The sequence below is a fragment of the Saimiri boliviensis genome, chromosome 1 (genome assembly GCF_048565385.1).
Source record: "Saimiri boliviensis isolate mSaiBol1 chromosome 1, mSaiBol1.pri, whole genome shotgun sequence".
Lineage (NCBI taxonomy): Eukaryota > Metazoa > Chordata > Mammalia > Primates > Cebidae > Saimiri > Saimiri boliviensis.
This window is the reverse complement of record NC_133449.1, coordinates 186,602,709-186,746,887: the sequence shown is the minus strand read 5'-3', so window position 1 is coordinate 186,746,887 and position 144,179 is coordinate 186,602,709. Positions and strand designations below refer to the sequence as shown.

Here is a 144,179-nt window from a genome sequence, read left to right as displayed (position 1 = left end):
CTAGTCCCCATGATACTGAGCCTTAGAAGAGTTACCAAATTATATTCCATTTTGTGACCTTAAAATATATGCTTCCAAATAAAAACCTGTTTCATGAGCATTGCGGAAGCACCATGTAAGCTTGATATTTCACTTCCCAAGTATATTCCATACCCTTTGAATTTTAAATATTGAATTCATTATTTCAGCAACTTTTCAAGCAGCATGAGAAACACCTAAATTTCTTAGACTGCATGAAGGTGATTGTATCTATGTGTAAGAGACACTCAATTTATTTTTGTACTTTCAAGTAACTGTTCTTATTGGACTTCATGCTTGCCTTGATTTTCCTCATAATTGAACTATGTGCTTTTTTAAGACAGGCACTGCAGTCTTTAGTCCTCATCTGTCCTTCCACAGTATTAATACACATGAACTAGACTGCCTCACGCTTTCATGCTTCTGAACAGTCACTTAAGAATTTAAAAATTTTGTCTATCTCTGTAGCCAGTGTTCCCATAAGGAAGAAAATAAAACTGAATTAAAGATGCATTCTCTAGAAAACAGTGTAACTGGTAAGTAAGTAGCAGATCACTCAGAGGAACCCCTGAGAGCACATGGCTTGGGAGATGCATTCAATCTGAACTTTCCCTCAGTGTCTGTGTTTCTACTGCCCAGATGATTTTTGAAAGGAATTAAACATTTTACTTTGTTAGTGATCCCTTTTTGTCTGGGATCCCTTTTATGGCAATAGGACTGAGACCCTCCATTTTATTAGAGGTGTCAGTGGACATGAATGTTTGGAAATAAAAATGATTGAACAGGGTCATTATGTGGAAGAATTTTTGAAAAGTGAGGGCACAGCAAAAACAAATACTATTTTAAAACCTGGATCTACTGACCTTGGGAACCTCAAAATCCATCATTTACCAAGTAATGCTTTTGCAGCTTGCCATTGCTCATCTAAACACTGTAGGGAAACATACTACTCACTAGGAGCCCCTAGTTGGCTTGGCTCATAATGGGACCTACTGCTCCCAGTTTAAAACCCAGTGACATACTTCTTAGTTTCCTGCTACTGGGTGAAAGAAGGGGGAAGGTGAAAACTCCAGGGCTGGAAGGTGTCCCTTCAGGGCTTCACGAAACAAACGTGAAAGCCCTTGAAACAAGCTCATAGAGGATGGAGGGAAAGCTATGTTATGATTTAAAATATTCTAATCAATGACACCTTTACGATTAGAGACGCATGGGGACACCCTAAACAATCTATGGCATGTTGAGTTTAATCAGCCATAAGTGATTATTAGAAAACTTTGAGTTTGCTTTAAAATATGCCAGCAGAGGAGAAAAATATAGAGGTGGGGGATACGTGAAACTTGAATGGTAGAATGTGGATCTTCACTGAGGATGGGAGAGGAATAAGTGAGTGTTCATTATAGTATTTTCTCTAGTTTGGTGGAGGCTTGAAGTTTTTGACACTGAAAAAACTCAGCAATTAAAATGGAATGAAAGATGTCAACCTTATGTTGTTAACAAAGATAAACTTTGGTTCCTACTCATGGTGGGTACACTACTCAGATCCCCGTACAGAAATGAAGCACATTCCCCAGCTGCTGGGAGTGGTTCCTACAGAAAGCTCTCTGCCATCGGCCCATTATGTGGATTATCTTGCTAGAGAGAGAGGCACCTTACCCTAGGTTGCACCCTTCTCCTGGGGCAGCCTCCTCCATTGAGGGATGTCGGAGTAACAATGGTCCGGCCTCCCTGCTTTTATATCCCAGCCTCAGCAATCCCATGGCTGAGGCTTCCATTAGACTTCATCGTAGCTCATCTTCTCCTTCTGGCCAATCTTGTACCTTCTCCACCTCTTCCACAGATGCTGATCCCAAGAGCACTCACTAACAAACCTCCTCCAAGCTTATGTCAGATTTAGTTGGCTTCTTTGCGGAACCCTACCTGAGATGCTACTTGAAACAAAGAATCTGAGAATGTTAGAGATGAAAGGGAGGGACGTAAGTGCTTTCTTAATCCAAATCTCTCATTTTACAGGTAAGAAAACTGCACACCAGAGAGGTTATATGACTTATCCAGCACCAATCACTTCTAGTTGATGCCAGAGCTGAAATGATAGAAACCAGAATTCTTAACTCCCATGGGCCAATCCATTGCCCTGTTCTAAATATTTCACTGGTTTACATAGGCCCATTTTGAAAATAAGTTGCTTAGTTGATACTGTTTGGTCTTGCAGTATGACAGCCAAAGGACTCTGATATATCACATGCTTTTGATTGCTTGTAACAGAATAGTCAATTAAAGGTAGGTTGTAGCAAGGACATTTATTTTCTCATACACCAAGGTGAGTGTAGCAGTTAGAGACATCATCAGAAGCCCAGATTCCTTCTTCCTCTCTTTTATAATATGTTCAGTATTTGGTTTTTAGTGTTAGAGTCTCAGGAAGGCTGCTATGGCTCTAGGCTTCACATTCTTCAGTACCAATGTCAAGGTAGAAAAGAGTGTGTTTATTGACTATCATTTTGTAATTAGGGAGAAAAGCCTTTCCTAGAAGCCACTCAGCAGACTTTTACTCACACCCCCTGAATCCTGTGCCCATTTGAGGCCTCTCTAGGGAGATGACTAACTAGGAAGACAGAGGACTGAAGGCCACTGGGTAGCCAGCATTAAAACTGCTACCTCTGATATAATTTTCATCCTCTAAACTACCTGCTCATCCAGGGAAAGGTGTTCATTGCACATGATACTATCTAATTAGCACTTTTAAGATAGCTACTCACCTGAGAGGTTTAACTGACCACCTCTGATACACACATATATATGTACACGCACACACATATATATAAATATAGCTTCCCAGTTACCTTTTGTTTGTGTGTGTGGTGAGAAGATTTCCAAGATCTGTTCTCTCAGCAAACACACACGTGTGTGTGTGTGTGTGTCTGTGTGTGTGTGTGTGAGAGAGAGAGAGAGAGACAGGTGTGACAGGGTCTCACTCTATTGCCCAGGCTGGAGTGCAGTGGCGTGATCATAGTTCACTAACACAGAAACTCAATTACTTTAAAACAAAAAGGATATATTTTATTTTTTCCACCTTTATTAAGATATAGTTGACAAACATTGTATATATTTAAGGTGTACAATATGATGTTATGACATGTATGTACATTGTGAAATGATTATCACAATAAGTAAGCTAATTAACATACCTATAACTTCCCAGTTACCTTTTGTTTATGTGTGTGGTAAGAACATTTCTAAGATCTGTTCTCTTAGCAAATTTTAAATATATACGTGTGTGTGTGTGACAAGTGTGAGTCCAGGCTGGAGTGCAATGGCATGATCATAGTTCACTAATACAGAGACTCAATTAATTTAGAACAAAAAGGATATATTTTATTTTTTCCACCTTTATTAAGGTACAGGTGACAAATAAAAATTGTATACATTTAAGGTATACAATGCAATGGTATGATGTATATGTACATTGTGAAATGATTATCACAATAAGCTAATTAACATACCCGTAACCTCCCAGTTACCTTTTGTTTGTGTGTATGCTGAGAATATTTCTTCTAAGATCTATTCTCTTAGCAAATTTTCAGTATGCAATACAGTATTATTAACTATAGTCACCATGCCGTGACTCCAGAACATATTCATCCTGAATAACCGAAATGTTTTACACTTTAACCAACACCTTGCCATTTCCTCTAGCCCCTGGCAGCCACCATTCTACTCCCTGCTCCTACAGGTTTGACTTTTTAAGATTCCACATGGAAATGAAATCATGCAGTATTTATCTTTCTGTGCCTGACTTATTTCACTTAGCATAATGTTCTCCAGGTTCATCCATGTTGTCACAATGACAAGATTTCCTTCTTTTTAAAAGCTGAATGATATTATTTATGAACACAGGTAAACATGGAAGTGCAAATATCTCTTGGAGACAGTAATTTCTTTTCCAAAAGAGTATATTTTATGTGAACTAATTAAAATAAAACATTTACTGTTTCAATGAGAGCTTTTCTTTACATTTACAATCGTTAAGATATTTTTGTTAAGACTAAGGAAATTGTTGACTAAAAATACTGTGAAAATGATTCAAGTTGTCTCATCAATAAAACTATAGAACAAACCATTAGAAGGAAAAATAGAAAATACAGGACAGAAGGATAAGAAAAATACATTTAGAATTACTTATATATTAACAAAATGATGGATGTGGTGGAGCGGGGAGACGCATACCTGAGTAATATGAATTTCTCTATGTTCCTTGACCCATGACAGAGCTCTCCACCATCTGCCACCAGCAGAGAGGACTTGCCTACTCCTTTTTCTGTACTTATCACAAGGAGGCTTATTTTGATGCTGCATTCTGACTTCACAGCCCACATCTTGAATGCAGAGAGGGAGTCATTTGTTGTCTTATCCAAAATGCCTAGCAGAGTTCTTAGTACTCTGATATTCATTAATTATTATTTTAGACACAAAAAATAACTAGGCTATACCATGAATGGAAGTTAATGGTATCTACAAATAGTTACCAGTGATTTAGATGCAATGTCAGGGGAATTACTTTTCTAAAGGTTTGGATTTAATTCTGCTTTTTAACTTTACTTGATTTAATGTAATGGGGATAATGAAATCATGATCCCAGCATTTTAAGAGTACTGGTTTAGATTTAAGTTTATTTAGAATTTAAGTCCATAAATTCATTATTACATTCAACAGATCTTTATTAAGCACTAAGTCAGGACTTGCTCTTGTACTTCAAAGACAAAGCATGGTCCCTTATGGAGCTTCCACACAGGTGGCAAATGCAGCAGAGGAGTCCCCTTCACACAGTGGCAGGTGACCGCCACTGAATACTCACTATATGCCCCGCACAGTTTAAGTGGTTTATATGTCCTGCCTCATCACATTCTCACAATAGTTCTGTGGGGTAGGCACTGTAATTATCTGTATTTTACAGGTGTAAAAACTGAGGCATAGAGGCATGTATTACAGGGCCCAGGGAGACTTACCTGTTGAGTGTCAGCCAGGAGTGGAATCCAGGCAGTCTTCCTCCTGAACCACAATGAATTTTGATAATCAAATAATCTCATAGCTTGATGGAAAGTTTTACGTATTCCAAAAGCTAAGGAGGAGAGGGCCCCATGGTACTACTAAGCCCATTTGAAGGGAAACAACCATGGTAAGAGGTCTAGCTTCCTGAGACCAGGACTGTTAAGATGGCATCTGAAAGCACAGGAGGCATGAACTAAGTGACAAGGGGTTGGAGGAGTATTTTATTTTATTTATTTTGAGACAGTCTGACTCTGTTGCCCAGGCTAGAGTGCAGTGGCATGATCTCGGCTCATTGCAACCTCGGCCTCCTGGGTTCAAGCAGTTCTCCTGCCTCAGATTCCCATGTAGCTGGGATTACAGGGGCCCACCACCATGCCTGGCTAATTTCATATTTTTAGTAGAGATGCTAATTTCACCATGTTGGCCAGGCTAATCTCAAACTCCTAACTTCAGGTGATCTGCCTGCCTTGGCCTCCCAATGTGCTGGAATTTTTGACACCTCTCAGGGTAGCCTGGAAAAGAAAATGAGAGACTTTTGATGGAAGGGAGCAAGAGGAGATTCAAGACACTCATCCCCCAAAAAACTGACACAGAAGTCTTTTTTATTTCTGATTCTAGTTTAGAAAATATTTTCACATTTGCTCCCCTAGGTAATGCTTACAAACACCTAGGTTTGGAGAACTAAATTAAATTTTACTAAAGCCACAGTGACAGGAAGGGGTAAGGCTGGAACCCAAACCCAGGTATATAAATTTCAGTTCCCATGGCCATTCTACCAAACCACAGAGGCTCAGCAGTCCTAGGACAGAAAGGCACAAGTGACTTAAAGGTGCATATAGACCGGGCGCGGTGGCTCAAGCCTGTAATCCCAGCACTTTGGGAGGCCGAGGCAGGTGGATCACGAGGTCAAGAGATCGAGACCATCCTGGTCAACATGGTGAAACCCCGTCTCTACTAAAAATACAAAAAATTAGCTGGGCATGGTGGCGCGTGCCTGTAATCCCAGCTACTCAGGAGGCTGAGGCAGGAGGATTGCCTGAACCCAGGAGGCGGAGGTTGTGGTGAGCTGAGATCGCACCATTGCACTCCAGCCTGGGCAACAAGAGTGAAACGCCGTCTCAAAAAAAAAAAAAAAAAAAAAAAAAAAAAAAAAAAAAATGCATATGCATATAAATCAGCAGTAATTGTGGCAACACTGCTGCCTAAAGAAATATATTTTATCTAGTTGTAAAAATAGAAGCAGAATTCAAAATTAGAGCCAGAACATAACTACCACATGAGAACAGACAGAACTGAACTGAAACACTGGTGTTAGGATAGGTCCCTAGAAATTCAGGATGGTGCAAAGAACTAGAAAATGTTTCTGCAAAAAACAATAGTGTTAGAAGCGAAGACTCAGGGAGAAAGTCAAATAAATTTGTGTTCTTTTAAAGAGAACTATCAAAGGTTGCTTATCAAAAACATCCTGTGACAGGCCAGGCGCAGTGGCTCACTCCTGTAATCCTAGCATTTTGGGAGGCCGAGGCTGGCGGATTGCCTGACCTCAGGAATTCGAGACCAGCCTGGGCAACACAGTGAAACCCCATCTCCACTAAAATACAAAAAATTAGCTGGATATGGCAGTGTGCACCTGTATTCCCAGCTACTCGGGAGGCTGAGGCAGGCGAATCACTTGAACCTGGAAGGCAGGAAAATTGCTTGAACGTGGGAGGCAGAGGTTGTAGTAAGCCAGGATTGCACCACTACACTCCAGCCTGGGCAGCAGAGCGGGACTCCATCTTGAAAAAAAAAAAAAATCCTATGACAGATAATTATCAACTTAGTCTTTGTCATCTCCCAAAACAACCCCTACAAGAGTAGGCAGGATTTACACTAGCCTTGCAAACAATTCTCCATTTCTTGAAGAGAAAGAAAGACCCTAAGACAAAATACCTCAAACCACAAAACTTTAGATCATTTATGCTTGCCTCTGTAATTCTAATATGATTATCTTTCCTATTCCAGACAGACCTATTTATGTTTCACCTAGATCAGTCTTAAAGTTATTTTGAAAACTTTTTAAGTGTGTGTCTTGATTGTCCTAATGAAGAGCTAGTCAAGGATCAAAATTAGGCAAAAAGACAAGATCCAGCAAAATAAAACTGCAGATAATGCATAAGGGGGATGATTCAAAGGATAATTTAAAGCAGTCAAACTTTTTTTCTCCAATATCAAAACAGTTTTATTATACTCCATTGTCTAGCATCCATCCCAAGCAGGGGCCACTTAACACAGCTACTAATGAGCAGGATCCCTGTAAGTCAATAAACACCTGTTAAGGTTCTGGTCCGAGACAAGGAGTAAGTATGAGATTGTGAGCTCCCCTAGTACATTATAAACTCTTTGAGGACAGCAACTCTGTTACAATCTCCTTTATGCACACTCTAGCACCTAGCATAGGATGCTAGCACAAAAAAGAGGATAAACAAATAAGTTGTCATTGTGGTGTCTTTCCTCTTCTCTCTCCCTCCTACTTACCTTTTCATTGTCATTCCTCCGTCACTGTAAAATAATGTGTCTCTCTCCTGCGCCTTTTTTCTTGCCTTCAGTGCTTGCTTTAGTGCCTGACAGTAGACCCACAGGTAGCATTTAACCTTGCCAATGGCAAGCAGAACTAAGTCAGACAGAAATAAGTATCTCTTGACTCTCTGGGGTGTTAAACCCTCACACAGGTTGATGAGAAAGATTGTAAAATCATTTCTCTAGGAGATTTTTGAAAACACAGAGTACCTGTAATGATTCGGGGGTAAAGATCTACCTCAACAGATAGGTTAACATTCTTTAAACATATGCATACATACACACAGGCACACAAACACATGTTTTACTCATTTAAAAAGTTACATTCATTGCAGAAAATTTGTACAGCTAGGGAAGAATAAAAAAGAAAATAATCACTGCCCATAATCACACCATCTAAAAACAGCTACAACTGATATTTTTTCTAATTTTTCTTTTATTTCTTTTTAATTTTTTCTATGGCTCTACTCACATTCATTCACTCATTCATTCAACAAATTTTCATTAGGTGCCTACCAACATTCTCTGAAGTAACAAACAATAAACAATCATTGTAATAAAAATTTAGTATGGTAGAGGGTATGAAGTACATGGAAAAAATAGTACAAATTAAGCAAGGTGGTCAGAGATTTTGGAACAGAGGAGAGCGGGTTATAATTTTAAATGAAGTAATCAGGAGAAGCTTTATTGAAAAAATGATATTTGAACAAAGACATAATTGGGATTATTTTGAATAGACTGCCATGCAATTTGCTTTGATCATAGCATTATTCTTTTTAATTATACTTTAAGTGCTGGGGTACATATGCAGAACATGCAAGTTTGTTACATAGGTATACATGTGCCATGGTGGTTTGCTGTACCCATCAACCCGTCATCTATATTAGGTATTTCTCCTAATGCTATCCCTCCTTTAGCCCTCCACCCCCAACAGGTGCTGGTGTGTGATGTTTCCCTCCCTGTGTCCATGTGTTCTATTGTTCAACTCCCACTTATGAGTGAGAACATGTGGTGTTTAGTTTTCTGTTCTTGTGTTAGTTTGCTGAGAATGATGGTTTCCAGCTTCATTCATGTCCCTGCAGAGGACATGAACTCATCCTTTTTTATGGCTGCATAGTATTCCATGATGTATACGTGCCACATTTTCTTTATCCAGTCCATCATTGATGGGCATTTGGGTTAGTTCCAAGTCTTTGCTATTGTGAATAGTGCCACAATAAACATACATGTGCATGTGTCTTTATAAAAGAAGGTCATAGCATTACTCTTTTAAACATGCATATTAGTTGCACAACACTCTGTCTCGTGAATTGCATAATTTTATTTAACCATAAGGTTGGACATTTATATTCCATTTGCTTTTCTGTGATATACATTCTTAAATATAAGATCTGTGGAAAGTGTTCAAGTTATGTAATTAACAGGATAAAACTAAGATTTAGCTCAGAAAATAAGAGGCAGCATCAAGATAAGAACATGTTAATTTTTTTGTTCAATATGTTGGAACATTTTTCCCACTCATTGTTTATTTGATAATATGTTTATGGTATTTTTTAAAAATAACATATATTAGAGGTTTGGTTAGAATATATGTTCATTGTTGAAATTTTGGAAAACAGAAAAGCAAAGAACACTTAACATGCTCATCATGTCTCTCAGAATTAATCATTTTGACACTTTTGTCAAAACATGCTCTTAAAACTCGTATCATATTAAACACACTGTTATAACAATTTTGATTTAATTAGATGTGAACATTTTCTATGCATTTTATTTGTAAAATTATATATATATATATTTATATATTTAAGTATTCTTCTACTTAAAACCTAATTTTTAATAAATGTATAATTTTTGGCCATTCTATTTTATAAACTAAATTGTCTCACTTATCACTATTATAAAATCCTTTCATATACATCATTGCACACAATCTTTATTTTCTTATATAATAAAGACATAAATCTGTCATATATGTTACAAATATTTTTTCTAGTTTGCTGTTTTCATTTTAGTTTTATTTATGTTATTTTTTGACTTAAAGAAATTAAATCTATCAGTCCTTTCCTTAAGGGGTTGTTCCCTTGTCTCTATGTTTCAGAAGACCTTTAGCACCCCAAGGTTGTTTTTTATTGTTTTGTTTGGTTTAATGCTTTACCCTGGTGAGATTTATTTTGGCATATGGTATGACATTTAGTGAACCAGCTTTCTTTGTTTTAGAATAGTTGTGGCTTGGTGAACCTTCAACAGGGCTTTCTTTTCTTTACTTTGTTATTCTGTCACTCAGGAATGATCTGACTGTTCCTTGAAACCATTTGTAACAGCAAAGGTGGTACTTCTATCAACATTCCCTACTTGGGCATAGGAAACTATGCCCAATCCATCAGGAAACTGATAGATGAAATAAGAAATGAATTGTTTCAAAGAGAAGAAATAAGTATATATAATTTAAAATTTTAATGAGACATGTTAAGAAAAGATCTAAATGCATATAAAAAGCTATTTAAATATAATTCTTAACTTCAAAGCACTGTTTCATAGCTTTAGTAAAAGATAAACTAAGGCACATTAAAATTTCAAAGAGTTTCCTTGAGCAAACAGTGATTCATGAATCAGATAGCACCAAACCACAAGCAGTTTGATTTGTTCCAGAGGTGACTGAAAGGAAAGTTTTTATAGGGTGAATGCAGAAGCAAAGCAAAGCAATTATTTGATTGTTTAATGTTTGCACAATGGCCTTATTTGGAATATTCCAGTGGGTCGTTCAAAATAATATAACTAAGGCACAGTTGGCTGCCTGTGATTGGCTGAGTTTAGGTTTCATTTTCTTTTAAATTAGCCACTTACAGGAAATCAATCTAGGTTTTAGTTGGCTTACATAGGAATACAGGGTGTTAGAGCCTTACAGTGACCTCAGTCTAATGGTCTTCCATTTAATTGTTTTAGAAGCTTCTTAGGAATTATACAAACTAGATTCATGAACTGTGGAACATTGATGTTCCAATTAGCACTTACGTAATATGTTAATGAGTGCTTGCTCGTTGCTCATAATAACAGGAAGAACATAATATTAACAAGATATGTCATTTCACGGGTACTTACCACATGCAAGGCATTTTGCCAAGTACTTCAAATGTGGGATTTTATTTAATTCCCACAATACTCTGGAAGGGAAATACTATTATTATCCTTCTTTTACAGATGAAGAAATAAAGGCTTAGCAAGAGTGGAAGAAAACTTTACCGTTGTGAAGAGGATTTCTCAACTTTTTCTCAGCAAAATTTATTCAGCGCACTAGTAAACACATGACTAGGGGGAAACATCCTGGTTGGATACATCTTATAGTTTAAGTCATACCTTACTAGTAACAACTATATTTGATAATGATTTGTAGTTTATAAATCATATTGACCCAACACAGTTGATGCTTAAAGCATAAACCTTTGAAGAAGGCATGGTCTGGGTAATTGCCATTTGGACAGATGAGAAAGCAGAAGAGATGTTAAAGAGATTAAGTAGCAGAGCTGAGACGTAAAACCATGTCTTCTAATTCTGCCATCAATGCTTCCCCTAATGCTCCACAGTGCAGGTTTGGGGAATGTCTTTTTGAGAATTTATATAATCCAAATCTCAGACTCTCATGACTTGTTACTGTTACTGACATTATCTTACCATCTCTTTTTAGCAACTAACATAATGTATTCTAAATTATCATTACTGTAATGATCTCAGCCAGCTAATACTTTATTACACGTATTGAATATAAACTGTTATGAGTGTTCTTTTATCGAATCCATCTTTTAGTGAATTAGTTATATAATTTAAACTTTTCCGGTTCAGTATGTCTCTTGAGAAGATATAGGATTACTGTAGTGAATTATACATAAAGAATGGATGTGCCAATTGCAGTGACTAGCACAAGAATCTTGGCAGATGCTCTGATTCCCATCAGTAGGGACACCACACTGAGGAGACTGGCCAGTGCCATAGCACTGTAGGGGGCATGATCTGTAGGAATGCTCAAATCTCTGGACAGATTTTCCACATACCCTAGGTGTTCATGTGGAACTTTCTCGTGACTAAGACAAACTAAAATGACAGGATTAAGTTCTGGTGCTTGATTAAGTCTTCTCCAGACTTGGAAACTACTGCTGTTCTGTGTTTAAGTCTTGGTGCCAGGGTTAAGTTTTGATACTCACTAGAAGTCTTCCTCAGACCAGGAAACAATGACAGGGCAATGAGTTAGTTCCAGCATCATGTTTTAGTTTTGGTACTCACTATACATTCTTCCCCAAATGGGAAGAAACAGCAGCCTGTATATTAAGTTTCAACACTAAGTAGTGAAGATACAACTGCATCAAATAACACTTGCAAAAGCTGGAAGAGGTGGCCATCTCTTCAAATGTACCAATGTAAAGACACAAGGAATGTGAAAACTCAGGGAAATATGGCATCACCAAAAGAAACCAACAAAGCTCCAGTAATTGAACCAGAAAATTTGAAGACCTATTAAATATCTAACAATGAATTTAGAATAATCCTCTCAAGGAATTTCAGGGTTCATAAGAAAATGCAGTTTGAACATTAGATAAGATTTGGAAAAAATATAGGAATAAAATGAGAGATTTGACAAAGATATAGAAACATTTTTTTAAAACCAATTAGAAATCCTAAAAATAAAGGATATAACTGAACTGAAAAACTCATCGGAAAGCCTCGGCAGCAGGCTTGACCAAACAGAAGAAAGAATCAATGAACTCAAAGGTAAAGCATATGAAATTACCCAATCAGAAGGGCAAAAACAAACAAACAAAAACAAAACAAAACAAAAATGAGGGGACATCATCAAGTAAACTAACATTTGCATAATAGAAATTCTCAAAGAAGATGAGAAAAGAAAATGCATAGAAAGCATATTCAAGAAAATAAAAGCTGAAAATTCCCCAAATCTGTAGAAACAGGATAAGACCTAGATGCAGTAAGCTCAGAGATTACCAGTCAAATTCAATCCAAAGAGGGATTGCCTAAGACACATAATAATCAAATTACCAAAATTCAAAGACAATGAGCCAAGCATAGTGGTGAATGCCTGTAGTCCCAGATACTTGGAAGGCTGAAGTGGAAACATCCCTTGAGCCTAGAAGTATGAGTCCAGCCTGAACAACATAGCAAGAGCATGTACAGAAACCAAATTATTTTTGGAAATATTAAAAAGTGAAGGAACTGGCAAGATGGCTGAATGGGAACAGCTCTGGTCTGTAGCACTCAGCGAGATCAACACAGAAGGCAGGTGATTCCTGCATTTCCAACTGAGCCTCTGCTAATGATATTCAGGCAAACAGGGTCTGAAGTAGACCTCCATCAAACTGCAGTAGACCTATAGCAGATGGGCCTGACTATTAGAAAGAAAACTAACAAATAAAAATAGATAGTATCAACATCACGAACATCAAAGACTGAAGATAGATAAATCCATGAACATGGGGAAAAACAGCACAAAAAGGCTGAAAATTCCAAAAACAAAAATGGCTTTTCTTCTCTAAAAAAATTGCAACTTCTTGCCAGCAAGGGAACAAAACTCATAGGAGAATGAGTTTGACAGGCTTCAGAAGGTGGGTAATAGCAAATTCCTCTGAGCTAACGGAGCATTTCTAACCCAATTTAAGGAAGCTAAGAACTTGGAAAAGGGGTTAGATGAATTGCTAACTAGAACAACCAGCTTAGGGGAGAACAAAAATGAGCTGATGGAGCTAAAAAACACAGCACAAGAACTTCATGAAGCATGCACGAGTATCAATAGCCAAGTTGATCAAGTGCAGAAAGGATATCAGAGATTAAAGATCGATGCAATGAAATAAATCAAGAAGAAAAGATTAGAAAAAAAAAAGAGTGAAAAGAAATATACAAAGCCTCCAAGATATATGGTACTATGTTGAAAGATGAAATCTGTTTGATAGGTGTACCTGAAAGTGATGGGGAGAATGGAACCAAGTTGGAAAATACTCTTCAGGATATTATCCTGGAGAACTTCCCCAACCTAGCAAGGCAGACCAACATTCAAATTCAGGAACTACAAAGAACACCACAAAGATACTCCTCGAGAAGAGCAACCCCAAGACACATAATCTTCAGATTCACCAGGGTTGGAATGAAGAAAAAAAATTTAAGGGCAGCCAGAGAGAAAGGCCAGGTTACTCACAAAGGGAAGCCCGTAAGACTCACAGCAGATCTCTCTGCAGAAAACCTATGAGCCAGAAGAGAGTGGGGGCCAATATTCAACATTCTTAAAAAAAAGAATTTTCAACCCAGAACTTCATATCTAGCCAAACTAAGCTTCATAAGCGAAGGAGAAATAAAATCCTTTACAGACAAGCAAATGCTGAGAGATTTTGTCATCACCAGGTCTGCTGTGAACAACAGGTACTAGCCACTGCAAAAACATACCAAATTGTAAAGACCATTGACACTATGAAGCAAGTGCATCAACTAACAAGCAAAATAACCAGCTAGCATCATAATGACAAGATCAAATGAACACATAACAATATTAACCTTAAATGTAAATGAGCTAAATAACCCAATTAAAAGACACAGACTGGCAAATTGGATAGAGTCAAGACCCATTGTTGTGCTATATTCAGGAGACCCATCTCACATGCAAAGACACACATAGGCTCAAAATAAAGGGATGGAAGAAAATTTACCAAGCAAATGGAAAGCAAAATAAAAGCAGGGGTTGCAATCCTAGTCTCTCATAAAACACACTTTAAACCAGCAAAGATCAAAAGAGACAAAGAAGGGCATTACATAATAGTAAAGAATCAATGTAACAAGAGGAGCAAAGTATTCTAAATATATATGCACCCAGTACAGGAGCACCCAGACACATAAAGCAAATTCTTAAAGACCCACAAAGTGACGCAGACTCCCACACAATAATAGTGGGAGACTTTAACACCCCAATGTCAATATTAGACAGATTGATGAGACAAAAAATTAAGAAGAAGATTCAGGACTTGAACTGAGCTCTGGACCAAGTGGACCTAACAGAAATCTATAGAACCCTCCACCCTAAGTCAACAGCATATACATTCTTCTCAGCACCACATCCCACTTATTCTAAAATTGACTGCATAATTGGAAGTAAAACACTCCTCAGCATATGCAAAAGAATGAAAATAATAACAGTCTCTCAGACCACAGTGCAATCAAATTAGAACTCAGGATTAAGTAACTCACTCAAAACTGCACAACTACATGGAAACTGAGCAACCTGCTCCTGAATGACTACTGGGTAAATAATGATATTAAGGCAAAAATAAAGATGTTCTTTGAAACCAATGAGAACAAAGACCAACGTACCAGAATCTCTGAGACACATATAAAGCATTGTGTAGAGGAAAATTTATAGCACTAAATGCCCACAAGAGAAAGTAGGAGAGATCTAAAGTTGACACCCTAACATCAAAATTAAAAGAACTAGAGAAGCAAGAGCAAACAAATTCAAAAGCTAGCAGAAAACAAAAAATAAATAAGATCAGAGTAGAACTAAAGGAGATAGAGACAAACAAACAAACAAACAAACAAAACACAACCCTTTGAAAAATCAATGAATCCAGGAGCTGCTTTTTTGAAAAGATCACCAAAATAGATAGACCACTAGCCAGATTAATAAAAAGGAAGAGAGAGAAAAATCAAATAGATGCAATAAAAAGTGATAAGGGTGATATCACCATAATCCTGCAGAAATACAAACTACCGTCAGAGAATACTATAAACTCGACTATGCCAATAAATTAGAAATCTAGAAGAAATGGAAAAATTCCTGGATACATATAGCCTCCCAAGACTAAACCAGGAAGAAGTCGAATCCCTAAATAGAACAGTAACATGTTCTGAAATTGAGGCAGCAATTAATAGCCTACCAACCAAAAAAACTCCAGGACCAGGACCAGACGATTTCACAGCCAAATTCAGCCAGAGATACAAAGAGATACAAAGAGGAGCTGGTACCATTCCTTCTAAAACGATTCCAAACAATAAAAAAATAGGGTATCCTCCCCAACTCATTTTATGAGGCCAGCATCATCCTGATACCAAAACCTGGCAGAGAAACAATAAAAAAGACAAATTCAGGCCAATATCCCTGATGAACATCAAGGCAAAGTCTTTAATAAAATACTGGTACACCGAATCAGGCAGCTCATCAAAAAGCTTATCCACCACAATCAAGTTAGCTTCATTTCTGGGATACAAGCCTGGTTCAACATATGTAAATCAATAAATGTAATCTATCACATAAACAGAACCAATGAAAAAAATCACATGATTATCTCAATAGATGTAGAAAGACCTTGGATGAAATTCAATAGATCTTCATGCTAAAAACGCTCAATAAACTAGATATTGATGAAGCGTATCTCAAAATAATAAGAACTGTTTATGATAAACCCACAGCCAGTATCATACTGAATAGGTAAAAACTGGAAGCATTCCCTTTGAAAACTGGCACAAGACAAGGATACCCTCTCTCACCATTCCTGTTCAACATAGTATTGAAGTTCTGGCCAGGGCAATCAGGCAAGAAAAAGAAATAAAGGGTATTCAAATAGGAAAAGAGGAAGTCAAGTTGTCTCTGTTTGCAGATGACATGATTGTATGTTTAGAAAACTTCATCGTCTCAGCCCAAAATCTCATTAAGCTGATAAGCAACTTAAGCAAAGTTTCAGGATACAAAATCAACGTGCAAATATCACAAGCAGTCCTATATGCCAATAATAGAAAGAGATCTAAATCATGAATGAACTCCCATTCACAATTGCTACAAAGAGAATTAATACCTAGGAATACAACTTACAAGGGATGTGAAGGAAGTCTTCAAGGAGAACTACAAACCACTGCTCAAGGAAGTAAGAGAGGACACAAGCAAATGAAAAAACATTCCATGCTTATGGATAGGAAGAATCAGTATTGTGAAAATGGCCATACTGCCCAAAGTAATTTCTAGATTCAGTGCTATCTTCATCAAACTACCATTGACTTTATTCACAGAATTGGAAAAAAAAACTACTTTAAATTTCATGTTAAATCAAAAAAGAGCCCACACAGCCAAGACAATCCTAAGCAAAAAGAACAAAGCTGGAGACATCATGCTCCCTGACTTTAAAGTATATTATGAGGCTACAATAACCGAAACAGCATGGTGCAGGCACCAAAACAGATATATAGACGAATGGACCAGAACAAAGGCCTCAGAAATAACACCACACATCTACAACCATCTGATCTTTGACAATCCTGACAAAAGTAATGGGAAAAGATTCCTTAAATGGTGTTGGGAAAACTGGCTAGCTATATGTAAAAAGCTGAAACTGGATCCATTCCTTACACCTTATACAAAAATTAACTCCAGATGGATTAAAGACTTAAATGTAAGACCTAAAACCATAAAACCCCTAGAAGAAACCCTAAGAAATACCATTCAGGACAGGCATGGACAAAGATTTCATGACTAAAACAGCAAAAGCAATGGCAACAAAAGCCAAAATTGATAAATGGGATCTAATTAAAATAAAGAGCTTCTGCAAAACGAAAAAAAATCATCAGAGTGAAAAAGGAACCTACAGAATGGGAGAAAATTTTTGCAATATATCCATCTTACAAAGGGCTAATATCCAGAATCTACAAAGAACTTAAACAAATTTACCAGAAAAAAAAAAAAAAACCATCAAAACGTGGGTGAAAGACATGAACAGACATTTCTCAAAAGAAGACATTTATGCAGCCAACAGACATATGAAAAAATGCTTATCATCACTGGTCATTAGAGAAATGCAAATCAAAACCACAATGAGATACCATCTCATGCCAGTTAGAATGGCGTTCATTAAAGTCAGGAAACAACAGATGCTGGAGAGGATGTGAGGAAATAGGAACACTTTTACACTGTTGGTGGGAGTGTAAATTAGTTCAACCATTGTAGAAGACAGTGTAGTGTTGTGATTCCTCAAAGATCTAGAACTAGAAATACCATTTGTTCCAGCAATTCCATTACTGGGTATATACCCAAAAAAGTATAAATCATTCTACTAGAAAGACACATGCACACTTATGTTTATTGTGGTACTGTTCTCTATAGCAAAGACTTGGAACCAACGCAAATATTCATCAATGATGGACTGGATAAAGAAAATGTGGCAAGTATACACTGTGGAATACAATGCAGCCATAAAAAAGGATGAGTTCATGTCCTCTGCAGGCACATGGATGAAGCTGGAAACCATCATTCTCAGCAAACCAACACAAGAACAGAAAACCAAATACCCCATGTTCTCCATCATAGGTGGGAGTTCAACAATGAGAACACATGGACACAGGGAGGGGACTATCACACACTGGTGCCTGTCAAGGGGAGAGGGGCGGGGAGAGGGATAGTATTAGGAGAAATATCTAATGCAGATGATGGGTGGATGAGTGCAGCAAACCACCATGGCACATGTATACCTGTGTAACCAATCTGCACTTTCTGCACATGTTCCCCCAAATTTAAAGTATAATAAGAAAAAAGAGAACAGATAAAGAAAAATAAATAACACTTAAGAATGAAGAAAAATCAAAGACAAAGAAATAATACTAAAAGCATCAAGAAAAAAGGAAACATCACATTCAACAATGCCCCAGTACAGCTTTTCACAGATTCCTCATCAGAATCCTTGCAGGGCAGTAGAGAGTGGGATGATATATTCAAAGTGCTAAAAGAAAAAAAAAACTGACAGTCAAGGATACTGTAGCCCCCCCCAAAATAGCTTTTAAACACAAAGAGTGATACAGACTTTCCCAGATGAACAAAAACTGAGGGAATGTATCAATGCCATATCTGTCTTATAAAAAGTATTAAGGGGAATTTGGAAAGAAAAGAGTACTTATGTATAGCAAGAAAACATCTGAATGTATAAAAAAATCACTCATAAAAGTATATAGACACATTCAGAATAATACTGTAATTGTATGAAAACATTTCTATTTTTAATGTAAAGACTGAAGAAGAAAAGTATTAAATACAATAATAGTTAAATATTAAATACAATAATAGCTATAACAATTGGTTAGGAAACAAGCAGTATAAAAATATGCAAACCAAAAAAATCCAAAATTCAAAATGTGAGTGTGGGGAATTGTGTTTAAGTGTAGAGGTTTTTTATTTCTTTGTGCTCAAAGTTATTAGTTTAAAACGATTTGTTGTAACTATGAAATATTTTTCGTAAGTCTCACAGTAACCTCAAGCCAAGTATCTATAATAGATACACTAAAAATAAATAACATGACATGAAAACATACTACTAAAGAAAACCACATGAACACAAAGGAAGAGTAACTGACAAAAAGAAGAAAAAAAGATCCCTGAAACAACCGGAAAACACATAACACAATGCAGTCGCATGCTGGTAGGAGTGTAAATTAATTAAACCATTGTGGAAAGTGGTGTGGTGATTTCTCAAAGATCTAAAGACAGAAATATCATTCGACCTAGCAATCCCATTACTGTGTATATACCCAAAGGAATATAAATCTTTCTATTATAAAGACACATGAACGTGTATGTTCACTACAGCACTATTCACAATAGCAACCCAAATGCCCATCAATGATAGACTGGCTAAAGAAAATGCAGTACATATACAACACGAAATACCATGCAGCCATAGAAAGGAATCAGCTCATGTCCTTTGCAGGGACATGGATGGAGTTGGAAGCCATTATCTTTAGCAAAGTAATTCAGGAACAGAAAACCAAATACTGCATTTTCTTATTCATAAGTGGGAGCTAAATGACGAGAACGCATGGACACCTAGGGGGCAACAAAACACACTGGGGCCTTTTGGAAGGTGGCAGATGGGTGTGTATATGTATATATGCACCAACATTGGAGCACCCAAATATATAAAGCAAGTATGAATATATCTGAAGGGATAGATAAAATAAGTAATAGTAAGGGACTTCAGCACCCCACTTTTAGCAATAGACAGAACATCCAGACAGAAAATCAACAAAGAAACATTGGAGCTAAACTGCAATCTAGACCAAAGGAAACTTAGAGACATTTATAGAGCATTCCATCCAACAGCTGCAGAATATACATTCTTCTCAACAACATGTGGAATATTCTCTAGGACAGACCATGTGTGAGGTCAGAATAAGACTTAACAAACTTTTAAAAGTGGAAATAATATCAAGTGTCTTTTCTGACCACAATGGAATAAAACTAGAAATTTATAACAGAAAAAAAAAATCAGCAGTTATACAAATATGTGAAAATTAAACATCATGCTCCTGAACAACAAATGGGTCAATGAAAAAATTTAAAAGGAAATGTAAAAATTCTTGAGACAAATGAAAATGAAAACACAACATACCAAAACCTATGGGACACGGCAAAAATAGCTCTAAAAGGGCAGTTTGAACAACAAACACCTACATCAAAAAAGTAGAAAAATCTTAAATAAATATGGTAATTTCATACCTCATGGAACTAGAAAAACAAGAATACACAAAACCCCAAATTAGTAGAAGGAAAGAACTAATAAAGATTAAAAGATAAATCAATGAAAGAGATTTTTAAAGATACAAAAATTAACTAAACAAATAGTTGTGTTTTTGAAAAGATAAACAAAATTGACAAACCTTTTAACTAGACTAAGAAAAAAGGAGACTTAAATAAATAAAACCAGAAGTGAAAAAGGAAACATTACAATTGATATAGAAATGCAAAGAATCGTAGGAGGCTGCTATGAATAACTATATGCCAACATATTGGAAAATCTAGAAGAAATTGATGGATTTCTGGACACATGCAACCTACCAAAATTGAATCATGAAGAAATAGAAAACTTGAAAAGAACAATAACAAATAATGAGATTGAAACAGTGATGAAGACTTTCCCATCAAAGAAAAGCCCAGGATTTGATTTATCTACTTCAGCAGAAATTCTACCAAACATTTAAAGAACTAATACCAATTTTTCTCAAACTCTTTCAGAAAACTGAAGAGAAGAGAATACTTCCAAACTCATTCTATAAGGACATTTTACATTCTTGACCAGTAATATATGGGAATTTCCACTACCACATTCAAGTCAATGTTTGGCAGAGTCAATCTTATTTTATTCATTCTGGCAGGTGGGAAGTAGTATCATATTGTGGTCGTTTCTTATACTTTTCAATGAAAAACCCAAAATGGTTAATAGTGATTGTTGCTTGTACATGCCAGGGATATCTTTAAAAGGCTGCACAAGCATCTAAACATGCTGGTTTTCCTTTGGTGAAAATTGGTGATCCCCTGTCTGGCTGGGACACAGGTGATGGAGGTAGACTCTTCACTCTGCAATCATTAGTTACTTTTAACTATTGAACCGTGTAGTTATTATATTACTTTTTGAAAAAACTTTGTTTTTTTAAAAGGCATGTCTGCTTTTTAAAAATCACTCAATTACTCACTGGGTCATGAACCTCCGACCTGCTCTTAGCTCAGATAGGGCTCGTAAATTGGGATATTCTGAGTGGGTAGAAGGCATCTATCTTAGTTCATTTAGGCTGCTATAACAAAATGCCATTAAGTGGATGGCTTACAAAAAAATATATTTCTCACAGTTCTGGAGGCTGAGAAGTCTGAGATCAAGACACCAGCAGATTCTGTGTCTGGTGAGGATTCGCTTTCTGGTTCATAGAAGACACCTTCCTCACATGGTGGAAGGGACAAGGGAGCTCTCTGGAGTTTCTTTGCAACAGTACTAATGTCATTCACGAGGGTTGTACCCTCATGTCTCAATCACCTCCCAAACACCCCACCTTCTACTACCATCACATTGGGGGAGGGGGATCAATTTAAAAATTATAAGATCTATACATTTGGAAAGGAGACATTATTTCTTATAAAAGATCAAAGCCTGCATGCTGGCTATCCTCAGGATGGGAAGTGTAGGCCCCAGCAGAGCCCCAAAGGCAGGCATTTCAAGGGAGGGAGGAGGGAGAGGTAAGACAAGAATTTATGCTGAATAGATTGGCCAAGTATCTATATTCATCAGGTCATAGGAGGAGCTTTGGATATTCATGAAAGAGAGTTGTGATAAGCAAACATGCATCCTGTGTTCACTCTGGGGTGGAGATTTAACATTAAAATGCATTACAGTTGAGTTCTATATGTCAAAAGGCAAAGGAGAAACACAAAGGCACTTATGTGTGCAACCTCTGTAAAACTGGCCAGAACCAGACCAAGGTCAATGGTCTCTTAACAGAAAAAAGTTACTGAAATCAGTCTATTTTCCATTCAAAGCAATAGTATGGCTTGCAGAACACAGGATCGGTTGGTCATCATCTGGCAGTGGATGAGCTGTGTTTGTTTCAACATTGCTTCTCTAGCCCAGTACTGGTTTAGCTGCTAGAGAAAAAGAAAAGCCTTGTGGTAGTTAGAACATAATTTATTCTTTAAGAGCAGGGGTGTGTGATTTAACCCTTGCCTGGCATGGCCTTAAGTCCTGTTTATAACTTGGTATCTTATTGCTACAAAGAGCTCGTTCTGTCAGTGTTATGATCGCCATTTTAACATTAATGCTGGTCAGTTGTTGTGTCTACACTGCAACTGGAAGGGGTATAATGAGGCATGTCTGATCTCCTGGCCAGTTAAGGTTTCTCTGGGACCCCAGAGTTGTTGGCCAAAAGGAGGTCAGTTTGGGTGGTAAGGGGGACTTAGAATTTTGTTTTAGTTCTCAAGGATTAGGTTTCAACATATGAATTGGTGTGGGGGACAGACACATCCAGTCTGTGGCAGCACTTCTGCTTTCACTCCAGTCCTTACCCTCCCCGAAGTCCTTAGTGGGTGGCTGGGTTGGGTAGATAGGAACCCCCGCCTCCTTCTTCCTGGCTCAGTCAATTCCCATAGGCTTGAGGAGGTGGGAGATAGGAGATGTCTTACTGCCTGGCTGCCTCTGCGGTCTTCTCTTCTGGGGTGGTGGTTTCTCTAATGTACTCTCAGTAGCAGGTTCCAAGGCAGCTGTCTCATGAGTCATATGTGTGAGGTTTTGGTGGGGGTGGAGGTGAAGGAACCTGTGGATCCTCTCTCTGACCCATCCCGTGATGTGAAACATCCAGCTTCTCTTGACCTTTTCCAACCCTCCTCAGTTCTAATCCTGCCCCACGGGATCCTAACACATCTGGTGGGGACACAGGCTGCTCCTCTGCTGTCCTCACCCTGCCATCTCTTACCAATTCTCTCCTCCCTGCTTAGGAAGCTACAATCGTAAGTCCAATGCCTTAGCAGATATTCAATAGGGGAATGAAATGACAGTCTCTCCCTCTTCAGGGACCATTAAATGTTATGAGTAATTCCCTTAAAGCCCTTCACAATTGGACCCTCAGTCAGGGAGAGGAGAGAGGAGAGAAAAGCCCCAGCACCCTTTCCTAGGTTGATATCTCAGAGCTCCAACAATTTAATCTTGTATAGAATGCCTGAGTTAGGGGTTATAGGGATATTTCTGCTCATTCTTAGTAATCCCTGGGGATGAGTCTGCAACCGGGTATAGAGCTTTACTGTGTGTGTGTAGAGGCATAACCCTGTGCAGGTGAGAGGGGTGAGAGCCGACCCTGTGCAGGATGGCTTTCCAGTCCAGTACTTCTCCAGTTTTAATATGTATACAAACTCCTGGAGATCTTGTTAAACTCAGATTCAGGAAGTCTAGATGGAGTCTGATATTCTATATTTTAAAAATTTAGTTGTGGTAAGATACACATAACAAAATTTACCATCATAATCATTTTTCAGTGTACAGTTCAGTAGTATTACGTACACACACACTGTTTTTCAACCATCACCACCATCAACTTCCAGAACTCTTTGATCTTGTAAAACTGTCATGGAAACTCTGTACCCATTAAACAATAACTCCTCATTGCCCGCTATCCTGTGCCCCTGGCAACCAGAATCTGCTTTCTATCTCTATGAATCTGACTGCTCTAGGTACCTTATATTAAGGGACTCATACAGTACTTTTGTGACTGCCTTATTTCACGTAGTAAAATGCTCTCAAGATTCATTCTTGTTATGTGTCGTATATTTTTTTAAACTCTGCATTTTTAGCAAGCTCCCAGGTGACGCTGATGCTGTGGCCCCAAAGACCACACTTTCAACAGCAAGCCCTCTACTTAGGAGGTAATTAAGCATCTCTGTATTCAGCTGGGGCCAAGTCTTCAATTTGAGGGCAATAAGAAAAAACAAATTTGCTCTTTGCAGTGGTTAATTTTGTGTCAGCCTGGCTAGGCCATAGTAGCCAGATATTTGGTCAAACGCCAGCCTAGATGTCATTGTGAAGGTATTTTCTAGGTAACATTAAAATTAAAATCAGTGGGCTTTGACTAAAGCAGATTACCCTCTAAGAGATGGGCGAGCCTCATCCAATCAGCTGAAGGCTTTAAAAGACTGAGGTCCTCTGCGGAAGTGGGAATTCTGCCTCCACCCTGCCTTCCAGCTTGAGCTTCAAGATGAACCCATTCCTGGGGTTCCAGATTGCCAGCTTGCCCTGCGGATTTTGGACTTGCCAGCCCCACTGTCATGTAAGTCAGTTCCTTAAAATACATCTCTCTATGTATGTATCTACAAATTCTATTGGTTATGTTACTAAGGAGGATCCTGACTAATATAGCCTCCTGGTATGGAATCTTGTACCTTCCATTATGCAACTGTAATATATTATATCATTCTGTATACATTGTATTGTGTTTTATTTTTCATTAGTGGCCATCCATTAGTATATTTCTAAGATTTACCCTTAGAGAAAGATCTAGCTCTAGTTCAGTGGGTCTCAAAGTTTAAATTCAATTCACCTGGAGGCCTTGCTAAACCACATATTCCTGGGCCTCACCACCAGAGTTCCCGATTCAGCAGATCTGGATTGAGGCTCAAGAATTTTATTTTCCCAGTGTTGCTGTTGGTTCGGGGGCAACACAGAGAATTACTGCTCTAATTCTTTCATTTTAATTGCCATATGATATTCATTGTGAAATGGAATATATAATACAATATGTAAATTGTATAAAACATGGTTTCTTTGTGACGAACATTGACATAATTTTTTATTTCAAAATGGTATAATAAAGATTTTAGTTTTTGTCTCAGGCACACAGATGAACTTTTCTAAGCAGTGATTCCCATCCCCATCAGACACAAAGCCTCCTTTTTATAATAGATATTTATAACTCTTCTTTTACTCTATGATCATAAAATTATTTTTTCCTTAGATTTATTAATATGAAGTACCGATTTTCTAGTGGTGAAAGATCCTTGCATATCTGATATAAATTTAATCATGGTATATTATAATTTGGGTGTGCTGCTGGATTCTGTTAGCTACTATTTGGAACATTTTATTTAAGAATTTTGCACTGATATTCACAAACAAATGAGATAAAGCTCTAAATCTCTAGAGCACACTCAAAGGCAGAGTCTCTTTCTCTTATCACTTTGCCAAGCTTTGGTGTAAATGTTATGCTTATTTCACAAAAAGTTTTTTGGGAAGATTTTCTTATATTTTGATATTTTAGGGCAATTTAAGTAACATTTAAATAATCTACTTCCGAAGGTTTGGTAGCAATTCTCTGTGAAACCATTTGGGTTTAGACGGATTTGTAGAGGTTAGATATTTGACAACTTGCTCAATTTCTATCATTAAAGTTGGTCTCTTAAACCTTTCATCAAAGTTTTAAAATTTACTTTAATTGAATAGACCAAAATGATTTTAATAACTTGCTGTGAATCTGTTTCCTCCTTTATGATAATTTATTTTATGTATTGATACTTTTTTCTTTTTTAGTCAATTAGTTTTGGCAATAGTTTGTCAATGTTATTTCACAGAAGCAGTTCTTAGATTTATTAGTTCTAGAACTTTTGTATTTGTTTGTTTCTTTATTTATTTTGAAATGGAATCTTGCTCTGTCACCCAGGCTGGAGTGCAGTGATGCAATCTCAGCTCACTGCAACCTCCACCTCCCAGGTTCAAGTGATTCTCCTGCCTCAGCCTCCTAAGTAGTTGGGACTATGGAGGCCTGCCACCACACCCAGCTAATTTTTGTATTATTAGTAGAGATGTGGTTTTGCCATATTGGCCAGGCTGGTCTTAAACTCCTGACTTTAGGTGATCAGCCTGCCTCAGCCTACCAAAGTGCTGGGATTACAGGCATCAGCCACCACACCCAGCCCTCTAGTTCTGCTTTTATATTATTTAAGTGTATTAACTTTTTTTGAATATTTACTTGATGTCATTTTTTTGGTAATATCAATAATCAATATTATGACTTTTCCTCTGAGTATTGTATAAGTTTGGTAATATAAAATTATTAGCATAATTTAATATTTATATTTTTGTATCCTTAAATAAATATAATTTTATTAATTTTGATATAGGTGTCCCATCTATTTTTCAGCTTTTATTTTTTACTTTTTATTTTGAAATAATTAGAAATGTATAGAAAAGCTTAAAATAATCAGGATTACCAAGAATGTTAACATTTTGTCATATTTGTTTTATCATTCCCTTTTTCCATGTATAGATATATGGAATTTTTGTGTGTGCACCTTTTTAGAGTAGGTAGCACACATAATGTCCCTGTAATCCTTTTACTGCCATGTGCATGTCCTCATAAGAGATATTCCCTTACATTTCCACAAAATAGTGATATTAGCCTCATTTTATAAGTCAGAAAACTGAAGTACAGAAACTCACCTCTCCTGGAATCCTCCATCCCTCTTACAAACATAGAAATTTATGTGTGTTCTTCATCTTTCTTTTTCCTACTTACTTTCTATTTTGAGATAGCTGTGTATTCATATACACAACTGTAAGAAATCATACAGAGATATTCTGAGTACCCTTCACCCAATCTTGCCTAATAATAACATTCTGCATAACCACATAAAATATCACCACCAGGAAATTGACATTGATATAGTCTTCCAAACTTATTCAGATTTCACAGCTTTACACGGACTCTGGGGTGTGTGTTTATGGCAAAATTTTTAAATGCTGGTAAAATAACATAAAATTTACCATTTTTTTAAAAAGAATAATAAGAAAAAGAATAAAGAAGAGGAAGAAAGAGAAAGAGGAAGAGGGAGAGAGGATGAGGGTATTGCTTTGTTGCCCGGGCTAGAATGCAGTCTAAATATGGGTATGCCTATAATTGTCCTTAATAATGGAGACATGAAAGAAAATGAGGGAAGAGAATAACAAACAAGGAGCCAACCAACATTTCGTTTAAACTTCTAAGTTGATATGATGTGGTACTGATAAGAGTGTATATTTTGTGTAAAGTGGAGAGTTCTATAAATGTTAATTACGTTTACTTGTTCCAGATCTGAGTTCAAGTCCTGGATATCGTTGTTAATTTTCTGTCTCATTGATCTGTCTAATATTAATGTTGAAGTCTCCCACTATTATTGTGTGGGAGTCCAAGTCTCTTTATAAGTCTTGTATGTCTAGGTATTCCTGTATTGGGTGCGTATATATTTAGGATCTTTAGCTCTTCTTGTTGTCGCGTTGATTCTTTTATCATATAATGTCCTTCTTTGCTTCTTTTGATCTTTGTTGCTTTAAAGACTATTTTATCAGAGGCAAAAATTGTAACTTCTGCTTTTTATTTATTTATTTTTGCTCTCTGTTTGGTTGGTAAGTCTCTCTCCATCCCTTGCTTTGAGTCTTTGTGTATCCTTGAATGTAAGATGGGTCTGGATGCAGCATACCGATGGGTTTTAGTTTTTTGTCCAAATTGCCTGTCTGTCTTTGAATTGGGGAATTTACTCAATTTAAATTTAGAATTAATAATGATATATGTGAATTTAATACTGCCATTTAATATTAGCTGACTAATTGCCCATTAGTTGATGTAAATTCTTCATTATATTGATGTTCTTTACTTTTTGGTATTTTTTAGAAAGGCTGATACTGTTTGTTCCTTTCTATGTGTAGTGGTTCTTTCAGAAGCTCTTGTAAAGCAGGCCTGGTGGTGATGAATTCTCTGAGTGCTTGCTTGTTCACAAAAAACTTTATTTTTCATTCACTTATGAAGCTTAGTTTGGCTGGATGTGAAATTCTTGGTTGAAAGTTCTTTTCTTTAAGGATGTTGAATATTGGTCCCCACTCTTTTCTGGCTTGTAGGGTTTCTGCTGAGAGATCTGCTGTAAGTCTGATAGGCTTCCCTTTGTGGGTAACCTGACCTTTCTCTCTGGCTGCCCTTAGTATTTTCTCCTTCATTTCAACCCTGGTGAATCTGACGATTATGTGCCTTGGGGTTGCTCTTCTTGAGGAATATCTTTGTGGTGTTCTCTGTATTACCTGGAGTTGAATATTATCCTGCCTTACTAGGTTGGGAAAATTTTCCTGAATAATATCCTGAAGCATATTTTCCAGCTTGGATTCATTCTCTTCGTCACATTCAGGTACACCTATCAAGCGTAGATTAGGTCTTTTCACATAGTCCCATATTTCTTGGAGACTTTGCTCGTTCCTTTTTGTCCTTTTTTCTCTAATCTTGTCTTCTAGTTTTATTTCATTGAGTTGGTCTTCGACCTCTGATATCCTTTCTTCTGCTTGATCAATTCGGCTGTTAAAACTTGTGCATACTTCACGTAGTTCTCGTATTGTGTTTTTCAGCTCCATCAATTCACTTATATTCCTCTCTAAATTTTGTATTCTTGTTGACATTTCATCAAACCTTTTTTCAAAGTTCTTAGTTTCTTTAGATTGTGTTAGAACAAGTTCTTTTAATTCACAGAAGTTTCTTATTATCCACATTTTGAAGCCTGCTTCTGTAATTGGAACACACTCGTTCTCCATCAAGCCTTGTTTCATTGCTGATGAGGAACTGGGATCCCCTGCTGAGGGAGAGGCATTCTGATCTTGGGTATTCTCAGCCTTTTTTGTCTGTTTTCTTCCCTTTGTAGATTTATCCATCTGTGGTCTTTATAATTACCGTCTTTGTAATTGGGTTTCTGAGTGGACGTCCAACTTATTGATTCCCAGCGCCGAAATCTGAGCAACCCACTGCGCCGACTAAATCAGCGGCGTTAAGATTGATGGTGCTTTTCTGACTCTGCACCAAGAACCGACGCTCCGAGGCGCCAGCAAAACCGCCTCGCTGGTCACAAGAGTCACGCTGGCGACCCGTGGGGCTCCTCTGCTGGGAATCTCCTGGTGCGTGAGCAACAAGAATTCATGTGACGGTGTGGCATCCTCTCGTTCTTTGCGCTTTCACTGGGAGCTACAATCCCGAGCTGCTAGTGATCAGCCATCTTGGATCTCTCTCCAAATTTACCATTTTTAACCATTTTTAAGTATAATTCAGTAGCCTTAAGTATATTCACATTATTGTGATACTGTCACCATTATTCATCCCCAAAATGTTTTAAATCTTGCAATCTCTGTACTAATAAGAAACACTAACTCCCCATTTCTCCCTTCACAACCCCTGCAACCATCATCCCATTTTCTGTCTCGGTGAATTTGACTGTTCTAGGTATCTCATATAAGTGGAATCATTCAGTATTTGCCTTTTTGTGATTGGCTTATTTCACTTAGCATAATGAGCTTGAGCTTCATCTGTGATGTAGCATGTGTCAGAATTCTTTCTTTTAAAAAAAAATATCTTGAGTTTAGGGGTAAATGTGCAGGTTTTTTACATAGGTATATGTGTGTCCATCAGGGTGTGTTGTGCAGATTATTTCATTGCCCGTGTGTTAAGTCTAGTACCCATTAGCTATTTTTCCTGATTTTTCTCCCTCCTCCCACCCTCCATTCTCCAATAGGCCTTAGTGTTTGTTGTTGCCCTCTATGCATCCATGTGTTCTCATCATTTAGCTTCCACTTATAAGTGAGAAAACGCAATATTTGGTTTTCTGTTCCTGCATTAGTTTGCTAAGGATAATGGCCCCTAGCTCCATCCAGGTCCCTGCAAAGATCTCATTGTTTTTTATGGCTGCATAGTATTCCACAGTGTATATGTACCACATTGTCTTTATTCAGTCTATTACTGATGGGTATTTGGGTTGATTTCATGTCTTTGCTATTGTGCATAGTGAGTGCTACAATGAACATTCACATGCACATGTTTTTATAATACTCTGGATATATACCCAGAAATGGGATTGCTGTGTCGAATGGTATTTCTGTTTTTAGGTCTCTGAGGAGTCACCACGCTGTATTCCACAATGGCTGAACTAATTTACACTACACTCCCACTAACAATGTGTATGGTTTTTTTTTTCCCTCCGTGACCTTACCAGCATCTGTTATTTATTTATTTATTTATTTATTTATTTATTTATTTATTTTAGTAATAGCCATTCTGACTGCTATGAGATGGTATCTCATTGTGGTTTTGATGTGCATTTCTTTAATGATTGCTGATGTTCAGCCTTTTTAAAATATGTTTTCTGGCTGTATGTGTGTCTTCTTTTGGGAAGTGTCTAATCATGTCCTTTGCTGCCTTTTTAATAGGGTTGTTTGTGTCTATTCATGTCATTTGCTCATTTTTTAATAGAGTTGTTTGTTTTCTTGTAAATTTAAGGAACTTAAATCTTGTAAATTTACAAGATTGTCTTGGCTATTTAGGCTCTTTTTTAGTTCCATATGAATTTTAAAATAGTTATTCCATAGTCCTGTGAAGAATGTCAATGGTAGTTTAATGGGAGTAACATTGAATCTATAAACTGGATCTATAAATTGCTTTTGGTATTATAGCCATTAAAATGATATTGATTCTTTGTATTCATGAGCATGGAATGTTTTTCCATTTGTTTTTGTCATCTCTGATTTCTTTGAGTAGTGTTTTGTAGTTATCATTGTAGAGATATTTCACCTTCCTAGTTAGGTGTATTCCTAGGTATTTTATTCTTTTTGTGGCAATTGTGAATGGGAGTTCATTCGTGATTTGGCTCTTGGCTGGACTGTTGGTATATAGGAATGGTAGCCATTTTGCACATTTATTTTGTATCCTGAGACATTGCTGAAGTTTTTTGTCAGCTTAAGAAGCTTTGGGTTTTTCTAGATCTAGAATCATGTCATCTGCCAACCGGGATATTTTGATTTCCTCTTTTCCTATTTTAATTCCCTTTATTTCTCTCTTTTGCCTGATTGCCCTGGCCAGAACTTCCAATACTATGCTGAGTAGGAGTGGTGAGAGAGGGCATTTTTGTCTTGTGCTAGTTTTCAAGGGAAATGCTTCTAGCTTTTGCCCATTCAGTATAGTGTTGGCTGTGGGTTTATCATAGATGGCTCTTATTATTTTCAGGTATTTTCCTTCAATACCTAGTGTATTGAGAGTTTTTAACTTTAGAGAATGTTGAATTTTATTAAAAGCCTTTTTTGCATCTATTAAGAAAATCATGGTTTTTGTCTTTAGTTCTGTTTATGTGATAAATCACATTGATTGATTTGTGTATGTTGAACCAATGTTGCATCCCGGGGATGAAGCCTACTTGATCATGGAGAGTAAGTTTTTTTATGTGCTGCTGGATTCAGTTTGCCAGTATTTTATTGGGAATTTTTGCATAAATGTTTATCCAGGATATTGGCCTGAAGTTTTATTTTTTCTTAGATCTCTGCCAGGTTTTGGTATTAGGATGATCCTGACTTTATACAATGAGTTAGGGAGGAGTCCCTCCTTTTCAGTTTTTTGGAATAGTTTCAGTAGAAATGATACCAGCCCTTCTTTGTACCTCTGGTAGAATTCAGCTTTGAATCCATCTGGTCCTGGGGTTTTTCTGGTTGGCAGGTTATTTATTACTGATTCAATTTCAGATCTTGTTATTGGTCTATTCACAGATTCACTTTCTACCTGGCTCAATCTGTGTGTGTGTGTGTAGGAATTTATCCATTTCTTTTAGATTTTCTAGTTTATGTGCATAGAGGTGTTCATAATATTCACTGATGGTTGTTTGTATTTCTTTGGGGTCAATAGTAATATTTCCCTTGTCATTTCTGATTGTCATTATTTGAATCATCTCTCTCTTTTTCTTTATTAATCTAGCTAGTGGTCTATGTATTTTATTAACTTTTTGGAAAAAAAAAAACAGCTCCTGGATTTGTTGATCTTTTGAATTTTTTTGTGTTTCTATCTCCAGTTCAGCCCTGATTATCATTATTGCTTGTCTGCTGCTATCTTTGGGATTTGTTTGCACTTGGTTCTCTAGTTTTTCGAGTTGGGATGTTAGATTGTTAACTTGAGATCTTTCTATTTTTTTGATGTGGGCATTTAGTGCTATAAATTTTCCTCTTAAAACTGCCTTAACTGTGTCTCAGAGATTATAGCATATTGTATATTTTTCTCATTAATAGCAAAGAAGTTGATTTCTATCTTAATTTCATTATTTACCCAAAAGTCATTCAGGAGCAGGTTATTTCTATTTCCATGTGATTGTATAGTTGTGAGTGAATTTCTTAGTGTTGAGTTCTAATTTGATTGTGCTGTGGTCCAAAAGACTGTTTCTTATGATTTCTGTTCTTTGCATTTGCTGAGGAGTGTTTCAGTTCTGATTATGGGATTGATTTTAGAGTAAGTACCATGTGCTGATGAGAATAATGTATATTCTATTGTTTTGAGGTAGAGAGATTTGTAGATATCCATCAAATCCATTTGATCCAGTGCTAAGTTCAGCTCCTGAATATCTTCATTAATTTTCTGTCTCAGTGATCTGTCTTATATTGTCACTGGGGTGTTAATGTCTCTCACTATTATTGTATGGGAGTCCCAGTCTCTTTGAAAGTCTCCAAGACTTGCTTTTTTAATCTGGGTGCTCCTGTTTAGATGCATATATAGAGAGGATAGCTAGCTCTTCTTGTTGAATTAACCCTTTACTATTAGGTAATGCCCTTCTTTGTCTTTTTTGAGCTTTGTTGGCTTAAAGTCTATTTTGTTAGAAACTAGGATTGCAACCCCTGCTTTTTTCTGTTTTCTATTTGCTTGGTAGATTTTCCTTAATCCCTTTATTTTGAGCTTATGGGTGTCACTCCATGTGAGATGGGTCACTTGAATACAACATACCAATGGATCTTGGTTCTTTATCCACTCTGTTTTTTTAATTGGGGCATTTATCCCATTTACAGTTAAGGTTAGTATTGATATGTGGAGATGTGATACTGTCATCATGATGTTAGCTGGTTATTTTGCAAACTTCTTAATTATTTGCTTTATATTGTCACTGGTCTGTACACATCAGTGTGTCTTTGTAATGGTTGCTAACAGTGTTTCCTTTCTATATTTATTGCTTCTGTTAGGAGATCTTATAAGACAGGTCTGATGGTAAAAAATTCCCTCAGCATTTGCTTGTCTGAAAAGGCTCTTATTTCGCTTTCACTTATGAAACTTAGCTTGCCAGATATAAAATTATGGGTTGGAATTTCTTTTCTTTAAGAATGTTGAATTGTGGGTTCCAACGTCTTCTGGCTTATAAGATTTTCACTGAGAGGTGTGATGTTAGTCTGATAAGCTTCCCTTTATAGGTGATCTAGACTCTCCATCTGCCTTCAACATTATTTCTTATATTTCGACCTTGGAGAATCTGATGATTATGTGTCTTGGGGATGATCTTCTTATGGAGTGTCTTACTGGGGTTCTCTGCATTTGCTGAATTTGAATGTTGGCTTGTCTAGCTAGGTTAAGGAAGTTCTCATGGATGATACACTGAAATATGTTTTCCAAATTGGTTCCATTCTCCCCATCTCTTTCAGGTACACCAATCAATCATAGATTCAGTCTATCTTTTTTCTTTTTTCTTTTAGACAGTCTCACTCAGTTACCCAGGCTGGAGTGCAGTGGCATGATCTCAGCTCACTGAAACCTCTACCTCCTGGGTTCAAGCCATTCTTATGCCTCAGCTTTCCAAATAGCTGTCATTACAGGCACAAACCACTATGCCCAGCTAATTTTTGTATTCTTAGTAAAGATGGGGTTTCACCATGTTGGTCAGGCTTGTCTTGAACTACTGACCTCACGTGATCCACCCCAGCCTCCCAAAGTGCTGGTGTTACAGGCATGAGCCACCATGCCTGGCCTACCTGTCTTATTTCAGAAAGACAGTTTTCAAGCTATGAGATTCTTTATTCTGCTTGGTTTATTCTGCTATTCATACTTGTAACTGTATAATAAAATTCTTTTATTGTGTTTTTTAGTTATATAAGTTCAGTTACATTCTTCTTTATGCTGGCTATTTTGTCTGTTCTCTCCTGAAATCTTTTAGCTTCCTTGCGTTGAGTTACAACATGTTTCTTTAACTCAGTGAAGTTTGTTTTTACCCATATTCTGAATTCTACCGCTTTTTTTTAATCATCTCAGCTTCAGCACTGTTCCAAATCCTTGCTGGAAAGGTGATGTGGTCATTTGGAGGAAAGAGGACACTGGGTTTTTGAGTTTTCAGCATTCTTGCACCGAATCTTTCTCATCTTTTTGGACTTATCTACCACCAGTCTTTGGGGTTGCTGACCTTTGAGTGGGATTTTTGTTTTCTTTTAACCGTCTGGCCACTCTTCCAAAGGGCTGCTGTGGTTTGCTGGGGGTCTGCTCCAATCCCTAGTTACCTTAGATTTTCTAGTACCTGGAGTTAACACCAGTGAAGGCTGAAAAACAGCAGATGGCAACCTGCCTCTTCCTCTGTAAGCTCTGTCTCAAGGAGCTATGGACCTGTTGCCAACCTGAACACATCTGTGGGACGTGGCTAGAGACCCCAGTTGGGAGGCCTCTCCCAGTCAGGAGGATTGGGATTAGAGACCTGCTTAAAGTCACAGTATGGCCATGGTTTCATGAAGTAGTTGTGCTGTGCTGGGGTACTGCTTCTGACCCCAGTTGGCTTGAGCTCTCCAAAATCTGGAGGCTGGAACAGCTAAGTTGCCCAAACAGCAAAGATGGCAGCCCACCCCTCCCTCTCAGAGCTCTGTCCCAGGAAGTTTTCAAATCTCTGTTGGACAGAGAACAATGGCAGGAGTGGCTGGAGGGCCCAGTTGGGAGGTCCTATCCAGTGAGGAGGAATGAATCAGGGACCTACTTAAAGAAGCACTCTGGCCCTGTTTTGGTAGAGCAACTGTGCTGTGCTAGGGAAATCTCTTCCATCTGGGGTCAATCTGGACTCTCCAAAGCCCACAAAGTGGAATAGCTGTTACCCAAATAGCTAAGATGATGGTCCACCCCTCCAACTGGGAATGCTGTCCTGAGGGGAATTCAAATCTCTGTCAGCTGGAGAACACCAGTAGGGGTGGCTAGAGGCCCCAGATGGGAGGTTTCACCCAGTGAGGAGGAATGGGATCAGTGACCCACTTAAAGAAGCAGTCTAGTCACATTTTCATAGAGCAGTCACGCTGTGCTGGAGTATTGCTTCTGCCCTGGGCAGCATAGGCTCTCCAAAGGCCACAGGCTAGATTGTCTAAGTCACTCAAACAGAAAAAAATGTGGTCCATCCCTCCCTCTGGGAACTGCATCCCAGAAAGAATTCAAATCTCTGTCAGCGAGACAACACCAGTGGGGGTGACGGGAGGCCCTGATTGGGAGGTCACACCCAGTGAGGAAGAATGGATTGGGGACCCACTTAAAGAAACAATCTGGCCACATTTTGGTAGAGCAGCTATGCTGTGCTGGGACAATACTATTGTCAGTGGTTGCCTGGTATTCCAAGCTGGTGGTCTTATCCTTTGAGGCACCATGGAAGTGGGGCCTTCCAAGTGTTGCTGCTTGGTACCCTGGATTCAGCCCCTTCCTTGGGGCATGTATGAAGTTCCAATCTCCTGCCTTTCTGGAGTTGCAGTCACTTTTGCTGGGAAGTCCAGAGCTGGAGTATGTAAAGCTCCTAGGCCAACGTGTGTACCTGAGTGGCTGCTTTGCTGAGACTCCATGCAGAACTGTATGTCAGACTGAAGGCCCTGGCACAGTGAATTCAGAAGGGGCTCTCCTAAACCAAGGGTTGCAAAGGTCCATGGGAGAAGCTTGGTGTCCAAGGGTTACCATGGTTTCTCTGAGCGGGAGAAATGGCCTTGGTTCCATTTTGCTCCCAGATGGGCCATTATTTTGCCTTGGATTTCTTCATTCTCCATGGTTCACATTGTTTCCTTGATTAGTCTCCATTGGTCAAGTACCTGGATGTTTCCATTGAAAATTCTATATTTACTCACACCTTTTGTTCCTATCCATGAGAACCATGCACTGTAGCTGGTTCTAGGTGGTCATCTTGGCCCAAATACCTACCTCTGTAGACTAAGTACTATTCCATTGAATATATACACTACATTTTGTTCATTCATTCATACATCTATGGACACTTGGGTGGCTTCTATCTTTTGGCTATTGTGAATAATGCTGCTATGAACATGAGTGTATAAATATCTCTTTGAGTTTCTGCTTTCAATTCTCTTGAGTATGAAAAAGATAAAAAGAAAAAAGAACAATGTTTTTCCTACTCTCTACTCAGTTGCTCAGCACAACACTTCTGTCTCAGATATGTGGGTTGGTTTTGTTTTCCTTATTTTGTTTTTTTAATAATTCCTAATGCATGTAATACATTGCAGGTTGCAAATTATTTTCTCATATCATGTATCTTTTAGTTCTGCTTTTTGGTTTTTTGTTTGTTTTTGGTTTTGTTACTTTAAGTTCTGGGACATATGTGCAGAATGTGCAGGTTTGTTACATAGGTATACCTGTGCCATGGTGGTTTGCTGCACTTTTCATGCCATCATCTAGGTTTTAAACCCTGCAAGCATTAAGTATTTATCCTAATGCTCTCCTTCTCCTTGCCCCTCACCCCTCAACAGGCCCCCGTGTGTGATGTTTCCCTCCCTGTGTTCATGTATTCTTATTTTTCAATTCCAATTATGAGGTGAGAACATGTCGTGGTTGGTTTTCTGTTCCTGTTTTAGTTTGCTGAGAATGATGGTTTCCGGCATCATGTCCCTGCAAAGGATGTTAACACATTTTTAGGGCTGTATAATATTCCACAGTGTATGCTTAACACATTTTCATTATCCAGTCTATCACTGCTGGACATTTGGGTTGGTTCCAAGTCTTTTCTATTGTAAATAGTGCTGCAATAAACATACATGTTCACATGTCTTTATAGTAGAATGATTTATAATCCTTTGGGTGTATACCTTATAATAGGATTGCTGGGTTAAAAGGTGTTTCTAGTTCTAGATCCTTGAGAAATGGTCACACTGTCTTTCACAATGGTTGAACTAATTTACACCCACACCAACAGTATAAAAGCATTCCTATTTCTCCACATCCTCACCAGCATCTGTTGTTTCCTGATTTTTTAATGATCACCATTCTAACTGGCATGAGATAGTATCTCATTGTGGTTTTGATTTACATGTCTTGAATGACCAATGATTGTAAGCTTTTTTCACATGTTTGATGGCTACATAAATGTCTTTTTTTGAGAAGTGTCTGTTCATATCCTTCACCCACTTTTTGATGGGGTTGTTTGTTTCTTGTAAATTTAAGTACTTTGTAGATTCTGGATATTAGACCTTTATCAGATGGCTAGATTGCAAAAATTTTTCTCACATTCTGTAGGTTGCCTGTTCACTCTGATGGTAGTTTCTTTTGCTGTGCAGAAGCTCTTTAGTTTAATTAGGTCCCATTTGTCAATTTTGGCTTTTGTTGCCATTGCTTTCAGTATTTTATTTAGGAAGTCTTTGCCTGTGTCCTGAATGGTATTGCTCAGGTTTTATTCTAGGGTTTTTATGGTTTGGAGTCTTATGTTTAAGTCTTTAATCCATCTCTAGTTAATTTTTATTAAGGTGTAAGGAAAGGGTACAGTTTTAGTTTTCTTTATATGGCTAGCCAGTTTTCCCAACACCATTTATTTAATAGGGAATCCTTTCCCCACTGCTTGTTTTTGTCAGTTTTGTCAAAGATCAGATAGTTGTAGATGTGTGGTGTTATTTCTGAGGCCTTTGTTCTGTTCCATTGGTCTATATATCTGTTTTGGTACCAGTACTATTCTTTTTTTGTTACTGTACATTTATAGTATAGTTTGAAGTCACATAGCATGAGGCCTCCAGCTTTGTTCTTGTTACTTAGGATTGTCTTGGCTATGGAGGCTCTTTTTTGGTTCCATATGAATTTTAAAGTATTTTTTTTCCCAATTCTGTGAAGAAAGTCAATGGTAGCTTCATGGAGACAGCACTGAATCTGTAAATTACTTTGGGCAGTATGGCCATTTTCATGATATTGATTGTTCCTATCTATAAGCATGGAATATTTTTCCATTTGTTTGTGTCCTCTCTTATTTCCTTGAGAAGGGGTTTGTAGTTCTCTATGAAGAGGTTCTTCACATCCTTTGTAAGCTGTATTCCTATTTAATTCTCTTTGTAGCAATTGTGAATGGGAGTTCACTCATTATTTGAATCTCTTTCTGTTATTGGTTTATAGGAATGCTTTTGATATTTGCACATTGATTTCATATCCTGAGACTTTGCTGAAGTTGCTTATCAGCTTAAGGAGATTTTAGGTTGAGATGATGAAGTTTTCTAAATATACAGTCATGTCATCTGCAAACAGAGACAATTTGACTTCCTCTTTTCCTATTCGAATACCCTTTATTTCTTTTTCTTGCCTGATTGCCCTGGCCAGAACTTCTAATACTGTGTTGAATAGGAGTGATGATAAAGGGCATCCTTGTCTTATGCTGGTTTTCAAAGAGAATGCTTCCACCTTTTGCCCACTCAGTATGATGTTGGCTGTGGATTTGTCATAAATAGCTCTTATTATTTTGAGATACATTCCATCAGTACCGAGTTTATTGAGAGTTTTTAGTATGAAGTGCTGTTGAATTTTGGCCAAGGCCTTTTCTGCATCTACACAGATAATCATGTGGTTTTTGTTATTGGTTCTGTTTATGTAATGGATTACATTTAGTGATTTGTGTATGTTGAACCAGCCTTGCATCCCAGGGATGAAGCCAACTTGATCATGGCAGACAAGTTTTTTGACGTGCTGCTGGATTTTGTTTGTCAGTATTTTATTGAGGATTTTGCATTGATATTCTTTAGGGATATTGGTCTAAAATTTTCTTTTTTTAATTGTATCTCTGCCAGATTTGATATTAGGAAGATGCTGGTCTCATAAAATGAGTTAGGGAGGATTCTCTCTTTTTCTATTGTTTGGAATAATTTCAGAAGGAATGGTACCAGCTCGTCTTTTTACCTCTGGTAGAATTCAGCTGTGAATTCATCTGGTTCTGGAGTTGTTTTGATTTGTAGGCCATTAATTGCTGCCTCAATTTCAGAACTTTTTATTGGTCTATCCAGGGATTCGACTTCTTCCTGGTTTAGTCTTGGGAGGGCATATGTGTCCAGGAATTTATCATTTCTTCTAGATTTTCTAATTTATTTGCATAGAGGTGTTTATAGTATTCTCTGATGGTAGTTTGTATTTCTGTGGATCGGTGGTGATATTCCACCGATATTATTTACATATGATCATTTTATATTGCATCTATCTGATTCTTCTCTCTTTTCTTCTTCATTAATCTGGCTAGTGGCGTATATATTTTGTTAATCTTTTAAAACACTCAGCTTCTGGATTCATTGATTTTTGAAGGGTTTTTTGTGTCTCTCTTCAATTTTGCTCTAATCTTAGTCATTTCTTGTCTTTTGCTAGCTTTTGAATTTGTTTGCTCTTGCTTCTCTAGTTCTTTTAATTATGATATTAGGGTGTTGATTTTAGATTTTTCCTGCTTTCTCTTATGGGTATTTAGTGCTTATAAATTTCCCTCTACACTCTGCTTTATATGTGTCCCAGAGATTCTGGTATGTTGTGTCTGTTCTCATTGGCTTCAAAGAACATCTTTATTTCTGCCTTAATATCATTATTTACCCAGTAGTCATTCAGGAGCAGGTTGTTCAGTTTCCATGTTGTGCGGTTTTGAGTGAGTTTCTTAATCCTGAGTTCTAATTTGATTGCACTGTGGTCTGAGAGACTGTTTGTTATGATTCCCATTCTTTTGCATTTGCTAAGGAATGTTTTACTTTCAATTATGTGGTCAATTTTAGAATAAGTACAATACGGTGCTCAGAAGAGTGTATATTCTGTTGATTTGGTGGTGGGGCGGGGGGGAGTTCTATAGCTGTCTATTAAGTCTGCTTGGTCCAGAGCTCAGTTCAAGTCCTAGATATCCTTGTTAATTTTCTGTCTCATTGATCTGTCTAATATCAACAATGGGATGTTAAAGCCTCCCACTATTTTTGTGTGGGAGTCTAAGTCTCTTTGTAGGTCCTTAAGAACTTGCTTTATGAATCTGGGTGCTCCTGTATTGGGTGCATATATATTTAGGATCATTAGCTCCTCTTGTTGCATTAATCCCTTTACCATTATGTAATGTTCTTCTTGTCTCTTTTGATCTTTGTTGGTGTAAAGTGTGTTTTCTCAGAGACTAGGATTGCAACCCCTGCTTTTTCTTTGCTTTCCATTTGCTTGGTAAATCATCCTCCATTCTTTTATTTCTAGCCTATGTCTGTCTTTTTACCTGAGTTGAGTTTTCTCAATACAGCACACCATTGAGTCTTGACTCCTAATCCAGTTTGCCAGTCTGTGTCTTTTCTTTGGGGCATTTAGCCTGTTTACTTTTAAGGTTAATGTTTTCATATGTGAATTTGATCCTGTCTTTAGATGCTAGCTGGTTATTTTGCCCATTAGTTGATGAAGTTTCTTCATAGCATTGATGGTCTTTACAATTTGGTATGTTTTTGTAGTGGCTGGTAGTGGCTGTCCTTTTTCATATGTGGTGCTTCCTTCCAGAACTCTTGTAAGGCAGGCCTGGTTGTGACAAAATCTCTCAGCATTTGCTTGTCTGTAAAGGATTTTATTTCTCCTTTGCTTATGAAGCTTAGTTTGGCTGGAAATGAAATTCTTGGTTGAAAAGTATTTTCTTTAAGAATGTTGAATATTGACCACCACTCTCTTCTGGCTTGTAGGGATTCTGCCAAGAGATCCACTGTGAGTCTTATGGGCTTCCCTTTGTGGGTAACCTGACCTTTCTCTCTGGCTGCCCTTAGCAAGTTTTCCTTCATTTCAACCTTGGTGAATCTGATGATTACGTGTCCTGGAGTTGCTCTTCTCGAGGAGTATCCCTGTGGTGTTCTCTGTATTTTCTGAATTTGAATGTTGGCCTGCCTTGCTAGGTTGAGAAAATTCTCCTGCATAATGTCCTGATGAGTGTTTTCCAACTTGAATTCATTCTCCCCATCACTTTCAGGCACCTATCAAACACAGATTTGGTCTTTTCACATAATTCCATATTTCTTGGAGGCTTTGTTCATTCTCTTTTTTTTTTCTAATTTTGTCTTCTTGCTTTATGTCATTGAATTGATCTTTAGCCTCTGATATCCTTTCTTCCACTTGATTGATTCAGCTATTGATAGTTGTGTATGCTTCATGATGTTCTTCTGCTGTGTTCTTCAGCTCCATCATGTCATTTATGTTCTTCTATAGGCTGGTTATTCTAGTTATCAATTTGTCTAATCCTTTTTCCAGATTCTTAGCTTTTTTGCATTGGGTTAGAACATGCTCCTTTAGCACGGAAGAGTTTATTATTCCCCACCTTCTGAAGCCTATTTTTGTCAGCTCATTAAACTCATTCTTTTCCCAATTGTGTTCTCTTGCTGATGAGGAGTTACGATCCTTTGGAGGAGAAGAGGCATTCTATTTTTGGAATGTTCAGCCTTTTTGCACTGGTTTCTCCCCATCTTCATGGATTTACCTACCTTTGGTCTTTGATTTTGGTGATGTTGATATTATTTCTTTCTGTTTGTTAGTTTTCCTTTGAACAGTCAAGACCCTCCTCTCCTGCAGGTCTGCTGGAGTTTGCTGGAGGTCCACTCCGGACCCTGTTTGCCTGTATATCACCAGTGGAGGCTACAGAACAACAAAGATTTCTGCTTGTTCCTATCTCCGAAAGCTTTGTCCCAGAAGGACACCTGCCAGATGCCAGCCAGAGCTCTCCTGTATGAGGTGTCTGTCAGCCCCTACTGGGAAGTGTTTCCCAATCTGGTTACATGGTGGGTCAGGGACCCACTCAAGGAGGCAGTTTATTCCTTATCAGAGCTTGAACACTGTGCTGGGAGAATTGCTTTGTCTTCAGAGCTGTCAAGCAGGAATGTTTAAGTCTGCTGAAGCTCTACCCACAGCTGCCTTTTCTCCCAGGTGCTCTGACCAAGGAAGCTGCAGTGAGTTCCACCCTGTTGTAATTTCTTGGTAGCTTTGTTTACACCATGAAGGTGAAACTGCCTACTCAAGCCTCAGCAATGGCAGATGCCACTTCCCCCACCAAGCCTGTGTCCCAGGTTGACCTCAGACTGCTGTGCTAGCAGTGAGAATTTCATGCCAGTGGATTTTAGCTTGCTGGGCTCCTTGGTGGTGGGACCTGCCAAGCCAGGCACTGGAGAGAATCTCCTGGTCTGAAGGTTACAAAGATGATGGGAAAAGTGCAGTATCTGGGCTCAAATGCACCGTTTCTCCTGGTACAGCCTCTCGCGGCTTCACTTGGCTAGGAAAGGGAAATCCCCCTACCCCTTGTGCTTCCAGGTGAAACGATGCACAGCCCCCCAACTTTGGCTTGCCCTCCATGGGCTGCACCCACTGTCCAACCAGTCCCAATGATATGAACTGGTTACCTCTTTTGGAAATGCAGGAATTACCCACCATCTGCATCAGTCTTGCTGGGAGCTGCAGACCAGAGCTGTTCCTATTCTACCATCTTGCCAGCTCTCCCTCATCTGTTTCTTTAATTGATCTTCTATAGGTATTTTTTGTACCATAAGGATTACATGTATACCTTAAAGTTACAACAATCCAATGTTTTCTCTTTTTAAAATTTTTGGCTCATGGATAAATTCTTTAGTGGTAATTTCTGAGATTTTTGTGCATCTACCACCCAAATAGTGTACATTGTACCCAAAGGGTAGTGTTTTATTCCTCACCTTCTCCTTCACTTCCCTCTGAGTCCCCAAAGTCCATCATATCATTTTTAAGTCTTGTGTCCTCATAGCTTAGCTTCCACTTATAAGTGAGAACATACGGTATTTGTTCATTTCTGAGTTACTTCCCTTAGAATAATGGTCTCCAGCTCCATCCAGGTTGCTGTGAATGCCCTTATTTCATTCCTTTATTTGTCTGAGTAGTGTTACATGGTGTATATATACCACATTTTCTTTATCCATTCATAGGTTGATGGGCATTTAGGCTGGTTTCATATTTTTGCAACTGCAAATTGTACTGTTATAAACATGAATGTGCAAATGTCTTTCTTATATAATGACTTCTTTTCCGGGTAGATACCCAGTAGTGGGATTGCTGGATCAAATGCTAGTCCTACTTTTAGTTCTTTAAGGAATTTCCACACTGTTTTCCATAGTGGTTGTACTAGTTTACATTCACATCAGCAGTGTAAAAGTGTTCCCTCTTCTCCATATCCATGCCAAGATCTGCTATTCTTTGATTTTGAAATTATGGCCATTCTTGCAGAAGTAAGGTGGTATCTCATTGTGGTTTTAATTTGCATTTCTCTGATAATTAGTGGTGTTGGATTTTTTTTATGTTTATTGACTATTCGTATATCTTCTTTTGAGAATTGTGTATTCATGCCTCGGCCTCCCAAAGTGCTGGGATTACAGGTGTGAGCCACCGTGCTCAGCTACATACATATTTTTACACCACTATCATGCTGTTTTAGTAACTATACCCTTGTAGTATAGTTTGAATTTGGGCAATGTGATGTCTCCAGGTTTATTCTTTCTGCATAGTCTTACTTTGGCTATGTGGGCTCTTTTTTGGTCCTATATGAATTTTAGGATTGTTTTTGCTAGTTTTGTAAAAATGAGGATGGTATTTTGATGGGAATTGCATTGAATTTGTTGATTGCTTTTGGCAGTATGATCATGTTCACAATATTGATTCTACCCATCCATATGAACATGAGATGTGTTTCTATTTTTTTGCGTCTTCAGTGATTTCTTTTCGGCAGTGGTCTGTAGTTTTCCTTATAGACATCTTTCACCTCCTTGGTTAGGTATATTCTTAAGTATTTTATTTCATTTTTTGCAACTATTTTAAAAGGGATTGAGTTCTTGATTTGATTCTCAGGTTGGTTGGTAGTGGTATATAGCAGTGCTGCTGATTTGTGTACATTGATTTTGTATCTTAATAAAATTAAATTCATTTATCAGATCTAGGAGCTTTTTGAATGAGTCTTTAGGGTTTTCTCAGTATAAGATTATATCATTGGTGACCAGCAACAGTTTGACTTCCTCTTTACTGATTTGGATGTACTCTAATTTTTTCTCTTGTTTGATTACTCTGGCTAGGACTTCCAGCACTATGTTGAATAAAAGTAGTAAAAGTGGGCATCCTTTTCTTGTTCCAATTCTCAGGAGGGAATGTTTTCAACTTTTCCCTGTTCAATATAATGTTGACTGTGGGTTTGTCTTAGATAGCCTTTTTTACTTTGAGGTATATCCCTTGTATGCCAAATTTGCTAAGTGTTTTAATCATAAAGGATGCTGGATTTTGTCAAGTGCTTATTCTGCATCTATTCAGATGACTGTATGATTTTTGTTTTTAATTCTGTTTGTTATATATCACATTTATTGACTTGTGTATGTTAAACCATCCCTGGTCTGAAATTCACTTGGTCATGATTATTATCTTTTTGATATGCTGTTGGATTTGGTTAGCTAGTATTTTGTTGAGGATTTTTGCATCAGTGTTCATCACGGATATTGGTCTGAAGTTTCCTTTTTTTGTTATGTCCTTTCCTGGTTTTTGGTATTAGGGTGATACTGACTTCACAAAATGATTTAGGAAGGATTCTGTCTCTTTCTATCCTTTGAAATAGTTTCAGTAAGATTGGTACCAATTCTTCTTCAAATGTCTGATAGAATTAAGTTGTGAATCCATCTTGTCCTGGACATTTTTTGTTGGCAATTTAAAAAAAAAATAATGTTTCAATCTCACTGCTTGTTTTTGGTGTGTTCAGAGTTTCTATTTACTCCTGATTTAATCAAAGAGGGTTGTATATTTTCAGGAATTTATTCATCTCCTCTTGCTTTTCTAGTTTGTGTGTGTAAAAGTGTTGATGGTAGCCTTGATTGATCTTTGTATTTTTGGTAACAGTTGTAATATCTCCTGTTTTATTTCTAATTGAGCTTATTTGCATCTTCTCTCTTCTTGTTTAATTTTACCAGTGGTCTCTCAGTTTTATTTGTCTTTTTGAAAGAATCAGCTTTTTGTGTCATTTATCTTTTGTATATTTTTTTGTTTCCATTTCATTTAGTTCTGCTATGGTCTTTGTTGTTGTTGTTTCTGCTGAGTTTGGGTTTGGTTTGTTCCTGTTTCTCTAGCTCATTGTGATGTGACCTTAGATTGCAAATTTGTACTCTTTCACACTTTTTGATGTAGGCATTTAATGCTCTGAACCTTCCTCTTAGAACCATTTTTGCTGCATCCCAGAAGCCTTGACAAGTTGTGTCACTGCTATCATTTGGTTCAAATAATTTTTAAATTTTCATCTTGATTTCATTATTTACCTAAAGATCATTTAAAAGCAGATTATTTAAAATTTGCATGTATTTGTGTAGTTTTGAGAGATCTTTTTGGAGTTAATTTCCAGTTTTATTTCACTGTGGTCTGAGAGGATATTTGATATAGTTTTGATTTTTCTCAGATTTATTGAGACTTGTTTTATGGCCTATCATATGGTCTATCTTGGAGAATGTTTCATGTGCTAATGAATAGACTGTATATTCTGCAGTGGTTGGATAGAATGTTTTGTAAATATCTATAAAGTCCATTTGTTCCAGGGTATAATTTGTTTCTCTGTTGACTTCCTGCCTTGATGACCTGTCTAGTGCTGTCACTGAAATTTTGAAATCCCCCACTATTTATTGTGTTGCAGTCTGTCTCATTTCTTAGGTCTAGTAGTAATTGTTTTATGAATATGGGTGTTAGGTGCATATATATTTAGGATTGTAATATTTTTCCATTGGACTAATCCTTTTATCATTATATAATGTTCTCCTTTGTCTTTTTTTTTTTCCTGTTTTTGCTTTAGAGTCCTTTTTTTTCTGATATGAGAATAACTATCTCTGCTCACTTTCTGTCTCCATTTGCATGGAATTTTTTTTTCCACTGCTTTACCTTAAATTTCTGTGAGCCCTTATGTGTTAGGTGAGTTTCTTGGAGACAGAGGATACTTGGTTGATGGAATTTTATCCATTCTGCCTTTCTTTGTCTTTTTAAGTGGAGCATTTAGGTCATTTATTCATTTATATTCAATGTTAGTATTGAGATGTGAGATACTCTTCTATTCATCCTGCTAGTTGTTGCCCAAATACCTTGTTTTTCATTGTTACTGTTTCTTAGGCCCTGTGAGATTTATTCTTTAATGATGCTTTGTTTTGGTGTATTTCAGATATTGTTTCAAGATTTAGAACTTTTTTTAGCATTTCTTCTAGTGTAGGCTTGATAGTGACAAATTCTGTGAATGTTTCTTTTTGTCTTAAAAAGACTATTTCTCCTTATTTATGAAGCTTAGTTTTGCTGGATACAAAATTCTTGATTAACAACGATTTTGTTAAAGGAGGCTGTAGATAGGACCCCAATCCTTTCTGGCTGTTAAATTTCTGCTGGCAAATCTGCTGTTAATCTGATAGGTTTTCCTTTATAGATTACTTGACACTATTGTCTCACAGCTTTTAAGATTCTTTCCCTCACCTTGACTTTAGATAACCTGATGACTATGTGCCTAGGTGATGGTCCATTTGCAATGAGTTTCCCAGGAATTCTTGAAGATTCTTGTATTTGGATGTCTAGATTTCTAGCAATGCCAGGGAAGCTTTCATCAATTATTCTAGCAAATAAGTTTTCCAAACTTTAGATTTCCCTTTTTCCTCAGGAACACCAGTTATTCTTATGTTTGGCTGTTTAACATAATCCTAAATTTCTTGGAGGTTTTGTTCAATTTTTCAATATTTTTTCTTTATCTCTATCTGATTGGGTTATTTTGAAAGCCTTGTCTTCAGGCTCTGAAGCTCTTTCTTCTACTTTTTCTAGTCTACTGTTGAAATTTTTCAATGCATATTTTACTTCTCTAAATGCATCTTTCATTTCTAGAGGTCGTGATTGTGTTTTCTGTATCATATATATTTCTCTGGAGAATTTTTCATCCATATCCTGTATGTTTTTAAAATTTCTTTAAATTGGTTTTCATCTTTCTTTGATATCTTCTTGAGGAGCTTAATAATCAACCTTCTCAATTCTTTATCTGGCAATTCAGAAATTTCTTCTTGGTTTGGATCCATTGCTGGAGAGCTAGTATGATCTTTTGGGAGTTGATATGGTTTGGCTGTGTCCCCACCCAAATCTCATCTTGAATTGTAGTTCCCATAATCACCAAATGTCATGGGAGGCACCTAGTGGGAGGTAATTTAATCCTGAGGGAGGTTACCCTCATGCTGTTCTTATGATAGCAAGTGAGTTCTCATGAGATCTGATGGTTTTATTAGGAGCTTTTCCCTCTTTGCATGGCACTTCTCTCTCCTGACGCCTTTTGAAAAAGAATATGTTTGCTTCCTTTTCTGCTGTAATTATAAGCTTCCGAGGCCTTCTCATCCATGCAAAACTGTGAGTCTGTTAAGCCTATTTCCTTTATATACTTTCCATTCTCAGGTATTTATTCATAGCTGCATAAGAACAGACTAATACAGGGGTATTAATAGAACTCCATTTGGTCATATTACCAGAATCGCTTTTCTGGTTCCTTCTCATTTGGGTCAACTATTTATTCAAATTGTTCTTGAATTTATTTTTGACTGGACCGTGATTTTTTTCTTCGTTGTTGTTTCCTTTCTCAAGGACGAGATTTTAATGTTTATTTTAGCCTAATTTGAGTATTGGTACCTGTAGGGGTGAAGACTCTGTATGAAATTCTTCATTATAAAGAGTCTTGTCTTTATGTACTGACTTTCCCCAATGCTGCTTGCAGTAATTATATTCTTGGTATGTGGGCAAGTTCATTTTCTCCTATAGAGTTGGAACAACAGGGATCTCTTTCTCTCATGGTGTGCACTTTATTTTTTTCCTGGTATTTTATTTACTGATTGATGATTCTGGATTCAGGCTAGTTGGGGAGGTCACCGTGGGTAGGTACCTCTTGCGGCTAAGGCAGGTAGGTTGACATAGTACCCAACAGTGGACCAAGGTTGCAGCCTTGATGCAAGTGGTTGAGGGAGTGTTCAATTAGATGTTCTCAGGTTTTATCAGGGCAAAGAGTAGGCGTTACCTCAGCTTCTTTGCCAGTTCAGCAGAAAAACTACTCATCTCAAAGCTTCACTCCTGTTCTAGTGTTTGAGCTATTCAGATCAGACAGGCACCTCTTTTCATCTCTGTTTGAGATCCTAGTCAAATGAGATACAAATCAGCCTAGTAGCATTTATTCAGGATTTTTCAGACAAGTTAGGATGTTGCAAGCAATTTCCACCGTTTTTCCTCTGTCTGAGGGAGGCTATAGAAATTGAGTGGTTGTGCCATGCTGAACCAGATAACGGGTAGGGTAAACATGAACAAAATGCCACAACTTTCTGAACATTTGAAGTGTGACGTTTTCTGGATTGGGTGTTCATTTGATTGCTGCAAATCCGTGACTGGTCTCTAGAGCTCCCACAAAGCTAGTTCAGTCCATCTGTTATTGTTTATTTGATGTTTCTTTGGGGGAATGAAGGCTGGGAGCTTCCTAATCTACCATTTGCTGATGTTGCTTTAGCATAGATGTTGATAAATATTGTTTTCACCATTCATATATTGTAGAGGTTTTGTAATTTGTTTAAGGTTTGATTTTCCATTTTGGAAAATCAAAATTAGACTATAGGTAGTTTATGATATAATCAAAGTTTGTGTTTTTCTATTTTGATCTTGCTATGCAAGTATAGAGAACATTTAAATAATTTATAGGTTGAAGTATTGTTTTCTTTTCAGGTTTTCTTACTCTAGTTTTATCAAAGACTGTACTCTATATTTTTAGAATATTTTCTGTGGCCTAATATGTGCTCATATTTTTTCTGAATATTTCAAGTAAACTTGCAAAGGTTGATTTTTTTGTTCGGAGTATAGAATCTACAAATTGTATCTTTTAATCATATTTAGTTCTTTTTTAATTGTACTTTAAGTTCTGGGGTACATGGGCATGTAGGCTGCATCCATCACCCCTTTGTCTACATTAGGTATTTCTCCTAATGCTATCCCTCCCCTAAACCCCCACCCACCAAAAGGCCCCTGTGTGTGATGTTCCCCTCCTTGTGTCTTCATGTTCTCATTGTTTAACTCCCACTTATGAGTGAGAACATGCGGTGTTTGGTTTTCTGTTCTTGTGTCAGTTTACTGAGAATCATGGTTTTCAGTTTCATCCATGTCCCTGCAAAGGACATGAACTCATTCTTTTTTATGGCTGCATAGTATTCCATGGAATAAATGTGCCACATTTTCTTTAACTAGTCTATCATTGATAGGCATTTGGGTTGGTTCCAAGTCTTTGCTATTGTGCAATAAACACTTTTAGTAACTAAGTAAACTTTTAGTAACAAATAAATTTTAGTAACTAAATCCTTCTTTGCAAATTAGTCATAGAAATGAAGCCAGTGCTTTAATAATGTTTTTAATAATGCTCAATCTATTCACTAATATGAGAACTTGTGGAAGAATTGAACAATATACTGCAACTTCCTAGGCATAGACTCTCACTACTGGGTTAAAATTCACTAAAATTTATAATTATGTCAAAGTAAGATTTTATAGTAAAGTTTTATTTGCTCTAGCCAAATTTTAATCTAAACTATTGGGAAAAATTCTGCACTCATCCAGTGCATCTGCATGCTTTTGACTAGCTAGCTAACATGTTAATCAAGAAAAGAGCTATGCCGTCCAACTATTAAATAAGTTGTTTGGAAAAGAAATTGTCCACGAATATGTGAGTGAAATGTTTCCAAGAAGAAAGTATAAATGGACTCTATTTTAGTTCTCTCCTATTATGAATGACAGGTTTAACATTCTTAGAAACCTTAAGAATATAATAACATCTTTAAAAGCCTCTAGAGATTATTGTACATTAATATATCAGAGTCAGTAAATTATTTATCTAAAAATTAATCTTCCTAAACAGATTTCCACCCCTCTTCCATTTGAAAGCTAAACTTCTGAGTCTTCACTTCAGCAACTTCATATCTGAAGAGCCTACATCTGTAAAAACATTTCAAATGAAAACACTAAGACAACCCCCAGAGAAGCAAATAAAATGGGAATTAAGTATATAGCAGCCTTTCTACAGTTACATTGCTAACAATAGCAGATTCTAATTTGATGCCAAACAGAGGTTATATAACAAAATCAGTGAGTGATCTAGTTCTTTGGTTTCAGTAGAACATTTAGGTACTTAAGCAATTCTGTCTCTATTTCCCCATTTATGCCAATATGGATGGATTACGTTGTCTCCCAAGTCCTGGAAGCAGAGGGCACACTGGCTCGGAAGAAGCATGATTGTACACTACAGCAAGTGGCAGAACAAGTGTACAGTGAAACATCTATGCTCCCAGGGATATGCTGTTAATACAGTTGCCAAAACACAAACGTCAAAGACGGATTTACATTTTCAAGTCATAATTTAAAATGACTTGGCCAGACTTTAACACTCTTACACGAACCACTTTATTGGTTAATAAGACCACTAGCCAACAGTAAGACTTACCTACCACCAAAAAAGATACTAAGCCTAATTTAGGGTACTAGTAATCTGGGGTGTGTGTGTGTGTGTGTGTGTGTGTGTGTGTGTGTGTGTGTGTGTAATTCTCTCTCCAATTTAGATCGATGGACTGGACTATTTGCTAAATATAAAAAATTTTATTCTAAATTGTCATTAAGGATAACAAGACATAATTTTATAAAACATGAAGGCAATACAATTCTAAGTTTCAAGGAGCCTACAATTTATCTTTAGAACCCAGGATTTAAATGTAGCCATTAGTTTTCACTCATTTCAGATTTTGCTAAAGGTGCTATAAACATTTAATGAAGCATCTTTGATCCAGTTCTACAACTGAGGAATGACAAGATGTTATCTTCAGAAATGACAAATGACTCTTATGCAGAAAACTTTCAGCATGAGAACACTGGGTAGGGCGATTTGAGGCAGAGGTTGAAGCAAATTTTTAAAAAATTGTAGTAAAATATATAGAACATAAAATGTACCATCTTAATTATTTTGATTGATTGATCAATTGATTGAGATAGAGTCTCCCTCTGTTGCCCAGGCTGGAGTACAATGGCATGTTCTTGGCTCACTGCAACCTCCACCTCCCAGGTTCAAGCAATCCTCCTGCCTCAGCCTCCTGAGTAGCTGGGACTACAGATGCGTGCCACCATGCCCTGCTAATTTTTTGCATTTTTAGTTGAGACAGGTTTTCACCATGTTAGCCAGATGGTCTCGATCTCCTGACCTTGTGATCCGCCTGCCTCAGCCTCCTAAAGTGCTGGGATTACAGGCATGAGCCTCTGCACCTGGTCATCTTAATTATTTTTAAGTGTAAAATTCAGTAGAATTATTCACACTGCTGTGCAATTATTTCCATTTTTCATAATCCAGGGCTTTTTCACCATCCCAAACAGTAGCTCTGGATCTATTGAACAGTAATTCCCCCTTCCTTCTTCCCCACGATCGTTTTGAATTTAAAGCTAACTTTTTTTTTTTTTTTTTAAGTAAAAAATCCAACAAACAGAACTCCTCTACTTCTATAGGTCCCGGGCAGCCAGACCACAAGTTCATAAACCTATCAGTGAGGCCATGGGGGTGTGTTTTCTCCTGCACTTCAGCCATCAAAATTGTTTACATCTATTTTCACAGACCATACATAATCTTTTATTGTTTTAATAAATTTAGCAAATATTATCTTGAGTGCATACATATGGCCAGCACTTTTTTTAGTTCTAGAAGAAACTAAGATAGACCTGGGATGCCCTCACAGACCTCACATTCTGGTTGACACTGCTTCACTTTATCCCCAAACTCTGTAAACCATAGAAAAGTGTGCAATTTTGATGATACCGATGATACAACACAAGCTTTGTGTCAGCTACCCATTTTCAGCACCAGAATTGCTAGAACATTATCTACTTTTCACTATTATTTTTAGTCAGTGCTTTATAGGGGATGGATACAAGAGAAGTTGAACTCTATTCCCAATGGTTCATGAATGTTAAACCCTTATGTTGGCCTTCTAGATCTCTGTATCATTTCATTCAACAACTGATAAAACATATTATAGAAATTAGTAATAGAAAAAAATCCCTTAGGTTTTCTAACATTTTCTATTTTAAATATCCAATTTGGGATTTCATTTATATGAATCCAAAATAGGCAAATCCAGAGTCAGCAAGATTAGTGGTTGTGGCCAGGTGTGGTGGCTCACGCCTGTAATCCCAGCACTCTGGGAGGCCAAGGCAGGTAGATCACGAGGTCAGGAGTTTGACACCAGCCTGGCCAATATAGCGAAACCCTGTCTCTACTAAAAATTCAAAATTTAGCCGGGTGTGGTGGCACACACCTATAGTACCAGCTACTTGGGAGGCTGAGGCAGAAGAATGGTCAATTTTAAAAATTAAAAAATTAGGTATTCAATGAACCTAGACACAACGGTAGTGAGAACATATCTTTTAAGTTCATATATAGCTACTGGAGGGCCCTTCTTATAAACTATAAAAAGCTGGTTAGTCCATTCTGAAGTGGCTGCAAACAAGCAATATATACTGGGGCAATCTGTGAACCCAGATTCAGGCTGGGCAGCATCTGGATAAGAAGTAGAGGAGAAAATCATCTGGTCAGATGAGACTGTCTGCCTATCAGTAGAGCCCCTAATACATCCTTAAATCACTACTCACACATCTGCTTGAAGCAACAGGAATTCAGGTCCAGATAGAAATTACTAGGATTTATCTGCAAGGGAACTCCTATATTTATACAGACATGGTATTAGATACACCTGATAGACATTAGACACCCCTCCTATGCAGTACATGCCTGCCTTAAACATGGAAACTAGACTTTCTCCATGAAAAATCAGAGAAATTTTAAAGGTAAATCTTATTTCATCTGAAAATATTTGATACAAGGTCTCCTGTTACTAGGAAACTTATTCACCCAGCCATGCTTGCAACCCACTCACTGATATAGTCATGTGGTCATGCTCATTAAGTCCTAGGCAAAATCAGTGTAAATACATTCTACAGCATTTACAAATGAAATGGGCATTGCTAAAAGGACTACAGAAGAGTGTTAAGATTTCAGACTCCCCTAATTGTAAGACAAAAAATAGTATGTGAATACTTGAGAAAAAAAAAAGAGTCATTTGCAATAGGAAAACTCAAACACTTTGCCCACTCTGTTTAGAAACAAAAGTAACAGGCTGCTCAAGAACTCAGAGATGCACGCAATTATGATTTTATTTGTTAAATTACAATAGCCAAAAGAGCTTTACAGAAGGCAAAATAAACTACACATCCATTTTAGAAAAGTCCTTTTTGTTTCTTTAAATCAGAGGCCCCCTCTAGTGTTTGAAAACAGTCACAGGTAACACACAATGCAATTGAAGGTAAATAGTAAAAATAATAATAATCTGGCATAAAAAATAGCATTTTATCCCAGACCTTCCAAAACAAAAGGCATACTTCTGTTCCATTGAAGTGGCACAAAAATCAATGAGATAAAAATAGCTAATCATAATTAATATTGCAAATTCCTGCTATGATTCACAGATTCATTATCCTCTCATTCAGTAATTTATTATTTACTGCTGTTATTTTTAGATTAATATTTTGTTAATAAGAAAAAATATATATAATAAGTATAGGGACTTTAATTTCCATAAAAAGAAATATATCTCATTTAAAATGACAAGAAATTAATGTTACCATATACCCTATTCTGCTTTGATGGAAACTATTGGTAACTTCCTAAAGTATATACATAAATTTATTATATTTGGAAATTAGAAATTTTTAAAGTACATATATTTTGAAATTCAACCTAATCTGTGAATTTGCTAAAACTTTTCGAGTATTCTGTAAAAGGAGCTAGAAAGCATTGCTTTGAGGACAAATGTTGGCTCTGAAGAATATGATATAAAAGAACTCTTAGAGTTTATACAGACATGGCACTGCATAAATCCAATGACTGAATCTCGTGCACTTTTGAAAAAGAGTGAAATTAGGGGGAGTAAAAAATAGTTGATTTTTACTCTATTTTTTCAGCTAATGTCTTTATGTGTCTGTTTCCATGTTCTATTACAGAGGGTTTAAGCTATAGCTAGTATTACCATAACTGGCAAATAAATCTCTAATTTTAACAAAAGAAAACAATGCAAACTTGAGCAAGAAACTGACAGAGAAAACTATATTAAGCTAACACTTCATGTTCTTAAAAGTTATGAGTACACTGGAAATTTGAAAATTCAATAGCTCTTGAAACAAATTTAATCTGCATTAACTTTATTTAAATAAATGACCAATTTGTCACCCAATATGTCAAATGGCTTGTCTGTACTGATCTTTCTTTTGAAACATGTCACTTGCAAATACTGTAAGTTAAGGAAAAGAGGTCATCCAAAATGTGTTAAACTGGTTACAACTGGTCTCAACTTTAAAGACATTTACATTCAAATGGAATAGGACGCAGTATTTTTAAAGTGCAAGATATACTCTTTTGGCTCAATATGAAACATAGTAGAACTGGAAATTACTATAGTAATTTCTCCTACAACAAACTTAGTAAAAAGCTGTTTTGAAAGTTAGCCATCAGATTATAAATTATGAAAAACACTGAAAAGTCATTTAAAACGGGTATATAAAATACAAATTACATATAAAACCAGTATGGAAGAGGTAGCATAAAGTAAATAAGATCAAATAAATACTATACAATAACATACAAAGTTCTGCTTATAAAAATTGAAAATAGAATTTTAAAACATCCATTTTCCTCACTTTTGGGGGTTTTACAATGAAATTAAAATTTAGACTTAGGAGTCTCTATAAAGCTTTCCCAAATGTTATTAATTACTCGCATTGTTTTTTGCCAAAATCTCTCTGATCTGTCGGTTGAGTTCACTTATTATTTGATCGTCGTGATTATACACACCCGTTCTCATCAAAGTATCCCTTTCCTCTATTAGGCGAGTCAAATAATCACCCAAGCCTTCTTCCAATACACTGCCGTGTGGGCCATCCTTTTTTCCACTTGCAATCTCTCTGGAATCCTGATATTGTTTTTGTTCTTGTTGCCTTAACCTGAGAAGTCAAGAACAAATGCCACTCTAGCAACTGTGTTGGTTTTCTTAACAGTGCAATTTAAAAACAGAATGATTCAGTGGTAAAATAAGGTTTTAGTAATATTTTCAGGAAGAAAAAAAAACACCAATGTTCCACTTGGCTAGCCAGAGTCTGCACATTTATAAAAGGCAACTTTAAAAACAATACTTGTCTTTCTAATTACAAAATACATAAAAACTATAGATATTTTGGAGCTGTGTAAAGAAGAAAATAAAAATCAACTGTAATCTTACCCTAATTTGAATAATATTTTTATTTTCAAGTTTAAAAAATGCATATGTTCTTAAAATATGTATTTTTTAAAAAATACTACATATGCAATGCTATGTACTACTTTTCTTATTTATTTATATAGTAACTTTTTTATATCATTAAATGTTCTTCTAAATGGTTTTATAATATTCTCTCATTTGAGGTATCAACATTTATTCATCCTTTATTATTCATCCTTAGGTTGCTCTTAAACCTTTTTTGTTATTGTTGTTTTGAACATACATTTAAAAAATTCATTCAACAAAAATTTATTTGTGCCAAACAAGCTAAGGGGATACTGCACTGAGTGAACCAAGAAGAAAATTCCCTACCATTATGGAGCTTATGTCTCTAATTATTTGTAGAAACTAAAATTCTATAAATATGTGTGGTTTCAAAGGGCATATGCATGTTAAGGTTTTATATGGATATCTTCAAGTTATGTTTGTTATCATTCTCATTTGTAGATGAAAAAAAGAGAGTAGATGCTGACCTGGGATTTGGGTATTTCCAATAGAATACTGTTATCAAACTGTCTTGAAAATGGAGCAATAATAATAATACTTAGTATATTTTGTTTGTTTGAGACAAAGTCTCACTCTGTCGCCCAGGCTGGAGTGCAGTGGTGCAATCACAGTTCACTGCAGCCTCGACCTCCTGGGCTCAATGGATCTGCCTGCCTCAGCCTACTGAATAGCTGGGACTATAGGCACATGCCACCATGCCCAGCTTGTGTGTGTGTGTGTGTGTGTGTGTGTGTGTGTGTGTGTGTGTGTGTGTGTGTGTGTGTATGACGGCATTTCACTATGTTACCCAGGCTGGTCTCTAACTCCTGGGCTCAAGCAATCTGTCTGCCTTGGCCTGCCAAAGTGCTGGGATTATAGGCATGAGCCACTGTACCTGGCCTACTTACTAAGTATACTAAGTGATAATAAGACTTAAGTTTGGATATGGAATATGTTTTAATTTAATTTAGAATGTACAATTAAGATATAATTTTATATTTCTCTATATTAGTGGCTACCAAAGTATTTTAATTTGCAACAATTCCTAAATTTTGTCTTGATTATAAGACAAAGCAGTTGCATCTAAGTCCCTCCTCTGAGATAGTCTTCAGAGGAAAAAAGCCACAGAAAAGCCAAAGTCCATTTCCGAATTTATACACAGGGTGAGGGGGAAGGAGAAAGATGCAGTGAGGAACAAATCCTGTTCTGACAGACCAGGATGGGCAACAGAGGGTATACAACTGCTGGAAGTACACACTTTCATTTGCTCAGATGGCCCTCTGAAACATAAAACTTCTATAATTCCTCATTAAAGGAAGAAAGAAAGAAAAGAAAGAAAAGAAAGAAAGAAAGAAACTACAGTACAAGAAGGGTATCAAATGTCTTTATCTGTTCCAAAACAAAAAGCTGAAATGGTGCAGGGTACTGTACTCTGGGACCTGGGTGGGAAATGGAGTGGCGAATGAGACACTGGTACCAAGCCTTTCCATTAAATTTGAGCAATTCATGTGGATAAGGAAGGGTAGATTTCTGAAGAGTTGTTTCCCCTATGCTGATTCTTATAGCTGTCTTGTAGGATGGGGTCCTCTAGGTAAATTAATGGCATGCAATGTTAAACAATGTACAAGAAAATTAACCATTTCCCTTCTGTGCATCATCTATCTATACATGTAGGACAAATGCAATTTTTGCACAACTGATAGATCATCTCTACCAAATCTTTAATAAATGCAATTATTAGTCATGATCACAATAGAATTTTAGAACCTGATAGCTGAAGAAGCCCATGAAGTTGTTAAAGGAAATTTTTAGAACATTCCTGCAAACTGCTGTTCTGGACTCTACAAGCACACTCCCCGCCACTAGAAACATACTACTTTGTAGAACTGCTCTAACTAGAAAGTTCCTTCTTATATTGAACTTGGTATGCCTCTTTATATTTTCAGTGATTGGCTATGATATTGCCTAAAGAGGAGAAGTCCACTTACTTCTTAATATGGTAGCCTTCCAGATATTTGAAGACAGCTATCTACCACTTTTCCCAAGAGTTCTCCAAGTTCAAATCCTTCACTCTCCAAACAACTTCTTTGATGACATGATATATTGCCCCTTACTGACCTGGTCATATTCCACTAGAAGCTCTCTAGGTAGCTGATTTCCCTTAAACTGTGTTGCACATTGGTAAGAACAGGCGTCCCCAAACTTTTTACACAGGGGGCCAGTTCACTGTCCCTCAGACCGTTGGAGGGCCGCCACATACTGTGCTCCTCTCACTGACCACCAATGAAAGAGGTGCCCCTTCCTGAAGTGCGGCGGGGGGCCAGATAAATGGCCTCAGGGGGCCGCATGCGGCCCATGGGCCGTAGTTTGGGGACGCCTGGGTGAGAACATCCCAGAGCATCCCAGAGGTGATTTACCAGCACTGAATACTGAACACTACTTTTATGAATGTCCCTAACTGCACTAACTCTTTGGCAGCCAAATCAAACAATTATTAGTGGCCACATAAATCTTCCTGAGCTGTTTCACATGAACTGTTTTATGTGTTATCTATCACTTAAGCGATTTTTCTTACAGCTTATACACAGGATTCTGCTTTTGTCTCATATATAAAATATATATAATATTTTAAGCTCTGTGGTACATGTGCAGAATGTGCAGGTTTTTTACATAGGTATACATGTGCCATGGTGGTTTGCTACATCCATTACCCCTTTGTCTACATTAAGTATTTCTCCTAATGCTATCCCTCCCCTAACCCCCGAGCCCCAAAAGGCCCCGGTGTGTGATGCCCGCTCTTTGTGTCTTCAGGTTCTCATTGTTCAACTCCCACTTATAAGTGAGAACATGCAGTGTTTGGTTTTCTGTTCTTGTGTTAGTTTGTTGAGAATGATGGTTTCCAGCTTCATCCATGTCCCTGCAAAGGACATGAACTCATTTTTTTTTATGGCTGCATAGTATTCCATGGAATAAATGTGCCACATTTTCTTTAACTAGTCTATCCTTATGGATAAATTATAAATTGCATTCTATAATTCTTTGGGTATATACCCAGTAATGGAATTGCTGGATCAAATGGTATTTCTAGTTCTAGATCCTTGAGGAATTGCCATACTGTCTTCCACCATGGTTGAACTGATTTACACTCCCACCAACAGTGTAAAGGCTTTCCTATTTCTCCACATTTTCTCCAGTATCTGTTGTCTCCTGACTTTTTAATGATCACCATTCTAACTGGCGTGAGATAGTATCTCATTGTGGTTTTGACCTGCATTTCTCTAATGACCAATGATGATGAGTTTTTTTTTTCATATTTTGTTGGCTCCATAAATGTTGCCTTTTGAGAAGTGTCTGTTCATATCCTTTGCCCTCTTTTTGATGGCGTTGTTTGTTTTTTTCATGTAAATATGTTTAAGTTCTTTGTAGATTCTGGATATTAGCCCTTTGTCAGATGGGTAGACTGCAAAAATTCCCTTCTGTAGGTTGCCTGTTTACTTTGATGATAGTTTCCTTTGCTGTGCAGAAGCTCTTTAATTAACTCTTATTTGTCAGTTTTGGCTTTTGTTGCCATTGCTTTTGGTGTTTTAGTCATGAAGTCTTTGCCCATGCCTATGTCCTGAATGGTATTGCCTAGGTTTTCTAGGGTTTTTATGGCTTTTGGTCTTATGTTTAACTCTTTAATCCATCTTGAGTTAAAGACTCATCTTGACTCACAGTTCACTGCAGCCTCGACCTCCTGGGATCAGTGGATCTGCCCACCTCAGCCTTCCGAGTAACTGGGACTACAGGCACATGCCACAATGCCCAGCTAAATTTGTGTGTGTGTGTGTGTGTGTGTGTGTGTGTGTGTGTGTGTGTGTGTGTGTGTAGAGATGGCATTTCACTATGTTTCCCAGGCTGCTCTTTAACTCCTGAGCTCAGTGGATCTTTAATCCATCTTTAACGCAAGATGGATTAAAGACTTAAACTGTAGAGAGTGTAAGGAAGTGATCCAGTTTCAGCTTTCTGCATATGGTGAGCCAGTTTTCCCAACACCATTTATTAAATAGGGAATCCTTTCCGCATTGCTTGTTTTTGACAGTTTTGTCAAAGATCAGATGGTTGTAGATGTGTGGCATTATTGCTGAGGCCTCTTGTTCTGTTCCATTGGTCTATGTATCTATTTTGGTACCAGTATCATACTGCTTTGATTACTGTAGTCTTGTAGTATAGTTCGAAGACAGGTACCACGATGCCTCCAGCTTTGTTCTTTTTGCTTAGGATTGTCTTGGCTATGTGGGCTCTTTTTTGGTTCCATACAAAATTGAAAATAGTTTTTCCTAATTCTCTGAAGAAAGTCAATGGTAGCTTGATGGGGACAGCATTGAATCTATAAATTACTTTCACAATATTGATTCCTCCTAACCATGAGCATGGAATGTTTTTCCATTTATTTGTGTCCTTATCTCCTTGAAAAGGGGTTTTTAGTTCTCCTTTGAAGAGGTCCTTCGCATCCCTTGTAAGTTGTATTCACAGGTATTTTATGCTCTTTGTAGCCATTATGAATGAGATTTCACTCATAATTTGGCTCTGTTTGCCTGTTACTGGTGTACTGGAATGCTTGTGATTTTTACACGTTGATTTTGTATCCTGAGACTTTGCTGAAGTTGCTTATCAGCTTAACTAGATTTTGGGCTGAGATGATGGAGTCTTCTAAATATGCAATCACATTATCTGCAAACAGAGACAATTTGACTTCCTCTTTTCCTAACTGAATACCCTTTATTTCTTTCTCTTGCCTGATTGCCCTGGCCAGAACTTCCAATACCATGTTGAATAGGAGTGATGAGAGAGGGCATCCTTGTCTTGCGCTGGTTTTCAAAGAGAATGTGCCCAGTTTTTTGCTCATTCAGTATGACACTGGCTGAAGGCTTGTCATAAATAGCTCTTATTATTTTGAAATAACATTCCATCAATACTTAGTTTATTGAGAGTTTTTAGCATGAAGGGCTGTTGAATTTTGTCAAAGACCTTCTCTGCATCTATTGAGATAACCTTGTGGTTTTTGTCACTGGTTCTGTTTATGCGATGGATTACATTTATTGATTTGTGTATGTTGAACCAGCCTTGCATCCCAGGGATGAAGCTGAATTGATTGTGGTGGACAAGCTTTTTGATGTGCTGCTAGATTCAGTTTGCCAGTATTTTATTGAGGATTTTCACATCGATGTTCATCAGGGCTATTGGCCTGAAATTTTCTTGTTTTGTTGTGTCTCTGCCAGGTTTTGGTATCAGGATGATGCTGGCCTCATAAAATGAGTTAGGGAGGATTCCCTCTTTTTCTATTATTTGGAATAGTTTCAGAAGGAAGGGTACCAGCTTCTCTTTGTACCCTCTGGTAGAATTCGACTGTGAAACTGGTCCTGGACTTTTTTTGGTTGGTAGGCCATTAATTGCTGCCTCAATTTCAGAACCTGCTATTGGTCTATTCAAGGATTTGACTTCTTCCTGGTTTAGTCTTGGGAGGATGTAAGTGTCCTGGAATTTATCCATTTCTTCTAGATTTTCTGGTATATTTGCATAGAGGTGTTTATAGTATTCTCTGATGGTACTTTGTATTTCTGTGGGATTGATGGTGATATCCCCTTTATCATTTTTTCTACATTTGATTCTTCTCTCTTCTTTATTAATCTGGCTAGCAGTCTATCTATTTTGTTGACCTTTTCAAAAAACAAGCTCCTGGATTCATTGATTTTTTTGAAGGGATTTTTCTGTGTCTCCTTCAGTTCTGCTCTGCTCTGTTATTTCTTGTGCTAGCTTTTGCATTTGTTTGTTCTTGCTTCTCTAGTTCTTTTAATTGTCATGTTAGGGTGTTGATTTTAGATCTTTTCTGCTTTCTCTTGTGGACATTTAGTGGTATAAATTTCCCTCTATATACTGCTTTAAATGTGCAGAGATTCTGGTATGCTGTGTTCATTCTCATTGGATTCAAAAACATCTTTATTTCTGTCTTCATTTCATTATTTATCCAGCAGTCATTCAGGAACAGGTTGTTCAGTTTCCATGCAGCTATGTGGTTTTGAGTGAATTTCTTAAACCTGAGTTCTAATTTGATTGCATTGTGGTCTGAGAGCCTGTGTGTTATGATTTCCATTCCTTTGCATTTGCTGAGGAGCGTTTTACTCTCAATTATATGGTCAATTTTAGAAAAAGTGTGATGTGGTGCTGAGAAGAATGTATATTCTGTTGATTTGGGGTGGAGAGTTCTGGAGATGTGTATTAGGTCCACTTGGTCCAGAGCTGAGTTCAAGTACTGGATATCCTTGCTAATTTTCTGTCACATTGATCTGTCTAATAATGATAGTGGGGTGTTAAAGTCTCCCACTAATATTGTGTGGGAGTCTAAATCTCTTTGTAGGTCATTAAGAACTTGTGTTATGAATCCAGGTGTTCCTGTATTGGGTGCATACACATTTAGGACAGTTAGCTCTTCTTGTTGCATTGATCCTTTTACCATTATGTTATGCCCTTATCTCTTTTGATCTTTGTTGTTTTAAAGTCTGTTTTATCAAGAGACTAGGATTGCAACCCCTGCTTTTTATTTACTTTCCTTTTGCTTGGTAAATCTTCCTCCCTCCCTTTATTTTGATCCTATGTGTGTCTTTGCATGTGAGATGTGTCTCCTGAATACAGCACACCAATGAGTCTTGGCCCTTTATCCAATTTGCCATTCTGTGTCTTTTAATTGGGGATTTTAGCCCATTTACATTTAAGGTTAATATTGTTATGTGTGAATTTGATCCTGCCATTATGGTGCTAGCTGTTTATTTTGCACGTTAGTTGATGCAGTTTTTTCAAAGCTACAATGGTCTTTGTAATTTGGTAGGTTTTTGCAGTGGCTGGTACCAGTTGTTCTTTTCCATATTTAGTGCTTCCTTCCAGAGCTCTTGTAAGGCAGGCCCCGTGATGACACAATTTCTTAGCATTTGCTTATCTGTGAAGGATTTTATGTCTCCTTCACTTATGAAGCTTAGTTTGTCTGGATCTGAAATTCTGGGCTGAAAATTCTTTTCTTTAAGAATGTTGAATACTGGCCACCACTCTCTTCTGGCTTGGAGGGTTTCTGCTGAGAGATCTGCTGAGTCTGATGGGCTTCCCTTTGTGAGTAACCTGACCTTTCTCTCTGGCTGCACTTAGCATTTTTTCCTTCATTTCAACCTTGGTGAATCTTATGATTATGTGTCTCGGGATTGCTCTTTTTGAAGAGTATTTTTGTAGTGTTCTCTGTATTTCCTGAATTTGAATGTTGGTCTGCCTTGCTAGTTTTGGGAATTTCTCCTGGATAATATCCTGAAAAGTGTTTTCCAACGTGGTTCCATTCTCCCCGTCACTTTCAGGTACACTGATGAAATGTAGATTTGGTTGTTCAATGTAATCTCGTATTTCTTGGAGGATTTGTTCGTTTCCTTTCACTCTTTTTTCTCTAGTCTTCTTGCTTTATTTCATTGAGTTGATCTTCAATCTCTGATATCCTTTCTTCCACTTGATCGATTTAGCTGTTGAAACTTATGTATGCTTCATTAAGTTCTTGTGCTGTGTTTTTCAGCTCCATCAGTTTGTTTATGTTCTTAACTCATTCTAGTTAACAATTTGTCTAACCTTTTTTCAAGGTTTTTAGCTTTCTTGCATTGGGTTAGAACATGCTCCTCTGGCTTGGAGGAGTTTGTTATTAATCACCTTCTGAAGCCTGCTCTGTCATTTCATCAAAATCATTCTCCATCCAGTTTTGTTCCCTTGCTGGCAAGGAGTTATGATCCCTTAGAGGAGAAGAGGCATTCTGGTTTTTGGGATTTTCAGCCTTTTTGGTCTCTAATATATTTAATATTGTTTTCCGTTCTCTCAGAAGCATAATTTATTAATTAATATTTATTAAGATAATATTTAGTAATATTCAATTGTGTATGATCTACGAATTTGATAGGCAATATGGATATCTTTAAGCCACCAAAACAGTACTTATCAAACAGCAGGAGCTAAATATACACTTGCTAAACTAGAACCAAAAAAGTGCTAAATATGACAGCAAAATTTTGGAAGGCAAGGATATTATAATTCATTAATTTGTAATATCTTCCAAGTCTACAATATTGTAGATACCAAATAAGTATTCTGAATAAATGAGAATAAAAGTACTATGGATTGAACCCTGTTAAGCATGGTACTTAGAGCTGACCTTTTACAACTGGTATTTCTTCTATTATCTTTTAAATACAGTTATTTAATTCAGCTAGGAACCCACTTAATATAGTGACCACATTTTTCTCTACTTCATACATGGAGATAATCATAAGATACTGTGTCAAATATAATGCGTATGCTCTGAACTGTGTCCCTGCCAAATTCACATGCTGAAGCCCTAACCTCCAATGTGATGGTATTTAGAGATGGACCTTTGGGAGATAATCAGGTTTAGATCAGGCCATGAGGGTAAATTCTAATCATGGGATTAGTGCTCTCATAAGAAGAGACACCAGAGAGACGACACAGTTGAGAAGGCGGCCCTCTAAAACCAACCACACTGGCACCATGATCTTTGACTTCTAGCCTCTAGTACTGTGAGAAAATAAACTTCTATTTAAGCTACCCAATCTATGGTATTTTTTAAAATCAGTCCAAGTTAACTAAAACTGCACTTTGCTCAAACAAAAATATACTAGACCCTTGATAAACTAAACTAAAAAGTCTTCTCCCAAAACCACTCTCCAAAAAGACTAGAGTTCATTTTTATGCTGCTTCTTTGTGATTACTTTTCTAACATGAAACACTGTTGAAGTTGTGATTAAGATGAACACAGGACTACAGAGAAGCCCAATGTAGCACAGTAGTTAAAAATACAATCTCTGGAATCAGATTTGAACTCCATATGACTTTGAATAATCTTAAATTTAAGCTTTAATTTTCATCTCTTTATCTCTAAAATGGTGAAAATATCTTTCTCACAAAGTAGCTTTGAAGATTTTTTAAAAATGAGCTGAGCAATGTAAGACATTTAAAACAGCTCTTGACACAAAGTATGGGCTCACTAAGAGCTAATGTTACAGATATTAATAATATAATCAAATTTGAAATTTCTTATACTTTATATAATTCAAGACTCAGTTTAATAGTAGCAATAATTCTGAAATCATCACACAAAAATAAATTTTAAAGTACTAATCCTATAAATGGACACAGGAGAGCTAAATGGACTTTCCATAGATGTAGTCATAGCAAAAAAAAAAAAAAAGGTTTAATGATCTTTGGCATAGATTTTCTTTTCTTTCTTTTTAAATTTGACAAAAGGTCTCACTCTGTCACCCAAGCTGTCGCTAAGCTGGAGTGCGGTTGGCATGATCATAGTTCACTGCAGCTTGGAACTCTTGGGCTCAAAGGATCCTCCCACCAGCCTCTCAGAGTGCTAGGATTACAGGCATGAGCCACAGTGTCCTGCTGCCATAGATCTTCTATTGTATATGTCTACTACATTTTATATATTTTTATATACGATCTACTTTATCCTTGGAAGACCTGAAGTTGTATCTTCCCTGAACCAAACTTTGGTTTTTGAAAGAAACACTCTTTTAGTTATAATACCTGTTCAATTCATTTCTTATATCCAACAATTCTTGCTGCTCAGTTTTTACTGTATCTTTTTCCTCGGCAGCCAGGTAACGTAGTCTCATCTGTTCCAATTCTTCCTGCTGTTTTTTAAGACGAGCCATTTGGCTTTCTTGCTCCCTCTTGAAAGAAACAAAGAAACAAGTCATATCCCTAACATTAGGAACAAATACTTCATCTGATTTGCATCATGATTATAATCCTATTTGACAACACCCATAATATAGCCACACACTACCAGTTTTTGTTTTTTTGTTTTTTTGAATACAAAGTCTCACTGTCTTGCCCAGGCTGGAGTGCACTGGCTATTCACAGGAGCAACCAAGAACACTAGGGCCTCAGACTGCTAGGTTCAAGGAATCCTCCTGCTTCAGCATCAGGGCCCAAGTGAGCCCAAGGCATGTGCCGATCCTTGCACTGCTAATTTTATGAGTTATATATTATCCAGAAATACCCAGGTAGGTTTTCTCTAAACACTCTGTTACTTCTTTTACTATAAGTCATAATCCTTCATCAATCAGTGATTGATATTAGCTGAATATCACAGGACAAAGAGGCTGCTGTCAATACAATGAACTGCCAAAAGGCTACTGGTAAGAGCAGCACCTGAGAAAACCATTATACAAAGATGTACCTAGAAAAATTCAATAATTGTCCCTGCACAAATTGCTAATTCCTCTCTCACTTCAGTAAATATGTCTTTCCACTCTGTTCTCCAGGCTCACATAAAAACCTATGCACATATATTTTTAAACAAAAATGAAAACAAACAATACACTCTAGTTTGCATTTTTTAAATAAGTTTAACAATTCTTCAGGTCAACAGATAGTCTTTTAAAATAAATGTGTAATGCTCCACAGAATAGATATTCCATGACTTATTCAACCACTTTCCTAGTAACAGACACTTCTGCTACTACAAACAATGCTGTAATAGGACACCCTGTCATCTATTGCACAGTCAGCTCAGGAATCCTTAAATCATTTTCTTTTGTTTAAGAGAGAACCCCAAAGTAGGAGAGCTGGATCAATAGATTTTTGTTAACTATTTTTTTAAAAAAGTATTTACCGAATTGCAACAAACAAAAAACTGCCAAATGACAAGGTACATTTTGATATATTTTCACAAAGTAGACCTCTCACATACCCACCATCCAGATCAGACTGCCAGAAGCCCAGAAGTCTGTGTCTCCTCCCAGTCACTAACCACTCTCCCTTTCCCAAAGATAGCTACTATCCTAATTTTAACAACAGAAATAAGTTTTGAACTTAATATATAATCTGTACAATATGAATTTGTGTCAGGGTTCTTTCATTTAACATTGTTTTGAGACTCATTCTATATAGTTAATCATTTATATGATCATACAGCATTCCACTGAATGAATATATAATTTATTCATTTCAGCTGAAGGACACTGGGCAGTTTCCAGTTTTGAATTATAAATAATGCTGATGTGAAGATTTTATACATGTCCTTTGGAATACATTTGTATGCATTCCCACTGGATATATACATAGGCCTCAAATTGAGTGGTCAGAGGATATGAGAATTACAACAGTATTAGTAAATACAGGTTTTAGTATCCATTATCTGAAATGCTTGGGGCCATAAGTGCTTTGATTTTGAAATATTTGCATATACATAATGAGATATGTTGGGGATGGGGCCGTCTAAACATGAAATTCATTTATGTTTCACATACACCTTGTATATACAGCCTTAAGGTAATTTTACACAATGTTTTAAATAATTCTGTATGAGCTGTCACATAAGGTCAGGTGTAGAATTTTCCACTTGTGGTGTCCTATCAGAGCTCAAAAAGTTCAGATTTTGAGGCATTTCAGATTAGGGATGTTCACAGATTAGGGATGTTCAACCTGTATTTCCAGTTTGCAAAGTAGTCTTATTAATTCATACTTCCAGTTGAGCATTCCAGTGCCCTATATTCTTGCCAACACTTGGTAAAGTCATTTTTTTTTTTCATTTTAGCCATTTGACAGGTTAGCTAGTAGTATCTCATTGTGATTTTTATCTTGCACTGTTCAAAGACCAGTGAAGTTGAACACATTTTAATGGTTTTAATGGCATTTAGATATCTTTGTTTATAAAGTTCCTATTTAAGTTTATAAAGTTCCTATTTAAACTTTTGGTACTTTACTTGGTTGTCCATCATCTGTTACTGATGTTTATAAATACTGGATAAGTCCTTTGTCAATTATATAAATTACAACTATTTCTCACTAGTCTTTGTCCTGTCTTTTCACTCCTTTAATGCTGTTTTTAATAAAACATCAGATTTTTCTGTCTATTCCTTTGTGTTCAGTGCTCTTTCCTATTTCGGACATTTTTGCCAGTCTCAGTCTTAAAGATATTCTTTTATGTTACCCTCTTGAAGTTTCATTTTTTCCCCCATATAGAGCTCAAACTGACCTAGCAACATTTACTGAAAAACACCTCTTCTCTTGTTGCTTGGCAGTTATCACCTGTCACATATCACCTTTGTCCATGTATGTTTTTGTTTCTGGATGCTCTAAACTGATCTATTTCTTCTGGCAGTAACACTACACGGTTTTAATTACTGTAACTCTTGTAACAATGTCTTAATATATGATAGTGTATGTTCTTCTACCTTTGGCTATTCTTCGAAATTATTTTAGCTATTTTTGGCTCTTACATTTCCATATAAATTTCAATTTCTAAAGCTAAAGGAAAAACCTGCTGAGATTTTTATGATACTGAATCTACAGATCTGGCCAAAACTAGTATCTTTAAAATATTGATTCTTCAATCAATGAAACAGTTTATTGCTCTAATTATGTAGATCTTAACTTTTGATAATAGTTGATAGTTCTCTATATGCTAAGACATATTTCTTTGATTGTACTGCTAGATATTTGATTTTAGATGCTAATGTAAATGGTAGAGCTTTAAAATTTTCATTTCCTAATTACCTGTAGTAGAGAAATAACACTGATTTTTTACATATTGACTTTGTTTCCAGTAAACTTGCTATACCACTTATTCCTAATAGGTCACTGTAGATACTTTTTAGCTTTCTAAATACATCAGTGTTATCTGCAAATAACAGTAGTTTTATTTTTTCCTTTCCAAATGATACACTTTCTTTTTCTTGCCCTATTACATTGGCTAGAACACCTCTAATGCAATGTTGAAATGGTAATAGAGGGCATCTTTCTCTTATTTCTGATCTCAGGGGAAAGTTTCATTATTTTCAGAATTTTTTTATAGGCTTTATGTAAAAACTCCTTATTAGATTAACAAGTTTCTTGTCTAGTCTTAGTTTTTTAAGTATTACCATGAGTATGTATGACTTTTTTCTGCAGCTATTGATATGATTTTCTTCTCCTTTACTCTTTTAATGTGGTAAATAAACAAGCTTACATCTGTTTAGTAAATAAACTTGGTTGTGATGCTTACAAGCTTAATATCTTAAACATGCATCTTTAATGTTTTAAAAGACTGGCCAATTAATTTTGTTCTTGTAATGTCCTGGTAAGATTTTAGGATCAAGATTATGCTAGTCTCATTAAAAAAACAGAAATGTTTGCCACTTCCTGTTTTCTAAAATCTTTGTGTAAGACTAATGTTATTTCTTCTTAAAATGTTTACTAAAATTCAAATGTGAAGATATATGGGTCTGAAGCCTTCTTTGTGGGCAGGTTTTTTATTACAGATTCAATTTCTCTAACAGCTATAAGACTAATCCTATTTTTTGTTTCTTAGTGTGTGAGTTTTGGAAGTTCTTTTTTCAAATTCACATGAAATTGTTCATACTATCCTCTTATCTCTCTAAATGCCTTTGGGATCTGTAGTCCTGTCTCTTTATTCAATTCCTGATATGAGTAGTTACTGTCTATTCTTTTTGCCCTTGAATACTTGTTAAGGGGGAGGGTTCTTTTCAGAAACCTGACTTTTGGCTTAATTGATTTTTATTGTACATTTTCCCCCATTTCATTAATTTCTATTCATTTTATTTCCATGCTTCCACTTTAATTTCTTGTTCTTCTACTGAGTTTTTGAAAGGAATATTTAGAGAGCAGATTTATTCTTCACTTCTTTTCTAAACACAACTGTGGTTACACACTTCTAAGCATGGCTTGCACTAAATCCCACACTTTGATACGTTGTATCTACACTATTTTTCACTTCAAAATATTTTCTAATGTTACTGTGGTCTCCAGTTTACCATGGGTTACGAGAAGTATACTACTTAATAGTCACTCATTTGGGGACATTTTCTTTGATCTTATTTCTAGCTTAATGTTACTGTGGTCAGAGAACATATTCTCAATTACAGTCTTCTGGACTGCGTTGAGAATTGTAGTTTAATCCAGCATATGAGCAACTTGGCTAAATGTTCTGTGTGTACTAGAAAATAGTGTATATTTTGAATTTTTTGGATGAAATGTTCTAGAATATAGCAATGGTTGTGTTGCCCAAATCTTCTACATTATTATTTTCAGTCTGTTTGCGCCATCAGTTTTCAGGAGAGTTACGGTAAAATCTTTAATCATTATTATAGATTTACCTATTCTCTTTTTAGTTCTATTGATTTTTTTCTTTATATAATTTGTTGCTGTGCTACCAGGTACATACAAATGTAGAACTGTTGCCATCTTCCAGGTAGATTAACCCCCTTTTATAATTATGAAAACTCTCTTGACCTACAATAAAATGCCTCTCACTAAAGTCTGGTTTGCCTAATATAAGTATTGCTAGACCAGCTTTCTCTTACTTTGTATTATTGTAGTATATATTTTTCTTATGTTAGAATTCAACGATCCTATGTTATTATATTTAAAATGTATCCCTTACAAAGCATATTGTGGACTTTTTAAAATTCAGTTTTTAAATATCTGTCTTGAATGACAGCATTTGGTCCATTTATATTTAAAGCAATTGGTGATATATATATATAGATTTAAATCTTTCCATCTTATGATTTTGTACTCATTCCATCTATGTTCCTTCTTCTCTTTTCTTTTAATCAAATATTTTGCCATTCAGTTTTCACCCTCTATCTTCTTACAGATTCATTTTTAGCTCTTCTTTTAGAAATATGTATCCCTCACTTAAAAAAATCTAATTAGGACCTTTATAACTTCAGATAATGCAACATATTTTAAGCATTTCACTATCTCTTCATATTTTTGTCATAAATTTTAATTTTATGTATATTTTTAAATACATAAATATTTTTATTATTTTCCTACAACCAATATCCATTTACAGTTTGCCTGTAAATGATAAAGGGAAATTTAATTTACATTGTTCTTCACTCTTCTGCATTTCAACTTCTGCATTTCAAAACTTTCATTCTGGATTATTCTTCTTCTGCCTGGAAAACTCAAGTGTTTCTTTTGCTTCAGATTTGCCATGACAAATTCTGCCAATTTTTGTCAGTCTGAAGTCTTTCATTTATGAAGAGCACTTTTACTGGGTAACAAAATTTTAGTTCAGCAATTGTTTTCTTTAGTACTTTAGGGATGCTATTTTACTGTCTTACAAATTCCTTTACTTTTGTTAGAAAGTAATCTGTCAGTCTTATCATTTCTCCTTTGAAGGCAATGTATCTGTCCACCCCTGCCCCCAACAGCTTTTAAGGTTTTTTTTTGCTTTTTGTCAATTTTGCTCTGATGCATCTAGGTAGGTTTACTTTGTATTTATCCTGCTTGCAGTTCATAGATATTTTCGAATCTATGAACTGATACCCTTTTGACTTTTGGAAAATTCTTAGCCAGCATCTCTTTAAATATTCCCTTCTCCCCACTCTTCACACATAAGATAGTCTCAAAAGATATCACTTCTCTAATATATTTCTTCATCATATCATCTATTTTCTCGAGTATAGTGATAGTAGTATTTCAAAATTCTTGTCTGATATTCTAAAATCTGAATTACATCTGTTAATTAAATTCTGTTGAGCACAAGACATAAACAGGCACGCCACAGATGAAAAAAATTTAAGTGGCATGGCAAAACCCTGTCTCTACAAAAAGAAAAAATTATAAAAATTAGCTACACATGAAGATATGTACCTGTAGTCCAGATACTTGGGAGGCTGAGGTAGATAACCTAAGCCTAGGAGGTCGAGGCTGCAGTAAACTATGAATGCTCCACTGCACTCCAAACTGGGTGACAGAGTGAGACCTTGTCTCAAAAACAAACATATACAAAGATGCTCAAAGTTATTAGTCACTAGAGGAATGAAAATTTAAGCCACAATGTGACAGACACTATTTGGGGCCAATCAAACTGAAAAATTTAAGACATCAGACAATAGCCGATTGTTGGCAAAAATGTGAAGAACAGGAACAATTATATGCTACTATTGAGAACTGCAAATTAGTATAACCACTTTAGAAGATAATTATGTAATATTTAGTGAAGCTGAAGAAATGAATGTTCCCTAGTACCAGAAATCCTACTTTTAGATATAAACACTAGAGAAACTCTTACAGCTACTAATACATTCAGCATTCTTGTATCCTGGATAAAACATGTCCACTGAAAGAAGACTAGAAAAATTGTACAATATTTACAGAGAATGATTCTATGTATATTAAGGTTCAAAACATACAAAACTAAGCAATGCTATTTGCAAATAGACTTTTAATATATCTTATGTCACAAAATTATGACAAAAAGCAAAGGAATAATAAATATCCAATTCAAGAATTCAAGATAGTGGTTACCTCTTGAAAGAGAAGATACAGTTGAGAAAGGGACACAGAGAGCTTCCAAAGCATTCATAACGCTGTTTCTTAAACTAGGAGGCAGGTAGAAAGAGTAGAAGAACCTTCTTTGACATGTAGATTTCATTTTAAAGTTATTTAAAAAGAAAAAAAACATATCTGGACAAAAATAAACCAAACTGTCTTCTTTGGCTGAGGATAAGATGTGATTTGTAGTGTCTATATTATATGGTGTTACAAAATTGGCTTTTTAAAAAATTTTTATAATGAGTAAGTATGACTGCAAGCAGGAGAAGTAATAAAAGTTGATTATTAGCTTTATGTTACTCTGTAAAACTAAGTTTTTGATAAAATTTAACATTTTCTAAAATAAGAAACTTGTTTAAATGCTTTGAATTTTTAATCAAGTATAGGGCATTAATAATAATCACACACACACACAAATTAGAGGTTAGTGAAAGAAGTCCTCTCCAGTGCCAGGTGCTCTGGGTTAAAGGCTCCTCAATCAAGTGAGTATAATCTTTATTTTGCCTTGGCTGCCTATAAATCCAAAGAGGAGATGTAAACATACATACACTAGACTAAACAGCGGCTAAAAAGTGGCCACTAGTTACTCTCCCACTCACACATACCATGTAAGTCTGTGGGAAAAAAACTTACAACTAAACTAAGGAACTCAAGTAAAGTTTTCTGAAAATAACCCAGAGCTGACAAGTCAGTAGGAGGGCCTGGATGGTTTCAAGACACAGTTTTTAACGAAGACTTGGACCTCCAACTGTTTTCTTAAACAAAGATTTACATCCCATCCTTGGCTAAATTACGTATAAATTAATCAAATTAATTACTCAGAGCGGATAAGCAAGAGGCTGGACAAGATAGTGCTAATGTCAGCCAATGAAGTCTGTGTTGTTTTAACTAAATATATCAGCTCAGTTTTAAACAGATCTACTGTGCACAAATATGGTAAGGGACCCACAATCCTTCCCAAAACATTAGTTCTCTTTCCTGTCCTGGAAACAAACATACCTACTTTGAAAATATCTGACATAAAATTGTTACATTTTCTACAACAAACGCATACTTCATAACAATGCTTCATTTATTGTTTATAAAGCTGCAGGTTTTATTCTGCTTGCATAATATTCTAACGTGTCAAGAAATGTTTTTAAGTAAATATGCAAACATGTTATCATTTAGAGCACAAGTAGGAAGGCAGACAACTTCACTTGAGTATTTGTAAACCAAAGCCGTTCAAGTATTTGTTTTGGTTTTAAAATATTTCTGTAGTATATCGAAGGAAAAAAAAAAGGAAACAAAATTACCTCTTACAAGTCTAATAAGTAGAACTTTTAACTTTGTCCCATGATAGCAAACTTGAGTATCACTTCCTTGTCTTCTAAATCAGGACTCATTTTATGTTATGCTCATTTATATTTTACAATGGTTGCCTTCCCAGTTACCAAAGAACAAAAAAGCTTACCACTGGGAAAAGACTTTCGTGGTTGTGAATCAAAAGAAAAAGTTTTTTCTAAATAATTAGGTTACATTTTTTAATTCACAAATTGACTATCCTAGGTCACCTCTGAGTAATGGAAATCTCTGTTTAAACATTCTTCTGGCAATGGGCATCAAGCATTAGGTCTTATTTCCAAGCTTTACCAGCTGGGTTTTGTCATTAACATTTATTAACAAACTAAGATACGGCTTTCACCGTCTAATCCGTACTACACAAATGTTTTGTATGGCCCTCCAGAGTGTTTTGATGTGACAAATTACTGGCAGAGATTACAGCCCCGTGGCTATTCACCAGAGGCAATGTAAAATTAACATGGTACTAATCCAATTTAAACAAGAAGTTACACAAACAATCTTCTGAACAAAACTAGATAGACGATTCCAAAATTATATTCAAGCACAATAAATGTGTTTTTAATAAAAAGTTGAAGGAAAAAATTTTGAATTTTCACACATATGAAATGTGCCAATTTGATGAAGTTATTAATTTTAATCTTACTAAAACAGTTAGTGGCAGAGCCCAATTCACTATGGTAATATCAAGGTCTATTACTTTTCTTCTTAAAGTGTTGCATCTCAGGTTAGTCTGCAGAACATCAATGATTCCTAGTGACCTCAAAAGTTGGTTACAGTGTTGTCCCTAAAGCAGAAAGTTTGTAGGATAAGGATTAAAATTGGTTTGGAATGAAAAAGCAATGAACATCTCTGCACTCAAAGTTTTCTTTCATGAATTTTAAGTTTCAGAGTTGAACCACCAATTTAAAACTTGTTTTCCTTTTCTTTACACTTACAGTAACTCAAGTCAAAGAAGGTATCTGAATGTTTGTGATGCCCTCCTTATTAGAATCAAATAGATAAAATTACTTTGCCATGTTTTTGGGGCAAGAGGGCAGGAAATATACAAGAAGAAGGTAAACTAGAAAATGGATTAAATGGAAAGATCCAGAAGATAACAAAAGTGTATGAGGATGTGTGCGTTAGAAAGGAGAGATTCTTGCATTGGAGCCTTTCACACTGAATCTTCTTTTAAAGTAGACTACTTCAATATCCCAGTGTAAAACTAATCAAAACCCAGGAATTTGGGGGATTCTATTCAGAACGTTGTTTGTTTATATTTTTTTGAAACTAACTCAAATGGTAAAAAACTTAAAGAATGTAATCTATAACAGACATATATGAACATGACAAGGTAAAAAGTTCTTGCACAGATACTTCTCAATAGAAAACATGTCAATTATAATGAGATTCAGTTCTCTATAGAAAATGCCCTAACCAATAGGTAACATTTTTCCACCTTTTCAGCTGATTTGGGTAATGCGTAATTGATGAATTACCGTTGCTACTATTCACTGCTCAGCTTCTTCAATGGAAGCACTATCTGCCACTTCTTCCTCATCTACTCTCCATTTAAAAACCTGAAATGATTTCTCACCTAGAGGAGTTATTTGAAGTATTTTCTCTTTGAAATATTTCTTCCTTAGCTTTGAGTAACAAATGTGGTGATAGCCCCCAGCTGTCCCCTGGTTTTTCTAATACTTGCTGACTTCATATACATTTCTTACCACCTTGCTATACTCTCAGTCCTCCTAGGTGAACTTTAAGTTCCACATGGGAGCAACTGCTATACACATAGCATCCCATTGTACAAAGCGCATAGCAGGCTCTCAATAAGCACTTGCTGAATGAAGGAAAGAATGAGCAAATGAACTAACTACAGGTGTTTCTTCATCTCAATATACTCACATTCCTTCATACTCAAACTTGGAAAGTTTACCTACTGACACTCTTGCACATCTGCACATTTAGCCCTTACATTTTTTTTCTTCTCTAAATTTTCTACAGAATGTCTATTATAACTATCACTCATGAAAACATCCCCAATTATGCACACTCAAGAATTGAATTTTTAGTCACAAAGCCCTCTAGTAAAGCTACTGTCCAAGTAGGTCCCCACTGACTGAATGCAACACCACCACAGAACAGCTCTATGGCTAATCTCTTTTTAACAAATTACTCACCATTTACTGAGCATATACTATGTATCAAACACTGTATTAAGTAAACACTTAAAAACCACTCATTTAATTCTCAGAATAACCTGTGTGAGAAAATTTCTCATTGTTCAAATGAAGAGACTAACCAGAGAAAGTAAATTCCCAAAGTCAGAGGTAGAACCAAAATTTAACCTAGCTCTCTTAACTCCAAAGCCATGTTCTTAACTACTATTTATGCTGCTTCTGATGGAGTTTATGTCTTGTTACTTGTAACAGCTATTCTCATCATATTTCCTTGGCCCCAATTCCACAGGGACTCCTATTATACTATGTGCAACTTAACTATCTTGGCATCATGACTATGTATTAGCTGCTTCTCTCTCAAAATCACTTTAATTCTCATTACCAGACCTGGTCTCTCTTGTGGTCAATGATGCCATTTTCCTTCTTAGGCTATACCAACTCACGATGACCCCTGCCTCAATAATCTTGTCAGAGTGGCTAATTTTCTTCTCCTCGAAATTCTTTCATTCCTTGACTTCAATGGACTGAGACCATAGTATCACGAAAGGAAAAGAGCCTGAAGCTGTATTCGTCAAAAGCTTTCAATGCTAGGTCTACCACTTAGTACCTATGTGATCACATGCAACTTAACTTCTTTTAGTCTGTTTCTTCATCTATTAGGTTGGTGCAAAAGTAACTGTGGTTTTTGCTGCTTTCACTTTTGCACCTTTACCATTTTACTTTTGCACCAACCAAATAAAATGGGAATAATATTACCTGCTATACAGCAATCTTTGTCAGGATTAAATGATAAATTCTGAAGGGCTTAGTGCTACCCTGGCACAAAGTAAGCCTTCGATACATACTAACTGCTCTACCTGCATCATTCTAATGATCTCCACTTTCTCTACTTGTTATTGCCCTCATTAGCTTTCTTTTCTCTATCTTAAACATAAGAATTCCAAGTTCTAGCTGGCACAACTTTAAAAACTACCTCTGCAAAGGACTCCTTTATATATATTCTCCCAACAACATATCCATATTTCTAGCTGGTAGCCGGATTTCATTCTGTAAAAATTAAAACATCCAATTTGCAAATCCTATCTCCTTCCCACCCTCCAAACAGCTTCTCAGTAACTATACTTCCAAAGCTGGACCACACTGAAGCTGGAGCCCTTGGCATCATCTTTGACAAGACTCTTCTTGTTGCATTCCTACTGTTACTACTTAAGTTCCAGCCCTTATTGCCAGAAATGACTTAGAAAATGGGCCCTCCTCTGTTTTATAAGAACAGCCTATCCTCTCCTACTTCATGCCTCCTTGCTGTGATCATTCTATTCATTGTATTTACACTTCCCCCACTACTTTCCTAAATCACAACCAATTCCTCTACTAAAATCTTAAGAATCTATCTCCAGAGGTCTATCTCAAATAGCTCCTCTCCTATGACACCTTTCCAAATCCTACTAAATAGAAGTACTTTCTGCTCCTGAGTACTCTATATGGTCTTTGTCAAGGCTCTTACTATTAGGTAGTAAATTTGATATTTATAGTTGTTTCTTCCTTATTACTAAATTGCAAGCTCTGTGATGGAAAGGCCTATGTCTTGCATATATTTACATCTGGTATAGCATTATTTTATACTTACTGTACGTGTAAGACAGTGCTTTCAATACAGGAGATTCTTAGTACTACACATATTGTCTATCCTTAGTCTTGTCAGCATTTATATAATATAGTCACATGGTACATTATTTTATATTAATATATATCTACCTGTCTTCATTTGTAATGCTTACGATCCCAACTCCTCTATCATGTATGTTAGGGCAAACTATCTATTAGTTTTTAATTCTCATACAGACTAGTAGAACTCTATGAAAGTGGTAAGCATTTAATACAATACCATAACAGTGTTTAACAGTATTTGATGGTTATGGAGACATAATAAGAAAAATACAAACCTGAAAGACCCTATGTGCTAAATTTCATTCAAAAGAAATCTGACCTAAATATTTTAAAGATATAATAATGGTTAGTTTATTCTAAGTTCACTTTTCTTTAAAGGGTTCTTTAAAGAGTTAGATTCAAAATAAAAATCTTACTCATAATTTCTTCAATTAAGATCAAATAGGACCAAAATTAAGATTAATTTCTTCTGATGCTAACAGCGTTTGTTGATTGGTAGCAGGAAAGGAAAAAATAAGAATTCAGAAAACTTCTATCAGTGTTTTTAAACTTTTAAAATCATGCAAAAATTCCTGTCATTCCTTTTCTTAACTGAATTACTCTATCTTCTTAAGAATAACATTTAAAATATATTCTTAAATTTGAGAAAATGTTCAAGTTATCCTTAAATGTTCTCATAAAAGGCACTCCCAGTGGAAAGTTTAATCATAAGAAAGAAAAGAATGGTTGTTTCATAAGTGAAAGTAAAATAAATTATTCCCAGTTTCTTCTGGGGAAGGGGATAGGTGGCAATTTTTTAAAGACCTAATTGTTTCAGTTTCTAACTATAAAAAAGAAGGATTTTGCCTTTATAACATATTTTTGTAAAAGCCTCTAATCTCAAAAAATAGTAATATTCAAATGCAGACATCTGAACATAACAGATATTGCCAAACATGCGAACTTGCAAAGAAACAAGGGAAAAAGATATAAAAAGAATAAGCTATAAACTACATACCTGTTTAAGTCTGGCAAGTTCTTTCAAAGCTCGTCCCCACTGCTGCTTGTAATGTAGTTTAGACTTAGTTGCAGATTCCAACTTTCTTTCAAGTTCAACCTAACAGTGATTAAAATCATATCAAGTGAAACACTATACCACTGTGTACAACCACTGAAAGATAATATATACAAAGAGTCTGGCTTAAGAAAAGAGTTTATACAGTGTAACATACGACATCATCTAAAACTGTTATATAATTTACTATAAATATTATGGCACATGAACATTTTCTTGTTTAAAATATAGTCTTATTTTTATTGCCTAACAGTCTATCCTAAAAAGAACTGAATTAGTCTTAACCTCCAGACAGTTACTATAAATGTACTTAAACATATATATTATATAAAGATCATAGAGAGAAATATATTCATTTTTTACAAAAAGCAGTTCTGTTAACATTCCAATTTAACTGGCACTCTAACTCTTAGAAGCCAAATTTTCCTTTTGGAGGCCTATCTTCATATGGAATTTTGTCTTATGAAGACAGCCAGTACAGATGCTTTTATAACTATATTTTGGCAAAATCCTGGAACTCCGAAAACAGTGAAATGTTTTATCAGAAAGCAGTTTACTAAGAAAGAGTACAAAGTCAAAAATATTTTAAGAATGTTAAAATAAACCAAGAGTAAGAAAAATAATGTTCCTTAATAACACACATTCTATTTTCTATTTTTCCTCAACTATATAAAGAAAAACACTAAAGTGATTCAATTAAAAAATATGAATATTTATACTTGCAGCAGGCAATCTGTTGTACATGAACTGAAGCCAACTTGGCTATGTTTTGGAATGTACTCAGTGTTTCAAACCAAGTACCAAACAAATTCATGTAGCCAACAGACAGTTTTACTATTAAGTGATAATGTAATAATCTGTTTGAATTACAGTAAAACACTGTTACTCTGAACCAGACTAATTTTTACATCAAGTCTAGTTTTTCCCATACATATAGCTTCTAATGTTTTACAGAAAAACAAAAATGAACACACTATCTAAAAATTCCAACTTCAGAAAACTCATATGAAAATAAAATGAAAGGAAAAGCAGATGGCTAAATTCCCTTCACAAAAGACCAGAACATTTTCTGCAGTAATAGATGACTACATGGAGTCAAGGTCTTTTCTGCTTTACAAATCCTTAGTGCTTGGATTTAAATGTGTTGACAATTTCACAACTAGACTCAAGTGTCTTAAGTTCAATAATACTGTTGAGATTATAAAAGATCATCTCTTCTACTTATGCCATACTACCTGGTCATTTAACAAGAAGCCATACCTCAAAAGAAAAGAAAAAAATATTTTTATAGCTGTGCAATAAAAGATAGTATTCAATTATACAAGCAATCATGTCCATGGGTCTTGGATACTAGATGGTCTAGCATACTTGATGAGCCCAAAAATGAGGGTTAGGCCAAAGATGAACGTAGAGGGATTATTTATACTCAATGCACCATCAGAAAAAAAAGTGTGGATATATTATATCCGTTCTGCCATAATTATTAAAATAATTCACATTTGCAAAGTCACACTAATTTAAAACACATATAGTTATAATTTCTTTATTCTTAATAAAATGTTGTAACGAGTAAATCTGAGACACAAACCTCATTCTAATTCATTCCTATCCCCAAATCAATGATTTTTTTTTAAGATATAGATGTCTAGGCCGGGCGTGGTGGCTCAAGCCTGTAATCCCAGCACTTTGGGAGGCCGAGGCGGGTGGATCACGAGGTCAAGAGATCAAGACCATCCTGGTCAACATGGTGAAACCCCGTCTCTACTAAAAATACTAAAAATTAGCTGGGCATGGTGGCGTGTGCCTGTAATCCCAGCTACTTAGGGGGCTGAGGCAGGAGAATTGCCTGAGCCCAGGAGGCGGAGGTTGCGGTGAGCCGAGATCGCGCCATTGCACTCCAGCCTGGGTAACAAGAGTGAAACTCCATCTCAAAAAAAAAAAAAAAAGATATAGATGTCTATGTGATTCTAAAGAAATATATGGACCCAATTCCCAGAAAAAAATGAACACAACTAAAATTTTGAAATAATTTTAAGGCATTCAAAGACCTTGGGTTCTTCAGAGCCCTTCCAGAAATCAATTTAAACTTCTGGAAGCCTCTGTACTTATATTTTTCTTTAGGTTTTCTTGGTCATGATTGAGGTAATAAACCACAAGCCAAGTTATATACTCCTGAAAGAAAAACTCAGCTCAGGACCTACAGTCCATTCAGAGGCTAGTAAAATTAAAAACAGACTAAAATTCACTCGTTTCTAATCTCCCTATTTCTACCCTTAATATACCTACAATTTGATTTCTCTACTAGAAGTATGGCATTATCTCTTAATCTGCTATTCCCAGGTCTGTTCTGTCACAAGGAACTCTAGATACCTCTCCTGGAGTATTTTCAAATTCTATTCCTTTCTATTCCTACTGCTACTTCCTTAGCCTAGGTTCTTCTCAACTCAGCTTGACTGTAAGAGGTTCTCTTGTCTCTCCAGCCTCCCCAGCCTCAAATCTACTCTATCTACTAATCCTATAAAAACCACTATTCAATAAATCTACCATAGCTACTATTTATCTACAGTATTAAACCTAAACTACTCCGCTTAGGATTGAAGGCATTCCAAAATACAGTATCTGTCCTACCTGCTCAATCTGCTTTCCGCAACAGGAAACCTTACTCCAACCAGGTTTATGTCCCCTGAGGCGTCCCCACTCTTTGCCCAAGTCACTTCCTGACTTGAGGCTGCCAATAATTTTTTTCCTCTGCTTACCTAAATCTTAAGGCTCAGCTCAGATTCTACCTCTATATGAAGCTTTCTTAAAACTACTAGATTCCGAACACCAAAAGGTGTCTATCACATTCTTTGGTGTTTGATTACTCAAGGTCATTTAGGAATGACCTTGAGTCATCTCCCAATTACTTTACAAACTCTAAGTGAACCCTCAAAAGGATAATGTACTTTTTCTCTTCCCGTCTTTGATTTTTCTCTTATCTTTCCCATATGCCCCAAGTCAGGAGTGGCATATAGTAGATACTCACCAAATATTCTTGTATACATAAATTTCAGCTTGATTAAAAATATCTACATTGTTTCAATATATCTTCAGTCTTTTCAACCCCTGTAGGCCCTACTAAATTACATGCCTTCCATATTTCATTTTTTTAAAATTTTTTTTACAAACAGAAGGAAATAGTTTCAACATCAAAATTATTTCATTTTTTACATCTCAATTATTTATATGTGTGTGTGTGTGTGTGTGTGTGTGTGTGTGTGTAGATCTCCTAACTAAAAGAAAACCATAAACTAGTATTCACTTCTTACACAATACAGGTTGAGTACCCTAACCTAAAAATCCAAAATCCAATACTTTTTAAGCATTGACATGACACATAAGTAATGCATCTTAAACTTCAGATTTTCAGATCAGGGATGCTAAACAGGTAAATACACTGCAAGCATCCCAAAATTCAAAAAATCTAAAATTGTAAACACTTATGGTCCCAAGCATTTTGGAGAAAGGATACTCAACCTGTAAAAAGAAACAAGAATTACATTTGCTAAAACTATATATTTATGTTAACTTATTTTTAGATCATTTCAGTAAAAAAAAAAATGGGAATATGCACATTACACTGAAAAGAATAGGTAATCAGACATAACCAGAGCTTTCAAATTAAATCAGATAGTTTTTAACTTGTATCTTTCTTTTTGTGCTTATCTCTTTGTCACTATTTTAAGAAATAAGATTCTGCCCTCTTCTGGCTCCAAAAAGATTTACAGAGAATTTTCAGAAGAGCTGAAAAGCCTTGTTTCACTAGGCACTGAAAGAAATGTATTAAGTCTAAAATAGAGGCAAATTATATACTTTTCTCTCTCAATGCAAGCTCACGGTACTGCTTATACCTTTAATATATTTAATGATTTTTATCCTTTTGGTAAAAGCATAGTTGGAAGGAATTTTTTAAAATCATTTAAAGTTTATATTTACTGTGGATATTACCTAGTCAACCAGTCTATATTCAGAGATAAATAAGATAACACCTTTGTTACAATTTTGATTTCTGGTCTTTAAATTTCCCCAAGATAAAATGAAAGTACTCTTAGACACCCACGTAATAGATCTTGTGAAAATTGATGTGACATTATCCAATGTGTGTTTCAAATATTTCTATTAGGTACTACAGAATTCATACTTATAAACACAGAAATACTTTAATACTTGGTTTTATCAAAAGAGAAGCAGAAAATGTCCAGCTGGATTCAAGTTTGCTGGTAGGAAAAATGAAGAGACAGCCAAAACTGAATAAATGAAGAGACTGTCTAAATATGTAAGAAAAAGAATAAGACTCTGCAATTAAATCAATGTGGGGATAAGAGAACCCTAAGATAGCTTGGCAGTTAACAGTCTACAGAAACATTTACTGAGTTCAGAAACATTAGATGAAAAATATATTTCAGGGAGATGACTGAGTTTAGTTTTAGGCATTCTGGGATATCTAAAGACTGACCTCCAACAGTCCGGGAGATGGACACTATTTTCATAATAATACCAAAAGATGATTTTTCTTTTCCACTTTCATTCTTGTATGAATGTACACTGGAGTTTTGCAGAGGCTACATGATGTGTAACATTACAACAGAGTGAATTCAAAATCAGATATAAGAATTCAGATATCTATTATCCAGACACTAAAGAGATTTGTAAAATAGTAAAACAATGTCATCTTCTCAATTTTTGTTTCAAGAAATAGTTATTTTTCATAAAAATGTTATATAGGGCCGGGTGCGGTGGTTCAAGCCTGTAATCCCAGCACTTTGGGAGGCCGAGGCGGGTGGATCATGAGGTCAAGAGATCGAGACCATCCCGGTCAACATGGTGAAACCCCGTCTCTACTAAAAATACAAAAAATTAGCTGGGCATGGTGGCACGTGCCTGTAATCCCAGCTACTGAGGAGACTGAGGCAGGAGAATTGCTTGAACCCAGGAGGCGGAGGTTGCGGTGAGCCGAGATCGCGCCATTGCACTCCAGCCTGGGTAACAAGAGTGAAACTCCATCTCAAAAAAAAAAAAAAAGTTATATAGGTTATACATGGGTTTTCCCCCACCCCTGCCATTTCTAATAGAGGGATTATCAATAAAGGGGCCTTGAGTCCAAAAAATTTGAGAACTACTGTTCTAAGTCATTCAAGAAAAGACGCTGGGTAGGCAGCTGATGGGTAGGCAGCTGAATACACAGGTCATAAGCCGAAGAGACATGTCTTGTTCTCTAACACATATTTTCTACACACTAGACGAATGATTTTTTTTTTCCTTAATGTAAAGATCAAGTTACTCTCCTTAAAACTCTTCATCGGTATCTCATTATGTACTTAACTCTTTTATTTACAAACACAGGATTTAAGTAAAACAATGTCCCAGGTTCTGTGCTTAGCATTTTACAAATATTAAGTTTTTAATTCTGTTACTACCCTCATTTAAAAGATATGGAAATAAGTACAGAGAAGTAAAGTAACTTGCCCATGGTAAAAAGCTAGTAAGTGGCAGAGCTAGGATTTGAACCAAGCTAATGTGGCTCTTGTTCATACTGTTAACTACTGTTATACTATAACTCTATTAGAATAAAAACCTAAACTCCTTTTGATGGCTTTAATAGCCCATACTTTGAATCTCATCTTGTACATTCTTCTTCCCTCACACTCTAGGATGGCCTTCATTCTCAACCTCAAACAATCCAGGCTTAGTCCCACTTCAGTTCCTTTGTAGCTATTCCCTGGACACGCCTTCCATAGCTTTTCACATTGCTAGTTCCTTCTATTCCCACAGATCCCAAATTAAAATGTTAGTTACCTGCTCAAAGAGGCCTTCCTTAACCACCTTATGTAGAATGGTATCTATCCTGATCAGGCCAGCTACATTGCCACATTCAATATGGCATCACTCTTTTTATTACTTTTATGTTTGACATAAACAAAAATGATCTTGTTTATTTGTTTACTCTCTCTCTCTATAATGGATCTCCCTGAGGAATCTGTCTTGTTCAATGCAAGACTAACAATTATCCTAGGAACACAGAAGGTACTCAATAAATAGCTAGTGAAGTGATTAGCAGCAACTTAACATCTCAAAACAGTTTTGTGCCAAGATGAAAACATGCCCTCTGTTAATTTTTGCTGAATAAATGAATATATGAACATTCTGAGTAGCAAAGATGGTGCTGGTTCATAATCATGATTAACAAACGTTTACTCAGTGCTATAAGGTACAAGGTATTGTCCTAAGAATCAGTAATATGAAAATAACTATAACACACTTTCTGCCTTGGAAGGCTTAAAATCTAGTTTGGATTATGGTAGTTCTGAAATACGTATAAAAAGCACACAATAAGTATTAGAAGTTCCTAAAGGAATCGAATCCACAGCCTAGTATCAGAGTATAGTATCTCAACATAAGCTTTAAGGTTTTGAGAGCTGGCTTTATGAAGCTATTCCGCAGTCTTTCTTTTCCTGCCACACTTTAGCAGACACCAGACACTACTTCTCTCAAAGTACTCTTGGCTGTGATTGTTATTCTTTAGTCCATTTTTACAAACATGTAAATCTCTCACTCCCCAGTGCTACTTTTTTTTTTTTTTTTTTTTTTTTTTGAGTCGAGCTCTTGCTCTGCCACTCAGGCTCAAGTGCAGTGGTGCAATCAGGGCTCATTGCAGTCTTGACCTCTCTGGGCTCAAGTGATCCACCCACCTTGGCCTCCTGAGTAGCTGGGACAACAGGTGCATGCCACCACACCCAGTTAGTGTATATTTACACACACATGTATATATTTGTGTACATATATACACATGTGTATGTGTATATATACATGGATACATATGTGTGTGTATCTGTGTATTATGTATTCTTTTCTGTAGAGACAGGGTTTCTCCCTGTTGCCCAGGCTGGTTTGAACTCCTGAGCTCAAGCAGTCTGCCCACCTTGGCCTCCCAAAGTGCTGAGATTACAGGTATGAGTCACTGACTCACCCCCTAGTGCTACTTTCTGATTACTAGTCTACCATGGTCTTCATCAAAACTCATTTCTATTAACATCCATTATGCCAATCTTACAAACTTGGGAGTAATCTCTGACTTTTCTTACCAGATAAAATTTGAATTCTTTAACTTATCATCTAAGACCTTCCCCCAATGGCCAAAAATTACCCTTATTTCCAGCATTCTTTTATCAGCCCTATTTTATTTTGTAAACTAATACTACAGGTTCAGCATCTCTAGTCTGAAAATCCAAAATGCTCCAACATTTGAAACTTTTTGAGTGTCAACATTATGCCTGTATTAGTCTTTTCACACTGCTGATAAAGATAAACCCAAGACTGGGAAATTTACAAAGGAAAGAGGTTTAAAGGAGATCTCACAGTTCCACATGGCTGGGGAAGCCTCACAATCATGGCAGACGGCAAGGAGGAGCGAGCATCTTACATGAATGGCGGCAGGCAAAGAGAGAGCCGGTGCAGACAAACTCCCATTTTTTAAAGCCATCAGATGTCATGAGACTTATTCACTATCAGGAGAACAGCACAGGAAAGATCCACCCCCATGATTCAACTATCTCCCACCAGGTCCCTCCCATGACATGTGGGAATTATGGGAGCTAAAAGATGAGATTTGGGGTCGGGGAACACAGAGCCAAACCATATCAATGCACAAAGGAAATGCTCGCCCAAGCCCTGTTGTCCAGTGAACTAGAACCACAGTAAGGATGGCCCGAAGGAAGCTGGAGAGCAGGGATCTCTGATGGGATAACATGGAACCATAAAAACATTCAACTACTGCCAGAGAAAATGAAATAGAGAAAGAGATGGAAAAAACTATCTCAGCATAGATCCAACTCCCACCCACCAGTCTTCCTCTAGTGCCCCCTGGTGACAAGTCTATAAGGGCAAGGAAGCCTTCAGTACAAAGCTGGGTAGGAAAAGACAGGGAATGGCTGGCACAATTAAATCCTTAAATTTTAAAGGTAATTTTCCTATGTGTTATTTGTGTTATTTTCCTCTGAATGGTGTTTTTTTTTAATCATGCCTAAAAATGTAAGAACACATATTGTCAAACTTAGAGTGTCTATTGCACATTACACATTTTTAATGCCTAGCACCTGACCATTCTGTTTGTGGAGAATCTCAATTTAAATGACAGGTGGAACATGGCTTCCAACCACAGAAAACAAAATAGAACAACTATCCCTTCTTCCTAGCTGAGAGCTAGAGTGCAAGTCTGTGGTTCAAATGAATATTCCTGTCTAGGACACTGAATCTACAGGGGTGATACACGGAGAGAATGTTCACAATGGCTACCACAAAACGAAGTTCAACAGCGTGACACTAGAATCAGATGGTAGGAAATCCAGTGACACGGCAGTGACAGCACCAACAGAAGCATCTGAAGTAGACTGTTTTCCGGCAGGATCTTGGCTATGCCTTGCTTCCCCTATTCTGCCCATATTCTGAAACTAGTTCTTCGGCCTCCTGAAAGTTTTGCAAATTCTTTCCTTACTAGAGTTAGTCAATTCTGATGTTTGCAACCAAGGACTCTAATTTGTATAAGCTACAACTGACCTAAGCCAAGAAATTCAAGTACTAATAATGTCATGTGCCTTAAATTCTCTGATGCATTCTTATTTGACCTAAGAACACTACAGCAAAACATTATTACATCGTATACACATTACTTATCGATTTTATAAATTGATCACTGGGACTAGTTAAACTGCCCAATATTAACATGTGTACCTTTTCCAAGTTGAGAAGATTTATTTCAGACTGTAGATGGATTTCTGGTTTGTTGCTTTGCTGGTCCTTGAACTGTTGGAACTCTTTTTCCAAAATCTTATATTTATTTTCAGCATCATTAAGCTGTATTTAAAAAAAATTAGCCATTTCAAAACAATGATATGCAAAGTTTAACAGTATAGAATTCAACTCAACAGTGTCTTACTTTTATTCTAAAGCATGCTCATAGTAGGAAATCTAGAAAATAAAGTATAATGAGGAAAATAAAGATCCTTAGTAATTAAAAATTTGGTAAATCAACTGATTATACAAAAACTTTTGAAAGTATGAAATTTCTTATCACACTAGTATCATGAGAATGTTTTTGGTAAAACTTATATGTCAAATTTAAAAATTACATTCACAAATACTAACATTTTCTTTACACTTTTCTTAAGATGTCGCATGTAAGAAAAAATTCAGCAAGAGACCACCAGAAGCAGAGAGGAACAAATACATTTCAACACTAAGGCAACTCTGTCTCTCCTAGATGCTCTTAGAGCAAGTTCTCTGCCAATCCAGAATTAGGCCCTACAGCTACAGTGAAAAGAATCTCAGGAGAAAACTCAGGATTAAAAACAGAGAGAGAGATTTCAGGCTAAAATTACTAGAAATCCTCAGCACACAAAGAAGGAAAAACAAACCAAGAAACCAGAAAAACCATCAGCCTGGTTAATTAAATCAAGGAGTGACTGGGAAAGCCAGAGTTTCCTAAAAGAATGGTAATTTCTTGAATTTGAAGAGTTGAGGAAGAATAATCAGGAATAACAGTCTAAGCAACTACCCAGTGTCCAAAGCACAGGGGTAAGAAGAGCTCGCAAGAATGTCTCCAGATGGTGATAAGTTTGTAGACTTTTACTGGACTACTTTGAGGCCAAGAAGCCAACTCTGGCCCTTTACACATAGAGAGGGCCTACACAGGATCCTGGGATACAAATGGAAAGATAACATCTTTTCAGGTTCTCTCTGGACAGATGTGGTTGTCCTTCCAACTCCCGAGTTCTACCTCCAGGCCTGTGCCATCCCTGTTTGCTTTGAGGGGCTCCTCTGAGCCACAGGGAAGATCCTCAAGTACCCCAGTGGAGTCTTGGAACATAAAGTTTCCATAGTCAGCTCCCTGTTTCCTTTTTCCAGAGACTCCCAGGCCCCAGCAGCAGTGGTCAACCTCTTCTGACTCTGCTCCAGATTTTGAATTTAGAGACAGTTACAACCTGGATCCCAATTCTGTTTGAAAGCCAAAGAATAACATAATCATCAGTAGTCTGGTGCATGACTCTTTGATCCACCCAATGTAATGAAAATTAAATGTGAAAAAAAATGAATAATCCTGACCTCCTGCCACAAAAGACTGAGCATTACAGACATGCCAGATAAATATCCAGGTAAGTAAAAATAAGCTCAATTTTAATGTAGCACTTATTGTTTTATAGTTTGGTACTGTATGAATTTTTCAAATTCAAATACTATTACAAGTTAAGGTAATTTAAAAATTATTTGATTCAATTCCTTTGCACTAATAGGTTAAAAAAAACAACAAAACTGAAAGTCAAAGAAGCTAAATAATTGAGGCAGCGCCAAAGACCCAGTGAGCTAAGTCAGTAGCAGGGGCAAAAACTGACTTCAGACCTTTTCATCCCAAGAATGTTTTCATTAAAGCAGTCAATACTTCCTGTAAAACAAAAGGACAAGATAGTCTGCCTTGACTAAAGATTCAAACTTCTCTTAGAACACTTTCAAAATTAAAAAAAAAAAGGCACGAAGATGTTCTTTTTGAATGAATCTTTTTTTGAAATGTGAACAAGGATTGCTAAAGATGTTTTCCAAAAACCTATACTACTGTGACTATCCATCATTAGATAAACCAATTCTCTCTCCCCTAAGACGTAAGACTTAACTAAATTTGAAATAGAAAATGTGTGGCAAAAATGGAAATAATCAATAATAAATAATTGTTATTAGGATTTATCTAGCATCTTTAGGTAATGTGGTGTTCCATACATGAGAATTTTCCATATGACAGATGTTTACCTGTTTTTTAACATCCAAAGTTGAATAGAAATCTTTCTAAAGTTTCTCAATTTTCTGTTTTAAACAAAAGCTAAGAAAATACTAAATTTGGTAGTTTCTTCACAATTCCAGAACATTATCATAAACAATTCTTACTGTTACAATTGGGTTATAAGCTTTTAAAGCATGCTGGGCTCTTTTTCCTTTGCTAAGTGATCCATAAACTACAGTGATTTGAGTTCTGGTGCCTACTATCATCTATTTGAGCACAAATACTTTATCTTCATCAGAGCTCTCACTGACAGTGTGTTTAACTGTCCCTTCTACCAGTCTAGTTAGAATTGTGCGTATAATACATGCAACATGGTCAAAGTAAGGGCCCAAAAAGCTATTCCATATATAAAATGTGAAATGTATACAGTCATGGACTTAGCAACCTGGGCATCTTGGAAACGTCTCCTGTCCTTCCTACCCCACTTTACTTCCCCAGGTCTTAGAACACTGGTTCAAGAACAGAGGTGTGCTTTGCGTCATTTTTCCAAAACACCAGTTCTTCCCACAAAAGTTAGTTATTCTTACATTCCTACAAAGAAGTAAACTAATTATACCACATAGAAGTCTTTTTTCTTTTCTTTTCTTTCTTTTTTTTTTTTTTTGAGACAGTGTCTTGTTCTGTTGCTCAGGCTGCAGTGCATTGTTGTGATTATGGCTCACTGGAGCCTTGACCTCCTGGGCTTAACTGATGCTCCCACCTCAGCCTCCTGAGTAGCTGGGACTACAGGTGTGCATCATCATGCCTGGCTAATTTTTGTATGTTTTGCAGAGATGCAGTCCTGCCATGTTGCCCAGGCTGGTCTTGAACTCCTGGGGTCAAGCAATCCTCCCACCTCAGCCTCCAAAAGTGTTCGGATTACAAGTGTGAACCACTGAGCCTGGCTTTTACCTGGCTTAGATAAAGTACAGACGTGTATTTCTCAAGAGCTCTCCTGGTGACTCTAATACGTGTTAAGAGCTTTTGTTCTAGAAGGCTGAATCTTCCTGATAAGTGGAAGAATAGAAGCAACACTGGTGAATCCCATTACAACTGCCCACTTTCACAACTTTATCTTTTGTATTTTAAATGAGACTACCCTACTTAGTAACAACCAAATTCATATTTTTATAACCACCTAAATAATGGCCCTGTGCTGCCGTGGAAACTGTTCATGACAAAATTTACTGAAGGCTTGGGAGGCATTCATCATACGTATCTAATCTACACTGAAATTTTTCAAGAAAGATAAGCTTAATTTTTAACAGTTTGATTCTTTTTTTAGCAAATATTTATTGAGCCCCTATTATGTGCTGACAACTAGCCTGGACTCCTGGGATACAGCTTTAAACCAGAACAGTTTTTATGGAACTAACAATCTGATACTGATTAAATTATCATACTAATGAAAATAAAAACAAACTGATATGACATGGCATAAAAAAAAAAAAAAGAACAGGAGAATAATGTCCTATGAGACCATAAAATAAAAACTTGACCTAGACTTGGGGAGCATGAATCAGAAGATTTCTAGGAGTAGGTGATACTTTAGCTTAAAACTAAAGGACGAATAGAGTACACCAGGCCCAGAAAATGCAGCAAGCATGTGAACGAAGCGAGCATGGCATGCCTGAGCACCTGATGGAAGAGAAGCGTGGCCAGAGAGTACACAGCACAGACACAAGAGTGGGAGATGAGGTCAGCATTGTCTTGTTGCTCGTAGGAAAAAGATCAGAATCGTTGCCTTGCCCAGCAACAAGTCAATGCTGAAAGGTTTTAAAGAGGAAGGTTTCAAGAGTCCCAAATTTCAAAAATATCATTCTGAGTACAATATGAGGAGAAGATAAGAGGGGCCCAACACTGAAACAAAGAACATTTATAGGCAGAAGGTCAAGTATGGAAAGAAGGACCACAATGGGTTTTAAATGCCTTTAAGATATCTGAACAGAGATGCCAAAAGGCAATCAGATATATGTGCAAGGTCTTGGATATGACCTTGGATGTGAAAGTCCCAGATGCACAAAATGTCTGTGAAATCATGGGCATGAAATCATGAATAATACTGTTTTTGCAGAAATTAAGTCCTGGGCTTGGAGGAAGTTAATGGCTAAATAAAGGAAGATAAGCCTTCGAAAGAGCCTGAGGGTGACCAGAAAGGTAGAGGAAAACAAGGAGAGTGGTGGTGTGGCAGTTGAGAAGAGAATATACAAAACCAAAGACAATAGTGTTGATGATATCAATCAGTTTTACTGAGTATGAGGAAGAAGAAAGAGAGAGGAACCACAGACAATTCTCTCATGAAATTTGGATCTTAACTACATTTGGTTCTTAACTGAATTTAGTTCAGTGCTACATGAAGAATATCTGTTTGCTTAAAGATGACTTATCAGAAAAAGATTTACGTTGGAAATGACCTGAAATATGTACAATTTCACACAAAATACTTAGAAGATCCAATGTAAAGTATGTTTGAATATCAGTGCAATAAGTATGATTAATAATCTAAATTACTGGGACTTTTATCACTTTTTATTAGTGAATTATTTCTTATTGCTAGAATGCAAATAAACTAAGTATAAAAGATGACAAGTATGTTATCCAACCTGTTGCTGAAGGCGGTGTTTATCCTCTTCGAGCTGTTTGATTTTTAACCTTTCTAGTTCTACTTGGTGAATACAGTCCTCTTTGGCCCTACGGATAGAGTCTTGCAGTTCTTGTAGGTTCCGCTGACGTTCTGATTGCAGTTCCTTTTTTTCCCTTTGAAGCTTAAAACAAAGGTATCTTTAAGAGGTTGGCTTATTACTAGCTGCACTATACTATTCAGTATTCTAATGTCTTTCTATACACTCAAATGTCCAGAATATTTACAAATTTATTTTCACATCCTTTTTAGTTATTAGAGAGTTGATGTTCAAGTGTATCATATTAAAAATTTTCAATCATTATTATAAACATATATAAAAATCCATGAACAATTTGTATAAATTCAGTTGAAAACTCTAACCACTTAACATTTCCATTTGAATAAAACATTTTTCATTGTGAAGGCAAATATGCCCAAGTTTCTTTTCTTATTTTAGAAACTTCTGATTCTTGCCTAATCACATAGAATGGCACCTCAGTATTAGGAACAAATCTGTACTGCATTAACTTTAAACACTCTAGCATACTATTAAACCTATTCTAATATATAAGGTATGCTGAACAGCAGTTTGAATAGCAGTTTTCTGCATATCATGAAATAGAGCACAAATAAAAGTATGAATTTCATATATAGACTCTGAAATAAAGATATATGATAGATGAAATACCTCTGATTCTGCACTAGCAAGCTGCTGCTCTCGTTTCTCCAAGTCAATTAGAGTTTTTTGAAGTTTTCCTTCTAAAACAGTATATTCAGCCACCTAAAATCGTTAAAATATGTACAATTTTACTGAGAGGACTTGAGAATAGGAAAGTCACAAATTACATCTGCCAATTCAAAGAAAAAAATGTACTTTCACAAATTTGAGACAGGCGAGGGCCATATTTCCTCCTCCATCTTTTTTCTTCTCCAAGATAAACACAAATTTTAACTGCCATTCATATATTATGATCGTCACATCCTCTAATATGTTAGACTTTATCTAAATTTACAGCAAATAGAGACAAAAGAGTGTTAAATTTGAGATGCATATGTAGTGTAAGTAACTAAATAGCCAAGTGCAGAGTCCAGTGAAGAAGTCAGTGATAGGGGTGTGTGTGGTGGGTGTCTTGCTGTATACAATGCCAACAAAGTGAATAAAATCATCAAAGGAGTGAGTATACAGAGAGAAGAAAAGATGATATTTGAGGACTGGGCTCTGGGACAAACCAATAAAGCCAACATGGGGAGGATCTAGCATGAAAACTGGGAAAGAGAGACCAGTGAAGATAGCAGAATACAACAGTAGAGAAGTGTAGTCCAAAAAAAAAGTATAGTCAAAGAAGCCAAGTAGAGGACGTGTTTCAAAGACAGAGATAAACTGGGTAAGGATGAGGAAGGATTGTTTGTTAAGAGAAAAACTGTTCTGGTGAGTGAGAAAATGAATTGACTAGGGAAAGAAGTAGGATTGTGAGCAGCCATGAAGACGTCTCAGCACCTGAGGTCCTACACCTCCTTAAAATCATCTTTTTAACACTCATCTTTTCTCCATAACTTTTCACTACTATTACTTTTTGGCTTTCACTTTCTTTTATACATATTGTTTCCCTAGTCTCCTGGACTTTAGTTTCACAATCCTCTATTCTATCCACTATACTTCCAACAGAATTATTGTTATAGAATGAAAACCTAATTATCTTATTTTATATAAAAATCTTCATTTAAAAAGTTTCTCATATTTCTACCTTTCTCAACCAGGGTTTATCATCTGAACCAAAAAAACAGATGATTGAAGTATTTTCTCCATCTTCTCCTAAAATGGTACATAGTCACCATTTTTTATTACCAACAATGGATCCCTTAAAGAATTCAGGGCTTCATTCTCTCAGGAAGGCCTGGCTAAAAAAAGCCTACGGTATCTAGTCTAAACTCTACATAATGGATTACAAGATCATTTATACTCCAGGGTATCAACCTCTCTTACCTTATTTCTTGAGGCACATTCTTTCTTCCCCTCCTCCAAAATCAAACTACATATAATTTTCTTAATGCAGAGTCTATTTCAAACTTCTCTGCCTTTTGCTCAAGGGGCTCTCTCTGTCTGGAACACCCTTTGAGTCTATCTGGCAATATCCACTAATCCTCACTAAAGTGAAAGCACGATCTTATCTACAGAACACTTCCTCGTGCTCCCTTATGTAGAACTGATGTCTTCCTTCTTTGTGGGTAATGACTGTTGTCTTCAGCTATCTGACAGACAGTCATATGTAAGACAAAGTAGATCTCATTTGCTCCAGATGGCAGAACAGAAACTACATATGTATTTACTCTTTCAGGTAAATTTTCAAAGTATGAAAGAAGTTATACATTGTTTTTTTAAAAATCAGGTAAATAAAATTAAACAGAAAAGGCTTACATGTAATTGACATTTAAAAAATACTCCAGTGAGAATCTCAGTATTTAGCTTTAAAAGATTTCATACTGAAAAACAACTGTTTTTTTTTTCCCCACTACTGACTTGATTTCATAGTGGCTGATAAAATTTAAAAGAAAAACTGATCCCATGCAAGGTAGGATACTGTAAGACAAATGAATTAAAGTATTTGGTCTCCGAATGCACTCAGGTTGAAAGAAAATGGCAAATCTCAATCTCAAATCTACCTTTACGATATGACTAATTCGAATAAACAGCACAATCACTTATTAAGTAGACATCATACTGTTTTCTGACTGGAGTTATTAACTAGCCAGGAGCTCATCATTTCAGGCTGAAAGAGTCGAAGTTGTATAAATGCAAATCAATTAAAAATTTCAACTGAAAAGATCATTATTACCAAAATGACAATAAACCAAAAATTACTTAGTGAGTTTTCACAGAAAGTTTAATTATGACACAAATTGAATTTGTCATGGTTTTAGTAATTTTATTAACTTTTCAATTATTTCCTGATTTGAATTTTGCAGACCTCAACACTAAAATACTCTTCAACAGCACTGCAGAAAAATGGTTCAAGGATAAACTCATCTTGTCCTAAAGGCTAGGTCAAAAAATTTTTTAATTAAAATATTTTCCAGCTCCCCCAGATTCAATGAATATCTAATAGGAGAGGCCTGTAAATATTACTTAATATAAAACTCACTGTTAAATAACAGTACAACTAGAATAATGTTAAAATGTATGTTAGGACTTCTACTTACTGTAATTTTGGTTATCTAAACTTTCCTTAAGAATAGAGACTTTGACGTACTCTTGTGATTTTTGACTTTCAGCTTTTTAAAAAGTTCACTGGTTATTCAAGTTTTTAATACTGAGAATTAAGTTAGAAAAAGCCGATACAGTTATTTTAAAATCAAAGGCTTAAGTACTTCTGCTTCCACCCATAAAAGACAAATAGCTCTCCTCTATAAACACAAAATAAACAACATATGTGAAACAACTGTTTTCAGACATTGGGCAACAGACAGCATGGGACAATGATCCCTAAAGGTGGGAAATAAATGAGCCAACCCCTACCGTACATCTAGCTTACTGCCTGAAGACTGTGGCTCAAGGAAGGAGAACCCAACAGACACTTGCAATCTTGCTGAGCTCAGAAAACGGAATGGAGACTAGAGAGGCTGAGGCAACTAGCGTTGACAAGAGGAGGGGGTTACAAAGAGGAGGAGAACCGGAGACCTGCCGAGCCATCCCCTGAAATCTGAAGCTGAGTACTGATTAGCCACTCTAATAAGAGTATTTCTAAAGCCCTAAAATTATTAATAGAATATTTGAAGAAAGTCTAATTGTTAGGGTTGTTTTATTTAATAACTTGAGTGTAAATTGATAAATATTAAGCTTTTATTTTCAAGAATAAGACCAGATGGTCTCATGTTGTCATTTTTTAAAATGTGATTTATTTCATAATTCTTAAAAATAGCTTAAATGTTTGAGGCACTTTAACTTACAGATTATACTATGTAGTTTATATACATATTGAAATGTGCCATTTTCTTTTTTATACATCAGCAGGGTTTTTCTCTATTCATATTTGTTTATTCACACACACACACACACACACACACACACAATTTTTTTTTTAAAGAAATGAGGGTCTCACTATTTTGTTCAGGCTGGTCTCAAACTCCTGGCCTCAAGCGATCCTCCCTCAGCCTCCCAAAGTGCTAGGATTACAGGTGTGAGCCACAATACCTGGTCTATTTTTGAATAAGTAATATATTTGCATATTTCAAAAGCACAAAATACTTTACAGTGAAAAGCCTCACTTCTACCCAGAATCATCATTCACTTCTTCCATGCCAATATATAACCACTAAAATTAGTTATTCCTTCCAAAGACTGTCCTTAACGCGAATACAAGATATTATCATTAGCGTTCTTCCTTTTCTTCTTCACTTTTACACAAGTTGTTACCTTTTTCTTTACTAGTGATTCTCTTTCTCGGTCTCGTTTCTTCCATTCCTCTGCAAGAGCTTGCATATGAGCCAGTTCTTTCTGTTTCAGCTACAAAAGAAAGAAAAATAAAGTCACCAAAAAACCCCAAATATTAATAAATAATCAGTTATTGTCAGTTAAAGAACCAATGCTGATCACTAATATTTTCTCCAGGCATTCTTTATTTATTAAAAAAAAAAAAAAAAAAAGTGGATGCCTGAAGTAAATAATACCCATTTGAGCACACTTCAAGAAAGTATAAAGCTAACAGTGGGCTGTGCTTTCTAACTTGTTTGGAGACTAATGATACAAGGTTCCAGGAGGGTATGCCAACTGAGGACATGCAATTTAAAGAGTAACTTTCATTCCTAATAATCATGAACAAAGTTTACAGAATTCTGAGTGGCTTCTAGCAAGTTGCCACATTTCAGGTATTTTTTGATTCTTTTTATTTTAGATAGGGTACCTACAGAACATAGAGATTAAACCTTGCTATGGAGAAGAAAAAATATACTGAGTAGACAAAACAGATTTTTTAAAGTAACATTTAAAAAGTAACCTGATTTTCAAAAATATCCTCTTGCATCTCCTTCCACATTTCTAGCTCAAGTGCTGCTTTGTATTCTAAGGTTTCACGAGGCTCTGTCTGGATCTCTGAAGGACAAGGTGCTGGAGGAAGAGAAGATGGCTTTTGTTGTACAGCAGATACACCCTAAGATATGAACCAAAAAGCACATTTAAACACTCACACACATAGGCACATTAGATTCCTTTTAAAAAATAATTTGATAACATTCAATTATATTTACCTGAGATGAATCAGAGACAAAAATCTCACGCATTTTTACCAATCCATAATCTTCTAGAGTCACTGTGTAAGAAAGATCTGCTATCCTGTTATTTGATCTACAAATAAAATAAGAAATACCTTAAAATTCATGAAAATAGTTTCATATTATTTTTTCTTTTACTTCCCCAGTGCTTTAGCATTGGGGAGTAAGATTTTCTGCACCTAACAGTATTCTTTTTGAAAGTGCAGCAGCTTCTGTAGGCTTCCATATACATAATTTGACCATCACAAACACCCTGATAAATACATGCATACATTTACTACAAAATGACTCCTATAAGAGCTGTAAAAGGCATAAAGGTGAAATTTAAATTCTTACTGCCTACAGGTAATTACTGCTAATATGTAGTTTATTTCCTTCCTGTTTTATTTATATGTAGATATACATGCAAACATGCATGTTGACATCATACAGTTTCATCGTTTTACTATTTACATCAGGGGCATTTTCTCATAACATTAATTTAAAATTGTGATTTTTTTTGTTTTACTCCCTGTAAAATATACAAATGAATTTATGTAGCAAAATATACTCAATAATTCCCCTACTCTTGATTATATTGGTTATTCTGAATTCTTTTTTCTACTTTTCCTTGGATGTACATACTCATAAATATTTTAACAGATATAAGCAACACTTCTAGGTATAATTGGCATATATGCAATACTTCTAGGATAATTATGTTAGCTGGATCATAATGAGCACCTCTTTGTATCACAGAACTGCATGTAGCCTTTGTCACTAACCAAATGAAAAACGAGAGAAAATATTAGAAGAAAATAAAAATAAAATTAAAAAACATGATTTTGTCTAAATCAAATATACTCTGGTCAAACAAAATTTGAATGAATGATGTCAAACAATTAGAACTCTTTATTAATCAACTTTTACATTTTCTTCTTCTATCTCAGAGTTCAGAAGAAAGGAATAAAGTTAAATGAAGCATTACTATATCCGACAGAAACTCCTGAGTGTATCTGAAGTTCTCACTTCAGTAAATCTCCTAAAACTTTCTGTCTACGAAGTATGGTAATCAAAGTTAATATTCATAACAAACAGGCAGCATTAAAATAGCTTCAATTATTAGTAATGTGATTATCTTCTACTTATGACCAAAAAAATGCTAATCTTTAAGGGAGATTCTTAAATAATAGTTGAAACAAAATGGGTATGAATGGGGAGGAATAAGGAGACGATTCAATAATACTTTTAGATCTAAAATTTTACTGAGCCTTATTTCTTTTAGTCTTATCTTTCATATAAAGAGTATATAATATATGTTAAATTTTAAATTTTTTATTAATTTTAAAAATTATTCAACAAATATTTTACTGTATATAAAATACATTAAAAAACTCAAGTTTTTCTTTGTGGCAATGAAGTTCAGCGCATAAAAAACTATAATTATTTTTACACTGCCTCTGACTGTCAAATATCTATAACATCTTCAGACTTTTGATTTAAGGCAGGAGTAAAATATTTTAAGTGGAAAAACAGTCTCAGCCCTTCCCAATGCAAAATAATATAAAATACATTGTAAGTTTAACCTCAAATTACAAAATAAAAAAATAGATCCTACATTTAAAATTCTCAGGCTAGAGAAAAGAGGGAAAATAATTAGCCATCTGAATATTACAATATGATAGTAGCACAGATTCTTGACTTTTGTGAGGTGAAACGGCTATCAGAAAACTAAAGAGCAAAGTGGGGTATAGCTGCCACACGTCAGAGAAGATCGGAAAAAAGAGGTTAAGAAGTGGTGGCTGGCTACTCAGAATTCCATGAATTAAAAAGAAAAGCAAAGACCAATTCTGTGAAATGTATTACCCTTGTGCTGCTGTAACAGGCACACTTTCACTGTAAGTTTGACGCCAACACTGTTCACCATTAGAACCTAAAAAACGAGTTTTTTCTGAAGACAAGATGTTAGACAGCTGGATTCTCGCAATTCCCAGAAGTAAATCTTTACTCATTTTGTCCTTGTGCCATAGTTCAACCAGTAATGGAATCCTAAGGAAGAGAGAAACATGTGTTCATCATTATCAACTCTGACCTAAAGTCTTTTCTGAACTAAATTCTTTGAATTCCCTTAATGGAGTCAAAGGTGTTTTTTGTTACCTGGAATGTCATCTAACACAATTGTTAGACTGAACACTAAATTTCATAGGCAGCAAATATGAAATGATGTTTCCATCAATGACGAACCTTATATACAATGGTGGTCCCATAAGATTATATCATATTTTTACTGCATCTTTTCTGTTTAGATACCCAAATACTTACCTGTGTGTTCCAAATACCTACAGTATTCAGTACAGTCACATACTGTGCAGGTTCGCAGTCTAGAAACAATAGGCTATACCATCTAGCTTAGGTGCACAGTAGGCTATACCATCTAATTTGTCTAAGTACATTCTATGATGTTCACACAATGATGAAATCATCTAATAATGCATTTCTCATAATGTATCCCTGTCTTTAAGTAATGCATGACTATACTTTTTTTTTTTGAGACAGGTTCTCACTCTGTCACTCAGGCCGCAGTGCAGTGGCACAATCACAGCTCACTACAGCCTCAACATCCTGGGCTCAAGTGATCCTTCCACTTCAGCCCCCCAAGTAGCTGGGACTGCAGGTGCATACCACCATGCTGGCTAACTTTTGTACTTTCTGTAGAGACAGGGTTTTGCCATTTTACCCAGGTTAGTCTCAAATTCCTGGGCTCAAAGCAATCTGCCCACCTTGGCCTCCCAAAGTGCTGGGATTACAGGTGGAAGCCACCATGGAAGGTCTACTATTATATTTTTCATACCACTTTCCATTTAATAAAAACTTTCAAATATTATTATTCCCACGAATGTTTAAAGTTACCCTTTATTCTTTTTAAAATAATGTATAAATGTGAATTGAGATATGCTGAGAAACTAAAAGACGTTTCGCAGGGCTCAGATTTCTTAATCCGTTTCAGATAGACAGATTAACAATTCTAGTTATAGATTTTAAAAAATAGAAAAAGCAAATTTTTCATTTAGTGAATCAACAATAAAAACTATTTAGTTCTTAATTTATTTTCCCATATTACATTAGGAAAAGGCAAGACCACTTTTCAAAGGTCCTTCATTACATATAGTTTGTTTTCACAAAGTTAAAGTAACTAAATTCGGGTAAATAAGAGAGGAAAATCTAAAAAGTGTCTTTAAAATAAACCATGAAAAATCCTGTAGCAGATGCACAAATGCGTTTTGAGTTTATGCATTCTTCTATAGGAATTCCTTTTTAATAAAATACAAATTTTGAAGAATTGACTTAAAATAATTAATATCATACATACACAGTATACATTACCTTAAGAAGGTATCTTGAAGCTGATGAGGCATAGTTGCAAAATCAAATGCACAGTAAGATTGGGGAAGAAACACTTCCATGTTTTTCCGAACTTCTACAGGAGGATTAGTCATAATAGGAGCTGCACTTCCAAAGAATGGATATGAGTACCTAGAATTAAAAAAAAAAAAAAAAAAAAGTTTTATGGTTTACAGGTGAGATTTAGTCTGTTTTTTAGAAAAAAAGTATAATATGAATATTACAAGAAAATATAACTTTTTAATAAAAACATGGTAGAAATATGATCTGCCATCTGTGTGAAAAGTTCCTTGAGGGCACATGTCCTATCTTTTTCATCTCTGTACTCCTAGGGAAAAATAGGCAGTTTCTGCCATATATAAATATTCAAGAAATGCTTCTTAAATTTATTTGTAAACCTAGTTTCTTTTATACAATAGTATCCTGATTTTTTATGGGATAAAAAACCCTTAGTTAACTACAAAAGGACACACTTATGGTAATCTGGTAATCATGGTAATCTTGCAAAAATGCAAGCAATTCAAATATATTATGGATGAATCAGAGAGTGACATAACACTGTTTCTCCCTTTCATCACAAAGTCATGCTAGATTAAATGGAAGAATGCCTGACTACTGATAAACTTACCTTGTATTTAAAGCCAAATATAAAGATATTACAATACTCATTTAAATTTAATCCTGTATCTTGTTATTCATATATGAGAACTAAAATTTAAAAATTACTAATAAAAAACTGCTTTCCAACAAGAAGAATCCTATGTATTCATCCAATTTCTATATAATTACTATCCATTTAAATCAATTTATCTCAGAGAAAGTTAAATGCCCTAGAGTTTCAACTCCCTACACTTTAACACCACACTACAGGATTTAGTGATTAAAAGAAAAAAAAAATATTAAAGGAAGTCTTGCAGATGAGAGACTTCAAATACCAGTGTTACCAAACAAATTCCATGACACAGTTGCAAACTACAATTTCATACCAATACAGAACATGGTATGAAAATTTATCATAAAATTTATCAAACAGAAAAAGTTAAATGGCCAGCATTTTTAAAGGGCCTTAAAATGATTCAAAGACAGAACTATTAGTCCTTATTAAGTGGATTCCATGAAGAGTATTAAGTGGACTGTAACTATTTATTTCCTCAACTTTTGCATTTGTGAGGAGTTGCTAACTACTCCAAACTAAACACATTATTGTATTATATTTAATTTATATCTCAAGCATAAAAGTCTATAAAAATGTAACATCATTAAAAACAAATTATTGTGTAAAACTACTTAACTGACATATATATATGAAATATTTAAAATTCTTTATCTAGAACAGTGTAGACACATTCCACCTACAGCTGATTAAGTATGGTTTTTTTTTTTTTTTGAGACAGAGTTTCGCTCTTGTTACCCAGGCTGGAGTGCAATGGCGCAATCTCGGCTCACCACAACCTCTGCCTCCTGGGTTCAGGCAATTCTCCTGCCTCAGCCTCCTGAGTAGCTGGGATTACAGGCACGCGCCACCATGCCCAGCTAATTTTTTGTATTTTTAGTAGAGGCAGGGTTTCACCATGTTGACCAGGATGGTCTCGATCTCTTGACCTCGTGATCCACCTGCCTTGGCCTCCCAAAGTGCTGGGATTACAGGCGTGAGCCACCACACCCAGCCTAAGTATGGTTTTTAATTCATATCTATGAAATGTGGATGTTGGGAATATAAGCTCCCATTATAATACAGTTTTACAGAAAAATTAGATAATGTACTACCATTATTTTGACCGGTAACACCTTTTTCCAGAAAAAAAGCACTTTTAAAGTTTAAGAGACACTGTACTTTAAATGGCATATAACATATATTTATCATAATACATATAATAGGTGTTACATTACTTAGAATAAATTATCATAAATGCCTACAATTATTATACTAGAATAGATAAGACAGTTACCTCTTATACTACCAATGCCACCCTGGTTTGAATTCAAAGTCATTAGGATATAGCCTTACCCCCTTTGAGTCCACTGATTTAACAAATGTTATAACTTCTTTGGTGACATTTCTTTCTCTGCAATTCCCCAAACAGAGGAAAGTCCTTTCTCTTCAGAAAATAATACTTTGAAACAAAATCAAATCACACCTTAATATACAGTTGATTGGAAAACCAATCTCCAAGGCAAGTATACTCCTTAAGTCTATTGAAAAGCAAAAATGATGTGATGTTGCTGGAACAGCAATCTTCTGTCCTGAAGCTACTTCTGAAGCATGGGATGTAGTTACTGGCTGGGCCAGTGACACAGGTATAGAAGAACCAGCTAAAATGAACATAAAAAAAAAAAATCATACTTGCTAAAAGTTTCTCTTAAATTGTACAAATAATTTAAGGCTATAATCTCATTTACCTTTAAGCAGAAATTGGGCTATTTTGTGTCATGAACATATGAATTGAGGTATAAGTATCTTAAAAGTAACTTGCACAAAATAACCCAGGTTTCAATTTCCATTCTAGAATTGCATGAAAAAAGAGCTTACTCTCAATACATATAGAAAACGCACAGAACCAAAAGAGAAATATATATGATAGTAGCCTAGTAGGCACTAACTTATTTCCAAAAGGCACATAACTTAGCATTTGAAGGGTTGTATATGAGGCTTACTGAGATATAACGACATCATCTTTTTAAAGTAGTTTTGGCTATTTTAGGCATATTTAAAATAGCCTAATAGAAAGCTAAAACTTAAACAGACGGCCAACCCTATCATAGATTGAGAGATACTTAGTGAGTGGTCTAAGTCACACAGCTACTCAGTGACAGAGATTTAATTTACACCAAAGATGTCTAACTCCTAATCCACTACTACTTACACTATAGCAGCAATAGATGGAAAAATCTTATTAAATCAGATAAACACAAATTCTCTGGCTCTCCCTTAACTTTAGGATCAAAAATGGCTATTATGAGTTTACTATAAGAGGCAGTTAATAACTGTTTTCTCCAAAATTCAAGCTATTTAAGAATTTAATCATTTGAAAAATCTATTCGCAGTAACTATATTCTTCAATGTCTATTCAGTAGGACATTTCCAGTGTACAAGTAAAATAAAAAATTCTCTTACCTTAATTTAGTGAATTCTATTTTGAAGTTAGATAGATTGCAATGACTTTGCATTGAAATTTTTTATATTCTATACACTACTGGTTCTTAACAAATCCACAATTTTTACTTATATCTCATGAAAGTTGTCATAGTCATTTTTTAGATGGTTGCAAAATGTAATACCTCAAAGATCTGTAAACAAACCAACAAAAGACCTTACCTTTTGGATTTGGTTTGGTGTCCTTATCATACTGTAAACTTTCCACTTCACTTTCTGTTGCATCATCTTTTGTTGGAGGTGACTGGTTGTGAGATGGAACAGGGGACACTCTTGGTGATTTTGGCCCAGTAAGTGTCTTCTCCTTTACAGGGGTTAAAACTTTCTTCTTTGAATGTTCTGGCTCATGTTCATTCTGGGTCTTTAATTCAATTAAAGACTAAAAACAATTTTTAAATAAAAGATAATTTGCAAAGAACTTTCCTTCACAATTAAGCAAAAAAAACTTGGCGTTGTTTTTAAAAACATAAGCTTCCTTTCCCAGTTTGGATATTCCTAGTCTATTTTTCTTCATAATTTGCAAATTTCCTTATAGTATCTAGGACCAGAAAAAGGAAGATGAACAGAGGAAATATGATATCCAGAGCTGAATACCAAAATGCATCCTAATGAGTAAGAAGGGATATTTGGGAAAAGAAGTCAGGAATAGGTGTCCCCGGGAATGGTTATTCCTACTAAGGCAGTACAATGGAGAACTACATTCCTGAAAAGAAAAAAGATGTCTAACATGACTTTCTTTCTGTCCTTTATTCCACTCCCCACTAAAAATATATGTATATATATCTTTTAAACACTCAGTGTTTGTATCTTTAATTCACAACCTGCATAAAGATCAGCTTTTTGAAAGAACAACATAAAGTCGATTCTGGGAAAAGACACAATAAAAAAAAAATACATAGTCAAATAAATGCTCATCTGTGTTATGAAAACTGACTAAAGACAGTATGAGGACTAAAAAGCACTAAGGAACCAAGGATTTTATTTTAGCTCAGGTTGCGTTAACCAAAAAGATGACAGCAATGCAGATTCCCAGGTCTAAAAATGTTCTCTTTTACTGGCGTTCCTCCTCTGCCTTAGTCATTAACTGAGTTGGTGGTGAGGGAGACCATGAGTGGGTTTCCACTGCACAAGAAGACTGTCCCAAAGGCTAAGAGGGCTCTGGGTAGGATCACTTACAAACTACAACAGAAGTTAGAACACTTTTCAGAAAGGAGGTTATCATATAGCACAGGCCACAAATTAAGAGTAATAAATATATCCTTATGAAGGTAATTCTTCTGAGGTTCAACTTTTTTAAGTAATCATGAGTGGGACTAGTGGAGCTGGGGGAATGGAAGGAGGGCCACTACTTGCCTGGGAGTCTATGCCTTCTCTCTGCAGAGCCACAGACACTCCGACAGTTGGGGCTAGCTCCACAGGAATAGGCGCAAGCTTCTGTTTGGCTCTGTTTGGAGGGTCAAGGGTAAAAGCACCCTCGACTGTGACTGGGCGCTGGTTGATTTCTGTACTGCCTTTTTTTAGTAATCCAGTTAAAGGTATTTCTGTACTGCCAAGTGACTGGTCTCCACAGCAGAGATGAATCTATTATGAAAGGGAAAATCAAAACAGGGCTTTATATTTTCTCCTTTCTCCTAAATATCATAAACTTAATAAGAAGTTATAAAATGATTCACAGAAAGAAAATATAATGCAGATTATACCTCATTGACCTGAAGTGACTAAGTAAGGAATTCTCACACATAACAGTTAAAACTGGTGATAAAACACAAATTTTACTAAAAACTCAATAATAGCTATTACCTTTTTCATTTCTTCTTTCAGTATTACATAATCATATGTTATTGCTTTTTCTGTCTCTTTGGTGAGCTACTTTAATATTTCACTATGGAAAATGTATAACGAAATAACTAATGCATGAATTTAAACAAAAAACAAATACCTCAACATTTTTCTATTTCCATTTTATCATTAATTTAAACATAGTTTTAAAAAACAAGTCAGTGGATCAATCCTGACTTGGAATTTAAAAACCTCAAATAGTTTTTATTCATCCATAAGATACCTTGAGTATTTATTTCTCTTTTCTTGCTTTTCAGACCTCATATTAAAAAGAGTGCTTAACAGTAAGTAAAGGAATATCTCTGGAGTGGAATATACTGTTAATCACTGATAGCTAATTAAAAGTTCAATATTACCACCTTTTGACAAGTACAAAAAAAAAAAAACTGTTCTAGATAAATGTTATATAACTTATTTTGGCTCACTATATTGAAGCCTTAGCAAACTTTGCATTTTAATAAATAATAAATACACAATCATGCTATAAAATATATTTAGCTCTAATATCATTAGTGAAAGAGTTAAGAGACAGCTGGCCACAGTGGCTTATGCCAGTAATCCAACTCTTTGGGAGGCCGAAGCAGGCAGATCACGAGGTCAGGAGATCCGAGACCATCCTGGCTAACATGGTAAAACCCCGTCTCGACTAAAAGTACAAAAAAAATTAGCTGGGCGTTGTGGCATGTGCCTGTAGTCCCAGTTACTTGGGAGGCTGAGGCAACAGAATCGCTTAAACCCAGGAGGCGGAGGTTGCAGTGAGCCGAGATCACACCACTGCACTCCAGCTTGGATGTCAGAGATAGACTCCATCTAAAAAAAAAAAAGAGACCTGTAACTTAGTCTCAAAATTATTATATTAAGGTGTAATATATTAAGGTGTAATATATTAAGGTGTAATTTCTATGGGCTGGAGAAAAAGTACTTTTATCATGTAAGTGTCCTTCATTAGAAACTAATAAATAAATCAACACTTTTGGTAAGGACTGATATGTTAGATACAAAATAAAATTCAAACTGCTTTTTTCTGCCTGTCGTCATTTTACACAGACTTCAGTTCTCTAAATATCTTGGGTTTAGGAGAACCATCTCTGAAATTTATTTCTACTAAAATTTCCTAATGTTTCTTCTCACCTCTTGTCCATTACTTTATTTTAAACAAATGAATATCTAACCCTATATACTACCACCCTATTTCTGTTTTATCAAAAGGAAGTGTCGAAAAAGAAGAGTAAGATTTAGTAGGTAAGGTTAACTTATCTTTTTTATGAGACAGAGTCTTGCCCTGCTGCCTTGGCTGGAATACAGTAGGGTGATCATAGCTGACGGCAGCCTCCAACTCCTGGACTCAAGTTATCCTTCCACCTCAGCCTCCCGAGTAGCTAAGATTACAGGCACACACCACCATTATCTAAATATTTTCTTTTTTGTAGAGACATGGTCTTGTTATGTTACCCAGGCCAGTCTTGAACTCTTGGCCTCAAGTGATCCTCCCATTTTGGCCTCTCAAAGTGCTGGGATTATAGGAATGAGCTACCATGCTCAGCCACTGTTTGCTTTTAAATGGAGTCCAATTTAAAAAGAGTTCATAAAAAAATACTCAACTCAAGGGCAGACTTTAGAAAGCTGTCTTACCTTGTTGCTTTTAAAAACAGTAAGGCATATATATTTTGTAATTGAGACTATGATGTGTGTGCCTACACCTAATATCTCCACTAACAGTAATAAAACCTTGCCTATGCCCACAGCTCTAGGGTCCAGGAATAATTTTTTATTGCAAAGGACTGATAACTGATATACCTCTTTTCTCAATTACTGGGATGAGAGGTGTTACCTCATAAAATTCTGAAGTAACTGTAATGCCAATGACTTCATGACTCAGGGTAGTACCTAAAAAAATTAGAAGATGTGGCAGAAAGATAACCCCTACTACTGAAACAGAATTAAGTTTAGGTACTAAACTCTAGTTTAGTTTAGGTACTAAATTAACGCTTAAAAGACCACCTCCAGTTAAAAACGTTTGCTGCAGTACTTACCTGTAGTTTAGACTGAAGAGCCAGGTAAACACGAAGAACTTCTACACTGCTACGGATGCGAACCGATGCCCTCTCTGGCTCAAAGTTAGGGTTGATCAAATCATCGAAGGGTTCATTTGTAACATCATTTCCCAGTAAAGAGTAGTAAAAAAAAAACTCAGGCTGTCTTTCTGGAAGTTTCATGGTACATGGAATTAACTAAACATTTCAGGAAAAAGAAAACAGTATTACTTTCTAAACCACTAAACATGCTTGTGCATCTATTGCACTCCCAAAATATTTGCTAAAATGTTGATTTATTTGATGTCTTAAAATTAGTCCCTCAAATGTCTAAATTTCTGCCAAATTACTATTAAATTACTAATTTAATTTTTTAAAGGGTTGTCTTAGAAAAGCAGAGTCTAAAAGACTTTATAGATTTATGCTGTTTTAAAGTTTCATTGCATTCAACTGGTCCATGAAAGAATATGTGAAAGTTCTAACTAGAAGAAAGAGGTTAAGTATTTCAAACCGAGCTTTCCTTATTTTCACATATTTTATTTCATCTTATCCTTACTCAGCCATCAGAGGTTCTATGTTATAAATGAGAAAAGGTTTAAAAAAATTTAATGTAGGCTATTTAATATATAACATCTTAGTTAAAGTCTCCGATAAAGCTTTTGGCTATTCTGTCAAAATTTAGAGGCCTACGAATTAACACCAAAAAAAGCCTTTTGTACTATCAGCATTACTTTTCAGAGGTGGTAGTTTCATGGCTACATATGACTAAGAGATGGGATTCCTCTCCTACAAAACATAAAATATCTTCTAACAGACCCCTAATGTTCACTAGCATATTGTTAAACAATAAGCTATAAACATTTAATGTGTTCATCAATAGGGGATGGCTTAAATATTATTATCATACACCATGGCTGCTAAATAATGACATACTAATTGAAAGTTATCTAAGACAGCAGTCCCTAACCATTTTGGTACCAAGGACTGGTTTCATGGAAGACAATTTTTCCACAAACAGGAGGGTGTAGGGGGAACAGTTATAGGAGGAAACAGTTCTACCTCAGATTATTAGGCATTAGATTCTCATAAGGAGCATGCAACCTAGATCCCTTTGTGCTCCTATGAAAATCTAATGCTGCCACTGATCTGACAGGAGGCAGAGCTCAGGGGATAAAACTTGCTTCCCTGCTGCTCACCTCCTGCTATGTAGCCTGGTTCCTAACAGGCCACAAACCTGTACCAGTCCACAGCCTGAGGGTTGGGGATCCCTGCTCTAAGATACTGCTGGTTTAAAAAAATTTCCAAATAGTTTATATAGTTTGTGAAAATAAAAGTAGTAACCACTTAGATTACAATAGCACAATAACAGACACATAATAAATGTAAGTTATTTTAATCCCACACTGTAAAATGTATTCATGTTTAAGTGAGTACATTTTAATCATGTGGACGTATATACACCTATGCACTTAGAATTGTTACGATCACAGATTCTGGAGTCAGATTCCAAACCCCACTCTGGTTCAGTAACTTACTGTAAAGCTTTAGAAAAATTACTTAATCACTGTGTGTATCCACTTGTTTTAGGGTTGTTGGTAGTATTAAAAGAGATATAGTCGCGGCTACAACAATGCCTAGCACACAGTGAGCTGTTAAGTGAAAATGGAAAATACCTGGGGAAAAACACACTATCCATAAGAGTGATTATTCTGGAAAAGTTTAGAAAAGATTTTCATTTTCTTTCACTTTCTTTCATAATCACAAAGCAATAAAAATATTAAGAAATAAAGACCCTTATATATTTCACAGTATATTTAATTCTAAGTTATTTCCATTATGGAAAGAAATTCTCTTAAAAATTCTTTATTATCCTGATATTTCAAGACTATATTTTTTTCTGACTCTTAACTTTCATATTTAAGAAAAGAAGGAAGCAAGATTATCACTAGCCAGTCTTCCATCTCCAAACTTAATCCTCCATTCTGCTAAAACTTTATAGTAACATGTGCTTAAGTCATTGATTTGCATCTGAAAAGTTTTGTAAATTTGTTTATTACTAGCTGCTTTCTCACACTGCCTTTGAATAAGTTTAGAGGAAAAAATTAAACAGCTAGTTTCATCCCAAACATAAAGAATACAATTATTAAGCAGCAACACCCCACCACCCATACTCTCCTGCCCCAAGTCCCTGGAAATCACAAATCTGCTCGTAGGAACTTTTGTCTATTGTGGATATTTCATATAAATGGAACCATACAATGCGTCACTTAGCATGTTTCCAACATTCCTTTATGCTGCTCCAAGTATCAGTACTTCATTCCTTTTTTTTTTCTTGAACTGCTGGGACTCAAGGGATCGTCTTGCCTCAGGCTCCTGAGCAGCTGGGATTACAGGTGTGTGCCACAACCACCCACAGGTAGTAGTACTTTGATAGCTAAATTGCATTTAATTGTGTAGATATATCAAAGTTTGTTTATCCATTCATCTGGGCATCTGTTTTCACCTTTTCACAGTCAAAAGTTTTCACCTTTTAGCTACCATGAATAGTATTGTTATAAATACTCACATACAAATTTTTATTTGAACACCTGTTTTCAATACTCTTGGGTATAGACCTAGGAGTAGTATTGCTGGTCATGGGGTAATTCTGTTTAACATTCTGAGGAATCTATCTGGCTTAATTTTTTTACAGAGATAGCAAGCAGTTTGCCAGACATTAACTTGTGTTGTTGTTTTTTTTAACTAAACTGAAATAGTAATTTGTCCCAGTAAGTTACCTGTATTATCAAGAACTGTATTATACTGTTTTTTAAGAGTTACGGACTCAATAGGTCAATTATCCACAGGAAACTTTATCATACAAATGTAGCTTCTCACAAATTATATGGTAGGCACCTTACTAATATTACCTCATTCCTCATGCACAACTGAAAAGATAGTACTATCACCACTATATAACTATAAAATCAAGCCTCAAAAAGATTAAGTAACTTGCCTAAGTTGAAGGAGCTGGTAAATACTGCGAATGAGATTCCAACTCAAATCTATCTTTTCCAAACTCATTAAGAGGCAAGAGAGCATTATATGGGAAAAAGAGAATATTAATACTGATCACATGGTCAGATATACTTGGGGCATTAACTAGCTGTAAGATCTTCCCAAGACTTGGTTTCCTCATCTCTAAAATGAAAATAACTCAAGATTGTGGTAGGATTAAATACAAAATATGCAGAGTGGTGGCACAGTGTCTGCTATACAGAGCATTACACAGTAATTAATCAATAAATAGGAACAATTATGCCTTCCTAAGGAGGATAAAAATGTTAAAACAGTGATTTAAAATTCAGCCAGGAATGGTGGCTCAGGCCTGTCATCCCAGCACTTTGGGATGCCAAGGTGGGAGGATCACCTGAGGTCAGGAGTTCAAGACCAGCCTGGCCAACATGGTGAAACCTCCGTCTCCACTAAAAATACAAAAACTAGCCAGGCATGATGGCAGGCACCTGTAATCGCAGCTATTCAGGAGGCTGAGGCAGAAGAATCCCTTGAATTGGGGAGGTGGACGCTGCAGTGAGCCGAGATTGCACCACTGCACTCCAGCCTGGGGGACAAGAGTGAGACTCCATCTCAAAAAAATAAAATTAAAAAATAAAACGCTTTGCAAATGTGTTAACAACACAGTAAAAATACAGTACATTCCTAATGATCTGGCATGTGGACAAGAGTGTTCTGATGCGGTTAATAAATAAAAAGACAATAGATACCTGGCTTTCCCTGCAACTAGAGTGGCATATTAAGCTATAACAATCCACAAGCAGAGCTTTAAGAAGAGAAGAAAAATAAAGAAACTGATACAAAGGCAAAAGTACATATGTACCAATGAGGAAATTACAGTACCAAACTAGGAGAGAAAGAGTAAATGCTCAAAGAACACAAAGTTCTTTACATAGTGGGCATGAATTCAGTGTGACAAAGTAAACACATTCCTGAGAAAAATCTTTACCTGATGTACCTTGCAAGTCAAATAATAATGTGGCCACTAATTGCATATTTCATTTGTGAATGTGGATTATATGGACATTTTGTTCCTTTAAGAAAGTAAATAAGGCCAAGCATGGTGGCTCACACCTGTAATCCCAGAACCTTGCGAGGCTGAGGCAGGAGGATCATTTGAGGCTAGGAGTTCGAGACCAGCCTGAGCAGCATAGAGAAACCCTGTTTCTTTAAAAAATTGAAAAATTAGGTGGGTGTGATGGCACATGCCTGTAATCCCAGATGCTCAGGAGCCTGAGGCAGAAGGATCAATTGACTCTTGGAGCTCAAGGCTACAGTGAGCTATGATCATGCCAAGGCATTTCAGCCTGGGCGACAAAGACTTGTCTCTTAGGGAAAAAAGCGGGGACGGGAATAATCTGATAAAAATTTTACAGTAACAAACCATATTATCTATTTTTATAAGTATTAACTATTTCCACTACTATAGAACAACATAATGTCAAGAAAAGTAGACTTGTAAAACCAAGTTGACTGCAGAGGAGGGAAAGAAAAAGGGAAGTGGACTTGAGAAAGGCAATGGAATAACAGCTACTCTTGGGCTGAGCCACTGTTGGGAAGGCAATCTACCATGAGCCCTGAGCATCCCTGCACATTCTTACAGAGTATGCCAAGACTGCAATGCCCGAACCACTGTTTTACTCAGCCCATTTCCCAGGGTTGTTTAAGCAACTTGAGACATAAGGTAATGTGTCTTCCTGGACAAAGACCAGGCCTGCTTACTGCTTATAATAAAAGTAGTAGGTTCCTCAAATTCAGTTTCCTCAGCTATGATAAAACCCACCAATGTGCAAAGCAACGACCTGGGACCCTCTGTGTAGTCCCCATGGGACTTGGAGTAAGGGGAACTGAAGGAAATATACCAATATTCATATTCTTGCTGTGCTGAGGGTAATAAATTCCTTTGTTTCTGATCCAGAACCTGTGTATTCTGCTAGCATCCATGATAGCAACACCTTAATTTGTTAGTTTATAAACAAGGTAAAATAGAACCCCAAACACTATAGGCATTAAGTATTACTGGAAGAAAATATTTCTTACATTGGAAGTTTCTCCAAAAAGTAAATTATTCACAAATCTAAAAATCCTTTCATGTCAGTCCTTACAATGCCACACAGTACAATGTAAAATAATGTTAACTGATGGTCATTCTCCTAAATCCTGATAGATTTAATTTATTCTCTTACAATCAAGATAATCAAAATCTATTCTTTTTCTAAATTAAAAAGTTTTCTTTCTAGTATAAAAGAAAACTGTTATGAAGTCATTTTTCAAAAGTTAAAAAAAAAAAAAGGTCTACTTGTAAATCTTTCTAATACCTGGAAGGTAAAATGTTTTACGTAATGTTTTCAAATTCTTCATTAGTCACCAATCTCATGGAAAGTCTCACCTGTTCCAACTGGGTGGCAAATGCTATGGTCACTGACATAATGAAGGAGTCAGTGCAATATTCTGCTGGTCCAATCTGATGGTAGCCTCCCTCTTCATTCAGCACTGCCACAATGTCCCTGGGGTCAAGTCCAGCCAGGATGGCAGGTACTTTACAGAGAAAAACAAAATAAAACTACATTGTAGTTTGTCATAAACCATTATAAGATTTTTTAAACAGATTATATTTTTCAATTTGCTTGGTGATTTTCAGTTAACACCTAATAAGGTTTCCTTTACATTCTTACATATTCACCAAAGTAACCTTACTTAACCAGCATTTTCTTTTCTGTACATAAAAGTGAAATTCTGAAGCAACATTTTTAAAACCTTAAGGTAACAAACCACATAGAAAAGGCATCTAACATAGGTTTTACAGTGAATCTAAACTAGAAAGTGAATAAGCTAGATGTGGCTAAGAAGAAAAGAGTGAACAGAGAATGGGGGAGGTAAAAAGAAGTTATAGACAGAAAGAACAGTATGTACAAGAACACAGAGGCAAGCAAGAGAAAGCATGTGTTGAGAAAACTGAAACAGGCATAGAGTGCCAGATCACAGAGTGAGAACCGACATACAGAAGAAGGTGGGACTGGAGAGATAAGCAGAGGCCATATCATACTGCCTTTCTGTATGCTATCCAGAAACATTTTAGGATAGTTTTCTAGTAAGAGAAAATGATAAAGAAAAATTGGAGAAGAAAACTGACATAATCAAATAGGCTTCAGTATGAGAAGACTGAAGAGGGACAGGGATTTTTAAATTGATTTTAAAAATAAAAAACATACACAACTAAAATAATAGATAATATCCAATGTCAAGGAGAATGCAGGAAAGTGAGTGCTCTCAGCATTGGCAGGTATACACTAGCATAACCTATTCGAGGGTGATGTATCAGGGCCTACCAGAATTTTACACGTGCATACCCTATAAACAAGCAATCCTTCTTCTAGGAGTTAATCCTAAAGAGTTGCACTTACAGTAGCAGTGGCTAAAAACAGTATGATTAAGAGCACAGATATCGGAGTCACAGAGAGTAAGGGTCCAATCCCAGTTCTGTCCTTCACTTGTCATACAGGGAAACTAAATCCATCTCTCTTAGTCTTTTTTTCTAAAAAGCTTTTATAGAGTTGTTGAAAGATCAAATTAAATAATGAAAGCAAAGCATTTAGCACAGCTTCCGACCCATTAATCACTTCAATAAAGGTAGCCATTATATAGTAAGGCCAATAGAGCTTAGAAGTTAAAATAACTATGACATGTTCTCCCTGACACAGAAGGGAGTTACAAACAGGGTGAAGGTGAAAATAGAATAAATCTTTAGTGTTGGAATGGAATTGAAGGTGTCAATCTGGATTGACTATATATATACTGAAGTGTCAATCTAGATCTATATATAGAACAGCATCAATTCAGATATTGAATATGAATTCAATATATATCTAGAACAACATCAATTTAGGTATCATATATATATATTTTGTTTGTTTGTTTGTTTTTGTTTTGGTTTTTTTTTAGACAGAATCTTGCTCTGTCACCCAGGTTGGAGTGGATTTCAGCTCACTGCAACCTCCACCCCGCAGGTTCAAGCGATCTTCCTGCCTCATCTCCTGAGTAGCTGGGATTACAGACTTGTGCCACCAAGCCAGGCTAATTTTTGTATTTTTCGTAGAGACACGGTTTCACCATGTCGGCCAGGCCAGTCTCAAACGCCTGGCCTCAAGTGATCCACCTGCGTCGGCCTCCCAAAGTGCTGGGATTACAGGCGTGAGCCACCGTGCCTGGCCCTGTTCAATGTATATTGATAAATATAAGCAAAATGGTGTATATGTGCTATGATTTCAATGTGTCCCCTCCAAAACTCCCATGTTGAAATTTAATGGCTAATGTGATGGTATTACAAGATAAGGTCTTAAACAGGTGATTAGGTCATGAGAGCTCCTCCCTAATAAATGAGATCAGGTGCCTTTATGAAAGGGCTTGGTGGAGAGAGTTCCTCTCTTGCTCTTCAGCCTTCCAATATGTGCATACCCTATAAACAAGATTCAGGACAAAGTCCCTCACCAGATGCCAGTGCCTTGATTCCCAGCCTCCAGTACTGCGAGAAATAAATGTCTGTTCTTTATAAATTACCCAGTCTGTAGTACTCTATTACTGCAGCACAACACAGGTAAGACAATATGTATATATACAAATGTGTGTATGTATTTATGCATGTGTGTACACACATATGCACATATTCCCTCACTTTGTCTACTGAAAGGGTCTGGGAGCAGTGACACCACAATATCAGCTAACATACCTAGCACCTAGATCTTGACTTCTAAACATCATTCTTTACTAAAAGGAAGCAGGGCTCCTTAGAGAAATGGCTCAATCCAGGGCTGAGACAGGGCAAGCACAAGATGAGCTTGGAACACCTTCCTGTACCAGAAAATATTTTTTTAAAAGCTCAAAAAATCATGGAAACATTCAAAAGGAAACAAAAGCAATCTGAAGTGGCTGCCCAAATCTGGGACAAATAATTAAGGGTAGTTAAATACTGTAAAACACTAAATAAAAAGAGAAAACTATAAATTCAGACTGATATAAATAAATGAATAAATTGAAGGTCTAATGAGAAATGGAATATATTCATGATTTCACATTTCTGTCCCATAAAAGAGCTATTAATTACAAAGGAAAAAAACAGTGAGAACACTAACACACAACAGTTTAATTAAGCAATCAAAGTGAGCATCATCAGTAATGGGACAAATGAAAATCGTGCAACACCTGATGCAATGGGAAGAATGTGGCATCTCTTCTGGGATATTTCTGCCAAATGTGCATAAGCTACATCTAAAAATCAGACAAACTCAAGTCATGAAACATTCTACAAATTAAGTGGCCTGCAGTCTTCAAAATTTCAAGTTCATGGAAAGATCAAGGAACTATTTCAGAATACACAGATACAACAATTAAATGTAACATCTAATTCTAAGATAAATGCTTTTCCTATAAAGTAAATTATTGGGAAAAGACAACTGGTAAAACAAAACTGGAACAAAATTAGGTGGTAGTAATAGATCAATGTTTCATTAATGTAGTGAGGTTACATGTGTTAATATATTGAAATAAACTTCTCAGTTCTGATGGATATATCACGGTTATGTAGGAGAATGCTCTAATAAACACTCCAAATATTCAGGTACATTAGGTAGCAAATTCCTCTCAAATAGTTCAGGGAAAAATATTCTTCTTCATAACGTATTTCCAACTTTTGGGGAAGAGGGAGATTATTTCACAACAGAAAAAAATTCTTAGATTTTTTTTTTTTCACTGAGGGAAAAACTAATAAAAGCTCAAGAATCTGACTTCCAAGTTTGTATCCTGACTTCACTACTTACAATTTATGCCATTTTGGCAAACAGATCACTGAAATTCAATTTGCCCATCTCGGGTTTATGGTTGAAAACACTTATATACTGCCAAAGACGCATAAGCTACATCTAAAGATGTCCAGGAGGCAAGTGATATTTGGGTCCAAAGACCTAAGTTGGGGTCTTTGGCACAGAAGAGTATGACTGATGCCTGGTAAATAAATAAGATTGCATTTGAAGAGTGCGTACAGAATGAGAAGATTTCTTTAATATATAAAGGTTGGGAAAGGAAGAAAAGGCTAAAAGGAAATTAAGAAGTACTGGTAAGAGAAGTTGAGGAAAAGCAGTTATTGTTAAAATACTGAACTACAATTTCTATCTTCTCAATTCAAAAGGTAATTCTCAACTCAGAATTAAACTTTTAGGACAATATAACTATTTATAAATTCACTGAACTAAGAATATATGTGTCACATATGTTCATCATGGCACTGTTTACAATAGCAAAGACCTGGAACCAACCCAAATGCCCATCAATAATAGACTGAGTGGACAAGGAAAATGTGGCACATATACACCATCCAATACTATGCAGCCATAAAAAATGATGAGTTTGTGTCCTTTGTAGGGACATGGATGAATCTGGAAACCATCATTCTCAGCAAATTGACCCAAGAACAGAAAATCAAACACCACATGTTCTCACTCATAGGCGGGTGTTGAACAATGAGAACATGTGGACACAGGGAGGGGAGCATCACACACTGGGGTCTGTTGTGGGGGTGCTAAGGGAGGGAGAGCCAGGGGGCGGGGAGGTCAGGGAAGGATAACAGGGGGAGAAATGCTAGATGTAGGTGATGGGGGGATGGAGGCAGCAAATCACATTACCATGTGTGTACGTACCTATGCAACAATTCTGCATCATCTGCACATGTACCCCAGAACCTATAGTACAATTTAAAAAAAAAAGGAATATATGTGCCAATATAAACAGCACTATTAATGTTAATTTTCCATGTACATACATCTAGGACATTCCATGCAACATGATTGAATTATAGCAGAATACCAATTGTATAATTTCAATTTCACTATTAGTTTCTCTCACTTCCAGAAGACACTTAGCTTCTTCCTCTACAGAAAAAGTTTACACAACAGATGTAATCACAAAATAGTAGACTAGGAAAGAACTTTACAGACTATCTCATCCAATTCCATCATTTTACCTAAAAGAAAATACAGACTGTAAAACACTTAGGAAGAAATATGCAGTCTGGCACATAAAAGCTTAGAAATCTTCACTTGGCCCTAATAGCAAATAAAAAGCTGAACAAACTAAAAATTAACAACTCTCCATAGATCTGTCAGAAAAGTGAGGTCTCAGGAAAACTGCTGCTCCCCAAAACCAGGGAAACAGACAGGGAGCTACAGAGAATCACAATTTTGGAACAGAAAGAACCAATGCAGGAAGTAGGAAAACCTAAACTGAGATGAACTGCTGGTAGCTTCGTGTGAACCAGCCTAAGAAATAAAAACTCCAGGGTAACCCAGTCACAAGGGGGCCCCACACTTTCGTGAGTTTTACCTCCAGGAGCTCTACCAGGTCCTCACAGTGAATATCAGAGAAAAGTTCCCTCATGCTTCTGGCATAGGGAAGAGAAAAGAAACCATTCTGAAACATGACAGAGAATTCTGTTCTTGTTAACAAGTCCCACCCTCGAGAGAAACTATTTGCCAGAGCCTAACCTGTTCAGGTTCTATCAGAGCCTAACTGACCTCAGAGAAGAGAAATACTCAACTCCAGCTGCCTCTAGTCTTCCATGCGAGGGAAGGGAATTCACAACTCCAGTCCCTCCAGGCACTCTGCCCCATCTAAGGGGAGAAAAAACTGACAAGCAATGGTGAAGTTCAAACGCAAGGGACACAGGCTCAGTAAACAACTGAGACCTAACCATAAGGCTACAGAATGCTTCCTCTTCCCCACTCCTGACCACTACATTACTAAGGCCTATTTACAGCAGTTCCTTTTGCCCCATACATCATGTCTGGTTTGCAACAAAAAATTGCAAGGTATACTAAAAGGGAAAAAAAAAAAACAGTTTGAAGAGACTAAATAAGCATCAGAGCGAAAGTCAGATATGGCAGGAATGTTGGAATTACCAAAACAGAAAATTTTTTTTAACTATGATTAATATGCCTTATAAAGTTTTAATGGAAAAAGTAGACAGCATACAATAACAGAGAGATAATAGCAGCGGAGAGATGGAAAGTGTAAGAAAAAATAAGAAATGCTAGAGACAAACAATATAACAGAAATGAATGACTATGAGAATTGGTTTTTTAGTAGATGGGACACAGGCTGAGGAAAGAGTCTTTGAGCTTGATGTGACAATAGGAATTTCCAAAACTGGAAAGCGAAGAGAAAAAAGCCTAGGGGAGGAGGAAGAAAAAAAGGACAGAACAGAACATCTCAGAACTGTGACATAATTAAAAATGGTGTGATAAACACAGACTGGGGGATACCAGAAGGAAAAAGGGAGAAAGGAACAGAGCAGTATTTCAAGCAATAATTACTGAGATTCAGAAAGCTCAGAGAACACTGAGCTGGATAAATGCCAAAAAAACTTGCTGTTAGGCATCCCATATTAAAACATCAGAATATCAAAGGTAAAGAAAAAATACTGAAAGAAGCCAAACAGGAAAAAAAAAAAAATCATGGCTCTAGGGGACCAAAGACAGAATTCCATCCAACTTCTCGGAAGGCATGCAAGCAAGAAGCATAAAGTATTGAAAACACTCAGGAAACAAAACCCACCGCTGTAAAATTCTGTGCCCAGTGAAATGATTCTTCAAAAGTGAAGGAGAAACAAAAACTCTCAGACAAATAAAAATTGAGGGCATTTGTTGCCAGTAGACCTGAGTGCAAGAAATATTAGAAAGTTCTTCACAGACAAGAAAAATGACATGGGTCGCAAGCTCACATATACACAAAGAAATAAACATCAGAGAATAAATGAAAAATAAAAACTTTAAATTGATCTAACAGATAAAAGGTTCTTCAATTACGTGTCTGTGTGCACATGTGTGTATTGTATGTATGTGCTCCTGTATAACTAAAATGAAAGCAATAATACAAGGAACAGGAAGGATTAGTAATATTTTATTTTAAAATACCTACAACAACCTATGAAGCAGTAAAATTTTATTTGAAAGTGGACCTCCAAAGTAAAAGCAGTATAATACCATTATTTGAAATTTGTAAATGTATAGTGCAAACTCTAGGGCAACCACTAAAAAGGTTAAAAAAATTAAAATTAAAAAAAAAAACAGAAAACAAAAAAGTATAATTGATATGCAAGAAGGAGAACGTTAAAACTGAAACCACAAATGTGGGAAAAGAGTAGCAAACAAAAACACGAATAAGGAATATCCAGCTCAGTGTTCTGAGAAACACTATAAAATGCTAACAAATAAGGCTGTTATTCACGCAACTGTATTAATAATCACCCTGAACATCAATAGTTTAAATGCACCAGTTACAAAACAGATTGTCAGAGTGGATCAAAAAACAAGATCCAACTACATGTTATCTACAAGAAACACACTTTAAATACAGAAAAACAAACATAGATGAAAAGCTATACTAATCAAAAGTAAGTGGTAGTAGTTATATTAATTTCAGATAGAACAGACTTCAGAACCCAAGAAAGTTAATAGGGAAAGGAGGAATATTACATGATGATAAAGGGGTCAATTCTCCAAGAACACAAAATAATTTTTAATGTCAATGCACCTAACAGAGTATCAAAATACATGCAGCAAAAACTGATAGAACTGCAAGGAGAAACAGTTGAATCCAACTTGGAGACTTTAACACACACTGTCAAAAATGGACAGATCCAGCAGGCAGAAAATCATTAAGGACATAGCTGAACTCAACATTATCAATGAACTGATGCAATGGACATCTACAGACCACTTCAAACAACAGCAGCAGAATACACGTTCTTCTCAAGCTTACATAGAAAGTTCACCAACACAGAACAATTCTGGACCATAAAACACACCCTAACAAATTTAAGAACAGTAATCATGTCTGCTCTCAGACTACATAAACCAGAAATCAGTAACAGAGATAGCTGGAAAATCCCCAAATACTTGGAGATTAAACAACATACTTTTAAATAACACATGGGTTAAAAAGAAATCTCGAGAAATTAAAAGTATCTTGAACTAAATGAAAATCAAAACACAACAAAAATTGTGAGATGCAATGAAAGCAGTGCTTAGAGAAAGATTTATAGCATTAAATGCATATGTTTATTAGAAGAGAAGATGTAAAAATCAAACACTTAAGCTTCTACCTTGGGAAACCAGAAAAAGAAGAGCAATGTAGGTCCAAAGTAAGCAGAAAAGAATGATAAAAATTAGGGCAAATCAATGAAACTTAAGACAGGAAATCAATAGAGAAAAATTAACAAAATCAAAAGCTGGTTCTCTGAAAAAAATAAATAAAATCAATAAGCCTCTAGCCAGGCTCAATAATAAAAAAAGAAAAAAGAAAGGATACTAATTACCAATATCAAAAATGAAAGATGGGATCACTACAGAGCTTATGGATATTAAAATAATAAAGAAATACTATGAACAAGTCTATGCCCACAAGTTTGATAATCTAGATGAAACAGACCAATTCCTTGAAAGATGTAATATGCCAAAACTCGCACAAGAGGAATTAGACAATCCGAATAGGGCTATATCTATTAGAGAAATCGAGTCAATAATCAATACCTTCCCAAACCGAAAACACCAGGTCTAGATGTGTTGTTCACTGGTGAATTTCACCAAGCATTTAAGGAAGTTACACCAATTCTCTATAGTCCCTTCCAGAAGATAGAAACAAAGAATACTTCCTAACTCACTCTATGAGGCCAACGTCATCCTAATACCAAAATCAAAGACATTACAATAAAGAAAATAAAACAAACAAAAAACACAGATCAATATCTCTCATGAACACAAATCCAAAAATCTTCAACAAAATATTAGCAAATTAAATCCAACTGTGTGTAAAAAAAATTACAGGTCAGGCACGGTGACTCACACCTGTAATTTCGGCACTTTGGGAGGCTGAGGTGGGAGGATCACTTGAGCCCAGGAGTTCAAGACCAGTCTGGGCAACATGGGCAAACCCCATCCCTATAAAAAGGTTTTAAAAAATCAAAAAATTATACACCATGACCAAGTGGGATTTATCGCAGTATATAAGGCTGGTTTAATGTTCAAAAATCAATTAATGTAATCCATCACATCAACAACCTAATGAAGAAAAAAAAATCACATAATCTTATCAATAGATACAGAAAAAGTATTTGACAAAATCCATTGTCTATTAATGATAAAAACTCTCAATAAACCAGAATTACAAGGAAACTTCCTCAACTTAATAAAGAATACTTAAAAACCTACAGCTAACATTGTACTTAATGGTGAAAAACCTGAAGGATTCAAGAGCAGGTACAAGACAAGGATGTCCCTTCTCAACACTCCTTTTCAACATCATACTTACAGACTTACTCATGCAAAAGAAAAGAAAAGAAAAAGTATACAGATTAGGAAAGAAGAAATATAATTGTCTTTGTTCACAGAGAACATGATTATGTAAAAAATCTGTGGAAAGAATCAACAACAACAAAAAAAGAATTTAAGAAAAGGCCAGGTGTGGTGGCTCGTGCCTGTAATCCCAGAACTTTGGGAGGCCAAGGTGGGTGCATCAGCTGAGATCAGTAGGTTGAGACCAGCCTGGCAAACGTAGTGAAAGCTTTTCTCTCCTAAAATACAAAAAATTAGCTGAGAATGGCGGCATGCACCTGTAGTGCCAGCTACTTGGGAGGCTGAGGCAGGAGAACATTTGAACCTAGGAGGCGGAGGTTGAGCAGAGCTGAGATCATGCCACTGCACTCCAGCCTGGGTGACAGAGACCCTTTCTCAAAAAATAAAACAAAACCACACAAGTGATTATAGCAAGGTTACAAGATTAACACACAAAAGTCAACAGCTTTCTTACATACCAGCAATGAACAAATAAAATTTACACGAACACTCCCAAAAAATAAACTACTTAGATATAAATTTAACAAAATATGTAAGACCCCATAGAAGAAAACTATAAAACTCCAATAAAAGAAATCGAATAACTAAATAAACGGAGATAATGCATGTTCACAAGGATTCAACACAATCCCAATAAAAACCCCAGCAAATTATTTTGTAGATACTGACAAACTAATTCTTAAATTTATATGGAGAAGCAAAAGAACCAGAACAGCCAATTCAATATTGAAGAAAATAATAGAGTCAGAGACTGACAGTGACTTCAAGTCTTACTTGAAGCTACAGTAGTCAAGACAGTGTTGCATTGACAAACAGATAAATAGATCAATGGAACATAATAGAGAGACCAGAAATAGAATCACATAAGTATAGTACAGTCAACTGACCCCTGACAAAGGAGCAAAGGCAATGCAATGAAATAAAGAAAGTCTTTTCAACAAATGGTGCTGGAACTACTGGACATCTACATGCAAAAAGTAACTCTAGACATAGACCTTACAACCTTTCCAAAAATTAACTCAGAATGTATTACAGACCTAAATGTGAACTGCAAAACTATAAAAGTCCTAGATGATAACAAAAGAGAAACCTAGATGGCCTTGGGTGGTGGCAACAATTTTTCAAATACACCTGCAAAGGCACAATCCATGAATGAAACAACTGATAAGCTGGACTTCATTAAAATGTAAAACTTCTGCTATGGGAAAGACAATGTCAAGAGAATGAGAAGATAAACCACATATTGGGAAAAAATAAAATAATAAAAAATAACTAATAATAAAAAAATACATATCTGATAAAGGACTATTATCCAAAATATTCAAAGAACTCTTAAAATTCAATAAGAAAATGAACAACCCAATCAAAAAATGAGCCAAAGACCTGAGTGGACACCTCAAAGAAGACATACACATGGTAGGTAAGCATATGTGAATATGCTCAACATCCTATATCACTGAGGAAATGCAAACTAAAACAATAAAGCAGTACTATGATATACCTAGTAGAATGGCCAAAATTCAAAACACTACCACCACCAAATTCTGGTAAGACTATGGAGCAACAGAATCTCATTCACTGCTGGTGGGAATGCCAAATAGCACAGCCACTTTGGAAGATAGTGTGGATATTTCTTACAGAACTAAACATACTCTTACCAGATGATACAATTGCAAGCCTGGATATTTACCCAAATGAACCGAAAACTTCTGTCCACACAAAAACCTGCACACAGATGTTTACAGCAGTTTACAGCAGCTTTATTCATAATTGCCTAAAGTTAGAAGCAACCAAGATGTCCCTTAGCAGCTGAGTGGAAAAATAAGCTGTGATATATTCAAACAATTGAATATTACTCAGCACTCAAAAGAAATGAGCTATCAAGCCATGCAAAGACACAAAGTAATCTTACATACACTTATGACTAAGGGAAAGAAACCAATCTGAAAAAGCCTACATACTATATTATCCCAACTATATGACATTCTGGAAAAAGCAAAACTATGGAGATAGTAAAAAAGATCAATAGTTGCCAAGGGGCTAGAAGCACAGAGGGATGAATAGGTGGAGCACAGATGAGTTTTAGGGTAGTGAAACTATTCTGTGTGATACTACAATAATGGATACAAATTATTTACATTTGTGAAAACCCACAGAATGTACAACACCAAGAGAGAACCCTAATGTAAAGTGTGGACCTCGGGTGACACTGATATGAATGATACGACATGTTCATGCATTGTAATATCACAACTCTGCTGTGGCATGTTGATAGCAAGAGAGGCTGCAAGTATGTGGGGACAGGGAGTATACAGGAGAACTCTCAGTACTCTCTGCTCAATTTTACGGTGAAACTAAAACTGCTCTAAAAAATAAAGTTTATTAATTAAAAAAGAAAAAACATAATGGTTTTGTTAAACTACAGTTGAGTTACTAACTAGATAGCAGCATGACTATTTTGGGCTTTCCTGGACTCATCCAAGGAAGAGAATTGTCCTAAGTAGCAAATTTGTAAAACAATACAAAGCTATGCTTTGTTCTATTACATATCAAATAAGGAAAAACTTCTGCTATTTCTAAGATTTGTAAATAAGAGCTAAGAGCTAAGAGCAACAAGTGCTACATGTGTAAAAATGTCATATTTGTCTGATGCACAGTTTATACCCTGCATATATCTCCCTATAACACTACCTCTACCTAAAGCTCTAGTCCAAAGACCGAACTTCTCAGAGAACGTTTTTGGAGATGATGCACAAACCTTTTCCATCTCGAGGGGGAGCTCCCTTTGCTTTAAAGCTATCCACTGGTGCCTTTGTATCTGTTTCCAAAGCAGTGCTTATCTGTATCTCAGACTTGAATTTGGTGTATTTATTACTCAGCAACTGGTACCATTTTGGTGCCTAGAGAATAACAAAATAACAAAATACCTAATAGTTAATAGGGGGAAAAATGTATTGGGAAATGCTATATGATTCTAAATAAATTTCCTGTAGTTTTTCAGTACTTTATCCTCTTTAAAATTTGTTTTTTCACATTTTTCTCAAAACAAATTAATACTGCTTAGGAAGCCATCAACTGAATTTCCCTCTGGAAAAACTACATAGAAGTTTAGATTGTTTTCTTTGCTTGTCTTCTTATGCTTCAAGAGGTAAAATATTAAAAGGAAGAAAACATACTTCTTTCTACCTTTCACCTTATACCCCCAATCTCACTTCATCCCTTAAACAAAAAAAACTACCAATTTTCTGCTTCTCTATCTTCTCACATTTTTAAGTTATACCTTTTCCTTTTCTTTCTGCCATAGATCTACTTCGTTCTACTTATATCAATAAGCAAAGGAAAATCTTGGATGGATGGCTCATGGCTATAAGCCCAACACTTTGGAAGGCCAAGGTAGGCAGATTACTTGAGTCCCGGAGTTCAAGACCAGCCTGGGCAACATAGCAAAACTCCATCTGTCTCTACTAAAAATACAAAAAATTAGTCAGGCATGGTGGTGCATGCCTGTAATCCCAGCTACCTAGGAGGCGGAGATGGGAGGACTGCTTGAGCCGGAAAAATTGAAGCTGCAGTGAGCCATAATGGTACCACTGCACTCCAGTCTGAGCAACAGAAGTGAGACCCTGCCTAAAAAAAAAAATAAAAAAAAAAAAAACAGAAAGAAAAGAAAAAAGAAAAGAAAATCTTATTAGTGTTAACAAAAAGCATTAACAAAATACTAAATGGTGGAGTGGCTGATTACGAACCCCAGGTACTTAACCAATATTGAAACAAAAGCCTTCTTACAGAATGAAGCATCCTAAATTATTTGAATATTCTCACTAGAGCAACCTCAGAAATTCTAGTATTCAAGACTACCTGAAAAATATCCTGGTACATGTATCATCTGTGCAGGAACCACTGGTCAGTGGGAACACCATTTCAATACACGGAAACAGCATTTTGTACTCTGATAATTTGTTATATAGATATAGTAAATGGTGCTTATATTGTCTTTGTTGTATAAAGACATAAGAAATGGTGCTTATACTGCTATTTTATATTCAAGTCAGGTTTGGTAAGTAAAATAGAATTAGGTAGGCCATAGATTTAAATAAAAATCACCGTAATTTTTAAACATAAAAATGCATAATATAGTTGGTTGTGGTATTTCTGATGACAAATATGTTATAATTTTCAATATAAGCCTGAAAGAAAGATTTCCAGCTACTGAGAGAATTCATGACTTTCTCTGTTATATAACTGAGAAAAATAAATCTGGATTTTTTTGTGTGTTTATATTAATTTACAGAAAATCAATTTATTTTGAACTTCAAATATTGTACTATCCAATTTCAAATATTTATGCTGGCAAACAGGAGAGAATAGGCAATACGGCATTTGGTTTAAATAACTGAGCCATTTCTCCCTAACTTGGATTACAAATATGTTGACAAACTGTCCTAAAGCACTAAACAAGGTGACAAAGAATGGCAAGAGTATTTGCAGACATGATCTCATCCTTCAGATACTATCCTCTTAAAAGGATTTACCTTCTCTGCAACTAAACTGACTGCAGAAGTGTTTTCCAGACACTTGCACGTTATGAGAGAAGGTGGTTAAGAAAAACATCAGGGCCCAATCAAAGGGAAAACTAAAGAAGGAAAAACCTTTTCAGGATAAGATCTAGGGGCAGAGAGGTAACGAGTACCCAAGGATGGGGGTAAAACAAGTCCTCTTTTTAAGCATTTTAAAATGTCAGTTTCTTTTAAATTATTCCAACTTTGGGTTAGGCTGACTAATCAATGCTACCAGCAGCGAAAATGTTAGTAGGAGATAAATTTTTCTTCACAGAATCCCAATTTAAGATTCAAATCAAGAAAAAAGTTTAAAATAAAAGATATTGTTTTAATTTTTTTTCTTTTTTCCATAAGAAAATTATGACTCAAGACATTCAGAAAAACTGCAAGGGAGACTTCTAAAGTCAGTCACATACAAAAGTGTCAGAGGACACTTAAAAAGCCCTAAGCAGTAGCAGGTTAAATAATAAAAGTCGCTATCACAGGAATCAGGATTCTGAGTTCTTTTCTTTGAGAGTGGGGGCGCAGAGAGGTACTCGTTAGATAACTTCAAGTGTGTTTCAGTAAGTTCACTTGCTCTGACGGCTATGCAAGGAGCAGGAAGCAGGGAAACCAATAAGAAGCTATTATGATAGCCAAGGTAAGAAACAATAGCAGCTGAGGTTGGAGTGGCAGCAGTGAAAACCAGAATAGCATATGGATTGGGAGGGAAAAAAAAAACTGGAACAGGTGGTCATGGAGGAGGGAAAAGGAAAAATGTTAAGGAAGACTTCTGTTATTTCTAACTTGTGTAGCTGAAAGGAGAATGGTGACAATTCACTAAAGCAAGGAACACTGGAAGAGGACGGACCACCTTTAAAAGGAAAGCTCAGGGGTTAGGCATGTTAAGCTTCAAGTAATAGCAACTTGGATACAAGTTCAGAGATTTTTTTTTGAAAAAGACAGTTCTTGGTCAAGGAAATGATTAAAATGCTGAGATTTTCTAAATCAAATTAAACTGAAACATAAGAACTGCTATATTGGCCAGGTACAGTGGCTCACGCCTGTAATCCCAGCACTTTGAGAGGCCAAGGTGGGCAAATCACCTGAGGTCAGAAGTTTGAAAACAGCCTGGCCAACATGGCAAAACCCCATCCCTACTAAAAATACAAAAATTAGCCAGGCCTGGTGGTGACTGCCCATAATCCCAGCTACTCGGGAGGCTGAGGCAGGAAGAATTCCTTGAACCTAGTAAGTGAAGGTTGCAGTAAGCCAAGATCGCACTACTGCACTCTAGCCTGGGTGACAGCGAGACCGTCTCAAAAACAAAAAAAAAGAACTGCCCATATTGGCTCAAGCCTATGATTGATCAGTATTCATGTCCTTTTCATCAATCTGATATCTACTGAAAATAATCAACTAACATAATCACTAGCAAAACATCAAAAGGGCAATACCTGCTTTGTTTCTTGAGCAGTTCTTAAATCCAGAATGATGTAACCTATGGTTTCCTTGGCTGATGTTACAGAATCCAAGGCAAAACACTGGAGTTTGATAGGAGTACGCTGTAGCCTGTAACAAAACATGTGATAAATAAAATGGCTTTTGCTTAATAACTAAACTTTCTGTTAACTTTGAAAATATTGTCCATTATCAAGATACTTATAATTCTGTTAAACTATATTTTATATCATCTAAAAAACTCAACAGGCAAGAACTATTAATTATATCTACAAACCTCTACATCAACTAAATAATATACAAAACATATAAAAATCTTTTACATTCTTTCATCTAAGAAGCCATCATGTAGGTCAATGTTTCTCAAGCTTCTGTAATGTATAAAACTTTCTAAAAGTAAAAAATTACCATGAACTCTCAGGACCTATTTTATTTTACACTGTAACAAATATAGAATTACAAATATACATACATGCTTACAGCTCTTTTGTAGCTAAAAAAACAGAAATTAAATATAAATTATTAAAAATTAAATAATACAACGCATGACCATGTTCTGTAAGCACAATACTGGCTTGCATAGCATGAGTTCTGTTTTAGCTGGGAACCCCTAAACCGCCTCATGCATTAAGCTGAATAGATTTTGCCAGTGCTTTTAACTAGTGGATTACAGAACTGCACTTAGCACAAAATCATCACTTAGAAACTCGATTTATCTGTATTTTCTCAGCCTACAACAATCAGAGCGGTGCTAACCTGGCACTAACACAATGGAAGCCCTAACAGCTCATAGCAGGACTCCATTCCAGACACGACTGAAAGGAAATCCAACATTGATATTCTCCAAGAATGCAATACTTCTTCAAATAAATCCATGGACTAATCTAGCAATAGAAGGAAATAGATTTTTCCTTGTTTTCCATTTTTAGCTTTCCATTTTGATTTAGTCTAGTACTCAGAACAAGCAAGTATTAAAGTGGTAACATGTTTCCCAGAAGAAAATATATTTTCAATCCTTTAATAAATCAGATTATTGCTTTTATTGTTCTTGCCTGCTTCTAGTCATAGAGGACACAAAATATATACAACTTTAGTCTATTTTATATACTAATAAAGTGTTTTTGTTTAAAATCAAATTAAATTAATTAGAAAAAATCCCTGATATAATTACTTTCATAACTTTTCACTAGATACCCCTTCTGTTAATTTACTTATTGTATATTTACTAGGCAAGCCAGGTAAATATACAATAAGTAAATTAACAGAAATTACAATGAATTCCAACCATACTTAATACTGAATAGGTATCATCAAGGTATTTCTAGACTATCTACTGTCTCACACATGAGAGAAAAAAAAAAAAACCAAAACAAAAAACCCAAACAGCTCAGTGTAAGTGTAGTAGAAAAGCTTAGGCTCTGAAGCTGGACTGGCTGGGCTCTACCACTACCAAGCTAACAGACTTAAAGCAAGTTATTAATGCTTAATATCTCAGGCATTGGTTTCCTCATCTGTAATATGGGGGAATAAAAATACCAACTTCACAGTGTTGTTCCGATATGTAACTGTTATTATTGCAGTTATTATTATTAGTTGTTGTTTTTTTTTTTTTTTTACCACATCCAACTTTTCTTTATTCTTGAGAAAAAAAAGTCCAAGATCAAAGGAAAGCACCTGTTTTTAGTTAAACCCTAGTATCTTTCTCAGGGCTTACTGCAGTCTGGCCATATGTCAAGCAGGTCTGTCCAATGGCTTCGAACACAGACTTTTGCACGGAAATTTTAAAAACATTACTTGTTTTTTTTTTTAATATCGTCATTATTAAAAATAACAGACGATTTAAAAATTTTCTGTCACATTAAAAAACACTCAATAATTATAATTATTACTAAAATGTGAGATATAAAATTATAAGTTGAACATTCCTAATTTGAAATGCTCCAAATTATAAAATGTTGAGTGCTGACATCATGCCACTGACGGAAAATTCCACACACAAGCATTTAACATATACTTCATTTCATGAAAAAATGTATTTAAAATATTATATAAAACTACCTTTAGCCTATGTGTATAATGTAAAACAAATAAATTTCATGTCTAGACTTGGGTCCCATCCCCAAGCCATTTTATTTTGTATATGCAGATATTCTAAAATCTGAAACACTCCCGGTCCCAAATAATTTAGAAAAGGGATATTCAATCTGTATTTATTTATAACAGCCCAAAAAATAAGAAACCAATCAAGAAGCTACTATAAAATGAAAATGATAATCACCTGTGCTGATGAAGTGCTTTCCTGTCAATTTCCCAGGCTAACTCAGTAGCAAATTCTGGCTGGTCAGTGTGGTCCACAGGATCAGTAGCCAACTGTTCTCCATCAAACTTTGCTTCCACTACAAGCATGTGCTTTGGACGTTTGGGGAAATGGCGACCTGGAAAAACAAGACTATACAGATTAATCAAAAGTGTATAAAAATCAAACAGGATCATTTAGCATGTGTCTTTTGGTTTGTTTGGGTTTTTTTGGGATGGAGCATAATTCTGTTGCCCAGGCTGGAGACAGTGGCGCGATCTGGGCTCACTGCAACCTCTGCCTCCCAGCTTCATGCGATTCTCCCACCTCCATGTGATTCTCCCACCTCAGCCTCCCTAGTAGCTGGGATTACAGACCCACGCCGCCACCACACCCAGCTAATTTTTGTATTTTTAATAGAGATGGGATTTCGCCATGCTGGAACTCCTGACCTCAGGTGATCTACCCGCCTCGGCCTCCGATAGTGATGGGATTACAGGCATGAGCCAACACACCCAGCCTAGCATGTTTTTTAAAACTGGTATCTGTTAAGCACGGTTGACATGCATTCCATAAGCTACTTCACTAACATAGACCCACATATACCCCCACTTTCATAATTCATAAGAAACATGAATCAAATGGAAAGCTATATAGTGCTTCTCAAACAGTGTGCACATGAATCACCTAGGGATCTCGTTAAAATGCAGATTGTGACTCAGATTTAGGGTGGGCCTAAGATTCCACATTTCTAACAAGATCACAGGTTGTGTGAATGCTACCGTCCTTGGTTCACACTTTGAGTGGGAATGATCTCAACAACATCTGGAATTAAAGTATGTGATTACACAAATTTTAGATATTACTATAGCAGTATTTAATAGAGAGCAGTCATCTGAAGAGCTGGGAAATAAATTGGTAAAAACAAACTTGCCTGCATCTTAATTTTTCTGTTAACTCAGTTAAGACTACTTTCCAAATTAGCTAAAGAAAAATAGGCACATGGATTCCTTCATCCTATTCCCAAGGACAACGTTGTATACTATCAAGAAATATTCAAATATTCTTTCTACACGTCGCTTTTCATTTGTACTGCCAAACCCCATTTGTTCAATGTTTACTGAAGACACATTCAGAGTTAAGTACTGTATCAGATGGTAGGATGCAAAATGAGCAAAACAGAATACCTGCCCTCAAAAAACTGAGGGTCTAGTTAAGAGAAATAAACCAAGAAAACTGAAAACAGGAAGATAAAGAACATCAACAAAGAAGCACTAAGAATCTTGCACTGAGTCAACTAGTCCTCCTGTTTATAAATCTGGTAAGGTGGATCTTAGTGAAGGGCATTTTATCCACCGACTAAGTAAGCAAATCCCTGCTGCTACTCACTGCATCGCTCGCTCTCAGGACCTCACACAGGACTTCACACATCGCATCACTCTCCCTCTCAGGACCTCATTTTCTGGGGCTCCAAAAGATACCTAGCTTCCCCAAATGAATGTCATATATGTCAAATAACCTATATTTTCCACATTATAATAACTAACAGCTTCCAACAGGCTTGAGAACAGAGGATGTGAAGTGGAACAAACAGGTGCCCGCCTCACTGTGGACAATGATACAGTGAGAACAGAAACTGTCTTTTTCATCCTTGGAATCTAGTACACAGCCCAAATTTTGTTCATGGCAAAAGCTTAACCATTTTCTTTTGAATAAATGGCATGTCTAAAAGTGTAGTTAAGAAATTGCAAGTAACTCAATATAGCTGAAAGGCTGGGAAGAATACATGAGGGGAGAAGAGACTAAAAAGGTAGGCAAAGAGGTCTATCACAAAGGGCCATGTATGCCATTCTAAGAAATACAGACATTACCCTTTAGGATACTGAAGGACTTTAAGAAAATCAGTTTGCATTTCAGAAAGATTATCCCCAGTTAGTTATGGAGGCAGTCTAGATACTTCTGGAAAGGAAGAAAACATTTAAGAATCAGACTACCGAAAAGATTGTTACAAAAAATTAGGTGGATAATGAGGGCCCCAAACCAAGGCACTCACGATGAAAACTCATTTATTTAAAAACTTGTACACAGTATGTATGATTATTCAGAAAATAAAATCAATTATACTTGGTGACCATTTGGAAGTTAGAAATGGAGAATGAATCCAGGCTGAGGATGACTCCTAGGTTCTTGGCTTGAGGCAACAGCATGGTTATGATGAATGGAAATATAATACAAACAAAAGAGAAGAATAGTTTGGAGGGAGGACCACAGGCTTGTTTTGGGTATGTTTGTCATAACAACCTAACTGACATCCTTGACTCCAGGTTCTCTTCCCTGCACACTGCTACTAAACTGAACTCGAGAAAAGCATTCTCCTATCCTGGAATAAACGCTAACAACCTGTTTCTTGGAATGTTAATTCTAAACTGGCTTTCAAGATCCTCCAAGACCTTTTCGGTCTAGTTGTACAAGCTCATTTCTCACCATGGTATTTCTAAATATTCACCTTCCTCTGCCCTGGTCACCTTGCTGATCTTTCAATGTTCCACCTACCATGCTCACCCTGGCACAAACTACTTCGTTGGGAATTAAGCTGGTCAGAAAGACCTTGACTGCTAACCTTGTGAGTTTAAGTCTGAGGCTCTCACTGAAACTCTGTATTAGGAGTATTAACATACATCACACAGCTCTCCCAATTAGCTCTAACAGAGGCCTCTCTCATCACCTCATTTTCTGCTGCTCTAAAACTAGCTTTCCCATATGAATTCACTTATGTCCTGGGTTGTCAGACTGGCCTGGAGTGTCCAAACACCTAGAATTCTATTGTCACATATCTAAAGCGTATTACTCAAAGAACTTCAGCCATCCCGCCCACCCTATCCTCAAATCCGTATTTACAGTCCATATTACATATTGTAAATATGTATATTATACCTCAACATATAGTGTGTCCTGTGACCTCCCCAAGCGGGCAGGCCTCTACAACCTTGGAGGGAAAGGAGACATTTGTTTTCTCATAGCATGGTCAGTTTTAAGTCTAAAAACTGTTGTTAACCAAATTTTGAGGTTATTTCAGTTCTATGTTTTTAAACAGTAAGTAATCTAACAGTTAATAGTGCTCCAACTCTGTAGGGCTTCTGGTCAGTCAGTTCCAAAATTCAAAAATTAGGTTTACAATGTTTCCTTCGCTCTCACCCCTCACACACTGCCAGGCCTTTACAAAATACCCTCCCATGGGGGAAAAATGCAGCCAGTCCTCTGCTCTGGCTCCAGATGACTCCTTCTTAACATATTATTCGTAAACTGTCCTCAATTCACCTGTTATCTCCTATGCCCTCCACTTTCTTGCAAATCTGTTCTCCAACCATACTGAATTTAAGCAACATTTACTGAACGAATTTAATTAAGCAAGGCGAAACGTGTCTTGCTTTTTCCATACCTTAAGTGCTCTCTGTTCTTCCCTCTGCCTGGAATGTCCTTCCTTTTTTCACCCAACAAATTCGTAATCATCAGTAGGACCCCCAAAAATGTCACCTCCTCTGATGAACCTTCCCCACAGAGGTGGTCATTCATCAGGTCTTCCACATCCTGATTAATTATTTGCTGACACATTCTCCTTGCTAAATCCTTAGCTTTTTAGAACCAGGAATGTTTAATTCTTAAAATAAAACAGTGTCTTGACACTCAACGAGTTCCCAATAAACAAGCGTCCTTCATCCAAAACACACTTTTTAAGGAACGTATAATATGCCCTCTTAAGGACTGTAGTCCACTGAGTCCTCCACCAAGACGTGTAAAAAGAATGGCCTCCGCCCTCATTTCTGCAATTGCAGGAAACCTGTATTCAAGTCAAAGCTCTTACAAGTGATATTATTGGGAACCGCTGATCAGAACGCGCCTCCCAGGAACACGTTCAGCTCACACATAAAAGCCATCGACGTGCTGCTTCAGATGAAAATCGTTTTCTCCGGATTCTCTGCGGCTACGGCTAGTCACGCTAAATACCACTTATCCCTAATAGCTCTCACATCCCTGCAGAGATGTTTAAATCAATTGCCTAACAGACCTCACTACGTACAACTTTGACCAAGTCTGTGGGGACCCCGAAAGCACAGATGACAGGGTTCTTAGGGTAAACAAGCCCTCGGTCCCACGCTAAGCTTTTAAAACTCGGGAAGCAGCAGTTGCAAAAGCAAGCCTCAGGCCGCTCACCTTCTAGGATGGACACGACGATGAGCAGTTGGTCGGATTTGGAGACCATGGTTGCGATGGGCGGTCCGGGGACGAGGTCGGCTGGGGGGGAAGTGAGGTCCGGGTGAGTCGCGGGTAACCCGGGATCCCCGGCGGGACCCCCACTGCCCGCCCCCGGTCCCTGTCGCTGACGCCCGGACCCCGCTCCGCAGCCCGGTCCCACGGCCGCCAGCTGCAGCGCGCCTAGTTCCTCCGCCCCTGGCCGCCTGCCCAGACCCTAACCCTGCCCCGACGCAAGGAAAACTCCGCTCTGCAGCCCTGCCAGTCTGCAGGCAGAGACAAGCCCGCCGCCCGAGGACCTTTTGCCGCCTGCGCAGCCGCTTTTCAAACGCCTGGGCAGCCGCGGCGGCCGCAGCCGCGCCCAGCTTCCGCCTAGCAACCAGGCCCACAGGCCCAGTGCCCTGGGGAGGTTGGAGGACAAAGGGCGATAGAGACAGAGCAGTCAAGGCTAGAACGTCCGTCAGCAAGCTTCGCCTCCCGCCCTTTTACGCTCTGTTCCAGAGCCCTACGGAGGACGCGTTCATTACCTCACAGCGCCCTCTGCTAGCCGGACGGGGAGAGACGGGCGACTGAGTGTGGGACCAGTTGCGCAGGCGCACACTACTGCTGCAAAAGCTTCCTGAAGCCGCGTAGGCTTCAACGAGTGTGAGTGTAGCGTATTACCTGCATTGTGCCTCAGCCACAACCTGAGAGTTATATTCGCGGGAATTAAGAAAACAAAAAAACCCAGCTTAGTTGAGGTACCCAGTGTCAACACTGCTTAAAAATTAAATCACAGAAAAATAATGACTTAAATCTAAACTCTAAAGTCCCTAAATCGTGCTCACGCGGCACCTCTAATTACCGACCTTTGAAAACAAGTAGCGTCAATACGGTAATTACTGTACTTGCAGGAGCTGACGTAAACTCTCCGAGAATTTCCAGTACCTTAGAAATTCCCCGAAAATAGAAACATTGTCACGTGGGCAAGGAAATCTAAAGGTATAGGTTCTTCCGCCCCCAGATCACAAAGTAATTAGCAAAATGGAAACCAAAAATAAGGCATTGAGATGCTGTCTCCCGACATTTTCCCATTAACGTCTCCCAAATTCAGACCTAAGGAATGGTTCAAGACTCGTAAAGGGAACGGCCTCCTAAATACTTCTCAGATTGCAGTAAGCGTGTGTTCAAGTCAAGCACAAAGTTCTTTTGGAGGTTATCTAGCTCGAAACCTAAATAACCAAATTGGTTGGAGCGATTGCGGACACTATTAAGTTTGGAAATAATTCTGCTTCAGAAAAAAAAAGTAAATCATCGTAATAGAAAAAAAAATAAAGCTGTAGAGATAGTACTAGGTAGAGCACATGCAGTGTCAGTGGACAAACAAGTTCTGGCTTCTATTGCTTTCTTGTTTTGTAAATTTAGAAGTTATTTTGATAGGAAATGATATAATGTCTCGCTGTTTTCTTCTTTTATTGCTTTCTTGTTTTGTAAATTTAGAAGTTATTTCGAGAGGAAATATAATATCTCTGTTTTCTTCTATCGTTTTCTTGTCTTGTAAATTTAGAAGTTGAGAGCAAACAATACATTATCACTGTTGTTGTTTTCTTCTTCTCCTCCTCCTTCTTTCTGTTTCTTCTTTTTTCTCCCTTCTTTCTTCTCTCTTTGCTTTCTGCCCAAAAGAAAAGGAGGAGTATGTGGAGATTGGACTAATTACTTCTAAAGTCCTTTCAGGTCCCATCAGAGTCTTTCCTAAAATGAAGCACTATTCAATATAAAAGCAAAGAAATGACCTCCTTTGGATTCATCACTGAACAATGCATTATTTTGTGGAAGATGTCAAACATACTTTAAAGAAAGCCAAATGATATACCCCAGCTTCAGCAATTTCAACTTAAGACCAATCATCTTCATCTGCTGTTTATTTTGAAGGAAATTCCCAACATCACATCGATTCATCTCTTTGGATATGTACTTCTAAAAGATGAAGACTTTTTGGCCAGGTGTGATGGATCACGCCTGTAAATCCCAGCACTTTGAGAGGCCAGCTGAGGTGGGCAGATCACTTGAGTCAGAAGTTTGAGACCAGCCTGGCCAACATGGTGAAACTCCGACTCTACTAAAATTACAAAAATTAGCCAGGCATGGTAGCGTAAGCCTGAAGTCCCAGCTACTTGTGAGGCTGAAGCACAAGGAGATGGAGGCATAAGAATCACTTCAACCTGAAAGCAGAGGTTGCACTGAGCCAAGGTCATGCCACTGCACTCCAGCCTGGGCGACAGAGACTCAGTCTAAAAAAAAAAAAAAAAAAAAAAAAGGCAGAAAAACGGATAAAGACTTTTTAAAGAATCTTTAAAAATTAAATATTTAACCACAATCCCTTTATTAGACCTAATAATAATTTCTTAATACCATTAAATATACACTGTTCAAATTTCTCTGATTGTCTAATAGTTTTTTTCATTTGGTTTTTTCAAATCGGGATCCAAACAAGTTCCAAAATACAATGGTTGGTATGTCCGTTGTCTTTTTTAATGTATATGGTTAGGCTTTGTGCCTCTACCCAAGTCTCATCTTGAATTGTAATCCTCACAATTCCCATTTGTCAAGGGAGAGACCAGGTGAAGGTAATTGAATTATGGGAGTGGTTTTCCCCCATAGTGTTCTCCTAATAGTATGTGAGTTCTCAGAAGATCTGATGATTTTATTAAGGGCTTTTCCCCCTTTACTCACTCACTCTTCTTCCTGCTGCCTTGTAAGAAAGGTGCCTTGCTCCCCCTTTGCCTTTGCCGTGACTGTAAGTTTTTTGAGGCCTCCCCAGCCATGCTGAACTGAGTCAATTAAACCTCTTTCCTTTTAATTTTTTATTTATTTATATATATTTTTTGAGACAGAGTCTTGCTCGGTCACCAGGCGCCAGGCTGGAGTGCAGTGGCTGCAATCTCGGCTCACTGCAAACCTACACCTCCTGGATTCAAGCAATTCTCCCGCCTCAGCCTCCGGAGTAGCTGGGACTCCAGGTATGAACTACCACGCCCAGCTAATTTTTGTATTTTAGTACAGACAGGATATTGACCAGGATGGTCTTGATCTCTTGACCTCGTGATCCATCCGCCTCGGCTTCCCAAAGTGTTGGGATTACAGGCATGAGCCAACCTCTTTCCCTTTTAAATTACCCAGTCTCTGGCAGTTCTTTATAATAGTATGAAAACAGACTAACACAAGTACCCCAACCTACTTTTTTTTTTCCTTGAAATACTTTATTGAAGAAACTGGTCATGTCTATAGAGTTTGCCACAATCTAAATTATGTTGGTATAATACCAGTGTTGTGGTTTAACATATCCGCTGTTGAGAGATCTAATAAATATGTACACATTGACAACACTTAAAGATTAGGAAACAAATTAACAACAAGCAAAGTATAATGTTATCAGTGGTGCAAGACAGTGCTTTGCATTACGGACAAAGAGAGACCCAAGTAACTCAATGGAGAGAGTACCCCAGAAGATCAGGGTTTGGGACCTACTTCTGCTATTTGCATGCCAGATGACCTTAGGCAAATCACTTTACCTCTTTGAGCCTCAGTTTCAGCTATAAAATGATATTATGCATGGTTCTTTAGGGAAGGACTTAAATGTAGTAAATGCCACTTAATTTTATATGAACAATCTTAGACCTTAAGTAGTAGTTGTAAAAAGAGCCAGGAACTGTCCATCAGCATACCTGTTGTTTGGCTTTAGGATATCCAACAGGGCTTAAAACCTAGATTATAAACCATTACTGCATGCCATAGAATAGTTTCAGGTCATAAAAAAAATCTGACAAATTATTAACATTGACAAAGAAAGTTCTTTCACATAGTGAAGTTCACATGATTTCTTTTATTTGGATTTCCCTCCTGAAAAACAGTATTACTTTTAAAATCACTTCAGCACAGCTACTGAGAAGTTACTAACTTAGTTGGCCTGATGTCTTCTTTAACAGAATGTACAAAATTAATGATATGAAATTCCTCATCTAAAAATGGAATTATAATCCTATCATCACCTATATCTGTCATTCCATAATTTCCTTTCATATGTGATATTAAACAGTAGTAACTTCAGTTCTAGTATAAATTATCACATTTAAGCTTAGATTTATGAGGGAAAATCTTGTTATAAGTTTATAAAAGTACTCTTTCAAAATATGTGGGTAAATGCTAGTAACATATGTAATTTTTATCTATAAGACAATATGAGTTTCATTATACTATAAGCTTATAAATTTAAACTGACAGGCATTTTATTTTATTTTTATTTATTTTTTGAGGTGGAGTCTCGCTCTGTCACCCAGGCTGGAGTGCAGTGGTGTGATCTCAGCTCACGGCTCACTGCAACCTGTTTCCTGGGTTCAGGTGACTCTCCTGCCTCAGCCTCCTGACTAGTTAGGATTACAGGTGCACACAGCCACTCCCAGCTAATTTTTGTATTTACAGTAGAGACGGGGTTTCACCATGTTAGCCAGGCTGGTCTCGAACTACTGACCTCAAGTGATTTGCTTGTCTTGGCCTTCCAAATTGCTGAGATTACAGGCGTAAGCTTCTGTGCCCAACTGAAATTGACAGGTTTGATCAAAGGCTTGATTCTGAATTGATTAGTTTGTCAACCTAATAACTAATCATATTAGGTGGCTTTCTATTTCCATAATTTTCTATCAAAAAAAGAACAAAACAAAGCATTTTGACACATTTTCAGCTTTTCTTTGCCATAGCTATTTTATCTTTTAAAAAAACACTTTACTTTGTAGTATTTCTCCATATTTTTTCTCTCCAACCATTTCTGTGGACCACCACAGGAGGAATTATGAGCTATCTTTCTCTTCCTCAGCCTCTTTCACTGTATACACACAAATACACACACACTTCATAAAACTTTAGGCATCACTCCCAAAGACTAATAAAATTAACACATCTGTTAAATAACTGTAGTTTGTAAAAGCATGGTGCCAGACCCAACTTCAAGAGGTGCTGCTAAAATTTCCTCCATTAAGAAAAAGGAATAGGAGTGAAAGTGATAACTAATCCTTATCACTTAGTGTCAAGAAAACAGAACCCTTTCAATTCAGGATGTATTGTAATTAAACTTGGCAATTAATTTGGGTGTCTTTGATCCCTAAAAGAAGGGCCTCTGATATCTATCATAAGTGAGGCAGGATAACCCAGTATTAAAGAGTCTATGTCCCTGGATTTCAAGTTCCATGACTTACTAGCTTTGTGACTTGGCCAAGTCACTTATCTCTGAACCTCAGTTTTTCCATCTATAAAACAGGGTGTTAGTTCTTTCCTCACATGGTTTTTGTCAGAATTAAATGGGATTGCTTCTGTGAGGGGCCTAGGCCATGATAAAATCTCCAAATGTGGTAGCTAGTTTTATTGTTAGTGTGGAGGGATAATTTGTTGTGGGATTATTTTGAGATTTGTTCCATCTACAAAGGTAACCGGACCCTTTGTATTCCCTCACCTTGGCCTATACTTTTGTTCTACTGGTGATATCCCCAAAACGGCTCCTCTCTTCCTGGCTTCTTTTAATTTTTGTGGGTACAAAGTAGGTATACATATTCATGAGTTATGTGAGGTATTTTGATACAGGTCTGCAATGCATAACATCTCCCTGACTTCTGTGAAAGACCACAATGGAGCATGCCAAAGTCAAACCATCCTGCCGGTCAGATGTGGTCAACTAGTGAAGCGGGCTGGTGGGTGAGGGCAGAAGTAAGTCACACAGCTGTCTCAAGGAGCAGCCCTGCTCTGCTCTAGCTGATCATTGCCATACAATAAAAGACAGACTTTGACGGGCGTGGTGGCTCAAGCCTGTAATCCCAGCACTTTGGGAGGCCGAGGCGGGTGGATCACGAGGTCAAGAGATCGAGACCATCCTGGTCAACATAGTGAAACCCCGTCTCTACTAAAAATACAAAAAATTAGCTGGGCATGATGGCGCGTGCCTGTAGTCCGAGCTACTCAGGAGACTGAGGCAGGAGAATTGCTTGAACCCAGGAGGCGGAGGTTGCGGTGAGCCGAGATCGCGCCATTGCACTCCAGCCTGGGTAACGAGCGAAACTCCGTCTCAAAAAAAAAAGAAAAAGAAAAGAAAAGAAAAGACAGACTTTAAGTTTCATAAGGAGATAGAATTACAGATTTTTATGTAAACTCATCCAACTTTTAAGTGCTGGTAATTAAACTTAGTTTAAAAACAAAAAGCAGGCCAGGTGCAGTGGCTCATGCCTGTAATCCCAACACTTTGTGAGGCCGAGGCAGGCAGATCACTTGAGGCCGGGAGTTTGAGACCAACCTGGCCAACATGGCAAAACCCCGTCTCTATGAAAAATACAAAAATTAGCTGGGCGTGTTGGCACACACCTGTAGTCCCATCTACTCAGGAGGCTGAAGCATGAGAATTGCTTGAACCTGGTAAGCAGAGTTGCAGTGAGCCAAGATCACATCACTGCCTTCCAGCCGGGGTGATAGAGTGAGACTGTCACAAAACAAAACAAACAAACAAAAAAAACCTTGCACGAATTAAACCAAACACTTCTGCCAGCCACAGGTTAGTTACCTCCAGCGAAATTCATTGAGATGATTGTGATAGGTGTCAAGGGGGAAAAGATAGCAGTAAAGAAAAGAGATTGCCTAAAGCTAGGAAGGAATAGGATGAAGGAGAATATATGCGGACCAACAGTCCACTCCTTGGCAGAGCCCTGGGGAGGAGACAGACCCAGAAAGTGGCCCCATGGGATTTCCAGGGAAGTGAGACCCTAGGCCCTGGTTTATCATCCTTGGCATAGATTCCTAATTTGACAGACTCAGCAGATTGGCTTGTCAGTGACCAGTGAGGCAAGAGCTAGCACGGCCTCCTCTAATATTTGCTCTGTGTGAGAACTCCAGCACCTTTGCCCAACACTTTGTATGTGGAGAGGGAAGCCCTAGTGATGACTGAAATTGAATGCCCTGTTGATTGGCAGAAGGAGATTGGGGTTGAATTTGAATATAAAGAAAAGCAACATTTCTTGCATGCTCTCCTTTGTGTTGTAAGCTTCATGGGATTACTTTAGGCTGAGATGAGCATTGAGCTACCCTGTTGTGTTGTGTGTGTCACGGTGGCTCTCCCTGAGGCAAGGTATACAGTGGAAGGTGGGGGAATGCCCCCTAATCCATGGAGGAAAGGCAGAGGCAGAGACGTTCTGGAACTACAGCAAAGGGCTTCAGGCCAACAAAAACTGCTGCTCAGCTTTGCTTTGAAAAAACTATACCATTCATAAAATGACCACATGCTTGAGACAGCAGACTTGTGAATGGGCTTCATTTTACCAGTAGAGATGGGAACAGATAGTGGATGCTGGAACCCCTCTCTGTAACACTGTGACGTTGAGACACACTATGTGACATTGTGGGACTTTGATTCACTTATTGTGTAATGTCTGATGTGTGTGGATTTTTTTTTTCATCCAAAAAGCTTTCTTTTGACACACTGGAGCCAATAGCAGAGGAAGAGCTGGTGCCAGCCTACTCAGTTGTCTGGTGAAGAAATTCTCCAGGCTCTGGGTGAGTGTTTTGGCCCATAAGTCTGACCCCACCAAATGATAACACACAATATTCTGTGCTGCAAGCTAACTCTGGCACAAAGGTTCTATTTAATGCTGACGTTACAAGTACACCTGAACGGTACAAAACTATCCCCTACTTCTCTGTGTTTCAAGGAATAAAATAGATAAATAAATAAATTATAACAACAGTCAATATCAATCCCTCTCCCCTTTTAATTCAGAGGAAGTTTCTAAACATACAACCTGGGTTCAGAGAAGAGAAAAGCCTCCATCATGTATTAAGCAACTGCACAAGAAGCTTCCACAGCCAGCAGGTAGTGAGCTTAGTCACCCATTTCACAAGGAGTGTAACAAAGCTCTATCCCTTGACTATTGCATCAGCCACCAAAACTGTTCTTGAATTACGGTATGTGTTTCTGTTGCAAGCATAATGCTTTGAATTTGCATAAATGTGTACATTTCCAAGCAGTTTCTAGCAAGTGTAACAGCTAACAGGAAGTTGAATGGTGACTTTTATTTATTGCCTTAGTGTTATCACCTATGACCCAAAAGATGACAAAGAGGTATTGTGTCCCCCACACTCCAAAGAACATCCAAGGAAACTAAGGCACAATAACACTCCCAGTCTTGGTAAGAGGAGATGACACTCTGACTTTGCTACCTTCAGCCATCAGTTTGGCACAACCTAACTTTATATTCCTAGATGATGAGCAGAGGAGAAGTGAGCGATAAGCCTGAGGCCCTTTCTGTTTAGAAGGAGGGAGCACTTCCCTTTCTTACCCCAAGCCAGGTAAAAGGGGGCAGGTAAAGGGAGCCTCTTACAGAGATGGATGAACTTGCTGATCAGCAGTTCACCATGAATGCTTGAGTAGAAAGAAAAGAGAAAGAGAGAGAGTGTGTGTATGGGAGTGGAGGGGAGGGGGGCGGAGAGAGACACAGAGAGAGAGCTAATTGATTAGTTGACTATATCTAAATTTGTTGTGGCAAAAATGTTTGAGATTCCTGTGGGTGAAAAGAATATAATGGCAGGTCGCTTTCAGTTATTTTGGGGTCCAAGTTGACAGGCCGCCCAGGGAGAGGACAGAAGCAGCATAACATTACCTCATGTGGAATCCAAAGTAAGAACTGATCTGGTTTCAGAAGCAGTTGAGCAGGTGTCAGAAGTCACTAAGTTATGCAGGTCTCCCAGAACAGAATATATGGCATTGGGACCGCCCCCTCCCACTCCACCACCCTGCAACATCAACTTTGGAAATAACACGTGTCCCAGGAGAGACTCTATCTACATTTAGCTGGAATCCACTTAGTATCAGTGACTGATGGACCTTGAACAGAAAAAGAGCCAAAGACAAGTGAGGAACACAGCTGCATCTGCTAAGTTAAAGATATTTGTAGTCTTTCTCCATCTCTTATCACTAGGAAAAGGCTCCCCAAAAAAAGAGTGAAAAACATTGATTCCACTCCCTCCCAAATCTGAGTCCCTGAGGTAGAAACTTTGCTGAAACTGGAGAGGTGGGAGGAAAGGAGACTTCAAACAGATGAGATCTTAAATTAGATCAAAATGGAATGAACTGACATTTTAATAGCTGGAAGTGATCAGAAAGCTTATGGGATCTGACAAAGTTGTGATTAAAGAAAAGGAAAGAGAGACTCAGTGGAACACAGCTGAAAAGCAATACTTGGAGAAAAATTAAACTACTTTATATTTGTACTTGACCCAAATTCAGATTGTTGAATAACCCAATTATGCATATGATCTTCTAAGCAACACTGTAGAGGGAAAAGCAGGGGTTTTGCCATCTTTTGACAGATGAGAAAATCTGAAGTCGGAAAACCTGAGCAATTTGATAACAATCAGAGCTCAGGTCCTCTGAGTGCTTGTGTTAAGCTACCCAAGTTATTCTCAAATTACTCTTAGAACATGGAACTGTGCCAGGAAACTGGAGTAGAAACATGTCCTAGAGCAACAATGTTCATCAATGGTAAGAAATTAAAACATTGCATTTATAATAAAACACGTAGAAACTATGTGGATACAATAAACATTTGAAAGATTTTTAAAATTTTACTTATTTATGTATTTATCTTTGGGACTCTGTCAGCCAGGCTAGAGTTCAGTGGCATGATCAGGGTTCACTGTAGCCTCAATCTCCTAGGTTCAGATGATTCTCCCACCTCAGCCTCCTGAGTAGCTGGGACTACAGGCATGCACTGACATGACCAGCTAATTTTTAAATTTTTCTGTAGAGACAGGGTTTATCCATGTTGCCCAGGCTTATCTCAAACTCTGGGCTCAAGCTATCCGCTCACCTTGGCCTTCCAAGGTGTTGGGATTACAGACATGGGCCACCATGCCTGGCCTTGCATGATTTTTAAATATAAAATAAAATACTTCAAAAATTTTGTTTTGGATCACATCTTTAGCCTTCAACCTGCACAAATCATGTCCATCTTAACCCTCCTCTGCACTTAAGAAGCCACCTAGGGAACCTTTGAGAAGCTCATCACCCACATTGTTGAGGCAGACTCATATTAAAAGCTGTTTGG

At 36.6% G+C, this 144,179-nt stretch overlaps 1 protein-coding gene across 5 annotated transcripts; it reads right to left on the bottom strand.

The window, feature by feature from the left end:
• Window positions 1-53,153: 53,153 nt before the first annotated feature.
• CEP120 (centrosomal protein 120) lies at window positions 53,154-134,473 on the bottom strand. 5 transcript variants are annotated; one of them, XM_074382102.1, is made up of 22 exons: window positions 134,367-134,473; window positions 134,029-134,109; window positions 129,799-129,955; window positions 127,517-127,631; window positions 124,280-124,421; window positions 116,812-116,853; window positions 112,512-112,660; window positions 107,069-107,266; window positions 104,550-104,777; window positions 103,359-103,575; window positions 102,181-102,355; window positions 100,025-100,174; window positions 98,507-98,689; window positions 96,638-96,734; window positions 96,388-96,540; window positions 95,808-95,897; window positions 92,085-92,177; window positions 91,377-91,538; window positions 86,697-86,819; window positions 77,874-77,972; window positions 64,932-65,077; window positions 53,154-55,020 (listed from the first exon to the last, which is right to left on the bottom strand). In XM_074382102.1, exons 2-22 carry the CDS (start codon window positions 134,075-134,077, stop codon window positions 54,786-54,788), a joined length of 3,003 nt encoding a protein of 1,000 aa, XP_074238203.1. In that variant the 5' UTR covers window positions 134,078-134,109; window positions 134,367-134,473; the 3' UTR covers window positions 53,154-54,785. The 5 variants fall into 5 exon arrangements, with proteins under 5 accessions (XP_074238203.1, XP_074238208.1, XP_074238201.1 ...); XM_074382107.1 differs by lacking the exon at window positions 134,367-134,473 and adding an exon at window positions 134,290-134,348; XM_074382100.1 differs by lacking the exon at window positions 134,367-134,473 and having other exon boundaries at window positions 134,029-134,272.
• Window positions 134,474-144,179: the final 9,706 nt, after the last annotated feature.

Coding starts and splice junctions, on each gene's coding strand:
- CEP120 (XM_074382102.1), bottom strand. CDS start 134,077: ATGGTCTCCAAATCCGACCAACTGCTCATCGTCGTGTCCATCCTAGAA. Junction 107,267..112,511: donor TTGCCACCCAGTTGGAACAG/GTGAGACTTTCC, acceptor TGAAATGTTTAG/TTAATTCCATGTACCATGAA. Junction 92,178..95,807: donor AATCACTAGTAAAGAAAAAG/GTAACAACTTGT, acceptor TAACGATTTTAG/GTGGCTGAATATACTGTTTT.